This window comes from Miniopterus natalensis, chromosome 2 (assembly GCF_054644295.1).
Source record: "Miniopterus natalensis isolate mMinNat1 chromosome 2, mMinNat1.hap1, whole genome shotgun sequence".
NCBI classification, from domain to species: domain Eukaryota; kingdom Metazoa; phylum Chordata; class Mammalia; order Chiroptera; family Miniopteridae; genus Miniopterus; species Miniopterus natalensis.
The window spans coordinates 183,007,132-183,148,408 of NC_142082.1; the positions used below are offsets into that span (position 1 = coordinate 183,007,132).

Genomic DNA, 141,277 nt, shown 5'->3' on the forward strand with positions numbered 1-141,277 from the left:
CAGAGTCCCGCCCCCTGTGGGCCCAGCGCCCGCCGCACCTCCCAGAGCCCCGCCCCCTGTGGGCTCCCTCTGGCGCAGGGGGTTAGGAATCGGCCCGGCTGCCCGTCCTGGCTCCCCGAGGTAGACCTTTCTCCTCTGCGGGGTCCCTGTGGGCCAGGAGAGTGCCTGGCATGTTGCAGGCGTGCAGTAAATAGCTGTGGCGCGGATACCTGCGAAGGGCTTTGCTAAGAGGAAACGAGAGGGTGCCCTGAAGCCTGGTCAGTAGGAAGCCACTCAAAACCGGTAGCGGAAGATGAGCAGGCTTGGGGGCGGGGACCCAGCCAGGTGGAGGGCACGGCTCTTGCCAAGCAGGAGGCTCTCCTTTCCTACCCGACACTGCGGCCGCCTGTTGTTATGCTAGCCCAAGCACCCTGCATATTTGTTCCCAATTCCATTCATCAAAATTGTGTTGACCAACTAATAAGGCCAAACAGTTCATTCTTGGCACCATCACTTGGTCACGGGCATCTCAAACATAACTGGCCCCAAATCGAACACCTGCCACCTTCCATATATCAGGTAATGGCAACTGTCCTTCTAGGTGCTCAAGTCAAAACCTTGGAGACCTCCTTGCCTCCTGTTTTCCTCACTCCCCACATTGTCTCTGGGCAAAGCCTGTGTTCTCTACCTTCAGAACGCATTCTGAACCTGGACACCTCCCTTAACCTGCTCTATATTTTCCAGCCCCGTCACATCTTGCCTGGATTAGTGCAGCAGCTTACATTTCAACCACATTTATTCTCTCCACAGCAGCCCGACTAGTCCTTTAAAACAGATCACTCAAGACCCTGTGATGTCTGTTCATCTCAATCTGGAGTAACAGCCCTCACAGATTTACAAAGCACCACCCACACATTCTGACCCCATCTCCTACTGCTCTTCCCCTAGGCCACCACCGGGCCCAGCCACACTGGCCTCCTTGCAGTTCCTCAAACACAACAGACCTCAGAGCCATTGCACTAGCTGTTCCCTCTGCCTGCAATGCTCTTCCTCCAGATACTGGCATGACTGGCTTCATCACTTCCTTCAAGCATTTCTCAGATGTCACCTTCTCAATGAAGTCTACCCGGATTATCCTATCTAAAATTCAACCTCCCCTCTCCCACAATTCCCAATCTCCCTTACCTTGCTCTATATTTTCCACACCATGTACTATCTTCTAACACTTTTATATATTATGGTTTATATTAATAATTGAATAAAATTTAGGGAGACAGATAATACACAGGAAATAAAAGCATGAGTGTAGGCAAGTTTTCTATAGTGGTTAGTGCTATAATGAACATAAAACCCAGGGATGCGAGAGACTTGAGGGCAGGTGAAAGGGTTCAGAACAGGCCTCCCTAACATATGCTACTTTGGCATGTGGGTTATTTTGAGCTGAAGGCAATGCAAACCCTGCAGGCTCAGGAGAAACTTCTGTGCCCCCACAACTACCTAGAAGAATAAATTAGGGGCCTTGCCCATGATAACAGTTATTACCAGAGATAATGTTTTACGGCCTATGTATATGGCAGGGCAAATATCGAATTACCAAACATCTGCTCTTTTTTTTTTTTTTCCATCCTCACATGAGGATATTTTTTCCATTGCTTTTCAGAGAGAGTGGAAGGGAAAGAGAGACAGACACATTGATGCAAGAGAGACACATTGATTGGTTGCCTCCTGCACGTTCCTTTACTGGGGCCAGGGATCAAGCCTGCAACTGAGCTACGTGCCCTTGGCAGGGAATCAACCTGGGACTCTTTAGTCCTCTGGCTGACACACTAATCACTGAGCCAAACTGGCCAGGGCAATCTGTGAATTCTTATCGATCTCCTCCCCTCTGAAGCCCCAGGCCTCTGACCACATTCCTTAGCTCAGAATGTCATATGTTATTTTACTTTCCTGTCTCTGAACCTCTGTGTATGTGGGGTCTCTGAATCTCTCATGAATGTGGGGTTCCTGTACTTACGAATGTAATAAAGTTTGGTTATTTCCTCTTGTTAATCTTTCTCATGTTGATTTCATTATTTGACCAGCAGAAAGAACCTCGAAGGGTAGAGGAATGTTTCTTCCTCCCCCACACAGACTTCTTTATGTGTATAGTCAAGGAGGAGACATTTGAGCTGTGACCTAATTGATATGGAGTCCTGAAGAGTTAGAGCTGAGGGGTACGGGTGAGAGGGAAGAGCATTCTGGGCTGCAGGAACTGCAAGGGGAAAAGCTCTGAGGTGGGAACCAACAAGTTCACAGACACATGGTTTGAGCTCACTGGCTGCCCGGGCCATAGGGAAACCCCAGCCTCCTTCGTTTGGGGCGGGGGTTGGGGGGCACGGGGAGGGCAGCTAACGTTATACTCAGAGACTGATTCTGTCTTTGCCAACAATTTATTTAGCACAGGTTCATCGTGGGAATTATAATAATTTCACAAGCCAATAGCATATCTCTTAATAAACCATACTCCAAACAAATGACAGATGAATCACACTGTTGTTCCAGGCAAGGGGAGGTGAGGAATAATGTCCAAATTTAATATAAGGCGTCCCTTTTGACATGAGGAAGCACTCTGGAGAGCCAGCCAGCCACCAAAAAGCTGATTGCCAGCTGCCTGAGCAGAGGCACAAGCGCCCGGTTGCCGGAGCGCCGTTGCTAGGGAACCAGGAGGCCGGCTTAGCCCGAGGGCGGAGCTGCTGCGGGACGGTCGCTCCTGCGGCCACCGCGAGGCGCCCCGCCACAGCCCCACCCCCCTCCGAGAGTCACCGCGGCCACGGCTCCAGGGTCTCGGGAGAGTTTCTAAGTTACCGAAGCGTCGCCCTGCGCAAACCGAAACCCTCAGATAGTCCTCGCACGCTCAGTATCTGTAGCGAACGGCCCCTTGTCAGAGTCGCTTCGCCGCCGGTTCTTAAAGATAAGCCCCCCGCTGACCGCTTATCAGCAACAGAAGCGGAACGATGACATCCTGGCACCGCTGACTTCAGACTTATATCAAAGCAACTTTTTTTTTTGGGGGGGGGGTCACAAACAAGTGGCTTAAAACAACTTCACTTGAGTCATAAGCGAGTGGATGTGAACTCGTATTAAGCTAACACACAGCACAGGCCTACCCAGGGCTGGGCCCGGCCCAGGCAGAGCCTCGGGGTGGCGGGGGGGTTGCAGGCCACTGGGAGTGGCACAAGCAGCAATGGGTAGCCCCGGAAGCAGAGATCTGGCCACTTCAGGGTCCCAGTGGCGTGGCCTGGAAGCGCGGCCGGGGCCTTGCAGACTGAGTAGGAGCCCGCCCAGAGGAGGCGGCCGCGGCGAGGCCACCCGGGCTGCGCTGGGCAGAGAAGTGGGCGGGGCGGGGAGAGGGGGATGGAGCGGGTTAGAGAAGGACTGCGGGCCCTCGGGGCCGGGGCGACGGGGGGGAGGTGAGGGGTGGGGAAGTCTGGGGCGGGCGCCCTGCCCGCGGTGGGGCCCTGGGTGTGAGGCCGCGGTCGCTGCAGCTCCGGGGCTCAGTGCCCTTCCCGTGAGGATCGAGGGGCATCTGGTGAGTCCTGGACGGGAAGGGTGGGAGCGGCGGCTCGCGCCGCCCAGGCGGGGTCTCCGGGCTCCCGCAGCCAAGCTCGCCGCCCCGCGGGAACGCGGGGTCTGGAGACGGGATCGCCCGGGCGCGGCCGCACCCAGCCGGCCCGCCACCCTCCAGGGTTAGGGGGCGCGCTCGGCGGCGCTGGCTCCGGGAGGAGGTGGCCCCCGGGAAGGCGTGGCCCGCGGGGACGTGGCGGGACAGCCCCTTTGCGGGGACGGGGAAACCGAGCGGGCAGCGGTGCCCGGGATAAGGAGTTCCCAGGGAGGCCGCCCCGGTGCCAGGGCCCCACCACCGGCCGGTCGGTGCGCTGCCCCAGCCCCCCCGCTCCTCCGACGAAAGAACCCGGAAAATGCTGTGCGGCGGCCTCCCGCCGAGCGCGCAGTCCAGGCCTTGCAACCCTGGGTTTTAGGGGGCGCACCCGTCTGCAGGCGCGCGGCGGGGGAGGGGGGAAGACCCGTGGGTGCCTGACCCCTCCCTGCGCCCGGTGCTGGCCCAAGGCCGAGGCGCGGCCACTCCTCCAGCACACCTCTGTGATCTCCGGCTCCTCCGCCCACCCCCTCCTAGAACCAACCCCATCCCAAGACCCTGTTTCTTTCTTTCACAGCCCTTATCATGACCGGTCCTTAGGTTATTCAGTATTAGATTATTTTTAATTCATACACTATTGTTTATTTTTGTCTGTTTGTTTACAGTGTCTCTTCCCTGCTGGAATGTAGGCTTCTGGAGAGAGGGCCTTTGTTTTCCCCACTGTTTTATTCTGTTACTTCCAACAAATACTTCTTCAGGGCATTGGGATTACCCCTGGAGCCACGCCAAGTCACTGTCTAGACATTCTGGGGCTGGGGACAGCACTGTAAACACAAGGGAGATCTTTGAGGGATGGAGGAAATGAAAATGAGGGGCTGTGGTTGGGTCATCTTGGATCACACCACGTTGATGGTCAGCAGCAGCTTAGAAAATGTGATCAAGGCAGGCCTCTCAGATTAGGTCATTTAAATTAAAGCCCACAGATAAACTATGTGACAAGTGCTAGAAGGGAAAAGCTATGAGGGCACTTAACTCTGACCTAGCCTCAGAGGGCAAGGAGCTGAGGTCTGAATAGTGAAGGTCAAGGCAATAGGACCACAGTCTCTTGAACTGCTCCCAGGAGCCTGGCCTGGGTAGGTGGGTTGGTAGGGGATTATCAGGGGCCTGGGAAGGCTTCTTGGAGGAGATGGTGGTTTCACTGGGCCCCAAAGTTTAGAGTTTTCATCTTTAGGATAGGTTGACTGGGTTTGAGAATTATTTTGCAGGTACACTGGAAATCACGTGGTCAAGTGGTTGTGCCTTGTGGCCAGACAAGAGAGGCCCCTGCCTCCACCTATGAAGCTCTGCTGGTAAGTGGGTCATTGCTAAGACTTGCCCCCAGAAGGTGTGAGGGAATGAGGAGCCCAAGCTCTTCTACTGGCCGTGTCACTGTGCAGTTCACCATCACTGCTCCCAGCCTCAGTTTTCCATGAGTCAGGAGGGTCATGCCCTGGAGGTTTGACCTCAGGGTTGACACTAAGGGGCCCCTAGATTAGTGGATGGTAGAAGCACAATGGCTTCTATGGACTTGGTATCCATTTCAGCTCAGCTGGGTCTGTTCCTTTGAATTTTAAAAAGCTGTGTCAAAACCCTGCCATACCTCCTGATACAATCACATTATCTTTTCTCTGAGTCCTCTGATGTGCAGTGTTTTTCATGACCCTCACAATAACTCTTTGAGATAAAGGCAGGGGATACTAGCTCATTTCACAGATGAAGCCACTATGAGCCTCAGGGCACACAGCAAGGGCTGGGGCCCAAGTCTCCTCCAGAGCCAGCAGTCTTTTCCCCACAGGGACACAGGGGCTGTCTCCCTCTCTGACTCTCGGCCACCTCTCTTGCCTCACAGTTCTTAAGGGAGCCATGAAGTTGAATGAGAGAAGTGTGACCCACTATGCACTGAGCAACTCCCCAGCAGACCACATGGGCTTCCTGCGCACTTGGGGGGGCCCAGGGACTCCACCCACCCCCAGTGGCACTGGCCGAAGGTGCTGGTTTGTCCTCAAGGGCAACCTACTGTTCTCCTTTGAGAGTCGAGAAGGCCGGGCCCCTCTGGGGCTGGTGGTGCTGGAGGGCTGCACAGTGGAATTGGCCGAGGCCCCCGTGCCTGAGGAGTTTGCCTTCACCATCTGCTTCAACGCTCCCGGTGTGCGACCATACCTGCTTGCAGCTGATGGACCGGCATCCCAGGAGGCCTGGGTGAAGGCGCTGTCCCGGGCAAGCTTTGGCTACATGCGCCTGGTGGTGCGTGAGCTGGAGAATCAGTTGCGTGATGCCCGCCAGAGCCTGGCCTTGCATCGCCATTCATCCTGGAAGGACAGTAAAAGCCGCTGTAAGACCCAGGCTCCAGACCAGTTGTCTCGGGGCCTAGAGAATGGCCACTCCTCCAGTGATTGCAGCTCTATGGGCTTAGTGGAAGTAGTGGGCAGCAGGCCAGCAGGGCGGAGCTTGGTGGAATGTGAGTTGCAGGGCCCTGCCAGTCTCCTCCTAGGCAGGGGCCAGAGCCCCGTGTCCCCTGAGACCTCTTGCTTCTCTACCCTGCACGATTGGTTTGGCCAGGAGATCCTGGAGCTGAGGCGGGGGTGGCTGCAGAGGGCCCAGGGGAGCCAGCCAAAATGTGAGGAACAGGATAGGCCCTGAACCTGGGCGCTTTGGGTTCTGCCCTTGTCCTGCTGGTCAGGACACCAGGGCCAATTCTTTTTTTAGTTTGATGTTTACTCATTTCCAAAGTTGCTTTTTAAAATTTCTTTTTATTTTTATTAGCATTTTTTTAATCCTCACCCGAGGATATTTTTTCCATTGCTTTTCGGAGAAAATGGAAGTGAGAGAGAAACATCGATGTGAGAGAGACCCATCAATTGGTTGCCTCCCGCACAGATCAAGCCTGCAACCGAAGTACACGCCTTTGGCTGGAATCAAACCCAGGACCCTTCAGTCCATGGACCAGCACTCTAACCACTGAGCCAAACTGGCTAGGGCCAATGTTGTTTTTTTGAGGGGAGTTCTCCAGGTTCCAGATCCACCCCCATGCTTAGAGAGGACTGAGGAATCATTACTTGTAACCCCTTTATTTCCTGAGGCCCAGAGAGCAAAGGTGGCTTGTTCAGCAGTCACAGAGTGAGCCTGAGTCTCCCGACACTATGCTGCACTGCCCCTCTCTTAGGGGTATTCATGAAATGGAGAAAGTAGAGAATATTATATGCCTACAGGCCACCTTGCCTTTTACCTACATGCCAGACTCACCCACAATTTCCAACATGGGGAGTCTTGGGTACATTTAAAAACCAGAAGTTGGCTGCAGTGTTGGTTTCAGACTGACAGTATCAGAGAAAGTGGATTTATTACATCATGGGGGTTTTGGGGGCACAGCTCTTCCTGAATGATGGGAAGATTGGGTATGTGACCGTCATCCACAGTCTGGGAAGGGCTCTTTGCTGGGAGAGGGCCTTCAACCAATACAGAGGGATTTATTCTGCTCAGCAAGTGTTGGCACCCCCTCTCTCCCGGTCTCCCTGTCCATCCTGGCAACAGATGGTGCTGGACATTAACCCAGGAGGACCGGTAGCTTTTATGTCAGCAGAAATCCTTACTGCTTTTGGTACGCAGCTGCCAGCTCCTGGAGCTGCCAAGTGGGAAGCTAAAGAAGAAGTGGGCAAGTCGTGTGGCTCCCCAGGGAAAGCCCATTAGTGTTGGTTCTCACTCCTGGGCGTTCTAGGAGCTTGGGCACAGAACTGCTGGTACCTTGTGATAAATCCTCTCCTGCCTGGGCTCCCAAAGAGGTGTTCCTGCTCCTGAAGCCACCTGGGAACTTCACCGTCCTGTTTGTATGTACCTGCCAAGACCCTCTCATTGCTACTCCAGGCGTTTTCTTTTTCGATTGTTCTGGGCGGCAAAGTGGCTGGCTCTCTGGAGCCAGAGGCCAGACTAGCCTGAGGTCCTATGGGCATGGTGGCAGTGGCTAGATGGAAGGTGCAGAGCCACACAATCTCCCCTTAGCCTCTCTCCCCCTTACTGGGGCCTCGGGCAGCCTGATCAAGGCCCAGCGAGGCCAGGGGGCTGAAATGCGGGCCCAGGGTCCACGACCGGTTCCTGCCCTGCTTGTTTCCAAAGAAGAGGGGCCGCCTTCCCAGCCCTATACCGAAGATCCACAGCCCACTGCGCCTTGTTTTCTATTTTATACAGACACTCCAGGCTTTTATCTTACTGTTACAGTATTTTTTGTACAATTAAAACACTGAGTTTTGTATTACTCATTCCGGTTACTCAAGTTTATTTCAACAATCACCTGAGGGCTGCTCGGCCAAGCTCTGGTTGTCCTGGGTGGGAAAAGTGAAAAAATCTGAAGGCTTCCCCCGTCCGACCCTACTTCACCGCCCGCCTACGCGGCCTGGAATGACGGGAAACTGGGGCCTCGGCGCCGTCCCCGTGACGTCACGACGTCGGGCGGGCCCGCGACTTATGCCTCCCCCCCGCGGCAACAAGAACTAGCGCACTGCGCGAGGCCTCTCGTCTTCTGAAAGCCTCGCGAGGCTTGGGGCAGCGTTCTTTCAGAGGGCGTTGCTGGGCCGGGCGCTGCGGTCCGGGTGCCGGGGATGGCGTCCAGGGCGGCTCGCTGGCTGGTATTGGCACCCGTCCGATCCGGGGCTCTCCGGAGCGGACTGAGCTTGAAGAAAGATGGAGCTATCTGCGCCGAACGGGGCGGCTCAGGTCGGAGCCTGGTACCGTCGAGGTCAGTCATCGTTACTCGCAGCGGCGCCATTTTGCCCAAGCCGGTGAAAGTGAGTGTCTGCCTGGAGGCGGGGCAAAGGTGCCGAGGCCAATCGTGGTGGGGAGTGTGTGCGGGTCGACTTTGATTGATAGGAGCAATGGCCAATCATACGACCGCCTTAGACCGGAAGATGGATCAAGTTTTGCGCTAATTTTGACAGGTGGGAGGTGGTTGGGGTAGGTCCGGGTGTTGAGCTGGGTGTATAGAGACCGAAGATCAAGAACTGAGAAACACGGCATTTTCCGCTAGCTTATCGTGAGGAGCGCGGTGACTAGATCTATCTCCGGAGCCATAAGACTCGGCTTTATGAGTCCAATACAGACAAGTCATGTAACCTATCTGCCCTGTTTACCGCAGAGAGTTGATGGGATCAAATAACGAATTATGAAAGGACTTTGTAAATGAACTGTACGTGGGACGGGCCTTATCTTTTTTATGAATTTTGACCTAGTACTTAAGTTTTGTGATTTGCAGTCCTGAGAGATGTGCGGGGGGATTATTACAGTGTTTTTCCAAATGAAGAAGGGCGGCGGGGTGCGGGGGAGAGAATGGTGTCCAAAGCAAGCAGCCGAGTTTGGTCCTGGAATCCAGGTTTCCTGCTAGTACAGCTCCCACCAGGTTTTCCACCACTGAATGCTTTCCCATACCCTTAGTACCATGGGCGTTTCACATACCCTTAGTACCATGGGCGTTTCCTAAGTAAAATGTGAACAGTCCCTTCTACCAAACAAGTTTGCTTTTTGACTCCAGGACTGTGGGGAAGTTACAAAACAAAAATCCTTAAAAGCAAAGCTGGCTTATGCTAGTTCACACAGACAGGTGAGTTCAGGGCTGTTTCATAGCAAGACGCAGAAAGGTGCAGGGTCCATGCTGGGGAAGAGATACCTGATAAAAAAGGCATAGCTGAAAAATCTTCTTTTGAAACTCCATGGGAAAATACAGGAGGAAATGTTGAGATTTTATGAAATACCTCTGTCCATTTAAAAAGCTAGTCTTTCAGAAAAAATAAAATAAAATAAAAATAAAAAGCTAGTCTTTCAGTGTAAAGACATGCTCACTTTTCAAAACACACCTGTTTCAAAATTTTAATGTGGTGAAATCAGATTTCTCAGGCACCAGGAAACCTATTACTTCAAGAACTCTATAGAATATTCTTTCACTTCACTATACATCTTTGTGTAATCCATTTTCATGTATTTACTGTCTTCAAGTAGAGCTGACCTTTTTTTTTTTTTAATATATCTTTATTGATTTGAGAGAGAGGAAGGGAGAGAGAGAGAAAAACATCAATGATGAGAGAGTCATTGATTGGCTGCCTCCTGCACAGCCCTGACTGGGGATCGAGCCTGCAACCCGGGCATGTGCTCTGACCAGGCTGGGAATCCAACTGAGATCTCCTGGATCCTGGGCCAATGCTCAACCGCTGAGCCACGCCCGGCCGGGCAGTAGAGCTGAACTTTATTTTCTTAGTAATTTCTCACCTGTTTATGGGTATCTGCAGTTAATTGCCAGGTTGTGCCCCAATTTTTATTTTATTTTTTAATCCTCACCCAAGGGTATGCTTATTGATTTTAGATAGAGGGGGAGAGAGAGAAAGAAAACCAATGTGAGAGAACTTTGATTGGTTGCCTTCCATACGTGCCCCCCTGGGGATCAAACCTAAAACCTAAGTATATGCCTTGACCTGGAATCAAACTCGTAACCTTTCGGTATACGGATGATGCTTCAACCAACCAAGTCACACCAGCCAGGGCATGTACTCCAATTTTTAGATGTGCCTAGTACCTTTATCTTTTCTTTCCAGTATCCACTTTGATGGCCATAAAATCACTGTATATCTCCTTCCAATTATTTTTTGCTCTGTATTTTCCCAAGGACTTTTAAAGTCAAGTTGCTTAGGATAGGTCTGGGGTCCATAAGAGGGAATGACCCTGAGAGGGCCAGGCCTTCTAGAGTCATGCCACAGTGGGCCCTGGAGTTCACAGCCACCACTCTCTCTGCAGATGTCCTTTGGCCTTCTCCGTGTGTTCTCCATTGTGATCCCCTTTCTCTATGTCGGGACGCTCATTAGCAAGAATTTTGCTGCTCTACTTGAGGAGCATGACATTTTTGTCCCAGAGGATGATGATGATGATGACTAACAGGTAAGACTTGCTATTGGCCTGCATGGACCAGGAGTAGGAAGGGGTGGAGTTGGAACTGATGTAGTTTGGCCTGGTGACAAGCAGCATCTGGACACTCGAAGCAGAAGTGCAGACCTTTAATGGATGACTCACTTGGTGGCTAATGTTTTTTTTCTCTGTGTTGGATGAGGGAAACTCTTACTGACTTACAAATTCACTGTGGTCTCTTCCAATTAGGTTGGACCCCAGCCAGCCTTGTCATTTGCCATTCATTTACTTATTATCCTCACTCAAGGATATGTTTTTGATTTTTAGAGAGAGAAGGGAGAAACATTGATTGGTTGCCTCCTGTATGCACCCCTACTGGGGATTGAACCACAGCCTAGGTATGTGCCCTGACTGGAATCAAACCTGCAATCTTTTGGTGAACAGGACGACACTCCAACCAACTTAGCCACTGGCCAAGGCTCATTTGCCCTTTATGTACTCTCATCCTCCACCCCAAAATTTCCTTGATAATTTAATATGCCTTACACACCCATCACAAACAGCTTCATTTCAGTGCTTCACATTGAAATTTAGAGTCTCACCATGGACAGCTGTGGTTACCAAGCTCTGTACCAGTACAGCCTGTACATGGGCACCACAGCTCACAAACCTTTCCCCCAGTACCTGTCCCGTTCAGCTTCCTTGTGTTGACTTCTGGTGCTCTGATATGTGCTTTGTGGCTGCATTACTGTCATAGATAAGGACACTCGTGATTCTTTAGTCTGGCATTCAAGGCTTGCCATGCTCTGGTCACACTTGTTACTCTAGCCTCATCTTCCATATCCCAACCACATACCTATCCCTGGTTTTCGCCATTTCTTGAATTACCCCTGCTCTTACTCCCGAGCATTGGTTCATTGTTCCTCCCAGTTGGAAGGCTGTGTCCCACTGCTCTATTTCCACCAATTCTTCATTGTCTTTGATAAGGTCTTCGCACATTCTTCCATTTTTAAGTGACTGCTCCTTCCTCTGACTGGCCAGTACCTCTCTGTTGACACTCAATACTATGTGCTTAAACACATACACCACACACTCCAAACTCTGCTAGACTATGAGCTTCTTGCTGGCAGGGAACATGATTTTTATACCTTTGGGGCCCCAGTGCCTGGTCTGTGGTGAATGTTTAATAAGTGTATAAATGAATAATCAGATTTACTCAAAACTGCCTCTATCCTGTTTGGTGGAACCACTCTGTGGATTTCTTTTTCAGTATGTGGGTAAAGGGCTGCTCTGCTGCCCAATTCACTGCTGCTTCCCTTTCTTACAGGTCAAAAGAGAAAGCCCTAACTGAATCAAGAAATGGTGATGCTTACAGCCTCTCCTCCTTGCCTGTCAGAAGGGCCTAGGGAAAGCCCTGAGCCTCCCAACTCCAGTGAAGCCTCCTGCATGGTCCATGACCACCGCCCACTATCCCAGGCTCTGGGAGGCTCCCTGAGATGTGCTGTCCACTGAGCATGATCAGATGATGAATAAACATGAAAGACATCAGCTGTGTATGACTGAGTGATGGCTGGAGTTTCTCAGTCTGAGTAGGCTCTAGCTGTTGCAGTTTCTTGTCTCTGCTATTTGTTCTCTACTAGGTCTTTGATTTACAACCAAGGATCTCCAGGCTGCTATGGATCAATTATTATGAGGGCCTGGGACCTATTTTCATTATTTACAGAAGCCCAACAGAAACTTTGTTTTCCCTCAGTAGAGCTGCACAAGCTAACTAGACCCTCAAGCTTTTTTTGTGTTGAGTTACACTGGCTCCTATGCCAATCAATCATAGGAGCTTTGGTTGTTTAAAACTAACTTGAAAAATATTAAAATGATTCTTTCAAAATGTGGGTTTCTTAGATGAAAAAACAAAGGGGTTGTTGATGCTGAAAAACTTGGGAATTCTAAGGGTGACTATATACTGAATCCCTTTCTCCAGCATTTAGACCATCCAGGGAAGAAACAAAAAGACTGCCATTGAAAGCAGAAATCAGTTCTTTAACCCGGATCAACATTTATTCTGTCACTTCAAAGCTACACCTGTTAAACCAAACAATTGGAATATTTCTGTTCTCCATATGTGCATTGAACATCTGTGTCCCTAGCAGGGAGCCTAATTGAGCAGGAAGTTAATTTCATTTTAAGGACCTGTGTTTGTTACAAATAGAGGGTCTAGGCCTCTGAGCAGCCATTTTCTTTAAAACCCAGGGAAACATAGCCCAGCTTGTCGGCTCTACTTATGTGTCTCTCAGTGCCATCCTCATTCCTCTCCAACAGCAAGAGCTGGCTAATTTTGGATACTCTGTGCCATGACACTATCCAGTCCTGGAGGCTGTAGAAACACAGCTAAATTAACGTCATGCAGCCTCATACCCAGTATAACAGTTTCTGAACAGATGGCCTCATACTTCGTGTTTACCAAAATGTGAGGCTCTGAGAAGAGAATCCAATCTAATTTACAGGAAACCCCACACTTTAGGAAAAGGGAGCGAACAGGTGGTGTGTATACCCCTGCCCCACTTGTTCAGGCAAAAAAGTGAGACTGCAGAAATGGAGCTTCCCTTTGGTTCACCAATGGAATCCTATCATGAAGTGACCATCATATACTGAGTTTATTTGTACTCTCAAGTATTTAAATATCAACATGCACCCTTCCACTGAATGACTTCATGGGTCGTGGCCAACATAGAACTTGGACAGGAAATCCTTTGGCCTTGGCGCTTCTGTTTCATGGAAGAACCGCATAACGTGTGTCCGCTGCTTCCACACTTTAATCGTTTCCTCCAGTTCCATCTTTCCCTGCACAAGTGAGGGGAGAGGTCTTCAGTAAAAGTGACCCAGTGAAAGGAATACAACACAAGGCCAGGATTCCATTTATTGCTCTGGCACTGACGTGAGTGACCTTGGGTAAGTAATATACTCTGTCTAGACCAGTTTCTGCATCTGGAAACAGGCACTGGACCAAATGATGTCTGAAGGCTTTCAAATATTTTAACTGTGGCTAACTGGTCTAAGGAGGGACTTCCAGGTCAGTAGGCCCCTGCCCCATGATGCCTAACCTGACTGGTTTAACTTACATTTCTGCTTAACATGCTGAAGCTCCCTCCCATTGATGCTCATGTGACTGGTCAGAGAATCAGGGCCAGGATTTGGCCCCGTTTACACGTAAGCTGGCAACCAGGTGAAGCAGTAACTTCTGGAGAAGAGGTTGAAGAGTTCACAGGTTCATGCCTGTGTCATTTATAAAGCGCAAGCCCCGAGAGATTTTCCCTGCACGGTCTTACAACCTATTTAACCACTACAACCTCCAAGTGCAACTCTTCCTTTGAAACTCTAGGTAACAGTTGCTGACCCAGCAGTTGCTTTTAAAACTTGGAAACAAAATGCTCATTTGGGAAGAGTGAAAAGCTCTGGACAAGTTGGCTGTTCTTTTAAATCGGTTAGGGAAGGTCAGTTACCTTAATGACCAGAAGATCAACCACTCTGGGGTCTGTGACGTGGGCATTCTTCATAAACATTTCTCGGACTTTATCCCGTCCCTGTTTCACAGAGATGTCTAGCTGGAATAAGTTCACTAAAGAGAAAACATGATCAGGGTAGAAATTATATGGTTAAAACTTCTTTTTAAAATTTGAGTCCATGGATATTCGTTAAACACATAGAGGTTCCCCACTCACTTCATTCACCAGATATTAGCCGGACCCCAAGCTCGGTGCTTGAGGATGTGAGGAAGTGTGAGACATGACTCAGGCCCTCAAAGAGCTTACGTTTTGTTTGCGGAGAGACCACTGCATTTGAAGGACAGTATAGCACGGTTCAAGCATGTGAACGACCTGGGTTCGAATTCCTGCTGTCAGTTATCAGCTATACGATCCTGTGTACGTTACTTCTCTGTTCCGGAGTGCATTTACATATGAGTGAAGTGAGGACAGTGATAGCACATATAACTCCAGAGCTGTTGGGAGGATTCTGACAATGTGGGATGCTTAGAACAGTGCCTGGCATGGAACAGGCCCTCAATACATGTTAGCATTATTATTATATGGAACATCTGCCCAAAGATCATGGGTTGAAATTAAAGGGAAATGATGTGTTGTAGGTGTGTGCACCACACAAAATTAGAGTTGAGGGAGACTGCTGAGGGTCTGTGCAGGTGGGGAAGGCTTCAATCCAGCCAGCAACTACCATGTTAAGTTACTGGCGGAAGGAGAGAGGTTTATGATGTAGGTCCTGTTCTCTCAGTCTTAAATTCTAATTAGAGAGACTATTATCCATGAGTACAAACATGAAATCACAATATTCAGCAATCCCTGATTAAATAAGTGCCTAAGATAGTGGCACAGACTCCACTACCTGGACTTCAGATGACGCATGTGGATGTCCTTTGAAAATTAGGCTTTAATCATTTTTATTCCCATCCCGGGGCAGTCAGCCTTCAGTGAATTTGCTGATGACAAGAAGGGCATGAACAGGGCCTTGCATGGTAGGTGGAACAAGGACAGAAGAGGGTGAGGGGACAGCAGAAACGAGGCCCTCAGGCTAGGCCGAGCATTGTGGGGGAGGAAGGAGAGCAGTGTGCCCACTTGGTGAGGCACCATCACCGCCAGCTCTGAAAACCAGTACTGAGAGCTCGTTAGCGACTGACTAAGAAAGCTCGAATTTAAAGCTTCTGCTGAGGAAATACTATGCCATGCTGCAAAGGCAACAATGTTTCTGGTCCAACCACAGCTGACTAAGTCCCAGAAACCGAACTGCAGCCCAACTTCATCACATCGTAAGTGTTAACAGGGCGGACGGGACCGAGGCTAGCTCACACTGCAGAGAGCTCCGTATCCAGTGCTGTGCTGGAGCAGGTTCTCGTGGGCAGCCAATTCTACACATCTCCCCAAATCTGCTGCCTCGCTGACTTCACTTTGGTACCTTAAAAATCAACCGTGGTGGGAGTATTTACACCATGGAAAACAGTAAACATTATAAATCTAGGTTTCCCTTCCAAGAGTTGGTTGTTAAAATAGTACAGTATCATATTAGGAATTTCAGAAAACAGCAAACAAAGGGACGAGACATAAAAACAAATGTAAACTAATATGGATCCTAGAATTTAGAATCTTACCACTTGAGGTGGGCGGGGGGGCTAGAGCACTACTGGTCCCTGGCAAACTTGGGCCTGGAATCCAGGGTGTTCACTGTTTTGTTTGAAAATTTACAATTGGTACTCTTTGAAGGAAAGAAATATGAGGAATCTTCCCCCTGCTATCAGTATAACCCTTTCCTACATTTTTATATTAGATTCCTGCCCACCTTGGGAGGAAAAAACAAGGTGCCCCTAGGCACACCAGGGGAGCTGGTGCCCATTACTCCCGTTCCTCCTGACCTCCTGAACCACACACCAGGGCAATGGGTGTATGCATCTTCTCCTCAGGAAAATGTCACATGTACGGATGCAAAGTTTTGCTTACAATGTCAGTTCACAGATCCCTGAATGTTCATCCTCCCAGGTTAAGAACCCGTCTCAAGAGAAACAAATTCCATGGCTTTGCTGTAGGCTCCTTCCTCCCATTCTAACCCCTGAACACAACCCTCCACCAGTGAGAAAGGCTGTAGGAAGGCAAACTGGAACAGTCTAATCTATAGCCTGCTGAATTGTTCTTTGGTCTAAATCAGTGGTTCTCAAACCAGTGGTGACTTTGCCTCCCCCCCACACCCGCCACCCCCCCCAATATTTGGCAACATCTAGTGGCATTCTGAGTTGTCACAATTAGGGGGAGAATGTTACTGGCATCTAGTGGGTAGAGGCCAGGGATGTTGCTAACATCCTCCAATGCACAGGACAGCCCCCTAAGACAAAGAGTTATCCAGCACAAATGTTGCTCTTGAGAAACCCTGGTATAAATCAACTCCAGCTGTTCCCTACCTCCTGTAACAGGAAAAGATTCTGGGCACTCACAGAAGTATTCTGCTAGGCAAACTTTTTTTGAAACATCTGAATTTAAATACACACTCTCCACACCTATTATCCACCTGTCCCCTGAAGGCATTTGAATTTGCAGTCCCTGAATCAGTAGTTCACTCAAGTTTCTCCCTCCCCAGTATCTTGTGGGTTTAAATTCCCGTCATTCATAATTTCTCAAAGTCCGCTTGAAGACAGGGACACTGTGGAGCAGTCACAGTTCGCATACATTCAAGAACTTCTGCAAGGAGGCTGCTGCTAGGGCAAGCCCCATAAATAACAATGGTGGTGATAACAATAAAAACAACAGTAGCAGCCCTAAGTACCAGGCGCTCTCCTAAGCATTCCAGATATGTTAACCTATTTAATATGGTAACTCTCTGAAGAAGGTACCATTCTTACCCTCATTTGATAAATGAGGAAACTGAGGCACAGCAAGATAAAATAACTTGCCCAAAGCCACACAGCGAGGAAGGGACAAAGCCTGGAGGCCAGTCCGGTAACCACCACATTCTACTCACACACAGGCAGGGAAGTAGCAGCCCTGAGAGGTGCCATGGCGCTCCAGCTTGAAAACGCCTTCCCGCTCAGGCTAGCCGTGATGGTCTGCGTTAGAACGCACCGAATCAATGAAATAGGACAGCGAGTCCCTGGCATGTGTACTGACAGCCCTGAGGGGGCTGCCACGATAAGGAAACAAAGTCTCTGAGCCCCGCAGTTTGTATTTCAGTCGGTCCCATGAACAGACTGTTCTCTGACATCTAAGTGACTGCAGGGCTCTCAAGTAGAGGGCCGGCCAGCAGGGGGCAGAGAGGAGCCCCCAAGGATTACCAGGGGGGCGGGCAGAGAGAACCCAGGGACCGAGACTTGGGAGACTGAAGGGGAAGGCGAGAGCACCTCGCAGGAGGGAAAAGGCATCGCGGGCTCATGGATGACCTTGGGAAAGTCACTTCTGGTTCAGTTTCTTTAGTGAGCGATGTGGGAACCAGATGCGCGCCCAAGCCCTACAGCCACTTGGGTTATCCAGGTGACCTAGGGGCGTCTGTACGTTCTTTTGTAGCCCTGCAGTTGACTTTGGATTCCAGATCCACCACTGGCTAGCTGTGGGCTTTGGGCGGGTCACTTCCCCTCTCGGCGCCTCAGTTTCCTCCCCTTATAAAATGAGTATGTCATTGACTGTCCCTCCCAGGGTTTCGTTAAGAATTCCTGGCGGCCACGGGTGCCAAAGCGCTGAGGGCGCCTAGAAGCGCGGCACGTACGCAGGACACGGCTGGTCTGACCCCGGCGCCGCTGCCAGGTCGGGTCCACCACAGCTCGGGTGACCCTCCTCCCCTGAAACACGCGGGTCGCCTCTGCCCGGAGAAATCGGAGGCCAGGACGGCTGCGACCTTGAGCGGCTGCCTCCGGGACCCCGCGTACGCCGATGCTTCTCACCAGTGGTCGGCACCTCCCGATACCAGGCGCGGTAGAGCTCGCGCACCCTTCGCTTCGCCTCGTTCATGTCCCGACTGAAAATGGGCTTCACCGAGGTGCTGGCCGCAGCAGCAGCCCGGCGGAGGCCGCTCGCCGCCATCTTGCTAAAGAAACCGCTTCCCAACCCCACCCCCTTTCAACTCACTAGTGAGGCCAAAGGATGAAAATAGTTTCTTATTGGCTGAAATGGGAAGCCGCGCCCCTAAACTGCACGGGGGCGGGAGGATGGCTCTGGGGCTCTCTGATTGGCCGGCAGGCCTCTATTTCCGGGTGAAAGAAGATCGGCTGGTGGCTGCTGACGCTCATCATCAGATACGCAAGCTTGTCAGCTGAACGTCCTAACGGTCGTCCGACGGCGCCGCCAGGGGGCGCGCGGGCCCCGGGCTGACCGCAGGGCCGCGAGCTGGCGCCCAGCCGCCGAGCTGCGGGGCAGCCCCGGGTCCCGCGGCGCTCGCGTGGTAGCGCCGTTGGCGCGCCTGCCTCGCGGCGCTTCCTCGGTCGGCTACCGGGGCGCCGGCCGCGGGCTCTGAGGTGACGGCTGAGGCAGATAATGGCGCCTGGGCTGCCGTGGCGCCGGCGTGGCCCCTCTGCGGCGTTTCCGCAACTTTCTATGCCCCGTAAGTCAACTCTTTCGAAGCGCGGTATAGATGTGAACGCGCTTTCCCGGCCTCTGCTTCTCGGCGCTTCTCGACAGCCCGGGGAGGTAGGTTATATCATCAGCCCCATTTTGGACAAGGACATTTTCATCCCAGACTGTGCGTCTCTGAAAAACAGCCCAGACTTTTGGAGCTAGGAGGGGCGCTAGGTCGTCCATTCGGGGATCTCTTTCTTTCCTGGCATTTCCCCCCGCTGAGGTTATCTCCGAGCATGAAGGGGGCTAGACGTGTGAACGGAAAAAAGCAGGTAACATGACAGGCCTGCACTGGGTCGTTACCTAGCCTTCTTTAATCTAACAGATCAGGTAGGTACTGTCAGCATCCCCGTTTTACAGGTGGGGAAACCGAGGCTGTGCCGAGTGTAGGTCACTTGGCACGTTAGGTTCTCCCTCCCTGCCCCCCATCCCCTGCCCCCTGCCCCCTGCCCCCTGCTCCCTGCCCCCTGCCCCCTGCCCCCTGCCCCCTGCCCAGGGTCCATGATCTTTTCAGAAAGTGCAGTTGACAGGTACCTTGTGAGTGTCGGGGAAGGAGCAGGGGCTGGGCCGGAGCTGAGCTCTGGGCCCCAAACCAGCACGGGGGATGGCCCTGCATCTAGCCCACTCTTTCTCATTTTAAAGGGTTAAAAACCTGGATTTTATTCCCCCTTTATTTTAAAACGTATTTGTACATTTGCACGAGTTCCACAAAAGATAGCACGTGACATATACATGATAAAGCATGCTAATAAAAGGAAAACTTCTGAACCCCAGTGCCCAACTTAAGAAGTGGCAGTACAATCAAGGGTTCTATAAAGCATACTGTGTGCCTGGTAACCCCTGTTTTAATCTATTCAGGCACATTAACTTGGTTAAGCCTCATAACACATTACCTGTGAGATAAGTGGGGGTGTACCCATTTTACAGATGAGGAAACTGAGACACCGACTAAGTTATGTGACAGCATTGGGTTGAGACCTAGGTAGTGTCTCCAGAGTCTGTGCTCAACCTCTCATAGCACCTATAGCATATCTCCCTGTGTAACTCTAACCTGGTCCATGCTTCTGCCTCCTCTAGATAAAACCACTGTCATGAATTTAATGTTTAATGTTCCTTCTCATTAAAACAAAACAGAAAAAGACCTTTAAAATAATCCACAAACTGGGATAAAATATTTGCAAGTCATATATTCCATAAGGGACTTGTATCTAGAATATATAAAAGGCACTTACAACTCAATAATAAAGAGACAGCTTAATTAAAAATGAGCAAAGGTGACACCAAATGCTGATGAGGATGTGACATAGCAGGAACTCTCATTGCTGGTGAGCGTGCAAAATCAGACAACCACTTAGGAAGACAGTCTGGCAGTTTCTTACAAAACTAAATATGCTCTTAACATATGATCCAGGAATCACATTCCTCGGTATTACGCACTGAATTGAAAAGTTATGTCCACAGAAAATCTGCACATGGATGTTTATATTCATAATTGCCAGAACTTGGAAGCAACCAAGAAGTCCTTTAGGAAGTGAATGAATAAATAAATGGTGGTATGTGCAGACAATAGGATATCCTTCAGCTATCAAGCCATGAAAAGATATGAAGGAAACTTAAATGAATATAACTTAAGTGAAAGAAGCCAATCTGAAAAGGCTACATACTGTGTGATTTCAGCTGTATGACATTCTGGAAAAGGCAAAACTATGGAGACAATGAAAAGATCATTGTTTGCCAGAGACTGGGAGGAGGAATTGATGAATAGGTGCAGTAGAGGGGGTTTTTAGGACAGTGAAACCATTCTGTATGATACTATAATTGTGGAAACGTCATACATTTGTCCAAACCCATAGAGTGAACCCTAATGTAAATTATGGGCTTTGGGTGACAGTGGCGTGTCAGTGTAGGTTCATTGGTTGTAATAAAAATGTATCACTGTGCTGAGGGATGTTGATAGTGGGGGAGGCTGTGAGTGTAGGTGTGTGTTGGGGGGAGTAAGGGATATATGGAAGTCTCTGTAGTTCCCACTCAGTTTTGCTGTGAACCTAAAACTACTATAAAAAATAAAGTATTTTTTTAATAGGCAAAGGATTTGAATAGCTATTTCTCTAAATTATATATATAAATGACCAATAAGTACATGAAAAGACACTCAACATCATTAGTCATTAGGTAAATACAAATCAAAACTATAAGATACTACTCACTCACTGGAATGCCTAGAATAAAAACCATAGACAGTAGTGTTGGTGAGGATGTGAAGAAATTGGAACCCTCAGACATTGCTGGTGGGACTATGAAATGGTGCTGCCACTTTGGAAGACAGGCAGTTTCTTAAAAAGTTAAGCATAGACTTATATACGAACCAGAAATTCCAGTTCTAGGTATCTACCCAGGAAAAATAAAAACATTTGTCCACACGGACACGTGTACATGAATGTTCATAGCAGCATTATTCATGATAGCCAAAAATAGAAACAAAAGTCCATCAGCTGGATGGACAAGGAAAATGTATAAGCAAAATATGATACATCCATACAGTGGAATATTCTTCAGCCATGATGAACCTTGAAAACATTATGCTAGCCCAGCTGGGCATGACTCAGTGGTTGAGCATGGACCAAAGATCCAGGAGATCGCCTTTCGGTTCCCCGTCAGGGCACATGCCCGGGTTGTGGCTTGGTCCCCAGTCCGGGGCTTGCAGGAGGCGTGCAAGAGGCCCCGATCAATGATGACTCTCTCAACATTGATGTTTCTATCTCTCTCTCTCCCTCTCCCTTCCTGTCTCTCAAGTCAATAAAAACATATTTTTAAAAAACAAAACAAAAATTATGCTAAGTGGAAGGAGCTAGACACAGAACAACACATATCCGATAATTCCTTTTGTGTGAAGGGTTCAGAAAAGGCAAATGTATATAAGCAGAAAGTAGATTAGTGCTTCTCAAGGGCTGAGAGTGGAAATGAGGAGTGAATGTAGCATGAAGTTTCTATTTAGGCTGATGGAAATGCTCTAAAATTAGTTTCTGGTGCTAGTGCACAACTTTGTAAATATACTAAAATTCACCGACTTGTACACTTAAATGGGTGAAAGCTAAATTTTATGGTATGTAAATTATATCTCAGTAATGTTATGGGAAAAATGGTCTCTGATGATTTTTCAAATGTGCAAAGTCCAGTATATTTTAATGATACCTTCTTGCTCTCATCACCTTAAAACAGAAAAATGCACTATTTGTCCTTATAAAAAACAATGATTTTAGACAGTTGGGAAAGGACAGCACAATACAGGAAGTGAACGTCCTCCACAGAATTAGAGGCAATGTGTTATATAATGAAAAGAATTGAGAGCTAGTCCCTGATATCAGTTACAAGCTGCATGTCAAGTTACCTTAACATAAGAGTTCATTTCTCTAGTGTAAGTGCCCAGGACTATAATTGCTGGGTCATATGTTTGTTGCATATTTAGTTAAGAAATTACCAAGTTGTTTTCCAGGGCAACTGTACCGTTATTCCCGTTAGCAATGTGTGAGTGAGATCCAGTTTCCCCACGTGCTCTTCAGCATGTGGTAGAACAACTTTTTTTATTTTAGCCTTTCTGATAGGTATGTAGGGTTATCCCATTGTTGTTTTAATTTGCATTTCCCTAATGGATAGTGATGTTAAACGGCCTTTCACATGCTTATTTCTCATCTTATATTCTCTCTAGTAAAATGTCTTTTCATGTCTTTTGCCCATTTGCCAATTAGATTGTTTACCTGTTGAGTTTTGAAAGTTCTTTATACAGGGGTGGGCAAAAGTAGATTTACAGTTGTGAATACATGAAACAGAGTTTATTCTTGTAGTGTTATTTATTAATTGTGTTATTTTCCATACAAACAACTGTAAACCTACCTTTGCCCACCTTATATATTCTAGATACTAGTCCTTTGTCAGATATGTGGTTTGCAAATATTTCCTCCACTCTGTAGCTTGTTTTTTAATCTTTTCAACTGGATCTTTCACAGAGCAAAGTGTTTGGATTTGATGAAAACCAATTTACCAATTTTTTTTCTTTTCTGGATTATGCTATTGCTGTCAAATTTAACATTGCTATGTTTTTTAGCCCTAAATCCAGAAGACTTTCTATACATTTTTTTATACTGTTGTTTTACATGTAAGTATGTGATCAATTTTTAGTTAATTTTTGTATAAGGTGTTAGATTTAGGTCAAAGTTCTTATTTATTTATTTATTTATTTATTTATTTATTTATTTATTTATTTATTCTTTTTTGCCTATGGATGTCTGGTTAGTCCAGCACCATTCGTTGAAAAACCAGCCTTCTTCCACTGAATTGCTTTTGCACCTTTATTAAACGTGAGTTGAGCGTATCAGTTGGTGACAATTTCTCTTAGTTTTTCTTTACCTGATAATTTCCTGATTTCCTCCCAGCATTCCTGAAGGATATTTTCATTGGATGTGGGGGTCCCTGTTGACAGTTCAACAGTTAAAGAAAATGTGTCATTTCCTTCTGGCCTCTATGGCTTCTAATGAGTAATCAGCTGTCATTCCAATTGATTTTGAATGACAAATTCAAGGTGGTGTTTTTCTCTAGCTACTCTCAAGAGTTCTTCTTTAGTTTTCAGAAGTTTGTGATGTAGCTTGATGAGGACTTGTTTGAATTTATCTTGCTTAGGATTTGCTCAGCTCCTTGGGATTGTCATGCTTTTTACAAAATTTGGAAAGTTTTCTCTCCGTATTTGTTCGGCCGTGCCCTCTTTCTCCTCTCCTTCCAAGACTCTGATGACACGATGCTTGATCTTTTTATAGTCCCACGTCCCTGAGGCTCTGTTCATTTTTGCCTCAGTCTGTCTTTTTCTGTTGTTCAGATTGAGTAATTTCTACCGTTTTATCTTCCAGTTCACTGGTTATTTTCTGTTTTCTGCTTTTGAACCCATTCACTGAGCTTTTTATTTCAGTTATTGTTCTAAAATTTCTATCTGGTTCTTCCTTATATCTAATGTTTTTCTGCTGAGACTATTTTTATTTTGTTTCAAGCATGTTCATAATTGCTTGTTGAAGCATGTTTATAATGTATGCTTTAAATCTTTTTCAGATAATTCTGTCTCTGTCATCTTGCCGCTGGCTTCTAGTGATTGTTTTTTTGTTCAGTTTAAGATGTTCCTTGTTTTTGGTATGATGAGTGATTTTTTTTTTTTATTGAAACCTGGATATTTTGGGTACTATGTTATGAGATCCTGGGTCTTATTTAAACTTTCTCTTTTAGCTGGCTTCCTTTGACACCAGCAGGGGAGGTGGAAGAGCTTCCTTGTTACTGTAAGTGAGGGTACAAGTCCAGGTTCTCCACTCAGCCTCAGTTGACACTAAGGGGTTGGGGCCCTGCATAGTAATTAGCAGGAGTCAGAGCTCCAGCTCCCCACTAGTCTTTCCCTGGCACCTCTCTGGTTGGCAAGGGTAGGAGTGTCTCATAACTGCTTCTTCTCCCATGGACTCAGCACCAACACCATGGGAGGAAGGTTACCTTTCTATCTATGGTCAAAGGTGAAAGTTCTGACTCTATTAGGTCTCCTCTGATATTCCCCAGTAGGGAGGGGGTGGTATACCAAGTGTGGCCCTTCTGATCACAGGGCCCTATGTGACTGCACAGATTGCAAGCCTAGGAAGCTAGCCCTGAAAATAACCTTATCACTTCAGGTTGCTGCCTGAAGAGGGAGCTCCTACAAAGCATGGGTCTAAGTCATAGATGTCAGAAGCACAGAGGAGTGGGCAGGAATCTGGGACTCTGGCCCTGCCACTCACCCATGTGACCATGGCATGCATTTCTCAGACATTTCCTGCTTGGTGTTCTCTGCCACCCATTGAGCCAGATGCAGAGGACATAGAGAAGATGGAGACGTAGTCTTTACCCTCATAAAGCCTTGGCAGTGCATATGCTCCTGGAATCTGGACAAAATTCTGGGTTGGGGTGAAGGGCAAAAATGCCTCAATTACTTAACGATTCATCTGAAGTCCTGGGTCATGGAGTCTGTGCCACTGTTTTAGGCACTTATTTAATCAGGGATTGGTGAATACTGTGATTTCATGTTTACATTCACGGATGGCAGTCCCTTTAATTAGAATTTTAAAAAATTTTATGAGAGAGAGAGAGAGAGAGAGAAACATCGATTTATTATTCCACTTATGTATGCATTCATTGGTTGACTCTTGTGTGTGTCCTGACTGGGGATCAAACTTGGAATATTGGGATGATGCTCTAACCAACTGAGCTACCAGGCCAGGACCCCTTTTGACTTCTAATTTTACCCATATGTTATTTAAAGGTATGTTGTTTAGTTTATGAATATTTGGTGATTTTTCCAGGCGTTTTCTGTTACTGATTTCTAATTTGATTCCATTGTAGTCAAAGGACATACTTGAAATGACTTTACTCTTTTAAAGTTTACTGAGACTTGTTTTATGATCTCTTGGTTAATATTTCATGTAAATGTGAAACTCAGGCATTTGTTAGTTTTAACCATCCATAGTTTTGTAATTATTATTTAGCTGCATTTATAGTAATTTGGGGAGGGTAGAAATTATTGCCTTGAATCAGAAGATGTCTATTTTTTAAAAATATGTCTTTATTGATTTCAGAGAGAGGAAGGGAGAGATAGAAACATCAATGATCAGAGTCATTGATCGGCTGCCTCCTGCACGTTGCCTACTGGGAACTGACGCCGCAACTTGGGCGTGTGCCCTGACAAGGAGTTGAACTGCAATCTCCTGGGTCATAGGTCGATGCTTAACCACTGAGCCACACTTGCTGGGCCAGAAGATGTCTATTTGATGTCTTCAGGCTCCTCAATGGCAGGCTCTGTGTCCTGTTTACCTTTCTGTCCCCTTGGCATTGTTCCTGGCCCCAAATGGAAGCTCAGCAGACACTGATTGGGTGAATGGATGATACTTAGAAATTGTCAGGCTGTGTTCCTGTTTTTGATTCAGAAAATATGCTTATTGTGTTATGTGACAAGACTGAATCTTACACACCTTTGTGTCTTTGTACAGCATTGATGGCATTGAATGGAACCAAAGAGATATCCACAAAGGTGCTGGCTCTGACTGATGGGGGTTTAAAGCCACCCTGAGGCAACTGACAACCTGCACTGGTCAAGGTTGGAGAGGCTGTCCTGTCATAAAGCCCCCTAAGATGTGATGTCACACACAGAGAGCACTCTCCTTGCAAAAGGGAGGGGCTGTATTCTGGACTCCTAGACATAGCTGGCTCCAGTACCCTTCTCAGGCTCCACCCTGGAGCCTGAGGGAAGGTGAATAGGCTGCACAAACACTGATACAGTCAACGGAGTCTGCAAACTGCAAACCGCCAAAGTTGTCAAGGTTGGCATATTTGGTAAGTGGGCTTGAAAGGCAGTAAGAAGCCTAAGCCGGTGACGGCTGTCTTTACCACTCCTAGCCTACCTTTTGGGCTTCCCTTCCTACTTGGCCTTCCCCTTCTCCCCATCTTCTCCTCTCCTTTAGGACTCATTTTCTCTCCTTTCCTCCTCCAAACCTCCTCTCAGAAAAAGCCCGATAATTTCACTCACACTAGTTGTAAATGACTAACAAAGTTTACTGTTGAAGACCCTGCTGGCAGGATTCCCAGAGGGGACCAGCAAGGGACACTGAGGCGCTGTGGTGCCCAGCAGAAAAATGGAATGAGCCAAGGCCTGAAAGGGGCCCACTGGATTTGGTGACTAGGAGCATATTGGTGACTTTGGTGAGAGAAGTTTCAAGGACTTAGGGGGACAGAAACAGATTGAGATGGGCTGTGGAGTACAGGAGAGGTGGAGAGGAGTGAAGACATCCCCTGTAGACTGCTGCTCTCTCAAGGAGACTGGTATGAAGGGGGGCCAGTTAGGACCGTTGCTGAGAAGGGATATAGGTTCAGAGAGAAGGCCTTTTTTTTTTTTTTTTAATATATCTTTACTGATTTCAGAGAGAGGAAGGGAGAGAGAGAGAGAGAAACATCAATGATGAGAGAGTCACTGATCAGCTGCCTCCTGCACATACCCTACTGGGGATGGAGCCTGAAACCCGGGCATGTGCCCTGACTTGGAATTGAACTGCAGTCTCCTAGATCATAGGTTGATGCTCAACCGCCGAGCCATGACAGCCAGGCAGCCTTTTTTTTTTTTTTTTATAGAAGGGATGAGTGATGTGTTTAAATGCTGATGGGAAGAAGCCATTAGGGAAGGAAAGGCTGAATATATGAGAGAGGAGACCTCTCAAATGCCCAGGTTGTGAGAAGACCAGATGGAATGCAGTACCGAAGGGGGTGGTCTCAGAGAGGGGAGGGCAGCCTCCTCCCTTGAGGAAGTAGCCTGTGAGAAGCAGAGAATGAATGGGTGGGTTTGGTGGTAGAAGGTAAAGTGAACTCCCATCTGGTGGAGGTTTCAGTCTTTAGAGGGATTCTGAAACAATCCCTGTGGAAAATGGGAGCTGACTTGGGGAAAGGAGGCTCACTCAGCTACATCAAGGATCCTGCCCACATTGGAAACCTTAACTTTACAATGGTGTCAATTTGTAGGGAATGCTGACACTGATGATGGGGTTCTAGACAATATTTTGAGGAGGCTAGGGAATCTTCCCCAGTACTCCCCAAATTATTCCCCAAATGCTGCATAACCCAGAAAGTACTTTAAAGTATTTTTAAATCATTATTTACTGTTACAATTCACCACCTACACCTTGGGGATGTTTTGTACCAAATGTTCAGTAGAGCTATACCTTTTTCCTTCATCCTACCCAGCCCCCCCTTTTTCCATTCTTTTCCCTGGGACCTACCTTCCCACCTCCGAAGGCACTGAAAACATCTTTCGCTTGGGGTTCTGAGGTCTTGGGAGAAATTTCTGAGCATTTCCCAAGCTCCTAGTGCTAGCCCATTACATCCTGAGTTTGACTTCCATCCATGACCAGCAGGCCTGCCTCTGGCTGAGCTCTGCCAGTGGAGGTCCTTGCCATTCCCCAGCTGCCTCTGGTCTGTTGTGATTCCTGCAAGCCAGGGAGTGAAGGAACACTGGGACTCTGGGCCTCTGTGATACATGGACTGTTGCCTATTTTTTCTTCTTAGACTGAAAATGGTGTTTGGTATATGCTACCAGAGAGACAGGTAAAGTTTGGGTGGGCCCTGTTATCACATCCCAAATGACCAGGAAGGGGAACCCCCGCTTGGGAAAATAGTGTTCTCTATAACTTTTTCTTGACCGTTAGAGTGTCTCTGGGACTCAGGGTCAGGGTAGAGGGCCTGGTCCTGGCAGGTGGGACATGGCTCTGTGTGTGTGCATGTGTGTGTAGGCAGGGAGCCAGCCACCTTCTTGGCAATGCCCAAATGCTCTGCTTGTCCCAAGGGAGTGGTCACAGAAAAGAAAGGTGGGTCCTGGGATCTGATTTCTAACCCTGGTGTAGGACCTATCAGTCTAGAGTAGGGAGGGCTTTGGAGGGCTACAGGAGAAGAGCTAACCCAGCATTGTGTAAGTACCTGTGAGTGCCCAGCGGAGGTCAGGTCCCCGCCTTCTGGCTGGAGTGGCAGGATGGACTCATGTTTACAAGTACGGAAGGAAAGGGAGAGGGTGGGACCTGGGCTCCTTGTCTGCTCCAGGCTCCAAGTCTGGCTTTCAAAGGTGGCAGAGGCACAGAGTCGGCATAGAATCCTGCTGGCCAGTCAGTGGAGAGCCCAGGCTGAGCCCTGTGGCAGCTGATGGGTTTTTTCATCCAAAATGGTGACTGCACACGCCCCGTTAGAACAGGTCCTGGATTGGGGTGGAAAGCCAGTACCCACTGGTGAGGGCATGAGAGAACCTGCCTCACACTCAGCTCTGCTCCCTTCCAGGCTCTACAAGTTCCTGTATGTAGTACAGATCTTCATTCTTTCAGGTAAGGGCCGGGTGCTGGCATGAGTTGAGGATGACGGCAGGACCTGGGCAACTGGTTGTCCCCTTATAGCCACCCAGTCTCCAGCTGTCCACCAGGGCTCCCAGAGGCCTGGCTCCCCAGGGGCTGGCCTTCTTGTTCCCCTTCTCCCCTCTGTGCCCTCATAGTGGAGCTGGCATTTGAACCCACATCTAACTCTAAAGGTCATACTTCACCCCCCCCAACAAACAAACAAACAAAAAACACAAAAAAACTACAAAGAACCCCCCCCCCACAACCTAATAGTGTACTATAACAATGATTTTCAAGTTTTTGCTTACCATACCTTTTGAAAAACTGTCCCCTACACATTTTAAGTTAACACTTAACATCTTTCATAGTTTAAACAGTGTAAAAAGATATGACTTCTGGCATATTGTAAATACTGACACTTTAAAATAACTACATCACTCTTTTCAATGTTTTAACTAGTCTTTCCTCACCTACCTGCAGGAATGGTATATTACTATTTTCAGGAGTCTGTGGGGAAAACAGCTCCTGACCATGACATTGCTGGGGAATCATCACAGGTAAGCAAGGCACCTCTGTCAGGGCCTAGAGGCTGGGACGGGCTCCCTGGGGTCATGCTCCTTGACCCAAAACACATGCCCCACCCCTCGAGGGCTGGCTATATGGTCATCTCAGGCTCCGTGGCCATGGCCTGGACAAACCCAAAGGAGCAGATGTCTCCTAATGCATGTGAATAGTCCTGGAATGTGGTCTACACGCGTGAGCAGGGGGTGGTGAGCAGGACTCCTGCCTGAGGCTGCATGTCCTCTTTGATATCCCAGGTCCAAGAACCCATGGCAGAAGCTCCCTTCCCAGCCCTTGGTCAGGGCACAAGTGGATGCTGCATCCACTGAGGTGCTTCATAGTTCTCACGTGTGGGAGCCTCTGGTGGAGTGCAACCTCCAGGTGCTTCCTGACGGGTGGGTGGTCTTGGGATATTACATGTTTGAAAGGTCTTAATTAATACTCACCTGAGAGTATGGCTAGGTATAGAATTCTAGACTACAAATAGTTCCCCACATTCTAAAGAGCCTCATTGCCTTCTGGCTTGAAATGTTGGTATTTAAAAGTCTGATGAAATTGAATTCATAAAACAGACTTTTTTCCTTGACTCTCTGGAAGTTTGCAGGTTTTTTGTCCTCAGCGTTCTGAAATTCACTGAGGACAGTCTGCAGTGGGTTTTCTTCATCCATTGTCATGGGCACTTGGTGGTTCCTTCTCTTCTGCAAACTCATGTCCCTCATCTTTGGGAAATTGTCTTGATAAAGAAGGAATGTATTTATTTAGACTCTCCTGTCACCCCAGTCTGGTGCCTCTGTTCCCACTTTCAGAAAGACCCATGGTTTAGCTGTTGGCCCTCCTGATATCTTCTCTTCTTTCTGGGAAATACTTTTTCAACTTTTCCTTCTATACTGATCGGGTTTTTCATTCCCATAATCATATCGTAGTTTTGTTTTTCAAGAATTAGAGGTTGTTGTTTGAACATTTCTACTTTAGAGCCTATTCTTGTTTTATTCATGAACACAAAGTTCTATCTTTCTAAAGACATCAATGATGGTCTGAAGTTCCCTTAATTCCCTGACCTGGCCAGTGAGCCCTAAGACATCCCCTCAGTCACCCTCCCTTCTCCTCTCTCCTTGTCATGCAGCCCATAGGAGAGACCTTAAGGCCACTGTGGGGGCTGATGGATAAGTGCTACCCCACGACCACTCAGGTGGGTAAGGGTTGGGGACTCTTCTTCCCCTTAGTGGGCGGCTGTCCCGGGCACCCTTGGTAGACACAGTGAGAGGCCAGGCCGGGCAGGGAGCGACTCCCAGCCACTCATGGCTGTTTCCCTCTATAGAGACGCAGAGTCAGGAGTGGGAAGCAGCAAGCTTCTAAGGTAAGTGAGGCCTCCCCTGGAAGGGCCTGGGGCTGGGGCTCTCTCCCATCAGCTCCATGAGATCCAGGGATGCCTCGGCTCATGGCCAGGAGTCCCAGGGGTAGCGGCAGGATGCCTCCAGGAAACTCAACCCGCCCACAGCTCGAGCTGAGAGGGAACGACTTCCCTGGAGAAACCAAGAACCATGTACACCCCAATGTGGAGATGGTGAGGATATGGCGTCCTGAGGGCCCTGGGACCGCATTATGCCCACTTATCTCCTGGCAGGCCACCCCCCCCAAGGCAATGGGAGGACTGAAGGATGCTGCCCCCAAGGAAGGGACTGACATCCTGCCTCAGGATAAAGGGGAGGTGAGGTCCTCAGGACCGGAAGCAGCCTGCCCCACTCCTGCTGGGAAGGAAGTGGCTGAGGAGAAGGAGGCGGCAGGGACCCCAGGTTGTGAGGTAAGGAAGCCCAGTGCTTCAACAGGAATGTTCCCAGTGTGGGTCCTACTAAGGAGCCCAGAGTGCTGCAGGATGGGGGGGGCTGTGGGGAGGGAGGGCTGAGGGCTGGGGCACCCCTGTGACTGGGCCAGACTGCCATCTCAGTGGCGCAGCTCTCTGTGGAGCTGAGAGGAGCAGGCGTGGTATGAGTAGGGTGGGTCTGAGGCCTGGCCTCCCCCAACTTCTGTAGTGAGGCCTCAGTTTTCCCATCTGTACAATGTAGAACCTGTCTCATCCCACCGCTGCTCCCCTTTTTCTTTCCCAGGGAAAGAAAACAGTCCAAAGGGAGACTGCTCTATCTCCTTCTGGTAAGAGAGCGCTCCCACCCTGCTGCAGCAGCCTGCCTCCCTCCCTAACCTTGGTGACCCTGCAGAGGTCACCGTAACCCAGCTCCTCTCAGACCCTCCTGTCCTGGGGAGGGGAGAAGTCCAGGGAGCCAGATGCCTGACCTTCCTGAATGAGCCTCCTGCCTCCTGTTTCCTGCCTGGCAGGCTGGACTCCAGACCATTCCCCTTGGACCAGGAGGAAAACCTTGTATCAGTGCTACCCTGTGCCCCCACCCCCATCAGCAGAGACCTTAGCCCTGGCGAAAGGTTCCTCCCAGCAAGGGGGACACAGGGCATGCCTGTCTGTTCTGTAGAGGCCTCTGCAGTGGAGAGCAAGGAGGAAAGGCCTGGGGGGTGGGTCCCCCAGCTCCTGAGGAAGCTCCGGCTTGGCTGGTTCCTGGCCTCTCACAGCCCCGAGACTCAGAAGCACGAGTGACAAACTCCAATAAATGCACAAGGTGATGCCAGGGTGGCCCCGCTGCCTCCTTTCAGGGCCTCACCACCCAGTGTGGCCTGTCTACACTCCCTGTCCCAAAAAGTTGCAGGAATACTACACCCTGCCACCTGGCCTGACACAGCACAATAGTGGGTACTCTGGAGAGGCTGAAAGGGCCCTGGCTAGCCTTTGACTCCATGTCAAGGGACAGACCAAGTTCCCTGATTGCTGAGAGCTGGGGAGCGCCCAGTCATGAGGGCATCTAGAAGACACTGGTGGAATTTGCCAGGGGTGCTGTTGATGCTGTTAGTTGGGGGGCTTCTGCCCTGAGAGTCTGAGGTCCCTAAGCTGTTAACTAAATACACCAAGGGGTCTCCCCAAGAGTGAGTAAGCATAGTCATTAAGAAGCCCTTGGGTGCCGCCTTTGTCTCAATCTAGAGCCAGTTCATTCTGGGGGTGGGCACAGGTGGTGGAGGGCAGGTTAACAAGGTCACAGCCCTAGAGTCAGGGCAGGAAGTCAGGACCCAGATGCCATCTGGTGCAATCTCATTGGCTGAAAGGAAGACAGAAGCCCAGGGTCACACAGTGTTGTGACAAGGACTAGAGCCAGGGTGTCCTCCTTCAAGGTGCTCATGTGGCCTCCTCCTGCTGTGGCCACCCATTGACACATGGGTCCAAGGTTCCACCCCTGTCCCTAGGACATGCCTGCAGCCCATGGGGGCTCATTCCCTGCCCCTGGCTAAGTGTCCTGAGAGCTGGGTCTGACCTGATCACTCCAAGGACCGTGCCCTGGGTTGGAGCCCAGACAAGTGTCCTCCAGTTCCAGCCTGGCGATGAGACAACGCTTACCTGGAAGGAGGTGGGCCATGAGCATCCCTGAGGGGCTGGGGAAGGTAGCCAACTCAATGTTGGGGTGACTGAGAGGCTCAGGGAGGTGGCTGGCTTCTGGGCTGCCATTAGGCTTCCCAGGGAGAGCTCTGCACCCAATGAGCCTGAGTGTTAACCTGGCATATCACTTCCCAGCCTTCCTGAGTTCCCCACTTTTTGGGGTGTTATAGGTGAAGTGGGGGAGCAGACTTGATGTTGTTGGCTGAGCTGCTGACCTGTAGTACCAGGTGGGTGCCGTCAGGCCTGAGATTTGGCACCAGGCTGAGTGAGGCCCTCCCCATCCCCACAGGGCCAGCAGGAGCTGGGACCTGTGCATAGACTTTGTTACCACCCAAGTAGCCAGTATTGGGTTTCCATAGGTGACTAGGGGTAAGTTGTCATTTTCTGAGCCTCAGTATACCCATCTCTCAAATGAGGTCAAATGCTAGGTAGAGATGGATAAGGTGGGCTAGGCACTGGCCCTGGGGATGCTGTTGAGGCCCCATCACTGCCAGGGCTGGTTAAGGGGCCTGGGTGGGACTCAGAAGTAAGGCTAGAGCCACCAGACTGGTTTATTGTACATTAGGGCTCCCCGCTGAGGAGCAGGCTGGGGGCTTGGTACCCCCTCTAGTGGGGTACAGCACAGAGCTGGAACGGGGATGGGGTCACCAGGAAGCCAAGGACACCGTGGTCACTGGGGCGGGGCTCCCCAGCTGGCACCGAGAAGCTGAAGCGCTGCAGGAGGCAGGTGAAGAAGAGGAAGAGCTCCATGCGGGCCAGGGGCTCCCCAAGGCATGAACGGCGGCCTGTGGGTGGGGGGCAGGGCTCTGTGAGCCTGGGGCCTGGGCTCCATCCCTCCACGACTCCCTCAGGATGGGAAAGCAAGCTGGGCACCGCCAGGCACCTGCTGAGAAGGGCATGAAAGCTGCCTGCTTGACGAAGCGTCCCTGGGCGTCCAGGAAGTGCTCAGGCTGGAAGCGGAAGGGCTCCTTCCAGAAGGTCTCGTCCTTCAGCACTGACGACAGGTTGGTGATAAGTGTTGTCCCCTGGCAGGAGATGCCGGACATGGGTGGGGTCTGGGCTGGGGGATGCTGGGACCGCTGCCACCAAACATGCGTTCCACGAAGCCTGGAACACCTGTTCTGGCAACCTCCCTGCCCCATGGGCACCCTCACTGCCGCCTGCCCCCACATGCACAGGCTCCTCCAACACACTTTAGTTTGTCTTCACCCAGCTGGGGATCTACCTCTGCTCTCATCCCCACATCACCCAGGAGGGGCCAGTGGGTGCCTGTGGGAATGAGGCAGTGGCCAGGCCAGGGCTACCAGATGGTGGGTGGTGCTGAGCAGGGGCGAGGAGGGCCACAGGCCTACCTTAGGGATGAGGAAACCCTGCACTTCAGTGTCACGGGATGTCATGTGGGGCACGCCCAGGGGGATGATGTCCCCAAAGCGCTGCACCTCATGGAGCACGGCCATGGTGAAGGGCATCTGGGCCTGGTCCCCCATCTCTGGTTGCCGCGCTTGCCCTATTACCTCATCGATCTCCTGTTGGACGCGGCCTGGACAGACAAGCACCCCCACAGTAGTCAGACCCCGGGGCTGGGCCCATGTGGGGGAGGAGTTCACTCTGCCCTCAGAGTCGGAACTCAGCCTCTGCTTCAAACTCCTGGTGGCCAAACCAAGCTCAGGGGTCCCAGGCTGTCCCTTTCCGCCCTCACCCATCCCACCAGGCCCCCAGGCTGGGCTCACGCTGCACATCCGGGTGCAGGATCATGAGCAGGAGGGCCCAGGTCAGTGTGGTCGCGGTGGTGACCATCCCAGCGGAGAACAGGTCTACCACCACCATGCGCAGGTTCTCATCATTGAAGCTGCTCTTGGGGTTCTCCTTGGCCTGGGCCATGCAGAGAGGGTGAGCTCAGGGGCAGAGGGAAGAAGCCCCCAAATGGCCGCCTACAATACACCCAGCAGCCTGGGTGCCAGATCACTGGGTGACACACAGGCCCTACCTTGCCTGGGCTCACCTCATGGCACAACCCACAACCCCTCGGCTCTGTCCCTGGCAGCTGCCCCTTACCGTCTCCACCGCGTCCAGGAAGGCATCAGTCAGATCTCGGGGTGGCTGGGCCGGGTCCCGGGTCATCCTGTGCTCGGTGATCAACTCATCCATCATGGCCATGAAGGCCTTCTGCGCCTTGAAGACCTTGGCAGGCAGCCCTGGGATGTGCAGGAGCACTGGGAACACTTCCAGCAGCTGTGCAGGCCACAGATGTGGGATCCTGTACTCAGGTGTTCCCCTTGACAAGTCAGGTCCCAGCTGCCGCCATGGACCTGGTTCCTCCCTACCTGCCGGCCTCCACCTTCTCCCTTGGCCTGGGCTGCCAGAAGGATAAACCCAGAATCTACCTGTCCTTGCTTCTGTGGCTTCTAATGGAGGTACAGGTTCCTAGCTCTCTCCCGGGTCTCATCCTGGCCTGCCCCACCTTTTGTCTGCGATTCTCACCTCCAGGCCGGTCCTCTTGCAGGGGCCGCTTCTGAAATGCCCCTGCCCCAATGCCCCTCTTTAGAAACCCTCCTCCCTGAAGGCCCATTGCGGGCGCAGGCCTGCCTTCCACTGAGCTGGCTCAGCCGGCTGCTGCCGCTGGCCTCCCGCACCTGGCGCAGGAATCCCGCCTCCTCCTTGAGCGAGTCCTCCAGGCAGTCCAGTAGCTTGAGGAGCTGCGGGTCGTCGTACTCGAAGCGGCGCCCGTAGACTAGGGAGGCGATCACGTTGCTCACCGCTTTATTCAGGAGGACCTTGGGGCTAAAGGGACGTCCTAGGGGAGGACGGTGCAGATCGGGTCGCCTCCATCTCCCCTTCCCTCTCCTTTCCGCCTCTGTCTCCCCCCTCAGCCCCAGCACTCACCGGCCTGGTCAGCGAAGGTGGCACAGAGGCAGGTGGCCTCCTTGGTCACCCACTGTTCCAGTGACCTCTTGCCCAGGCCGAAGTCGCGCAGAGTGGACACAGAGAAACGCCGTTGCTCTCGCCACGCGTGCCCGTAGCGTGCAAGGATCACTCCTGGGACAGGGCAGTGGGCGTGGCTAGGGTGTGCCCTGGCCCCGCCTCTGCCCGCACACTGCTCTCCTATCCTCCCTGCTTCACCAGGGCCATGTCGGGGCCAGGTCCCCTGACCACAAGTCCCGCCCCTTTTGGTGCAGGCCTCGGCCGCCTGCTCCGCCCACATAACTCGTCCTCCGCCCCACCAACTCTCCCCAACTCTGACACCCCCTTCCAGCTGGGGCAGGTCCCACTGTCTGCCCACATTGCTCGGCAGCAATCTCTTGCTGGTGGCAGGTCTTGTCTCAGCCCACCCCCCATTGTGGGAAGGTCTGCCCACCCCAGCCCCCGCCCCCATTGTGGGAAGGTCTGCCCACCCCAGCCCCCGCCCACACTGATTCTCCCCCACGTCACCCCACATCCTTCTCCCCCACCCTTGGCGCAGGCTGCCCCCTCCGCCTGCCGCCCCTTGCACCACAAGTCCACGACTCTTCTCGCTTGGTCCTGCGGGGTCGCCTGTCACTGTGGCCCTGCCCCCCGCCGCGGTCTGCCCCGTCCTCCGCTCACCTTCCGAGCGCGGCCCGAACCCCAGGTGCTCGTAGACGGGCATAGGCGGGCGATCGGAGGTGTCTTCGCTGCGGGACACGAGCGCCTCGCGCACGGCCGCCAGCCCGTTCACCACGACCACGGGCGTCCAGGCCAGCTGCAGGCTGAACACGTCCCCAAAGCGGCGCCGCAGCTGCAGGCGCAGGGGCGAGGGTAAGCTTGGCGCCAGTCTCGTGGCCCTAGCCTTGCGGGACACCTGGGCCGTCAGCAGCCAGTGGGTGCAAGGGCTTTATCTGGCAGCGTGAGCATGGGGGTCACTTCCTCTGATCATCAAGGACCTCAGGTTGGATCAGACCACCCACCTATGACTTTGCAAAGGACACCAAAATTGTCAGTAGGCAAAGTTAGCACTCTGTTTTACAGGTGAAGAAACTGAGGTTCATAGAGGTGAGCAGTGAGGCCCAAGGACCCACAGAGCAAGATTTGAACCCATTCTCTACCCCCCTCAGCCTCGATTTCCTGATTTAAATGGGGCTCCTGACCGGACTCCTCTCCCCCATTCGCAAGACCTTTCCCCCCATCTAAACAGAAGGGACTCAGGCTCACATAATTCAAGCAAGGTACAACCAGAACCCAAACCCACTAACAAGTCCCACCCCCTCTCCGAGCCTTTGCCCTCTCTGACCTTTGGAAAATTCAAAGTGTCCCACAGGCCCGGCACGAATGTCCTCAGGAAGCCCCTCCAACCTGTCTCCTTGGCTCAGCTTCTAGTCCAGCCTGTGGTTTCACTCCCACCATCTGCTGTGAGGTGGGGGCCCCATGACCTCTGCTGCCCACTCCCCAACCTTCCTCACCTGGTTAACAGAGCGAGGCATATCCTTTAAGTCCATCTGCAGCAGGTTGCCCAGCCCGGGCAGTGGCATAGGGCCCGGTGGGTAGCGTGTGGCCCAGCGCACACGCCGGTGCATCAGGTCCACCAGGAGCAGAAAGATGGCCACAGCCACAGCCAGGGGCCCCAATGTCTCTCCAGTCAGCAGCCCCATGGCTGTCTGTGCTCTGGACTCCTCTGGACACACCGGCACCCTCACCACACCAAGCACCTAGGGCCAAGCCAGGCAGGGCACCCTCACCATACTCCGTGGGCTGGCCCGGACTAGGCTTTCTAGATTATAAATGGAGCCGAGACTGGCCTTTGCCCTCTGCCCTGACCCAACCTGTCAGGGGTGTGACAGGATGATGTAATTTCCTGACACCCTCACAGGCCTGCTGAGGACCATGAGAATGGATTCTCCTTCTGCCGGCTTCCTCTCCCTAGGCCAGATCCCCTTGGGCTCTGTGGTCAAGGAAAGATGCAAACCTCAGTACCACCCCATGCCAGAGCATGCCACCTCCAGGCTGGGACTGTGGCTACCAGGCACTCTTTCTTAGCCCCTCTGCCCCTTCCAAGCAGAGGGTGACCACATTATGCCAGGGCAGGGCTGCTGCCCGCTGGCCTCAGCACCCTCCTTCAACAGTAAAGGTCGTGGGATTTGAGTTTTTAAATCAGTGAAACTGGTGGGAACTTTGAGGCCAAACACAGTCAAACTTGAAGACCCAGGAGCCCAGAGGTAGGGAAGGGGCATTGCCTGGTAAGGGTCGGGCCCCTCACCCATCCCAGGGGTATGCGAGGCAAGTTCTCACTCTGGAGACAGCTGCAGTCTTCCTGGGTCGAAGGTGCTCTCCCGCAGCTGAAGCAGGGCGGGAGGAAGCCCCCCCCATATCCCCCAGTCCTCTCCCTCACTCCCCAATAGTAAGAGCACCGGGTCCCTCCTAGGGGGCCTCCGGGCATCAGAGCACTGTGGCCTCTTGGTATTGGCTGTCAACGTCCGCAAATCCTGCTTGGTGTGTGAACACTTTCTTTCCCTTCCTGAATTCCCACAACCACACACACTTGCCAGGCCCAGACCCAGAGTGTGAAACTTGCTGGGGCCCAGCTGGACCCTCCCTGCATCTCGCCTTGGCCAGAGCTGGGATTCTGTTGCACCCATGCTGAGCGTCCCAGGTGCAGCACGAGGGAAACGAGGGTTGGCACCTGCTCCTACACAAGAGGCGCTGGAGGTCAGAGAGCTGGCACACCAGGCCAGCAGTGCAGAGACTGCTTTGAGGGTCATGGGGACATTGTCCCAAGCTGGAGCAGGACTTTCTGGGGAGACCTCAAGGAGGACTTTGGCTCGCTTTGGCACTGCAAGCCAAGGTGACCTGGCAGAGGGACCAAGGTGCCACTGCCAAGTCCTATGCAGGGGTTGGTGAAGGACGGCGGGAGGAAGGCAGCTGGAGACAGGCTATGCAATCTGGCTGAGGACTGGGCTCCAGAGGACCAGGTCCCTGGGCCTCCAGGGAACAGACCAGGAGGGCAAGACCCACAGGCAGCCTAGGGACTTCTTGGATCCAACTGCGGCTTCTCTTCTGGCCTCCACTGTGTGTCCCTGTCCCAGTGGGCAGCAGCTTTCTACCCAGGGCTGTCAGAATCCAGTGGTGGTTGCCGGGCAGCAGGGTGGTTCAAATGTTCCACACACAGTGGCCCTCAATAAACTGCCTTCATCTAGCCTTTGTTTTGGATGTTACGCCCTCCCTGAGCAGTCATCCTAAGGGGGACATGAAGGGCAGTGACATACCTATAACTTAGGCAGCGCCTTCCCCCTACCAGGGGGACACCTGCTATCATGAGGCCTGTGGCCTTTTGCCACCATTGTGTAATCGCAGCTTCTGTCTCTGCTGTTCACTCCCTGTCCTCCCCACAGCTCTCACAGCAGATGGCTTTATGGTCCCCAGGACACAGAGGAGATTGAGTCTGAGGAATCCTTCAGGTGAGAGTTACAGAGCAGCCTTAGGGTCCATCTCAAACCCATGCTCTGAGCTACTGCTCTGCACTGTTCCGGCATAAGCTTCAATAAGGGCCAGCATGTGACAGATTTATTCTCTTAGAAACACAGCCCACCCTCTCTGGGCTTCTGCTCCGGTGAAGCCGCTGGGGCCAGAGGAGTGAGCGCCTGCCCCCCGGGGACCACGTGTGCCATGGGTGGACACATGCACAAGGGTCCTCTGGACACTGCGACCCAAGACTGAGTCCAGGGTGACGTCAGAAAGATGGCGGACCAGAGCGCTCCGGCCTCCGGGGTCCCCCAGGCAAGACGCCCCGGCGCTAGGCCCCCAGCGCGATGCGCGGCAGCCCCCTTGGTGCGGGCTCTAGAAAGCAGGTGGGACAGCAGCACCCAGCGGGCCGCCAGGAAAGCCGGTGGCATTTGGCTCGCCTTGCCCCTCCCCCCGCCCGCGGCATGGCAGCGCCCGCGGCCCAAACCCCCCAATTCCCTCTCTTCCTGGGGACGGCAAGGGAGCGTGGAACCTGTGTGCAGCTCGTGGGCGCGCCGCGGGCCCGGCCGGCTCACCTGCCCCGCAGCGCCGACTCCAGGGCGCCCCGGCGCCGCGGCGGGCGTCTGCAGTTCCGCAGGCCGCCGCCGGGGGCGCAGGAGCCCGCGGCCCCGAGCGCCGGGGAGCGGGGCGGGCCCGCCTTCCCGTTGTTTTACGGGCCCAGGGCTTCCGCTTGGCAGGATGAAAAATTCTGGAGGCCGCTGCGCAACACTGTGAATGTGTCAGCACTACTGAGCTGCACACTTACTGGGTAAGATAAATTTTATGTTTAAGTCACAATTTAAAAATTATTTTTAAAAGATACATCACGACGCACCTATTAGAATGGTCGACATCCGGGACACCGACACGCCCCCTGCCCGGGGCGGAGCGGGAGGGACGCGCGGGCGCAGCCACCTCGGGCGGCGCGGCGGTTCCCCGGCGTTTCACCCTGTGAGCCGCCATCACGCTCCTCGGTGCTGACCCCAAGGAGTTGAAACTTACGTCCAAGCAAAGATACGGAAGTTTATAGCGGCTTTATTTGTACTTTCCAAAAGTTGGAAGCAACCAAGGTGTCTTTATTTTAAAAATATATCTGTATTGATCTCAGAGAAAGGGAGAGGGAGAGAGAAACATCAATGAAGGAGTCATTGATCGGCTGCCTCCTGCACGCCCCCCACCCCCATGGGCCCGCAGCCTGGGCATGTGCCCTGCCCGGGAATTGAACCACGACCTCCCGGATCCTAAGTCGATGCTCAACCGCTGAGCTACTGCCCGTTGTCCTTTACTGAGTGAGTGGCTACGCTGTGGTACCTTCAGACGACGGAATATCATCCGGTTCGAAAAAGAAATGAGCTATCGGCCCTGGCTGGGTAGCTCAGTTTAGCGCGTCAGTTGCGGGTTTGATCCCATGAGGGCTCATACAAGAATCAACCAATGAATGTACATGAATAAGTGGAACAAATCCATGCTTCTCTCTAAAATCAATAAAATAAAATGAGCTATCAAGCCATGAAGACATAAGAGGCAACAAATGCAAATTACTCAGTGAAAGAAACCAATCTGAAAAGGCCACATACTATGATTCCAACTATATGACATTCCGGAAAATGCAACACTATGGAAACAGTGAAAGAGATCAGTGGTTGTAGGGTTAGGGGGAGAAAGGTATAAACAGCAGCAGCACAGAGAAAAATGTTTCCACTGACTGCAGAGAGAGGGAGAGGGAGATAGAAGCATCAGTGATGAGAGTCATTGGCTGGCTGCCTCCTGCACGGCCCCTACCAGGGATCAAGCTCTATACCTGGGCATGTGCCCTGGCCCGGAACCAACTGTGACCTCCTGGTTCATGGGCTGACTTTCAACCACTGAGCCACACTGGCTGGGCCGCAGAGGATTTTTAGAGCAGCGAAAACTCCTCTGTATACTGACAGACCCATGTCGTATGTGTCCAAACCCACAGAGTGAACTCTCAGCTATGGGACTCGGGTCACTAGTTGTAACACGCGCACCACTGTGCTGGGGACTTGGTCGTGGGGGCAGTTCTGCGTGGCGGGCCGGGGGCGTATCAGAACTTTCTGCACCTTTTGCTCAATACTGCGCTGAACCTAAAACTGCTCTAAAAAGTGTATTAAATTAAATGCATAGAACTCAAAAGTGGTGAAGCAACCAGGGCCTTCTGAGCTACTCGGCTGCCCGTCGGGCCTGGACGCGGCGAGCAGCTGAGGCCGCCCGTGGAAGCGGGAAAGCTGGGGTCGGGAAGTGTGGGGCAGGGCCACTCCCGCTAACAGGCACTTCAGGAGCCGCTTGAGGAAAAACCAAGGACAAGCACAAGTGCCTCCCTCAAGCATCATCAGCAAGTCAAAGGGGGGCAGGAGCATAAAAGGCAAAATGATGAAGAATCATTTGCTGTCAGGAAAATATTTTCCCCAAGATGCAGATCTTTCAAGTTCTGTGGTTTAGCCCGTGACACCCGACGCCCACCAAGGTCACCCGAGCTGTGTTATCGCCACGTCCAGGCCCGACGGGCAGCCGAGTAGCTCAGAAGGCCCTGGTTGCTCCGCCGGTCCACGGCCCCCACAGACACCCGCCCACACCTCCGTCGGGCGCAGCAGAATGAGAAACGGGCGGCACTGCTTGATGCAGCCATTAAAACGAAATTAATCTGCCATTTCTGCAGCCCCAAATTGATGAGCACACAAGAACTCATTTATAATTGCTTATTTCTACTTCACAATATCCCTTCCAGTATTTCTGTTCTCTAAAAAAGTCCATTAACATTGCATTATTTTTTTATAACCTTTAAAATTGATGTTGATTGGAAATATGTTCTCCCATCAGCTTAAGTAAATCTGACCGTCCCCCACCGGCTGAGCCCCACCCTCCCGGGCCCAGCGGCAGAGGCCTTTCTGCTCGCAGTGGCCGCGGGGCCTGCGAGGCTGGGACTGGCTGGACCAGACGGCGGCCTCCTCCGCAGAACCAAAGCCACCTTTGCGGGCTGGAATGGGGGGAGAAAGAGACGCATTTGCTTTATATTAAATAAAAAAGGAAACAAGGTTAAAATGAAGTTTATTATTTTTTTGAATTTTTTTTTTAAATAAAACTGTTTGTGAAACAGCTATTTTATCCCCACGGCAGAGTGACCCCTGAAAGATGCACTAACCCCTTCTTAAGGCCTTAACAAGAATTTTTTTTGTACTTTTTTCTTTTTTTTAAAACTCAGATATTTAAAAATTATACACTTTACAAAACAAAACACAACATAAAGACTCACGTAGCGTGGGGCTGCTCAACTGACAGGCCCCCTTTCCTTTATAAAAATGAAGCAAAAAGAAAACGGGCTAAGCGGGTGGCCTGGTCAGCTCGCCCCCACTGCGCAGAGCCCCGCCCGGGCCAGTGCCTCCGCCCAGATGTCCTGTCCTGTCCTGTCCCCCTGGCGCGGCACCGTGGCCTGCAATGGCCCTGCCTGCCGTGCACTCCTGAGGCCTCAGGTTCTCACCGCCAGTGACCCAGCACACAGCTGTGACCTCAGGGCATCTGCCAATTTCACCCCCCAAAAAAGATAAAAAAATTTAAAATAATAAATAAATAGTGTTTCTGGAAATGAAAAAATTTATTTTTGTTTAAACATCATTCTTCACTCTGAAAACATGGACCTCCCCACTTCCCTCCCCCAACCTTCCCACTTTGAGAGAAATTATGGACAAAGGACGGTTTGGTGTGGCCCGGCCGCTTCAGCCGGGCCTAGCGATCTGGGAACAGGGAGGCAGGCTGGCCGCGGAGCCACACCGGTCCTTCATGAGATGAGTTTGCTGAGTTCAAATTCACATTTAAATTTCACTGTTACTGGAACCAATTTGGAGTTCTTTAACTAGATAATTTTAAAATAGAATCAAAAGGGACAGCGCACCTTTCATTTAAACAAAGTCTTTCCAGACTAAAAATAGATTTTTATATATATATTTTTATCCCTCCCTTTTAATTCCCCCCTCCCTTTCCCATCACCCGATCCCTCCCCCCTCCCCCCACATTGTCACTATGGAGATTGTGTCCATGGAAACAGCCATTCTGACTTCTTGGGCCTTTCTTTCCTGCAATATCAGGTTTGCGTGTGATGTAAGGACTTGGGAGGAGGTGCTGGCGGCAGGCACGGCGGGGCGGGGCGGGGCGGGGCTGCACAGGACAATTTCCATTCCATCCGAGGGCCCGCCACCTTCTCATCTCCACAGTCTCACCTGGAAGACAGAACAGACACTGGGTGCTGCACTCTCCACATGGTCCAGCAGCCACGGACACCGTGAATGAGCTGCTGACCTGGGAGACATCCAAGACCTGTGGTAGAGCCACCGGGTAGCTCTGGGAAGGAGACACAGCTAAGGAGCAATGACCTGCGCCTGCGGCGGACAAGACTAAGGGCCCCTCACGGAGTGTTTGCTGCCCAGAGCACAGAAAAAACTGAGACCAGGAGAGAACTTGACCATCCTGGCGGGGGCTGCCTTGGAGTGGGGCAGCCCTTCAGTGACCCTTGTTCAGGAGCCCTCCACCTGAGGCCTGTCGTGGGCTCAGCACCTTGTGGCACAGCACGGTCCTCGCAGAGGTGGCCGAGCACCCAGCCAGCCTTCAGAAGAGCCGGCTTGCGGTGAGCTCTGTGCTTACTGAACCCTGTCCCCTGGGCCCCTGCAGCTGGAGTCTCCCTCCTCTTGCAGCCCAGGCTCCGGGTTCAGGAAGACCCTGACCACGCACATTGGGCAGGTGGGGGTGTGCCAATGGCCTCCCATGTGCAAAGGTCTCAGAGAGACACGCAGTTTCTGAGGAATTTGGTCCAGAGACCTGGCCCAGAAGCCAAGAGCGGTGCAGCCTCACCCGCGCTTGCCCATCACAGGGATCTTGGGAGGGGCTCACCTTGCCACTGCCCCCAACAAACAAAACCCAGGTATCAGCCCTTTCATTTCCACAAAACTGACTAATATGAAAGGCTTAAGGCTGGCCTGTGTGCACGAGCTCAGAATGTTCTAGTTAAAGCACATGCACACACTGCTCTTGCCAAAGCGACTCGTAGCAGAGAGCACAGGTAGCTAGAAAGATACACTGCAGAGAGAGCAGGACAGTGTGCCCACGGAAACCCCAGACTCTGGCGCCAGGCCCTAGGGACACAGGTCAGCAGTGGACCCACCCGGTCACTCTCAAGTTGTCCATGGTGACAGTGTGACTTCCCAGGAGGTCGTGCCAGCTCTCGTGGTCCACTCACCCAGAGACTCTCTAGGCGACACTCAGGCTTTCCTGAGGCCAAGGCTGCCGGCACAGAGGAGAGGTAGCTTCCTCTGATGCCACCCCAGGAACCCAAAAGTCCTTTGTAAATACGACAAAGGTGCAACTAATGAGGGGACCTTGAGCAATGACCAGAGGGGGCAAACCTTGCTGGGGACGCAGGACACTGGTGATGTGAAGAGGACAGATGCTACACACCCTGCACGGCTCTGCTCATGGCGAGAGCACAGGGCAAGGCCTGCCCTCCCCCAGGGCTGGGCAGACTGTGGCTCCCGCCCCATCCTGCCCCTCACTCCAGCCTCCCCACAGGGACTGTCCCCCAGGCTCAGATATGAGACTGGCCCAAATACATGATACCTTGAATGGAGTGGGAACACTACTTCCAAAAAACCTGATCCTTTGATAGGGAGACTAGAACATTTTTGAAGCACCTACTATGTGCCAGGCACTCTGTCAGTGGTTTTACAGACACTATTTCTTGGTAACGCAGAGGCTACCCTGTATCTTGGTGGAGCTGAGAGGTGACACATGCAGCCCAAAGCCAGATAGCTGGTTGGCAGTGGGACCGGGGCTCACATCCAACAGAGCATTTTTTTACTGGGCCCGGGATTCTGCCTTTGAGCCTCAATGGCTGCGTGGTCCTGGCAGACCACGCGGACATGGCAGAGCCAGGGAGCAGATGCTGAGCCAGCTGCAGCCCCGCACTGACGATCTGCCACGTTCTCTCTAAAAAGGCATCTCGATGCCTGGCTACTGGCGAGCAGGGCTTCACCTTGGGCCAAAGCCTCCCACCACTCCCTGCCCCGCACCTCCACACCCTCGGCTTCAGCTCTGTGGCCGGCACCTGGACGCTCAGGGCCCAGGCCGCCCTGTGCCCTCCACCCAGACACCAGGCCCACGTCTCCAGCTGCAGCAGGAACGTAGCCTGGCTGGGGCCCCTGTAGGCCCGCCTGTGGAGGGGCGGAGCGGTCTCTCTCCGAATCTTACTGACCGGCCAGGGCCACAGCCAGGTGAGCGAACACCTCCGGGGGCATGAACTCCTTTAACCACGATTCCCTCACATGCCCTCTCTGGGCAAACACAGGCCTGGCCCCCGTCCTCACCGTGTGGACAGTGGAGATGCAGGTGACAGTAAAGAGATGGCTGGGAATTGAGGAGATGCTGGGAAGGCTGCAGAGGGGGGAGGGCGGCTCAGACAGGGACAGAGAAGCAGGGCCTCTATGAGAAAGTGAGGCTGAGGCTGAGTCGGAGTCTGTCACCTGAGGACGGGAGGTGGAGTGCTCCTGCTCCTGCTGTCACCTGAGGATGGGAGGCAGAGTGCTCCCGGCCCAGGGAACTAACTGCGTTAGCCCAGAGGGAGGAAGCCCAGCCTCCAAGGGCCAGGAACTGGCACAGCATCGCTGGAGACACCACAGGCCCTCGGAGGCACGGTTAGGACTCTAAACGTGATGAGCGCCTCTGCAGCAGAGAAGGGACAGAACGGGAGGGACTCCTGCTGACGGCGGTGCAGCTCCTGAGGGGCGGGGTCTGCGCAGGGCAGCAAGTGGGGAGGGACAGCCGGGGGAAGGGGCTCCAGGTGGGGACACTCGCTCCTACACCGCAGGCTGCGTGTGACATTCCAACCAGAGGCTGAGGCCTCACCCCAGGCTGCGCTGGGCACATTACAAGTATTTCTTAACTGAATCCTCAAAAGGCATTAGTTCTCCTTTTATGGAAGGAGAAATGGAAGCAAAGAGATCTAAGTGGCCCAACCATGGTCACAGAGCACTGTCCGCTCTGGGAGAAAGTGAGACCCACACGTACACCCACTGTCCCCTCTCTACCTGTCCTCAGCATGGACCCCGGATGAACACTCCTCTCGGGTGGGGGCTGTGACTCTGTCCCTGCTCACCAGGGATCAGCACAGTCAGTCCCCAGGGGGCTGACGGCACCTGGGCCTGAATGACAGCGAGGCCTGCAGTGTGACTGCTGGACTGAGGGACCAGGACAAAGGGTCCTGCCTGGTGGGGACAGCAGATAAGACAAACATTTTAGGTGTTCAAGATAGGATGCAGTATGTCTGTCCTTTGCCTCCAGAGGTAAATGTTTGGCCTCGACAGACTGGAAACGGCCACACTGGGGGGCCACTTGTCACTGAGCGCTGGTTTCTAGTGTGTAAACAGGGACAGCAACGCCAACCTCCGAGGAGTGAATGAGGCTTCTGTCCCTCTGCAGGGCAGGGCTGCCAGCTGGCAGGGCCCAGGAGTGGGTGGAGTAGAAGAACATGGTGAACAAAACTCATACGTCCAAGAAGCCCAGGGCCCAACTTCCCCTTTTTCTCACACAAGCGGGAATCCCACGACAAACAGTTCTTTCCCAGCCAGGTCTCCCAGGACACTTCCAGGGAGTCAGCGTCGTCAACAGAGAAGGCAGTGCTGACTCCTGGCTGGCAGAGCCGGCCCAGGCACAACGACCCCATCAAGCCCAGGGACACAGAGAAGGGCCAAGAGAAACATCTTGAAGAGCCAGCCAGGGTGCTGTGCTGCCTTGAGGGTGGCTCAGGGGAAAGGACCTCGCTGGATTGTTTCCTTCGACCCAATTGCCTGCCCTGTTCCCCCACCCCCACCCCACCCCACCCCCAGGGCAGGAACTCGCCACATTCTGAAGTGAAGTCTGTTTTCCAAGGTCACCGTTAGGTGGTCCAGGCCCAGCACCCCGTCGGGTCTCAGATGCCTGAGTAGACAGGCCCTTCCTTTCAGAAGCAGAGTCCCCCCCAGGGGCGTCTCTGAGACAGCGGGCCCAGCACCATCCTGTAGCGTCAGGTGCCCAGGTTACATTTTGGTTTTTCTTTCTTCTCGCTCCAGTTTTCCTCACCCCCAGGGACTCGGGGAGGGCGGGGACTGGGAGGGAGCCGGCAGGGGGCAGTGGGCCTGCTGCTTCCAGAGCCCTAAGTCCCGTGACCCCACTCACAGACCCCATGCCAGCCTTGACCACGGCCCATGGACGCACTCACACAGAGCACAGCTCCATCTTGTGAGATTTTCAGAATAAAACGAAATCGGATGCTAAAGTCTACTAAATCTTTGAGGGGATTTTCCTTTCCTTTGTATTTCTGCAGAAAAAAAAAAAAAATCCTTCATAGTACTGAGGAAAAAAAGATTTCAAATAACAGAACTTGGGGAATTTTTTGTTTTTCAAAGGAAAACCCACCATAAGCTTTACAGATAATTAGAAGACCCGCCTGGCTGGAAGCCTTTCTGAGGTGGGGAGGAGCCGTGGCCCCCACCCCAGGGGCCGTCGGGCAGCCTGCTGCATCCCGCCCTCAGGACCACCGTGACCTGCCAGGCCCGACTTCAGAGGAGCCACCTTGGAGCCCTGCGGCAACGGGGCAGTTTAAAGCCCCACCGCCTTCCCTAAGCAACAAACGGCAAAACATTTTCTCCACCTGGTGTTGGCAGCGCGCGGTTAAAGGCTCGCTGCAGCCCGGCCGGGCGAGCAGAGCAGAGGCCAGGACACCCAGTGGGAGCGTGGCAGGGGCGCCACCCCAACTCCCAACTCACCTGTGCTTGCTGTACTTTCCATTCCCACGGCACACTGCCCCCCTCACCCCCGCTCCGACTGCTCTGTGCTGAGGCTGCCTTTCGCTGTCTTGTTCTGCAAGGCGGGGAGGGGGCATGGGAGGGGAGGCTGACGCCGGCAACGCCGAGGAGACAGGCGGAGGGACAGAGGAATGAGCGCGAGGGTCAGGGCAGCAGAGGGGAGGAAAGGAACAGCACATGGAAAGGAGAGAAAAAGCAGAGTCAGTATTGAGGGACAAACAGGAGATACTCAGACAGGGTTTTCTGAGGCAAAATGTCACCATTAAAAAAGGGAAGTTTAAAAAACAAAACCATGTAGTTAAGTAAAAATAGACAGAACTGCAAGATCCTAAGACCCATCTCTGGAAATAATTTTAAAAGAAAAGTGAGCATGTTTCAGGGGCATTTTGAGGGCAGACCTGTCAGGATGACCTCTTTCTAGTACTTTCTGGTCCTACTTGGATACTGAAGACTGTGTGCGGCCAGTGACCACCAGATGTCAGTGTGGCCTCAGCCGGAGGGGAGAGGGCCGCTGCAGGGAATTCCAGGCGGTGTCTCCACCCCTCACCCTCTCCCCTTCCTTCTCCACGTGCTCTCCTCTCCACACGCTGGTATCTCAGACACAGACCATCGCCCCCTATCTTCGGTACTTTCTCAGAAGATGTGACCGAGAGAGCACCTCTTGAACCAAGTAGGAAATAAGGCAGCAGCAGCTCCTCAATTGCCAGCTGTGGACTCTGGGGCCATTTCTGCTGAAGTAAAACCTGGAAGAGGCTGAGTTTCCCCCAAGCCTGGAGTAAGCTCCATTCCCCCTGGCCTGGGAAAATGTCTTTGTTTATGTATCAAGGCCTACACAACCAGCCTTCCCTCACGCCAACCTGTGAACTGGGGTTCCATTAAATTAAAGTGGAAATCAGTAGTTTTATTCAGTTTGATTTTCTAATTTCTTGTAACAAACAAGATTCTCTCCAACACACTTCTCCCAGTGTCCCCATGCCACTTGGGGTGCCGACCCCATGCCACAGGTCTTCTGGGGCCAGAAGCAGGTGAGGTGGCCGTGGTCCTGCGATGTCTGCAGGCTTTTCAGGTGGAGCCCCACCCGATGCCCTGCTGGGAGTGGCTCTGGGGACTCTGACTCACCTTGTGCTTGGGGCACCTCACCGAGAAGTTCTCCTCATGTAGCAAACAATCTGCAAGACAGAAGGGGACAGTCAACCAGAGCTGGCAAGTGGCACAGGTGAATGGGCCAGAACTGAGAGAGTCAGACATGGCGATAAGAGGTCCCCACACTGTGATTTCTAACAGGAAAACATTAGAGACACCCCAAGTAAATATGGTACCCCAACATGATGAAATATCACTTAAAAACTAACATTTCAAAATAGTTTATGGTGTACGGGAAACACACATGATGCAAAATCGCTTGGAAAACCAGGATATATAAGTGTGAGTACAATCCCAATTTTATCAGGATGCTTTACGTGCATTAAAAAAGGGCAAAGGAAATCTACCAAATTATACCTCAGTTTTCTTTGGGCAGTAACGTTACAGGTGATTTAATTTTTTCTGTATCTCCATCATTTTATCATATTGTTTCAATAATCAGAAACAATCTGATTCTAGGCTAAGCTTACCCTACAGACCCAGCCAAAGCTTCCTGGTGGAAACAGAGTCCACAGGCACCGCTTCCCCTGTCAAGAGCCACGTGTTGCAGATAGGAAGGAGGCCAGGCCTGCGAGCCCGCTGACCCCTTCGCCCCACAGCCCACGGAGGCAGGGAAAAGCTCTCCACACGAGCCACATAATCCACGCTAAATGCTTCAGAGCAGAGAAACCCCGTGAAGGGGCTATTAATCCTTGGAGGAAAATGATTCATTCCAACTTCTAACACGGTGACAGCGTCCTCGATGACAGCCTCCAGGTGAGTCAAACTCTATGGCACCAGGGTAGTGCGAGGTGCAGGCGAGGAAATCTCATTAGAGAGTCCATGCTGCACACCACAGCTCCCAGAGACCGACAGCCAGGTCACTGGTGCAAGATGTGGTGGCAGAATGCTAATAAATATTGATCGCACATTCTCAGACTGCTCCCAGGCACCATGGCGGGAGGTAGCCACGGTACTTAGCCTTGTTAAATTTACAGTTTAACTCACGTTTAAATGGAGGTCCAGATTAGCAGCCTGAGTACCCAAAGATTTCAAGGGAGAAGGTAACAAAGCAAAGGGACACACAAATGAAAGACCCGAGGCCCTCTTATCCTACACTAATTAAAAAGGCCTTTTCATCATCTGGCTTAGGCACCAGCCCTACTCCCCTCCAGAGTCCTGGAATGTCTATGAGGCAGACCCTGGGGCCCGAGAACTCGGCAAGCCTGCGCCCCTCCCCCACAAGCACGGAGCGAGGCAGTAAATGAAGTGTGTTAATTTAAAACCCACAAGTACACGGCGTGACCAGGGCTCCTGCTGCGCAATCTGCCGGAGAGAGCTTCCGAGCAGCAAGGGGTAGCAAGGCGCTCTCGGGAGGCCTTCTCCTTAGCTGGGCGCTGGCAGCGCTGCTGCTTGCTGGCAGTGTCTCTAGTTTGAGCCAAAAAGAATAGCTGAGCTCACGTAGGGTGGCACTCTCATGCCACAGCGGTTTTCAGAAAGGACGAGGGGACCACGTCAGTTGGCAAAGGTGCACCAGCAAGGCAGAGGTGCCTCAGTTCCCTGCACAGCAGCGAACAGCTGAGATGCACCATTAGTAAAACACATCTAAAGTTAGGAAACATGTTCCCTTTAAGTTAAAAAGCAGAAAAGAAATAAAACAATGCAAGTACACACTAAAGGCAGCTTGGAACTAATGCCAGGTACTTGTGGAAATGGAAGTCTCCTAAACACATCTGCCAGAGACACCTGAAGGGCACTGGGACCTGTCCCTGCTCAAGGAAAAGCCAAGAGTGGTAGGAAGAGCAGTAAAGCTCTTCCAAGTCTCTCAATATGTTCCCTAGAAGCCCCTGGCGATGTCCTACAGGACTGGGCAGAGAGCCCTGCCAGCACTGCCACAGCGAGGTCAAAGCAAAGGGCTTGCTGACCGTCACACAAGCTGGGAAAGGCTCACAAGGTTGTCTGGTCAACAAGATGGCTTCCAGACAGCAAACCTCAACGGCCCAGCAGGGTCAGCTTACTTCTCTCTTTGAGCTTAAATGCAAGTGGACTTTGTGGCGCTCCTCCTAGCAAGCCCTGCGATGCCTACACGCAGCCATGCAGACCCAGGCTGCAGACGGTGAGCGCAAGGAGGGGGTTCTGATGAAGACGCTCTGGCTCTGCCGGGGCCCCAGACACCGTCTGGCTTAGCTCCAGTGGACCTGAGCTCGTGAGCACTTATCTTGACAGAATCCAGGCTGGGGCGGCAGCCTCACCCTGCTTTGCTGAGGGTAACAGGCAGCAGGAGGAAGACAGGCCCCAGAACTGGTTTCTGCGGTGCCGGCACCCAGCGGCCTCTCCAGGGAGGGGCCAGACACCAGCCATTCCTAATGGCCCACCCACGGCCTCCCAGCTGTGCTCCTACCTTCCCAAGGAGGAGTCCCCCCAGGCATGGTTCTTTAAGAGCACGGGAATTGCTAAGGCGCCAGCGCTCTTTTCCTTTGGTCTTAATCATTGTGGCTCATTGCATTAAATATATTAAACCTTTTTTTTTTTTTTTTAAACCAGCACTCACATTCTTATCACTGCATTTCCCACCTGGAGCCAAATCCGGTGCCTGTGACATAAGCTACACAAAACAGCTAACCATTACGTCACAAATGTATGCGGGGAGCTGCACGGGCCACAGAGCCTCCTGGAACAGACTCTGTTCCCATGAAGATGTCCCCAGCTATCAAAGTTTCTCCAAGACATCAACAGCTCTGAAAGGTCTGGGTGGTGGGCAGCAAGGCAGAGGTGAAAATGTCCAACATTTCCTCACTCCATACAGAGTAGAGAAAAGGACTCTCAGACTTGGGACTTATTTGCCTTATAACTGGAAAGAAGGTTGCTCAGCGACTGCCTTTCTTGGATGCAAAGGTCCTTCATACACAGAAGAGGATTCCTAAAGACAGGGAGGGAAAAACACAAGCACCGGCCCGCAGGGCAGCAGGGTGACTGTGACTAGGGTCCATCAAAGAGCCCAAAAATGCACAAGACATGGTCACCTTGTGAAGCTACAGCTGCTAGGCCAGCAAAGCCAGGGGGCCAAGTCCCTGCTGACCCAGGCAGCCTCCCTCTTGCTGGATGCTCGGCCACCAACTTCTGCCAAATAGAGATGTTACCTACTTTCCTGGCAGGCCACACAAGACAGACTCAAACAGAGAGAGGGACAAATGCCATATTTACTAACCCTCAGTGGTAAAGCAGCCCCACTGGGGAGGAGAAAAGCCCTGTGCCTTTCCTAGAGAACCCCAACCCACCCCCCAGCTTGACCAAGGTGGCGCCAAGCCACGAACTGTCCAGTCGCTAGCCACACATGGCCAGGTACATTTCAGTTTAAATAAACTAGTAAGCCTGCCCCTCATTCCCACTAGCCACATTTCGGTGCTCAGTGGTCACCCATAGCTGTGGCTACTGTACTGGAGCGTGTAGAACATTCCCACCATCGCAGGAAGCTCTGTTGAGCAGCCCTGCTTAATTCCTTGAGAAACTACCAGAAGGAAGGCCAGGGGCCCCAGTGTGCAGACAGTGTACTCCTGGGGGGCAGGAGGCCACCTGCCTGTGTTCCCCTGACAATTCCAGGCAGAGCCTCAGTGCAGGAGTCCACCTTTACCTGGCCACCGAGTGGGAGAGCTGACTCTTGCAGCATTCTCCATATAAGAATCTTCATTTAAAAACCACAAAGCTGAAACTAGAAAATAAAACAAACATTCTGATGCCCAGGCAATATGAAAATGAGAAAAGGCAAAGAACGGTTGGCTCTTGAGAGAGTAGCATTTAACAGCCGTTCTACAGAATATGCCTGAACGCCACCCCAGGAGAAGTACAGCTTAGACTCAACAGGGAAGCAGGGCCAGGCCAAAACCCACACCTCCTGCACTGACATTTCTAGGCACCCTGGCCACCAGCTGCCCCTCAGTGCTGCAAACACACACTTTTATGAGAATCTAACTTTGGCATAAACATCATCTTTCTGTACCTTTTTTTTTTTTTTTAGCTGCTCCTCCTCCAGAAACTTGGAAAGAAAAGAGGGAGGAAAAAAAAAAAAAAAAAAAAGAAGGAAAGAAAAGAGGGAGGAAGGAAAGGAGGGACAGAGAAGGGAGTGAAAGGCAGGGTGGCGGCTGAAGGGCACCTCAGGCGTGTGACTGTGCTGGGGGGAGGCGGCTGAGGCGAACCCAGATTCTCTCCGCACCTGTCAGATGCATGTGCTCTTCGCCTCTGTACCCGCTTCCATTGCCCAGCGAGCCACGCTCCCCCCCCAAATCCACACCAACCCCACCTCCCAGAGACAGCACGGCTGCTCCCAGGGAAGTCATGTTCCCCAGAACCCAGGAAGACGCAGACAACAGGCACCACGCCACTCGCTGCACTGTCTACCTGTCCATTTTCTCTCCCTCCTGACTGCAAGCATCGGATGAGGGCCAGCTGTGTGAAGGGCTTAGACACACCCAATGCTCAGAAAGTCACTGGTGAAAACACCCACTGAGGAGACAAGAGTTTAGAAGAGAAAGGGTTTTCCCAGGCTGTTGAAGTTGAGTCAGAACTCAAGTCTTCTGCGTCAACCACTGGATGGCACTTCTTGGACAAAAGCTTTTTCTTCTTTCAGACAGTTATCACACAGCCAAACACTGCTCTGATCATCTCAGTGCACTTGGAAACCCTTTCATGATACAAACACTCCACAAACTAGGAACACAGGGAGCTTCCTTAGCTGCTTGAGAACATCTATGAAAAATCCACAGCTATCATCAAATTTAGTGGGCCAGAAACAAAACAAGGGTGTCGGCTCTCGCCTCTTCCATCCAACACTAAACTAGAAGTTTTAGCCAGGGCAATCAGGCAAGAAAAAGAAGGCATCTGATTGGAAAGAAAAACGTGAAACTATTTGCAAATGACATAACTTGTATACAGAAACTCACTACAAAACTATTATAACTAAATCGATGAGTTGAGAAAAGTTGCAGGATGTAAGATCAATATAACAAAATCAATTGTATTTCTATACACTCACAATGAAAAATCAGAAAATTCAATTTAAAAATTCCACTTATAATCACACCAAAAATAAAAAAATAATAACTTTAACAAAAAAATGAAAAACTTAGACTCTGAAAACTACAACACATTGCTAAAAGAAATTAGAAACTATAATAAAAGGAAAGACATCCATGATCATGCATGGGAAGACAGACTATTGTTAAGATGATGATATCCCTAATTGTTCTGCAGATTAATGCAAGCCCTATAAAAGCTTCAATGGCCATTTTTTACAGAAATTGACAAGTTGATCTTAAAATTCATATGGAACAACAAACCCACAATAGCCAAAACAACCTTAAACAAAAGGAACAAAATTGGAGGACTCCCACTTCCCAATTTCAAAATGTACTACAAAGCTATAGTAATCAAGACAGTGTGAACTGGAGAGTCCAGAAATAAGCACATACTTCTATGGTCAACTGGTTTTCAACAAAGGTGCTAAGATCACTGAATGAGTAAAGATCAGTATTTTCTACAAATGGTGCTGGGGCAACTGGAATCCATGTGCAAAAAAACAAATTGGACTCTGGCTTCACACCATGTATAAAAATTAACTCAGGATGGATCAAAGACTCATGTCAGGGCTAAAGTTATAAAACTTGTAAGAGAAAACATGGGCATAAATCTTTGTGATTCTGGATTACGCAATGGTTTCTGAGATATAAGAAAAAGGAAGGAGGAACAAAAGAAAAAACAGATCCATTGGACTTTACCAAAGATGTGCAACATCATTAGCCATCAGGGGAATGCAAATCAGAATCACGAGATGCCACTTCACACCCACGGGATGGCTAAGAACCAGCCCTGGCCGGTGTGGCTCAGCTGGATGGGGATCGTCCCATGCACAGGGAGGTTGCTGGTTTAATTCCTGGTCCAGGGCACATGCCTGGGTCACTGGCTCCACCCCTGGTGGGGCGTGCAGGAGGCAGCTGACCGATGTTGCACTCTCACACAGATGTTTCTCTTTCTCTCCTCCTTCCTCCTCTCTAAGAACCAACCAACTATTCTTAAAAAAAAAAAAAAAAGAAGACATGACAAGTGTCGGTGAGGACATGGAGAAACTAGAACCCTCACCTACTGCTGGAAGGAACAGGAAATGGTGCAGCCACTTTGAAATACAGTCTGGCGGGTCCTCAAAAGGTTAAACACAGAGTTATCACATGACCCAGTAATTCCACTCCTGTTATGCCCCAGAGAACAAAACATTAAGTCCACAAGAAGACCTGTATGTGAACGTTCACAGCAGTATTGCTTATAATAAAAAAAAAAAGTGGACACAACCTAAATGTGCATCCAGTGATGAATGATAAGTAATCATAAAGGTATAGCCTTAAAATAAAGTACTGATCCATGCCACAACATGGATGAGCCTGAAAAACAGCATGCTAAGTAAAAGAAGCCAGGCGCAAAGACCACGCACTGTCTGATTCCACTGACGAGAAATGTCCAGAACAAGCACAGTCATGGAGACAGGAAACAGGTCAGCAGCTGCTCAGGATGGAGGAGGGGACGAAGGGATGGGAGTTTACAGCTAAGGGACCCAGGGTTTCTTTCTGAGGTGATAAAATGTCCTAAAATCGACTGTGGTGATGGTTATATATGTGTGAATAGACTAAAAACCACTGAACTGTACACTTAAATAGGTGAATTGTGTGAATTACATGAATAAAGCTGTTATTTAAAAAAACAACCCATCTTACCCTTTTATATTCCCCTCCGCATTTCCCTGAGAATTTACAAACATCCCAGGGTCAGAAGGGACAAAAAAATGTAACGAGGGAGAAGAAGGCAGAGGAAGCGTGTGCCCAGCCCTGCGGATGCCCTGGATCAGGGCCGGCGCCCCGCCTTACCTGCGTCAATGGCACACGGGTAGTGGTAGCGGAAGGAGCAGCCTTTGTTGTAGCAGCCCAAGGTGGCACCTGCCTCCTGGCAGTGGGAACATTTCTGAAAGGAAAGGACGAGTCAGACATGTCAGCGTTCCAGATTCAGCCTCTCTTCCAGGCTGTCCCCAGACCCCACTGGTCAGACGTCAGCACATGTCCCTGTGGTTACAGGAGTTTGTGGCGGCAGGATGAGCGGGTCAATTTCTGACTGCCACTCACTGCCCACACATGGAGAAGGCCCAGCAGTAACGATTTAGGGCAGGCCTCACAAACACTCAAATAAACCAAAGAGAGCAACACAGTGGGTGAGGGTGAGGCCCGGGGCCCCGCCTCTGTGTTCCGATGTCCGCCCAGCAACATGCTCTCTTGAACTGTGTGTGGATCTTGCCTGTTTCCTTCTGTTGTGCAAGTCTCGGGTAGAGGAGAGGGTAAGATAGTAGAGTTATATATAAACCTTTTAGAATTAAAAGTGGAATTTGGTTTCCAATTCTTATATTTGCAAGGTTTTATTTTTATTCTACTTATCCCAATGCCCAATACAAGTATATTTCCCTTTTCAGAAAATATGGGCTCCTGTAACAGCAAATGGTATTTTTACACACAAACCCTGCTTTAAATGCACTAGGAAACCTGCCATGAATTTCTGGCCGAGTGAGACACTATTCTGTAATTGAGATCTCCTCCTTATATGGTCAGGTTTTCTTAAAGTGAGGCGCTTCTCCATCATTTCTCCGAAGTGGCCGCTCTGAGCTCTCACTCCTGTCGGCACAAGAAATGTGTCCCATCGTCAACAATCATATTCGCAAATGCCAACCACACTGGCCCACTGAGAAAGGATGCAGGCTCTTCCAATGGCCAAGGCACACCCAGGTAAGGCTACCTGGAAGATACAGGCACTTATTCCTGATTCTAGGAAACATATAAGTAAAGTGATACCTCAGCAGTCACACTTGTGGAAAGGAAAGGCTCCCCACATGCCCATACCCTCTCCAGGCAAAGAGACTAAAGGGTCTTCCCATGCAGAAGGTGCCTAGCAGGGGTCGGTGTGGCTCGCAGGCCTGCAGCAGGCAGGAATGCCTCACCTCCAAGCCACAGTGGCAGGAGCAGGACAACAGGGAGCTGGATAAAGCTCCCCCAAAGTTGATGCTGAAGGTAAAATCACACTAATGCAGAACAGGTGCTCACCATGCTTCAGGCGCTATATGCGACTGGCACGGACCAACTCATCCAGTCCTCGTAACTACCCTGTACCATCCTCCCACAGATGAGGTGCCTGAAGCACCAGAAGGGGAACTAATCTGCTCGGTGTCAGAGCCGGTCTGGGTTGACCCCAAGATTCCTCCAGAGACAAACGGGCAGGAATAGGGCTGTAAGACAAGTCCTTCCAGAGTGTTGTTTCCTCTCAGAAACAAACATCTTTCTGGGTTCATGTGCCCTCACGTCCTTGGATTACTTGGCCTAGAGTAAACCAAGGACGAGGACAGTTGGCAGCATTCTGGGTAGCCCTAGACTTCATCTTTTATCAGTGCCACAGGCACCTTTTCAGAACAAAGGACTCACCATCAACAGGGGGAGCAAGTGTGGCTGATTTGTAAGGGGGCTTCCCGCAGCCGGTCCTGCTCCACCCCTTCGGACTAAAGGAGCCTGAATAGCCAGCTCTCCAGAGGACTTGTGCTCCAGGTCATCCTCACCCTGGGTGGTGACTCTCAGACAGCAGTGATCATTTAGGAATGGGTGTGTCAAGCATTTCTGGTACAAAGTCTGCAGGGAAGGAACTTCTGGGAAAGTGTCGCCTCTCTTTTAAAAACAAGAGGCAGGAAAAGGCTACCTTCTCGCTCTGCTTCTATGATGGGATGGGATGGTGAGATCTCTAGCACCATCTTACACCTCGAGGGGACAGCTCTAAATACAAAGCTCAGCCCACTGAGGACAGAATTGACAGGACAGAGAGAACCTGGATGCTCTGTGACACTGTTGAGCACTGAATTAGCCAACCCTGGGACCACCCATCTTGACTTGTTGGGGGAGGACAAGAGAATCACCTTTAGTGTAACTTCGTAACTTGCAGTCAAAGTGCTCAGTAACTGTGATCTAAGAGGAGCACACACCAGACGCACGCTGGATGTTCCACACAGGCTACCTACTAAGAGCAGCCTGCAGAGCAGGCCCTGTCATCACCTGAGTTTACAGACAGAAAAGAGAAGCGATCAAGTTCATATCTGAACAATGTCCAGTTCCTTCCCACCTCAACACATGCTTCTCTGTCCCCTGCAGGGCATCCAAAGCTCCCTGCCCTGCAACAGCCCGCAGACCACAGATCCCATACCTTTTTCATAGAGAAAGCAAACTCATTTACATCAATAAAATGCTTACTGCAATTAAAAAGCACAATTAATTTACCACATTGTAGCCAGAGGAGAAAGACCCTGCATAGTATACTAAGGCCTAAAGAAAGAACCTTAAAGAGTTTAGTTAAGTCATTCTCAAGGTATGATCCTTGGACCAGCAGCATCAGCATCATCTGGGAACTTCTTAGAAATACAAATTTTGGGATTATGGGAAGATGGCAGAGTAGGTAGCACAAGCTCTCTGTCTCATCTAGACAACAACTGCACAGGCAGAAACTGTCTGATGTAACTACTTTGAAACTCTGAAGTCTATTGAAGGGCTGCAGCTACCCATGTCCCACTTCCATTCAAGTGGCAGGTAGCTGTGTGCACATTCCTGAAGCAGCCTGCACACAACTTGTGGGAACCAGGATGGGCAAAAAGAACCCTGTCCTCCAAGCACTGGGGATCTCTTCTCTGGCTGCTGCTTCTGATCACAGAGGTGGAGATAAAGAGGCAGGCCACCACTGTTGTTGCCCCCTCTCCCCAGCAGAAGTGACTTTCCAGGGATTAAAAAGAGTAACACTATTCCCACCCCCTGTTCATTTTTGGCTTCCTCCATTTTTGGGAGCCAGACATTAAAGACTAGGACATTCAAGAACAACTGCATATAGAGGAGAAAATAGAAAGTGAACATGCATTCCAAGGGAAAGGCTCAGGAAAGATCTGAGAAGACCTTGAGTTTACACCTCAGGTTGATCCTAGGCACAGAGACAACCTGCAACAACAACAAGTAGCAGCAAACCCTGGGGAAAGGGAAGATGTGGTTTCCAGAGTTACCACAATATTAGATTCAAATGTCCAGTATTCAACAAAAACTCACAGGCATTCAAAGAAATAGGAAAGTATGACCTATTCAAAGGAAAAAAAAATTTTTTTAAATAAAATAAATAAATCAACAGAAACCATCCCTAAAAAAAGGCCTAATGGCAGATCTACTAGACAAAGACTTTAAAAGAACTGTCTTAAAGATGCTCAAAGAACTAACGACAGATGTGGGGAAAGTAAAAAAACAATGTGTGGACAAATGAAAACATCAATAAAGAGATAGAAAACCTAAGAAGGAGCCAAAAGAAATTCTAAAGCTAAAAAGTACAATAACTAAAATAAAAATTCACAATAAGGATTCTAAGTAAGATTAGAGCAGGCAGAAAAAAGAATCTGTAAACTTGAAGATAGGAAATTACCGAGTCTGAGGAAAAACAACAACAAAGATTGAAGAAAAGTGAACAAAACCTAAGGGTCCTGTGCGACACCATTAAGCACAACACAGGATTCGTGAGAGTCCTTTAAAGAGGACAGAAAAAAGGGCAGAGATAATCTTGGAAGGAACCAATGGCCGAAAACTTCACAAATTTGTTAAAAGACATGACTATAAACATCCAAGAAGCTCAAAGACTCCAAATAAGATGAACTCAAAGAGAACCACACCAAGATGTAAAATCAAACTTGAAAAATCTAAAAAAGAGAGAATCTTGACAGAAGTGAATTGTCATAAGTGATCCTTGGTAAGATTTTCTGCAGGTCTTTCATCAGAAACTTTGGAGGCCAGCAGTGGGCCAATATATTCAAAGTGCTAACATGTGTGTGCATGCGTGCGTGTACACACTCACCCACACCCACCCACCCCTATCAACCAAGAATTCTTTATCTGGCAAAACAGTCCTTCAAGAGTGAGGGAGATATTGCCCTGGCCGGTTTGGCTCAGTGGTTAGAGTGTCAGCCTGCGACTGAGGTTCGATTTCGCCCAAGGGGCACGTACCTTGGTTGCAGGCTCTCTCTGGCCCCAGTTGGGGTGCGTACGGGAGGCAACCAATCGATGTGTCTCTCTCACATCGATGTTTCTCTCTCTCTCTCCCTTCCACTCTCTCTGGAAAAGCAATGGGAAAAATATCCTCAGTAAGGATTAAAAAAAAAAAGTGAAGGAGAGATTAAGACATTCCCAAATAAACAAAAGCTGAGTGAATTTGTGACCACTAGACCTATCCAGCAAGAAATGCTCAAGGGAGTCCTACCGGGTGAAATAAAAGGACACTAGAAGTATATCAACGCTGTATGGAGACATAAAGATCTCAATAAAGGTAAATACATGGGCAATTATAGAAGCAAGTTATTATTGTAACAATGGTTTGTAACTGTACTTTTTTTGTTTTCTACATGATTTAAGAGGCTAATACAGTTAATAATGCATTTAAAAATTATTAGTTTATGTTTTGGGGCACACAATGTATAAAGATGCATTGTGTGACAACAACTGGAGGAACTGGAGCTGTAAAGCAGAGGTTTTGTATATTATTGTAGTTACATCAATGTATGAAGGAAATAACCACATGATCATGCTCAATTGATAAACAAAAAGCATTTGACAAAATCCAACACTCTTACATTCAACAATAAAGAGGAAGAAAAAAAAAATCCAATACTCTTTTATGATAAAAACACTCAACAAAATAGGACTAGAAGGAAACTACCTCAACAAAACAAAAGCCATTTGTGAAAAACCCACAGGGAGTATCATACTCAGTAGTGAAAGACTCCAAGTTTCCTCTAAGATGAGGAACAAGCAAGAAAGTGCTTTCACCACTTCCATTCAACACAGCACTGGAATTTCTAGCCAGAACAACTGGGAAAGAAAAGGTATCCAAACTGAAAAGGAATAAAATTGTCTTCTGTTTGCAGATGATCTGATCTTATATACAGAAAACTCTAAAGAGCCCACAAAAAACCTATGAGAACTAATAAGTAAATCCGGCAAAGTAGCAGGGTAAAAAGTTAACACACAAAGTCAGATGCGTTTCTACACATGCACAACGAACAATCTGAAAAGGAAATTACAAAGACAGCTGATTCTCAATAGCATCGAAAAGAATAAAATACCCAGGAATTAACTAAGGAAGTGGAAGACCTGACAATGAAAACTACAAAACACTGCTTAAAGAAATTAAAGAAGACATGAATAAATAAAAACACACTCTATGTTCATGGGTTAGAAGACTTAATATTATTAAAATGCCAGTACTACCTACAGTGACCTGCAATTCCTATCAAAATCCCAATGACTTTTTTTTTCCAAAAATAGAAAAATGTATCCTAAAATTCTTACTAAATCTCAAGAGACCTTGAATAGCCAAAATAATACTGAAAAAGAACAAAAGTGGAAGATTCGTACTTCCTGATTTCAAAACTTACAGCATAACTGCAATAATCAACAGTGTGGCACTGGCAGGGAACAGAACAGAGTCAAAAATAAACCATCGAAGACATGGTCAAATAATTTTTGACAGGGTGTCAAGATCATTCAATGGGTAAAAAGACAGTGTTTTCAACAAATGGTGCTGGAAAACTGGATATCCACATGCAAAAGACTGAAGGACCCTTCCCTAAAACCACAGACAAAAGTTAACTCAAAATAGATCAAAGACCTAAATGTAAGACATAAAACAATAAAACTCTTAGAGAAAACATAGGACAAAAGCTTCATAAAAATGGACTTGGCAATAATTTTGGGATTGTGACAACAAAGACCCATGTAACGAAAGAAAAAAATAGACAATCTGACTTCATGAAAGTTAAAAAAATTTGTGCATCAAAAGACATCAAGAAAGTAAAAAGGCAACAGAATGGGAAAAAATATTAGCAAATCACATAGAGGATAAGGGATTAATCTCCAGAATACATAAAGAACTCCTAAAACTCAAGAGCAACAACAAAACCCATTTTAAAAATGGGCAAAGGACTTGAATAGCCATTTCTCCTAAGATATACAAATGTGAAGATAAGCACATGTAAAGATGCTCAGCATAGATTATCATTAGGGAAATACAAATCAAAAGATACCACTCCACATCCATCAGAATAGCTACCATCAAAACAAAAACCAAAACAAAAGAAAAAACACACACAAGTACTGGCAAAGCCCGGTAGAAGTTGGAACGAACTCCTGCACACTTGCTGTAATGAAAATTTGTACAGTTGCTGTGGGAAATGGTATGGTGGTTCCTCAAAGTTAAAAAAAGAACTACCACCTCAACCAGCAATTCCATGTGCCAGGCGCCAAAGACAGGCTAGAAAACCTTCTCTCTCTAATACCCGGTTTTTATTCTCCCCTTCTATACCCAATCAACATCCAGGCCAATACCACTTCTAACTAGATTTTTATTCTTTACTTTTCACCTGAAGAAACTAGTTACACTATCATTCTCCCATAATGCAAGTAACATAACAGTCACTGCAGAGCTAAATGCCCTTTGTTTTTGACCCCACTGTTGCTACAAGTTCAACGATACTCACTCCTAGGAGAAGTCCACCCAACACTGGCCTGCACACAAATCAGACACACAGCTGGGGCTTTATGGTTTCTAAATCAGGGTGTTTTTCAAGCAAGCAACAACCCAATCTCAACAGTGAATTTTTCACTTATCAAAAGGAATAAAAGTTATTTTTAGGCAACTCGGACAAGAGCCCTGCTTTTATTGACACTGTAATCTTGGGAATTAAGTGATAAAATGTATGCTTAGTTTTAGGACATGTCTGAACAACAGAAAGTGGCCAAACACCCACCCTGATCCTTACACCAGCCCTGTCACTGTCCCAGAGGCAGGAGTCGAATCACCTAAGAGCAGTTTTATCCATACCCAACGGAAGTGCCCCAGGAGAACTGTGCCTCTTCATTCACAGAAAGGCTTTTTCCTGAGTTGTAACTGTGACCTGAATAAAGGCTCTGTTTAATAAGCATCTCCAAGCAGCCTCAGAGCACCAATGCATTTGGGTCAGAGTATTATTAGGGCTGGTGATGATCAGTTCTGTTCGAGCCTTAAAGATCACATACGAAATGGCTTTTATTCAGCACTGCACACACTTCTGCTCATGCTTACAGTATTATTCATGTTTGTCTACCTCTCCTAAACTGTGAGCTTCATTCTGTGTCCCCAGGGCCTGGCACACTGTAGGAACCGTAAATGTGGGCTAATGGAATGAACGCAAGGTTTGACAAATTGGAGAGCTTGGAGAAAACTAACAAGGCTGCTCCTCAATGTGAGTTAAAAAGCTGAGGCTGGTAGAGCCTGGAGAATGTGGAACAAGGTGTGTGTTAATTTTCGGCCAACGGCAAGAGCTTTCTTTCCCTTTTAATTAAGCCTTCTATATCTAGGACAGAAGCCGCTGCTGCTGAACCATGGACTCTAGCTCTAAGCCAGCAACATGGTCTACATACAAGCAGCTAGCTACCCTTTGAGGCCCTGAAAGCATCTTTCTTTGATGCGACTGCACCTATCAATTTTCCTTCAGGGGCACTTCAAGGTGTTGGTTAAAAGCAAAACATACAAAACCCTCTCTATGTTTTGGGTCCCTGCTTCCTTAGAGCTAGATAACCTCATGTTCCCTCACGAAAGCTCACGAGACAGGCCTAGGCACCTGCTGCTGCTTGCCATGCTCAGGCTCAGGAGAAGTGCTGGGCAACGGCCTCTGGAAACTTCATCACAGCCCAGAGCACCACCTGGCTTCAGAGTCAACCCTGGAGGCCAGAGAGCTGCCCAGCTCTTCTCAGGTCCGTTTACTCAATGCTATGAGAGGCACGGCCTGTGGTTTTCAAAGCTGCATTTATGTCCTGTAGCTGTTCCAGCAAAAGCACCAACTTCAGAAACTGAATCCATGAAATGCACACCTTAATAAAGCACGATGATACCAGTTTAAATGCCAGCCAGTCACGTTAGCAGCCTTCTCTGGCCGGCGGCTGTGTACCTGAAGACATTGGCCCAGGTCCGACTGGCTTTTTAGAGTCAATGTGGACGGTCTCATGTGAATGATGACCAGTGTGAAGCAGCCCAAGGGCCACAAGGGTGTCAGCTCTTGTGTGAAAGCCAAAACCAAAGTTACCCCATCAATTTATCATCTGTAAAATGGGGATAACCATATTCACCCTGCCTTCCTTATAGAGTTATATGAAATAACTGTGAAAGTGTTTTATAAACTAGAATGAGTTACATAATTGTTATGACTTAACTAAGACAAAGTTAAAAGATTATTTTTTGGAACTAATCTTCTCCCTTAGAATCCTGCCTGAAGACGCGGAGCCCAGGTGGGCTTGAACATCTGCTGGCACCATCTTTTCATAGGTTAGTTGCTGTGTGTATGTTTCAACACTATTTCACCTCTGAGGGCACTGGCGACAGGGTCAGCTCTTGGCCAAATCCCTGAACACTGCATCTCTCAGCTACTCTTCAGCCTTTCACTGTTTCCCCTCCTAATTCTATCCTGAACGATACAGATTAATGGGAATTACTTTTAAAGTTTTGCGAAGCACTTTTGCATTGGTGCTAAATAAACAGGGAATAAAATTACACACAACCAAGCAAATTAAACACTAGCAGGAGGTCAAAAGCATGGAAACCTCCCCCCAAAGGCATACTGAGCGCAAGCAGAACAGCGCCCGCAGGCTGGTCTGTTCTCCAGATACTGCCCTGCGTGTTGTGCCGAGAGCAGACCCAGGCTGCCTGTGACCATGTCTGTCACCTGCCATGTGCTCCTAGCCAAGGTTCTCCCAGCCCATCCTCACCCTTGCTATGCAACCCCATTCACTCACATTAGAATAATACAGAATAATTTCTACCTGCTGCCAAGAGGGGGGCTGAGGCCCAGCAGGTGGTACTGCTCCTCAGTACACCTGGAGCCTAACAGTCCATTGCCTCTGCCCGAGGGGCAAGGGACACACATATACAAACCTTCTTCAATCCAATCATCGTCTTTCAGATATAATTATCTGGAATAAAATTATCCATTTAGACCCGTTCCCCTCCTAGAAAACTCCCAATCAAAAAGAGGTTCTGCTGCTGACCCTGAAAACTACTAACTTCTTTGGGAAAGCTTTTCAAACCACATTATAAACCTTTAATAAGTGTCCTTGTGGCTAAATGAGTGGGGGTTGAGGGGTGGCTGAGCTGGGAGTAGAGCAGAATGTATGACAGCATGACCAAGGTCAAAATTTAAGTGCAGTAGCCTGGCAGCGTCTCCCGCTGCATTCCTAGCCTTTTCTGATCCACGAGGAAAGCTTGTTCCCTGAATTCCCTTCCCGCTATCTCTGAACTCGCAGGTGGGTTTGCAGTGGAGTCACGATGTTCTGAATCAGGCTAGAAGGCTTGGGATTAAAGGCCTTTTTCGTCATTAACAATGTCCTTCCTTGTTTTTCTGCACTTCACCTGTCTAACAGATGGGCCAGAATTTAGCCAAAAAGTTGAGCCTGTGAAGAATATATTCAGAGTAGACATGCCTTTCAAAAATGAATGTGTTCATTTCACCATTTGGGAAACAAATAATGAGAACTTATCAGGTCTAAGATGCAGCTGGGGAAGGTGTCTTCCTCTAGCAGATTTTAACACATACATCTCCTTTTGCTGTTTTACAAATCCAGACTTTCACATGCTAGGTGTGTGGGACGTAAGGTGCATCTCCAGCCGGTGTGAAGGTGATCAGGGCTAACAGAGGTACAAAGCTAGGCTGGTGTTTCTTTACAGAACCATAAAATGTGAGTTTTTCCACTGAATATGAAGAAAGGATTGTGACTTCCTAACAAGCTATTCTTGGGGCTTTTATTAATTTGTCAATTTATTAATTTGTCTTATTAATATGTCAATTCTGAATCCACAGCATAAAGCTGAAAAGCTCAGAAACTGAAAACACGGGCCAGAAGAAAATGGGTAAGAACTCACTGTGGTGCTTATGGGCTCAGTTTTCTCTCCTCCTTCCCTTCCTCTAATAGGCTGGTTCTCCAAAGGCTGTGCCAGAGCAGACGACCAAGGTGCCTCTGATTCTCAGTGGTCTTTGCTCTGACACTCAAGTTTCCTTAAATGGTTTCAATTTCAGAAATGGAATAATCTTCCCTTTCTGTTCATTTGACAAATTATTCTTGCATGCCTGTGCGAGGCAGAGGGGCTGAACTGAGGGTGGCAAGTCCATCTAGTGTCTGCCCTTGGGGAATTTACAGAATGGTCCAGTAAAAAACCAAACTGAACTGTTATGATGTAAACAGTACTTCAGAGCTTACAGGTCCAGTGAGACCTGGTTAAGGTCAGAGCAGCATTCTTGTTGCTTGAGCACAGTGGAGAGACAACTAGTAGGAATTACTCAGGCAGAGGGGGAAGGGGACGCGGCCAGGGCAGAGGGAACACAATGGAATGAGAACTTGGTGTGCAGGGCCGACACACTGGAGGCGATTCTGAAGGGGTCCACAGCAGTCCTGGGTCAGGGACCATGGAAGAGTTTGGGTGGGTGTGTGTAAATGCATGCAAAAGGCTGTATCTACAGGCGCCGTGGAGATAAAACCAACAGGACTTGGTGATGAGCTGCACCCGGGGTCGGTGTGACAGAGAGCGCTGGAGGGCAGTGCTGCCACACAATGGAAGGGGGGCCCTTTAGGCATCAGTGCAGCAGGATTCCAAGGAAGAGAGGACACAGGTGGTCCCCTCTCCATTTACAGAATAGAATGTTCTGGACTTAGAGCAAAATTTTAACTGGAATTATCAGCAATAGGTTTCATTTCAAATGACATTTGGTGGGTAACTGAAGGTAGGGCTAGACACCCTTTATGTAGCACCCCAGCCCACACCATGTTGAATTAAACTGGCTATTCTCTATTGCCTCAGAGTGATGGCTCTATTATTAGGTATATTCTTGTAAGATGCTAGGTAGAGACTAAGCTTTATCAAAGTGACCCCAAGATAAACTTAAAACTTGCTTTTAAAAAATAAACCTCTGGCCCTGGCCAGTGTGGCTCAGTTGGTTGGGCGCAGTCGCATGCACCAAAGGGTTGCCGGCTAAACTCCTGGTCAGGGCAAAGGCCAGGGCTGCATGCTCAATCCCCATTAGGGGGTGTGGGAGGCGGCCAATCAATAGTTCTCTCCCTCTCCCTCACTCTCTCTAAAAATCAATAAAACCATTAAAAAAAAAAAAATCTCTGGTAGCAAGCTGTTTTTCTTACCATTTCTTGTTTATCCTAGAGTAGAAGGAAGAAAAAAATCTAGTTAAATACGTTCCAGTTAGCTGCTATCTCCTGTATCTGCCTTCCTTACATGCAGTGGGGTTATGTTGCTCTTGGTTCCTGCCTCAAACACAGCAGTCTAAAAGGAGACAGATTAGCAATGAGGGGGAGGGGGAGAGGGGAGAGGGGAGAGGGGAGAGGGGAGAGGGGAGAGGGGAGAGGGGAGAGGGGAGAGGGGAGAGGGGAGAGGGGAGAGGGGAGAGGGGAGAGGGGAGAGGGGAGAGGGGAGAGGGGAGAGGGGAGAGGGGAGAGGGGAGAGGGGAGAGGGGAGAGGGGAGAGGGGAGAGGGGAGAGGGGAGAGGGGAGAGGGGAGAGGGGAGAGGGGAGAGGGGAGAGGGGAGAGGGGAGAGGGGAGAGGGGAGAGGGGAGAGGGGAGAGGGGAGAGGGGAGAGGGGAGAGGGGAGAGGGGAGAGGGAGACGGAGGGCTGGGGTGGAGGCGGTTCTGGGAGCTCCTTGCTCCCGCAGAACCGTCCAGCAGGACTGTGCTGGCTGTGGACCTGCAGCCGGGGCTCCAGGAGAGGAAGGAGGAGCTTGGGTCAGTTAAGTCATTTAAGGGTCGATCTTCTCAACAGTACACTGGGGATGATACCCAGCTGGGGGGGGGGGCCGGGGAGAGCAGAGTGGAGAGTCTCTTAAGATAATTAATGAGGGCAACACTCCTCGCCCCAACCCAGACCCTGAATGGGCTTGACAATGAAGGACAAGAATAGTTTTTAAATGAAATGCAGGGTTATTCCTAAGATACCGGGTATAAAAATGGAAGAAAAAAAAGTCCCATCAGTGATTCCACCCAGGACAAAAGGCCCCCTGAATAACCGAGGCCTGGGCTTATGTGCAAGGCCATGGGACGTGGGAGGCGAGGAGCACAGACATCAGGGCTGGCTTTGAAAACAATCTACTCCTAGTGATTAAACTTAAACCCAGCAATGCTGCAACTTACATGCACTTGTTCTGAATGTTCACCTTATTATTAGAGCATTTTTACAGGTTAGGTCCAGTATTTACCCACACTTTATTCCCACCCTCAACTACCTGTTTTAATACAGACAATTTTTATTGATGATAATGTTTTCTAGACAAGTACTAGTACAGGGACTAGGAATTATTTCTACCAAGGTGTCCACAGAGCTGAAACAACTTAGAATGATCACACATGGAATGACCCTCAACTGTGGGTGTGATGGGCACAGATGTCGGCTACTGGCTGTGGTTTTGCTTTTTAAATTCTTACCAAAGGACATGTTTTTTCATCAATTTTAGAGAGAAAGGAAGGGCGAGAGGGAGAGAGGGATAGAAGGGGAGGTGAGAGAGAAGAATATCGATGTAAGAGAGAAACATCGATCGGTTGCCTCCTGCACGTGCCCCAACCAGGAATGGAACCTGCAACCTTTTGGTGTATGGGATGACACTCCAACCAGCCTGAACCTCACTGTGGGTTTTAAATGTTTTAGAATTCCCTAACTCTAATTCTCCTGGGTTTAGTCTTCAGGTTCAGCAATAATAAATTTATGGAGGCAAACAAAGCAAAATAAAGCAATTTCCCAAATAAAATGCTTCCACTTGCCACAATCTAAATTAATATCAGTCTTTACCTCCACCTTCTAGAATATTAAAGTGTTACAGTAAAGATTTGGTTTAATCATTTTGTCTTGCACAAAATGTATACTGTTAATATCCATTCTTCAGAACTCTATCAAAGAGTCAGCCCAGGTTTCACTAGGGAGGCTTCTCGGGCAGGCCAGATCCAGGTCTCCGCCTGAAACAACTTGCGCTTTATCTAACCTGGTTGCATGTACTCCACTAAAATAATTCTCATCAGAGGTTTTCTTTTGTAACAGGAGAAGGAAGCTGTAACTTTATTGAAAACATCATATACTTTGTCTAGGAGAGTTTTCACACATTAAAAAAAGGGATTTGTGCTCTTTAAGAAGCTAAAAAGGAAGGGCTGGGAATTCAGGAGGTTTCGGACAGTAATTAGCACGTTCACCGTTCACCGAGGACCAGAGAGAAAAGGCTGGAATCCAGCAGGAATGGGAGCCCCTAGCCCTGAGAGAAGAGAACAGCCTTTCCTCCAAGTATGGAGATAAACGCTTACAGACAGTTCAACAAGCGGAAATTTAGGCTGCATATATTTAGACTATGTACTAGCTTATTTTTATTTTGCTCAAACCATGGTCTGGCTTATATAGAGAAATGATTACGTGCTGTGCTTTCTAAATCTAAAAAGGTTCCATGTAAAAGCAATTACCTGCCCGGAAAGTGACTTGGTATAATCCTGCCTCTCTCCCCAGCTCACCCACCACTTTCTGGAAGTGGGTCTAAACTTCTAGAAAGCCAACTATGGGTGCTGCTCATCTGAGAGGCACCCAGATTTAACTTTTTATTATTTTAGTAGCAAAAATGACAAATTTACTGCCACAATAGGCCCCTTTTAACAAAATCTCAAATATGCGCATCTTATGCTGGAACACAAATCTTCACAGAAGCTCCAAACTCTTGGCTCTGGAGGGCTTTCTTCTTACCTTTACTGCCTCGCTTCCTACTTGCCCAGATCGACTTCCAACCTCAACCCCACCACTCCTTTCATCTGCTCATCCTCTTGACTGAACTGAGTATTTATATTCAAGGCCTACTCGGGCAAAGCCACCCCATTCCCGAAAGTTCAAGGGCAGGGGCGACCTGAAAAAGAACAGACAGCAGAGGCGCTTTTATATGGGGCAAAATTCCAGCAGAAAGGAACGTGAAAAACTAGCAGCCTTGGCAGAGTTCAGCTCCTGTCAATGCAAGGATCCAAGGGGTCACTGGTCCCCACACCCTAGAGCTGGCCTGCCAGATCCGCTGACCCTCTCTGCAGGTTTGTTTACAGGGTCACTTAATGAGGTGATAATGTGTGAGATACCTCACAGGGCCTTTCAGGTCACCCCATTCCCACAGCAGTGCTTTTAACCCCCATGCCTTTTCTTCCCAGAAACCCTGCACTGGAAGGAAAAACCTGGTCCAAACCTAGACTGGGAGCTTTGGTACCAAAGTTAGTGGACTAGCTTACAATCTATGCAGCATCCCTGGTGTTTCTTATCCCCAAGAAAGTTTAAGAACTATTGGTTCGATCCATCTACATAGATATGGACATTTTTTTCTTCGTTTCTGTTTTAGAAACTTAATCCCAGAGTAGGAAGATACTCAGGAAGAGGCCAACCCTCACTTCAATAGCTAAAGAAAATGGAAACTTGCAAGTAACAGGTCCAGGATTAGAAATCTTGATTAAATTCAACACTCACCTCCCCCACTCCCAATTTTTAAATTGTCAATCAACTGTCTTGACATGTCCCGTTTTATTCCATTAAGATGCTACTGTGCTGACAGAGGATGATGGTTTGGCCCAGTGGGGTGATGATGAAGATGAGAAGAACTTGAGTTGTTTAGGAAATAGAAACAGGATATACTGACTGCCTGGACGGAAGAAATGGGAAGGGGAGGAGTCTAAGATAGCGTCAAGGTTTTTGGTTGGGCAGAGGAGGACATTGGTTTTGAGTGAGGCCAGTGGGCAGCTGGATAGACAGATCTGGAACTTGTGTTGTAAGTCATTTGGCCATGTTTTCATACAGTAACTGTTTCTCTCCCTTCTTCTGAGTCAAAGTGGAGGCTGTCCTCTAGATGGACAGTCCAGGACAACAATCACCAGTGTTAGGAGCCTGGGGACTAACCTCTGAACCTCACATTTTTCTCTCAAGGGGCACACACTGAAACACACCACCAGCAAAACCTTGCGCAGGTGCCCCTTGTGATGAAGTCAGACCTGTGGCAATGCCCCCGGCATACAGTGCCTCACATAGAACTACCAGGATAAGCACTTAGGACACTGCAGGCCGTCTATCTCTCATCTGTTAATTTCTTTTCTGAAACTATAAAGTAGCATATAGAAAAAACTGTCATTCAGTCTCACTACCAAAACATTTTAACATCTGTCTTCAATTTTTTATACAAAGATTAAAACTCTGCCCGGCCAGTGTTGCTCAGTGGTTGAGCGTCAACCCATGAACCAGGAGATCATGGTTCAATTCCCAGTCAGGTCACATGCCCGGGTTGTGGGCTTAATCCCCAGTAGGGGGCAGGTGATCAATGACTCTCTCATTGATGTTTCTATCTCTTTATCCCTGTTTCTTCCTCTCTCTCTAAAGTCAATAAAAACATATTAAAAATTTCTAACCAGCATGGTGACAAATGATTTCCAATTATTACATGCTTTTAAAAATAAATAATTTAAATGGTGTCCAAAGGCCCACCTCCTACCACTGGACATTACATCTCTTTCTTAAGAAAGTCTGCTAGTCACAGGTGCACTTGTACTGATCAGCCTTGTGTCAGGCACCTCGGTGGGCTCAGGGCTGATGCTGTCCCCAGGGAACTAATCTAGGGAGGAAGACAGTCAAAATACATGGTGCTAAGTGGGGACACAGGTATAATGAGAGTGCTGGGACTTGCTGCCTGGGGAACCAGGTGACAGGTGAGCTGGTTTCAAAAAGTCTCGTGTCAGCACACAAACTTTCGTTTTTGAGGGCTGCCCTTTTAAAGCATTAATGTATTTTGATTCCTTCCAGAGGGACCTCTACCTAGAGACAAGTAAAGAGAACCATCTGGCAATTATCCTATTTCTTACCTTGATGAACTACTATCCCAACCAAACCAGCTTTAAGAAGTTTTTGAAAATTTTTTTTAAAAAAAGACACATACACACCACCCCCCCCCAACCAAAACCAAAATAACTTTCAAGCAAACCAAGGGTCTATGCCTCACATATGTTTGAACCAAGATTAAACTTCACAGACACTGTTTTCAAAGTCTGGAACCACCTGAATCTCGATGGAGCCAGTCATAGTGAATATGCCTGAGAGTTGTTAAATGAACATACATTTCACTAGACACTCTACCATTAGCTGCCTAGAGTAACATGTGAGAAATGAAATGCCTCCAAAGTTAATGTTACTGCAGCTGGGTCCCACTCCCATCGGAAGGGACCAGCACCACTTCAGACGTGACGTTTATTCCAGCTGGAAATTTGTTCTATTGCTGACCTTGGTCTCATGCATCTGCTTCGGTGGCAGTTCTTCCGTTCTATTCTCATACAGCACATTACTTTACCACAGCATGCTGCCAACACATTCAAATCAGTGTCAGCTCAGAAGCTTATGCAGCCCAAACCACGCCACTGTACCTGGCTTACAGGGACAGGGTCATATGGGGCTGGATTTTCTCTTCAGTTTAATTTCTACCCAAAAAGTTTAATGACTAGACACATCTTTACTAAAATGACATGTGAGAACACCTTCTAGACCAGACACCAACCTGTAATACTTACTTCCTTTAAAATGACTTCAACTCAAAGCCTCCAGGAATAGTTTAGTAACCACCAAGGAAGTTACCTAATCTCCAGCGAGGTTAATTTTACCCTTAATAGTCCTCTGCCATCATCCTATTTATAGGTGATAAGGCTTTATCTAAGAGCTCTCCTAATGTCTCATTTAGGTGGCACTCCTGAAGAAAGAACTTCCATACATCTGAATTTTCCAGATAATTAAAGTTACTCAAGCTAGGAAAACTATGCACAGAAAAATAACAACAAATTGAGAAGAAAGAGTAAAATTCCAAATTAATGATCAATGGACATACAACAATAAAATAGGAAACAACAGCAAAATCAGCAACACAAGAAACAAAATAAAAAAGAAATAAATATTTAAGAAGAACATCCAATGCCACTGAGGTTTTATAAACATGGGTTCACATGTACCTGTGGATGATCACAGCTCACTGTGATCCTTTCTGAGAAAGCCACAAGATAATGCCTATCAAAACCCACAAAATGTTCACACTTTTTGACTTAGCAGTTCAACATCTGAAAATTCCCCCCCAAATAAAACTCCATGAATAAAAATGTCTACTGCTGCATGAAAGATAGTAAATTAACTGGAAACCTCAGTGTCCAACAGTGCAGGAATACTTGGATAAATATTAAAACAAATCCCAAAGACTAATATGAAAATTAAAATTACAAAATTAAGCGAAAACCCCACACAGGTTTGTCCCCACAGCACGATGGGGGAGCCTCAGTCTCATCTGGCAGCCTGAGGAGACCTGCCTCAGAGGACTGTTTTGAGGTTTAAATGTAACAATTCATGGACAGTGCTTTGAAAACAATAAATGTTGGCAATTGCTATTACAATATTATTGTATCTAGTAGAATAAGCACATGGACAAAACCTAAAAAAGAAGCAAATCTGCTGGGTTATCAGAATTGTGATTGACTGGCTTACAGTTCTATTAGTTTTATAATATGAGTAACACTGTCACTAGTTACCTTTATGTAAACAATCCATAGCACCTTCATAAAAGGTATTTCATGTTCCAGTGCCTCCTCCAGACCCTGTGGCCACCCTGTCATGCCTTCTCTTCCTGTGCCCTTCCCCATGTTTCCCGTGCAGGGACTGCCTGGGGCAGGGCCTGCTTTCTGTATGAATCACACAAAGCTTCCTGACCAGGGCCAGGGCCAGGGCTTCCCCTCACACGCCAGCAGTGGGACCAGGCCCAAGGCTCATCCGTCATGAGATGAGCTACGGTCCCTCACAGCACGCCAACTTCAGATCTGTATTGGTTTTCTAGCAAGGACTTAAGATATTTATTGAATTGAAATGAATATCCACTTTGACATGCTATTTGACACTGTTGGCTCTTTTAACATATTAGCGATAATGAATTTGCATCACAGGAATGATCTCCCTACACCTAAAAGAAACAAAGAAACATTGTAGGAATATTAAAAGTCTCCCAATTTGTCCTGATTTATTCTGTAAGATAACATAAGCAATAAAATTCAGAACTGCAAATTTCACGTGAGATTCCTTAGAATTTAGAAAAGCCAAATTCTGAGTTTAGTCTCAAGATCATCATGTAGTGGTAAAAAAGGAGAGATAAGTGTTAAGAATAAGAGGTAGTAAGATAATTACACAATTTTGTGTTATACGCTAGAAGTCATGGGAAGAGAGGTGAGCAGGCCTGGTGCCTTGACGTGTAATGCAGATAGGCTGTGCCAGAAGTGTGAGCTCTGATAACAAAGACCAAGTAACTGCGAGAGGCTGGTGCCGGAGGGAGAGTAAGAAAGAGGGAGAGGGGAATGAAGAGAGTGTGGAAATGTGAGAGGGAGGGCGAGAGCTGAGGGAGTCCAGGGGAGGTCACTGCAGGGCATGTGTATGGTGGGTGGGTGGGTGGAGAGGGACACTGTAGGTAAGAGCAGGACCTGGGCTGGTGGCAGCATCCTGCTAGGCTTCTAATTTAAGGAGTACAACACAGATGGGAATTCACAGAGCACCTAGATAACCAGAAAGGGAAACTGGCCTGTTTTTGTCGTTTTAACATGGGGCCACATTTTCATAATGTAATCAATGAATTAATACTTTTATGCTTTTCAAATCATGTTTTTGTCACAATTTGTAGCCTCTTAGCTTGGGGGAGATAAATGTTTTCCATTATTTAAACTTGTATTAAAAATAAACTTTAAATATAATCCTTAATATTATGAACCAAAAAATTTTTACTAAAACCAGTTCTTTAACATATACTGTGGGGTAAAAAACGATGAACAATTCCGCATGGCGGTTGTTAATCTATTTAGAAGGGGTGCTGTCAGTCTTGGGGGGGGGGGCGGACTGGAACAAGTGCAGGCAGCTCTCCCATATGGAGGGCAAAGTTGGACTGTGCTGTCAAGGGATACACCGGAGATCTATGGTCACCAGGTCGCTGTCTGCTGCCACAACCCTCAAGGCCTTCACATTCCTATTTCCTACATATGCCACACCAAGTCATATGTATGCCTTTTAGAAGCAATTGTCATGCACCATCCATGCCAGAAGTCATTTGGATTCACATATACAATTACACCAAAGGAAGTAATCAGAGTTCAAAGTTAGACAAAACCAAAGAGGACTACACAGAAATGAATGGATTAAGTCCCACACTGAGAGAAGGAAGGAGAGTAAAAAGGCCATCTGTACAAGTATGTTCATTTGCAGCAATTTTCAGAGTAGTGTTACACTTACAGGGAGAGGAGCTACTGTCTCGAGGACTCCATATTATTTTGTTATAATATCATGCTTGTTGAAACACCTGATAAATACACAGGCCAAAATGGACCTCTAATAAAGTATATGTGGCCTTATCTCAAATGACAGGATTGAGAATGTGCTTTTAAACAGTCCAAAATTGAATGCATCTGCTAAAACCTAAGATAAAACTAGACTCAAATGACCTCGACAAATTGAAACATCATCAATCAAATTAAATAAAAGAAGGCAAGTCAGTGTAATTTTAATGTGTTCTCCAGTACATTAACAGAAGGAGAATAAAAGCTAGGCAAAACAGAAAAGGATCTTGTTGTCATAGTGGAACATCAGCTCAAAGAGCCAAGAAGCACAGTTTCTTAAACCATTAAAAATTTTTAAAAATATGTTTTTATTGACTTTGGAGAGAGGAAGGGAGAGAGAGAAAGAGAGAGAAACATCAATGATGAGAGTCACTGACTGGCTGCCTCCTGCAAGCTCCCTGGGAATTGAGCCCACAACCAGGTATTTGCCCTGACCAGGAACAGAATAGTAATCTCCTGGTTCACAGGTTGACACTCAACCACTGAGACATGCTGGCCAGGCTTAAACCATTTTTAAAATCAAACACATCAATAGGCCTGAGCAGGTGTCACTAAAGTCGAGTCACCCTTTGTTCTAAGGGTAATGGCATGGTATGTTCCCCCTTCCTATCTCACTGAGTAGCTTGTGAAAATAAAACATGTGCTAGCCTTTTCAAAAATTAAACTTAACAAACCAAGCTAGCATTCTATTCTAAAAGAGGGGTGTCAAATAAATAGAACAGACTTGAGGAAAGAGAAAGTTAATATTTTTAAAGGGCACTGGCAAAGTGAGTAGGTGCAATGTAAAGAAATAAGCTTAAAGCTGCAGTATGAGATTTAAAATTGGTCATGAAATTAATAGAATGTTATATGTCTATAATATTAAGTAAAAAAGATTGGTCAACTGTTAGTGTTCTGAAGCCTGTCATTAAAGGAGATGGTAGAATTTGCAGCCCTGATGGAGCTGTCAGAAAACTCAACAATCTAGGTTTAGAGGCTATTATATACAAATGTAGGGATTAAAATACCCATTTTTATACCTTTTACCTTTAAACAAAGCATCCAACCTTTCATCCCTTAGAACACTTGATTAATTTGAAGTACTGTTTAGCTGAGGATGCAATTGATACTAAAAAACCAAAAAATTACTTTCAATGTTCTGTACCCAAATGCTTCATGTTATTTTAACCAGTTAGTCAATGCAAGTTATGGGGATGGGTTAGAGAAACACTGATTTATCACATTCAGTGGGTATGTTCCAATTATAATATTCCAGATTTTATTTTGGGACCAAAGCTGACAAGTAAGAGACTAAACTGTCACTTTCTGAAGACATGGATTCCTGGTTAGGAATTTAAAAATGCCACCCCACTGTTCACTAACCTTTGGGCATGAAGGGAACTGTGATTTAGGATGGTCGCATCATTATCGGGTAACGTTCTACTTCCTACAAATTAGATTTGGATTGAGACACAGGATCTAGGGCTTTGCCAGGCAGGATTTAGCCTTGCTGATTGCTGGTTACCAATTATTGCTATAGACTGTTCAAAAGTTTACACATAAAAATTACTCTGAGAGATGTTAATAATACTCTATGTTGCAACAAAGAAAACACTGGTAGATGACAGGGACATGTATCAAAAAGTAACAAATAAACAAAACAAACCAACCCATCAAATATTTTAACCTTCTAGAGGAAAGTTGGCAAGCAGGCCACGAACTGGGACAAGATCATGATTAATGGATTATTGAGTGCTCAGAATCGACTATTTTGAAGAATTTTGCACTTTAGGGTCTTATATGTTATATCCCTTTCGGACTTTTGCTTTTTAAATGCCACTATGTCTAAGAAGTAAATCTATTTCAAACTTGGGGTCTCGGAGTGACACTGATGATGGAGACAGGGAAGGAAACAGCAGAAGAACCAGGTGGGAAAGACAAGCCCCTTGTATGACAATTATAATGTTCTAACTTAAAATATACATAGAAATTTGACATTAATTACATTTTATGAGTACTTCCCTTTTGCCAGACAGTTACAAATTCTGAGGATAATGCAATGATAAAATCTAGTGCTTTTGGGGGGAACTGTAAGGGAGTGGGAGAGGACAGTAAAAACTGTCCAAGAATACTATGATTCTGGCTGATAAAATCCTTATTAATAATGATCAAGTCATTTGTATAATTGTCAACTAAAAGTTTTAAATATAAATTAATATGAAAAACTCTCATCTGAATAAATACCGTAGACCAAACCATACATTTATACATCTGTTTCCTTCCCACAAAAATAAACAGATACATGTATAAGATAAATTCATAAGGACATGAAGAATGGGAGAGGAAAGAAGTAACACACAAGAGATGTCCAAATTCTGGAAGCAGGAAACAGAATAGACGAGTAAGCATTTCAGCACAAAGAGAGAGGGATGAGTACAGTGGAGGAGCCACTAGAAAGCCAGCCCCTTGTGGCACAGAGGCTGGGAAGGCACAACGTCTCAGAAAGTGGGCGGTGCGAGATGGGGCTGGACACTAGAGCATTAACTCAGAGTCTGCAAGTAGAGTTAGGTCCCTAACTCAGCCCAGTTCAACCAGGTAACTGTCTCTTCAGAAGGATATTCAGAGGAGAGAAAGTTCTTCAAGACTTCGGAAATTAAAATAAATAAATAAAAGGTTAGATGATAAAGTTGAAGAAAGCGTGGAGAAATTAGAACAAAAAGGAAGAGAGACAGAAGACAGAACATGAGAGAGAAGATAAAGCCAAGAGGTACAATACCCCTAATTAACAGGAATTCCAGAAGCAGAGAACAGAAAACAGAGGGAAAGAAATTATCCAAGAAATAACACATGACAAACTTCCCGAACTTGAAGGCATGAGTTTACAGATGGCAAAATCTCACAGAGTAGCCAGCACAATGAATAAAAACACTGACCTCAAGGCCTATCATTCTGAGATGTCAAACATGAGAAGATCCTCAAATCTTCCCAGGGAGAAGACAGAAAACACATATAATGACTGAAAATCAGAACTCTAGTCCTCTCAACTGCAACCCTAGAAGCTACAAGACAAGCCAGGAGTCATGACGCCAAGTCAGTCGGAAAAAATGATTTCAAATCTAGAATTCTATACCCATCCAATCTTCAGTTAAACATGACTGAATAAAGACATTTTCAGTAGACAAAATCTCAACGTATGAACTTTCCTCGCACCCTTGCGCAGGAAACCAAAGGATGATGCACTCTATTACGTGAGAGTCCACACTAAGAAAGGCGAAAACACCAGAGTCAGGAAAGAACATTCAAAGGGGAAGAAGTAAATGATGATGGTGACAAACACCCCAGGACAAGTTATGAAACAGACCTAAAGAATAAACATTGTGATTGCAAAGTCTCACTTAGAGATGTGGTTCAAAAAAATAAAAAGCAAATAACATGAATGAATAACTTTAGAGAATGAGAAGTTTTAGAAAACAGGAGATATAACTATAGTTAGTATACTTCATAAGTATTAGATGTTGAAACATGGGAAAAAAGAATCAACAAATAACACAAATAGTAGTAAAGCTTATTGTTTACAAACAGGAAACTGGCAAAAGAGTGAATGAGGAATCCGGCCTGAGCAGGGGTGGAGGACATCTGTTTTAATATCGCACTTGCATGACTTTGTAACCTACAGACACATACTATTGATAAAATTAAAAGTTAAACCAATCTTCCAAATTAAATTCCTGCCATCATTTGGGCTTCAGTCCAGAGGAATTACCACATGATATTAAGAATAAACCAGTAAGGCTGAAACAGGTGAAAGTGGAAGAAACAGCCAAAAGGAAGGAAGCGAGCAGGCTGGCAAGGGGCTCATACTCACCATCTCTCTGGCTATTTCCAGCGCTTCCTGCAGGCCGTACAGCCTGCCACAGACCAGGTAGATTCCATTGGCCCAGAGAATACAGCCCTCATGGACCCAAAATTCATTGCTGTCAAGAGGTAGTTCAGGGATTTGTAACTCCAGCTCAGGGCCACCTTCTGAAGTGGTGGGCACAGAGGGCTTCGAGTCCAAAACCGTCTTTTCACTGCTGCCCTCTGTGGTTGCTTTTTTGCAGGGGAGCCCCCGGGCCAGGGACCGAGGACCTCCACCACAGTCTTCGGAGCGGTGTCGCCGCTTAAACCGGGGGTGGGCAGCCAGGCTCCTCTGCTCCTTCTGCTGCTGCTCCTCCTCCTCCTCAGTGTCCGTCTTGGAGCCATTGGAAGCGCTTTTGTGCCGTACCTTAACTTTGCTCTGCATTTCCGTGGCCCTCTTAGGAGGCGGGTTCTTCGGGAGAGTGGCTGCATAATCTTGGGGATAAAAGGGTCCAAAGAGGTCACCCATGTTCCGGTAACTGGCCCACTTGCCGCACAGACAGCAAACCAGGTGCCCCATAACAGAAGACTCTGTCACCACAGGCCCCTGCAGCATGAAGGACGAGGCTGGGAGCGCCTTGCTCTCAGCGCTGCTGGGGGGCGGGGTCAGGGACCTCTGCCCCTTGCGGCCGCGCACCAATTTGGTCTGTTCCTCCTCTTCAGCGTTGATGATTGTACAAACGGCTCCAAGTTCACACTTATTTACTACATGAATGTAAGGGAAAAAAGACTTGTTCTTGGCATCGCTTTTATCCAGTGGCTGGGTGGCGTACTTGAGCTTGATCTCAGGTTCTTGGGGTTCTACGATGGGCACTGCCTGTTTGGTTTTCCGCTTCCTTGGCTGTGCCCCAGGCTTCCTTCTCTCCCTCCTTTGCCTCTGCTTTTTTGGCTTTGGCTCTCCATCTGCAGAACCTTCTGGAACCTGGGGGGGTTGAGGGGGTGGAGGCGGTGGCTGCTGCTGTTTCTTTTGCTTATTCACACTACCAATGGGTCTCCCCTTCTTCTTTCCTGAAGGGAAATATCCCTTCGGGGGGAAACCCTCTTGTTTGGGGGAAATCGTCACTGTATCGGTCTCCTTCTCTTCAGCCTTAGGATTTGCCTCAGGTGCCAGTCCACCTGCTGCAGGTACATTCTTTGAGTCAGGAAAGATTAAAGGTGCTGCCCCACCCAGGGAACCATCTGGTCTCCCTTGGTTACCCCCAGGTTTCTGTGAGGTTGCGGATGTCATGGCACCAGGGGGTTCCTTTCCAGCAGGGACTGTGTCTGGGTGTGTCTCAGTCTTCACTTTGTCATCTCCACTGCCACGCCACTCCTCTGAAGACCTTGCAAGAGGCTTTTCTACGTTCAACTCTTGGTTTGTCGGACAGACTAGGTCAGATACCACCTCACCTTTTCTCTTCTCCGTCTCGGCATCCTGAGAAGCAACACTCCCACCTTCGGGAGGGCCACTCTTCAAAGACAGTATGTCATCCAGAGTAACCGTGTCTCCCCCAGCCTCTGCACTGTTCGAGGATGCACTCCTCCTAATATTTGGGGACGTGATCTTCTGAACTATAGCTTCCAATTTCAGTCCCCGTCCTTTGCGTGGGGGCAGTATTTTGGTCTTAGCAGGACTTGTGAGAGTAACAGCAGGGCAGTTTCTACTGTCTGAACTTGGAAGGTCCTTGGCGGATTCCCTCTTAGGGATAGACTTGAAGTCCTGACTATGAGAAAGATGGGCATAGGAATTGAACGCTTTATCAGCGCCTTCTTTTGATGGGTGAAGGAGGCGTCCTCTATCTTCAGTGTTACTGTTCTTGGCGTCTTGTGACTGTCTCTTACTGGGAATGGGAGAGATAAAAGAACGGACGCGCCTCCTCATGATTAAGGGGTTTTGAGAAGAATGGTCCTCTTGACCTGGAAGCCTCAGCATAACATTGCTAGGTTTGGATGACTGCGTGGACTCAGCCAGTCCATGTCCGTCAGTCTCATGGGGCGGACCATATCTTTTTTGATTGGACATTCCTGGAGGGCAGCTGCTTTTGGCTGGAGAAGTCTGCCGAGAAAGATCCCAACAAGATTCTTGTAACTTCTGAGAGCCATGCTTCAATTCGATGCCTTTGTTAGACAGGCCATCACTAGACATGAGGCAGCGCCCACCTTCCTGACCACTGGGGTCATGGTAAGTCCCCATCGGTGGGCCATACATCATACCATCTTTGTCATTTTTCAGAGGGCTCCGCACTCTGTCTAGGAACTGCTGCTGCCTTGGGCTCTTCCGGGCCCCCTCCTGCCTGTGCTGGGCCGCAGCGATCACTCCCTGAGCAGAGCTGCTGCTCCAGTCTTTATATTCCTCTTGTTGCTGTTGGTACATCTGTCTCTTGTAATGGAGCTGAGAATTCAAACCTGCACTGGGGTCCCCATAAGCGTGAGCCCGCGTGTTTGTGTGATACGCAGAGGCCAGGCTTTCTGAGTTGGGAGAAAAGGGAGCATGTAACGTACTCCTGTTGGCCCTCTCTGAAAAGCTCATGTGTGGGTTCATGTGATGAGGGTCTCCCCCTGGGCCCCTGCTCCTCCCAGGAGACATCTTCAATTTTTCTGAAAAGTCATGATACTGAGAAGGGGACCGACCCCTCATGCCCTCCCGACCACCCACTCTGCCAGGGACCCGCCGCATGGGTGTGGGTCTGCTGTCTTGAGGGCCATAGTCTGAAATGGAATCATGGGCAGCGGCTCCAGGGCTGGCATTGCCTCGGTAAGACTCATGCTTGATACTAGCAGGATGGCAGTGGTCTCCAGATTTCTTGCTGTTGAAACTAGCTTGGGATTTGGATTGCTCAAAGTCTTCCTCTTTTATCTGCCCGCTCTGGGATTTCAGCTTTGTTTCCATGGATACCAAGCCACCTGGAAGAATGACCGACTGACTTAAACTTGGATTGAGGCGTTCATTCCTCCCAAGTCTGGTGTCAGCACCCATGTGTCCCAGAGAGTGAGCCCCTGGGTCCCTGACAATCTGTCTTAGTGGAGAAATATCACAGATCACTGATCTTCTTTCAGAGAGGGAACCCCCAGGCTCATGGGCTGATGATTGAGGCTCTATTTCAAACTTCCTGGGAATTGGATAGTCAGCCAAATTGATCTGTTTCATTTCTGGAGCCGTGCTGCCTGATTTCCTCTCCCAGGGGCCCCAATGGGGGTTTTCTAATAGGGACCCAATGCTTTTGTTCAAAAGGCCCCTGCTAGCTAATTCATTGGTTTGACTAATTAAGACATTGGGCCTCGTGCTTCCCTCTAGGCCACCTGCCATGCCCTGATGCTCCTGAGTACTCCTAGAGTATCTCCTGTCAGGGTGGTGGTGGTAACCCTGAAGCACTTCCTGCAGGAGGCTGGGGAACTTCTCATTTCTACCCTTTCGCTCCCCATGGCCAGTGAAATCCCCCTTATCCTGTCCTGTAGGATACTGAGGGAAGCCACCGACACTTCTAGGCATGGTTGACCCAAAGCTGTCTTTGTAACTATAGCGCAGGCTTCCGGGAGACTTGCTAGGCTCAGTTCTGCCTACGAAGCTAGGGCCCGCTGCAGGATGCCCACTCTGGCCATTGCCCTCTCCATTGTGGTTGGAGTTGTCTCCACTCTTATTTCCTTTGCCGCCTCCTCCTCCTGCAGGCTCTGGCTGTGGAAGTGATGTGTGACTGGTCTCCTTGGCCCCTCCAGTGCTGGGTGGCCGTTGAGTGGCTGTGGGATCATCCTCTTGAGAGCCTTTATCCTGCCCACTAGGCTTCTCTGCCCGAGTTGTCATGGCTTCCCGGGAGACAATCACCCCAACGCTCTTCTCATTGACCTTTGGGTTGCCCTCGGATGATGATGGTGTGTCCTTAGCACCTGGTGAGGCAGCCTCTTCTCTGGCTGCAGGACTGTCACTGAGTCTGGGGGCTTCATTCTGAGCACCTTGCGCTGGGGAGGAGCCGGCTTTCTCTGAGGCTCCACCCTTGTAGGTGGTGTCAGAGCTGGTGCTCTGGCCACTCAGCTGCCTCACTCTCTCACCTTGATCCTCAGAACTGCTGGAGCAGCCTCCATCCAGTGACTCTGCCATAGGGGATTTCAGCTGTTCTTCAGGCTGGGAGGAGCCTTCAGAGTTTGTGCAGCTGTCTGCTTTCTTAGAAGAGGAGGAGGGCCTCTTGGAGGTCTTCTTCTGAGGTGTCAGGGCATCAGAAAGTAGCATGTGCTGGACAGTATTAGGAAGATTGGCCACTTGAGTACTCAGGGCACTCAAACTACTTAACCCAGGGTCTGTCAGTCGCTTTTCTGGCACTCCTTCTAGTCCAAACCCTTTGAAGCCAGCAGCATGAGAATTAGGACTGGGCATCATTGATGGGGTTGGGCTGAGCTGAGGCATCAACTGTAGGATTCTGTTTCTGGAACCCATGGGCACACTGCCTTGCCCACACTGGAGATTCTCCCCACTCTGCATAAGAGGAGATGGGGTAGAGCTACAGCTTGGAGACTGAACCACAGAGGCAGCTGGGGAGGGGTTAGAAATGGGGCTAAAGTTCTGGTGGAACTGCATGGGGGACCTCACAGGAACCTCGGGCTGGCTGTACTGTCCCACCTGGCTCTGCAGGGGCAGCTTGCTGGCAGCGTTGGTGTACGGCATGACATGCTGCGGGGCGTGCTGCTGCTGCTGCGGCTGCTGTGGCTGTTGCTGCTGCTGAGGCTGCGGCTGCTGCTGCTGCCCCTGCTGGGTCCCTTGTGGAATCTTTGCTTGTTCAAAATTTTTCATAGATTGAGGCTGATAGCTGTAATTTGATTGTGTTCCATAAGCCTGTGCGTTAGAACCCACATTATGCCCTTCATACTGGGATCCAGCATTCACACTATAACTGCCGTCATAGCTCTGCCCAGACTGGCTGAAACGCTGTGGTGACGGGAAGGAGGAGGAGGAGGAGGAGGCGGCAGAAGACTGGTAGTGCTGGCCAAACTGGCTCACGCGTAACTGGTAACCAGCGGCAGAGGATGGCAGAGTTGAGGGCCGCTGCATCGGCTGCAGATGGGACGAGCCTGACGTTGGCTGGCCAGTGGCTTGTGGCAGAGGCTGATGGGACTGGTAAAGCTGTTGTCTCAGCTGCTGGACTTGCTGCTGCTGCTGGCTGGATGCCTGCTGCTGGTACTGAGCACTCCCTGGAGAGAAAGGCCCCGTGTAGTCCTGCTGATAATGAGACACACCACCAAGGCCAGAGTGCTGTGCTTGAAACTGGCCCACATGACCCTCACTCCCATACTGATTGCCAAAGCTGCTCCCCTGGGGGGGTCCATAGCTCTGCACAGGCCCAGAAGGCCTTCGCTGAGGTGGCTGGGGGGTGCCTGTGGCCACGGGGTCTTTGTTGCCTGCCATATAGTAGAAGTCTCCAGCCTCTTTCCTGAAACCCTGGTAGCCTTGATGGCCAGAGGTCTCGCTAGCCATCGCTGCTGCAGCTGCTGCCGTCCCTCGTCGCCCGCCACCACTGCTGCCACCACTGCTGCCACTACCGCCACCTGCACCCCCAAAATTCTGGAACATCTGGGCCTGGCGAGGACTGAACTCTTCTAGCCGGGAGGAGCTGTGTACCTCCTGTGGGTAGCTCTGCTGGTTTCCGTGGTAACTGCTTTGCTCCCGAAAGGACTGCATACTGTTCAGCAGCACAGCAGCGGGCCAGCAGCCCTCCTAGAAATGGAAGAAAAAAAAGACAGTGAGACATGCATCCCCCCAGTACAAATCAAATCGAACCTAAGTGGCGGAGGGAATATGATAATTCAGCTGTCCATGTGAAACTGATTGGTTTGAGTGTCATCTCTCTCTATTTTTTATCCTGTCCATTTCTGAAAATGAAAATATGCAGAGAAATGGCCTAAAGAGTGAGGCAGGAGTCTACGGTGGTAAGAAAAGAAACACTGTGGGTAAAAAGAAATTCCATATGGTAAAAACCTCATTATTAAATAAATGAGCTCCACCCTGTCCAATTCAAATGGGTAAAAATATAGGACTGTGTTATTGTTTTCAATAAAAAACCCAGCAATTTTTAAGTACCTTCCAGTTATGGTGGGGGAGGGATGAGAAAAACACTTTATTTGCTTTCATGTTAATAGACTGGTCACTGAACTAAAGAGTCTCAAATAATGATGAGGCAGTCACTCCAAGGGCTGCCCCCTCCCAGAGTTTGAGAAATGGATTGGCCTGAGAACGGAAGTCAGTCCCTTGTATCCAAATGCATGTTACTGCAGGTTTACTCTAATTATCAACTACCTGTGATGACCAATGGCACTCAACTCCTACCGCGGGGATTCCTTACTGCCATCAGCCACACAAACTTAAGGGTTAACCTCTTCTTGACTTATAACTGTGTCCAAGGCCTCCCTTTCAGCCACCTGTCAATGCGAAAGGGCTAGGCTGCAAAAACCAAATAGCAGTGACTAGTCTCGCAGATCCTTTCTGAAGGTGTGCAAGATGTTCCAGCACCTCTGACCCCCATGAAGTCTTTTATTTGGCAACCTAGTCACAGAGTTATTAATGGTGATTAGTATGGAAGAGGGAACTGAAACCGTAATTTTGGAGGATAGCAAAAGATAGAGGAAAATAAGAATTCATCAAGCCTAGGACCTAGACTCTTCCTAAAGTCACCCGATGGGGTCAACACTTCTGCAATACCTCTGCTAATGTAATCAGCATGTAACAGAGCACTCCTCAACAGTTAGTCAAGAGCTGCCTTTATTTTGTCTTTTGCCTGGGCCTGCCTCCTCCTCTGAGTCAGATGAATAAGACAAGGCCAGACTGCTCCAAATGGCTTTAAAGTCAATTATTTAAAGAGAAGTTAGGAAACACCTACGAGCCAGGGTAAGTTAGGGCAAAGTCTTCTTCAAGGGCTTAGAAGCTGGTTTCTTAGTTCCCTCTCCAGGGGAGCTGAAAATGGAGGTATTGGTAGCAAAGTTAGCGATACTTCTAAAAGGTAAGTTGGATTCCTTATGGCCAAGCCCTGCAGTGGCTCCCGTCCCGTCCCGTCCCATCATCCCATCCCATCCCATCCCATCCCATCATCCCATCCCATCCCATCCCATCATCCCATCCCATCATCCCATCCCATCCCATCATCCCATCCCATCCCATCCCATCATCCCATCCCATCCCATCCCATCCCATCCCATCCCATCCCATCCCATCCCATCCCATCCCATCCCAAGTGAAGCTGGCCTGGAAGGCCCCGCGCCCACCCCATTATCTCTGTGACCTCCTCCCCTCCCCTGCTCCGCGCAGTCTCCTAGATCCTGGGATGGGCCACTGGTATTTCTACACAGGAACTTTGTTCTCGCCTATGCTGTTCTTCCTCCATAGCCATACAGCTTGTCCCTCTGACTTCCTTCCAGTCTCTGACAAATGTCACGTGATTAGTAAAGCCTTCCCTGGCCAAACTATTAAAAACAGCTAACTGTACACCATCACCCAGGCTTTCCCGATCTCCTTCCCCCCTCCTTACTTCCTCCCCAGTATTTATTCCCAGCAGACATGGATATGCTACTAGTCTACTGTCTGTCTCTCCTCTACTAGAATATAAATTTCCTAAAGGGCAGAGACTCTGAGCCTTGCTGCAATCCTCATGTCATTGAAACAGTAAGGAGCACATGACAGGCCTATGAACCAGTAAATGGTACAAGAACTAGGCTAGAGCTTACATAAACAGAACATGAGCGATCTAAAGGTAGAGCTGAAGATGCTGAAGACCCTGCCTGCCAAATTCTCCAGGTCCAGTTCCAAGGGGGAAATACCCAATTTGAATCCACATAAGAGCCCTGAGACTTCAGAAAGTAAACATGGATTAGGGCTGAAGATGGTTAACTCCAAACCCTAGAAGCCTGACCCACTTCTTCATGAAATATCTTAAGTCTAAAATAGCTAGACAAGGACTACTACTTTGGTATTAAGTTTGATTATAATCACATGACCCAAAGTCATCTTTAAACATTCACTTTCAATCTAAAGGAAACTGCTTCTCATTCGCTTCAAAATGCCTCCACAGCAGACTATTTTCTGTGTGCCAATGAACCTGCTGGGCACCTGACACCAGCTACTGGAGTGCTTACTGTAACGCTCGACCTCATGCTAACCATTAATGCACACACACTAATATCCTCACTTTACAGATGAGGAAACCAAAGCGCAGGGCTCAGAGGCTCCTGAGCAGCAGTGTACCCCTTGGGTCACGTTCCTAGCACTGCATGACCCAGAGGGTCTATGACAGTCAGAGACAGCTGGCACTTGTCCTTTAAGAGGTTAACCTTGAAAGTGGGTGGCCACGAACAATATCTTTCCCCCTCCCACAAGGACTTCTCTGACCTCCCCCCTCATTACTTCTAGGACTATCAAGAACAGTTCTATCCACTGGTATTTTTCCTGTTTGTGGTGTGTTTCTGTTCTAGCTCTTAGTGCAGGGGCCTTCTCTCCATAATAAAAGGCAGCTCATGGGCTAAATCCAACAAAAGGACCAAGTCTGACAGTTTAATGAAAAACTTCCTAGAAAGAGAATTGCTCCATAAATACATGTTGCTTAATTAATCCTTCTGTAAATAAAATCAGGATTCTGAAAAGTCCAAGTGTATAAACAATGTTGCCACTTGCTCCAAATTTTTCCTAAATAGGAACCCTAAGAGCTAAGGACAACTTACTTTAACATCAGCATGCCCTGCCTCAGGCTGCCCCGGGTTCCTGAGAAAACCTGAGCTCCAGAGAGGAAAACATTTGGGCACAATTCCTTCGAAGGCCTGCTCTCAGCCCTTCCACCCCTGTTGTTATAGTTCTGGTTTATGGACTAGATAAAAATAAAAAATAAAAAAAAAATCACAGCCAAATACCTCCAGGGGGTTCCAGTTAAGCGAAATATTCTTACATGAAGTATCTGAGCACCAGAAAGTGTGTGCCAAGTCCACCTTTTTTAGGAGTCCCAAGTAAAGCAATTAGGAAACCAAGTTTACCAGCAATTGAAAAAGTAAACCCAGAGTAACTGTAACTAACATTGGCATATAAAATAAGCTACTAATAGAGATCATTCCAATACTATCCCAACTTTAAAAAGAGCAAAGCATCAGTAAAATCAGTTTTAAAGCATCATGATTAATAATGACAAATGCCTCGATTTCTTTGTTTGAATGAACACAGATGTAGTTAAGAAAATGTGACACTTCAAAGGAAGCGGGTCACCCATTAGAATCTATACACATACTCTGCAAAAGAGGTTTACCAATGCACCTCCCTCCCCAACTCTCCCTTGCTCTGACTTTCTCTTTCCCAGTCTTCTCACACTTTCCTAACTTTCTGAATGGTTTCAGAAAGCCTCTGGAGAAGCGCTAGTAAGTGAGGTCCAGAATTTAGTGCCTTTACATTCGATGGCCCAGAGTCCACATGCTGACTGAGGACAACCACTGCGGCCGCGCTTTCCCTCCTGTCATGGGGCCTTGTTGTCTACAGGCAACCAACGTCAGCTTCCTCTGTCTTCCTTCACAGGTCAGATGTCATCCCACTCCCCTCCACAAAGTTCCCAAACTGTCCTCAAGGCAGTTCCCTGGAGAGAGCTTTTCAAGGACCCGCTTACTCTTCCATTTCAGGTTTAACTACTGACGTTCTGCTTGCTCTCCTTTGCCTTGGAAGAACGCTTAATCCTTAAGACATAACGACACATGCAGCTCTGGCCAGACAGCCCAGCTTGTTGGAGCGTCATCCCAACAGGCCAAAGTTCCGGGTTTAATCCCCAGTCAGGGCACATACCAGAATCAACCAACAAATGCATAAATAGGTGAACAACAAATCGATGTTTCTCTCTCTGAAAACAATAACAATACATATGCTTCTAGATATGGCCCCTGTCTGGTGGGTTGTTCTCTTGGCCCTCCAGTTTCATTCCTTGCCCATCTCCTTCCTAGTCTATGCCCTGGGAGGGGGCACCACAGAGACCTTTGAGAGGCTCTGCTGCCCCCTGGCCTTGGCCCCGTTTGGCTGGGAAGAGGCAGCAAGAGAGTAAGGAGTTTACTCCTGCGGCTCCTACCCCACAGCCACTGAGGCTGGCTGATGGCTGCCCTCCGGTGGGGCAACCTAAATAGCGAACCACCTTCCCAGGCTCCAGGAACTGCCTCCTCCTTTCTTTCAGGCCTACTGGTGACAACCCCTGCTATTGCTGGCCCAGTGTCTGCAAACCCTGATCGCCTTTTATAAACAGCCCCAGTTCTGCACTGGTCAACTTAGCAGCATTGTGAGCACCCTCTTCCTAGGCTCTCCTCTGCAGATCAGAAGCTGGGAGCTACCCTTCTAGAACCCCTCTCCAGCACGGTTCTGGGTTGGAGCTGGCAAAGAAAAGCAAAAGAAAGATTTGGAAGGCAGAAGACAGGGAAGGCTGATACGCATGGAGGTAGCTGAGGTAGACACGGACGCAGCGGCTTCCCTGGGAACTCGTGAGAGCCTCTCCCTGTGGTGCTTCAGTCTCAGATACTCAGGAGCAGCTTCCCTGACCTTCCAATGGATGGGTAAGCCCTGGATTCCTCTATCAAAACTCTTCATACCTGGCACGGAAAGCTTCCCTCTTCCTGAATGAACTCAGAGTGATATAATTAAACGCTCCTCAAATTCCCCAGTCTGAGTGTGCCATCTGTTTCCTACCAGGACCCTGACTAATACAGCTCTCCTCTCAGTGCTAGTATTTCAGAGTGGAATATTATCACTCGGGGAGTGAGAGACTTCTATTTCGTGCAATATGGCATACCAGAGGGACTGGAAATCCTCCCTCAACAGAACACCTAGAAATGTCAGACCAAACATGTAGCCAAAATGCAACAAAATAAGAAATGTTCAGGGTTCAAAACTGGAAGGGATAACAAAACAGAGCAGCAGGCAAGTGCTGGGCTCTGACTGCCGGAGTGGGGTGGGTTCTGCAGGACTTACTAGCCATATGGCAATGTTTTAGTGACACACAGGGACAGAAGACAAGGCCTCCAGCCCTCTTTAGGCAGTAATGGGGAGACAGAATAGTCACTTCTGCACGTAAAGAATGAGCAGTGTCACTTGTGGCTGAAATAATTTCTATAAAGATGACAAAACATATTTATTCTTGGGCAGTCACCAACTCAATCTCAATGACAAAAAATGTGGTTCTTTCCTCAACTGATTCAACTTACCATCCTCAAGAAAAACCACAATCCTCTCAGATACCCTAACTAAGAAGCTTCAGAATAACCCCAACTCCTTTGACTCTGCATTTCAGATATTTATTACCTAATCCTGCTACTCCATTTCCTGTATTTGCCCCTCGCCTCTCCAGCCCTGCCACTGATGTTCGCATCTTTCTGGAGTAGAATCACATCTCCAGAAGCTCCCTGTCCTAGCACCAACCGCGTGGAGCAGCTTTGCTTCACCATTCGTTCTGACCACACTGCCCCCCACATGCGTTGAAGCCCGCTGGAATCCTCCCAACCCAACTTCTGCTCCTCTCCACCCTCTCAGCAAATCCGCTCGGTCCCCTCTGTGCCATCGCCCCACTTTCACCTCCAGGCCTTGTCAGAAGCACCCCTAGGTCCAGAAACTCCCTCCTGCCATGTCAGGTCACAAGGCTGGCAGGGTCCTGAGAGCTCCTGAAATGTAATCTTCTCCACAAAGTCTTCCTTAGAGCGGAGGCTTTGCTGGCTTTTCTCTCCTAAGAAGACACTTAGTGAAGTGAGCTTGCCTTTCATCAGTATCTACGGCATATGCAACTGAAACAGTAACTACCCCTTATTCTATGTGTCAGGAGCTGTGTGGTTTTACATACATTTCAACTTGGATGAGAAAACAAATTATACAATCTGCCAAAAGGTACTCTTGTAAGATAAACTGGAGCTGATATTCTGTAGCTCAAGTTCTTTTGGTCCTAAAGCCCATTCTCTTTTCTTTCACTGCACCACATATTGAGCAAGGAGACACAAATCCAGGTTTTAAAAAATCCTGTCAAACACCCATGTCGGTTCTATAGTAACTGTAGCCACCACCTATTTACTGCATGTCTAACATAAGCCACACACTAGCCGCTTTACAAAAATAAATGTACTTAATCTTCACCATACTCTAAGAAGTATTAGCGCTCCTTTTTGTAAACTGAGGCTCAGAGAAGTTAACAAGCAAAACATTCATAGGAAACAGAGGGTGGGACATGGAACACCCACCCAGAACCACGTCTATACTTCTGGCAGAAGCCTTCCTTGAACTAGCAGCAAACTGCTCACAACCTGGGAAGCATCCTGACATTTGCTAGAAGTGAGCTGACTGCTTGTACCTCGGTAGACCCATGTTTTCTCCAGGTGCAAACACAGGATCTTCTGAATAGATCAGGCACAAAGATTTGCTCAGTGATTTGATTTGATATTTCAAATTCTATGTCCTGTTTACAGATGGGCAGAGCCTAGACTTTTCTCAGCGACTGGAAGGTATCTCAGTATAATTAGGCCTAGAATACGGTGATGTGTTGATGGTGCTGATTTGCTCCCTGGCTTGTGAGCACAGAAAGCAGTTTAAGGAACCAACTCAGTCAGAATTTGCAAGTCAGTCGTCTAAAGGAAAAGAAACCCACCAAAACGCTACAGATCTAAAAGTTTGGTTTCTGAGAGTCAAAACTTGTATCATATTAGTCATGCAAGCTATAAAAAACACCCATCTTCAACCATGATCACATACATGCTGGCAAAAACACGTGGGGCACAAATTTATAGCTACTATATTGTTCCCCCAAATTAAGAGATGATATCCCACCTGGTGAGGTTAGGGTGAAGCTGGTACAAACAACAATAGAAGCAGCATAAATTATTACAACTCTTTGAAAAAGCAATTTGATAATACAGTTATGCATCGCTTAATGATGGAGATCTGCTCTGAGAAATGTGTCCTTAGGCAATTTCTTCGTAGTGCAAACACCTAGGTGGTATAGCCTATTACACACCTACGGCATATGGGATAGCCTATTGCTCCTAGGCTATAAACCTGTTCAGCAGGTGACAATACGGAATACTGTAGGCAACTAACACAGTGGTATGTATTTGTGCATCTAAAAATAGAAAAGGAACAGTAAAAATATACTATAAAAGATAAAAAACGGTGCACCTGTATTGGGCACTTACCATGAATAGAGCCTGCAGGACTGGACATTGCTCTGGGTGCAGGAGTGAGTGGGGAGTGTGAAGACCTAGGACATTACTGTCCACGCCTATGCACTTCATAAACACTGTCCCACCAGCCCTCCCTGCTTCCTTCCAACACGGTCAGAAATAGAAGATCGACGCTGTTGATACTGTTCCACAACAGAGATATGGGCTTGGATGGATTGGAAGTATCTGGGAGAAACTTGCTGGGTAAGGTATAGATCACTATAATAGTGACCTTGAGGAAGGAGGAAAAGGTGGCCAGAGGACCTTAGGAATAAGAAATCAGGATGGAGAGATAAAGGAACCCAGGGGATTGTCATGGCAATGTGGTTATGGCTACTGTATGCTGGAGCAGGACAGAATAAGGAACTTTGTGGTATTTATAAAAAAAGAAGGTGTTAGTATGGAGAGGGTATAGAATTGAAGGGCTCAATAGTTTGACTCTGGAAATTTATTTTTGGTTCCACTGACCCTATGTGGTACAAAGGAATCTCTCTAGCACTGAATTGGAAGAAATAAAACCTATCTATGCTTTACATCATTACAACCTGAACATATTTGCCAAGTATAGGGACAGGCTGGCACCACACTACCAAATGAAACCTTTGCTAAAGTGGCAGTGGCACTCAATACTTATTAAGGTAGTTCCTGTGGACCTGTGTAGAGAGGATCTGGGTCCTCAACAAAGAATTTACAGCAAGGTACTCTGAAGACCATCAGGCTAGGTCTGGGAGGGCTGTAGCGTCCTCTGAATATGTAGCGCTGGGGGGGACGGGCCCCTCTGTGCTGAAACAGGTCAGTGGCTGACAGACTGGGATGTAATCTGTGCACTCGCAACTGAGGTGCTGTGAGTGAGAAGAAAACTATTGCCAAGCCCCACAGATACTGCTCCCTTCAGGGAAAGGCAAAATTCCTCCCGAAGCACACAGATTCAGCTCCATTGTATCTTATGGGGCCACCGTTGTATATGTGGTCCATTGTTGAGCAAGATTTCATTATGTAGGTATGACTGTAAAAATATTAGTATCTTTTGACCCAGTAACTCTTTTTACTATATTTTCATCCTAGGCAAATCTCGAAACAACCAAACAGAAATCGAAGTACCAACATACTCACTCCAGTGATATCTAAAAGAAAAGGCTTGTGGCAAGAACCTAATTCTTTATCATTTGAAAATGATTAAGAAAATTATGGTATATCCGCTCAACCAAACAGTACATGCTCATCATGAAGATTCCAGCACCAAGGGAAATGCATATCACATACAGTCAGATACAGAAAAGCAGCATATAAACTCACACCTGTGCTACGGTTACAACTACCTCGGAATCGGGCACACCTCTGGTCCAAGCCAGAGAATATGGAAAAGTGAAAACTGCTGGGCTACTCGGGACAGTAGGGCTGTGGGTCATTTTATTCCTTTTCATTTCTATTTACGTGATGCTTGTGTAGAAAAGAATCACTTTAAAACTGTATTAATCACATTTTAAAAATATACCCCTCAAAAATATCTCTGCTGTATCTGCTCCTACTGACGAAAAATCACTTCTATGCCTGAGGGGAAGAAAGGAAGGCACAGGAGACCCCACAGTCCAGAGGCAGGTGGGGGAGAGAGGCATTGCCAGGAACACTCTCTGCTCCCAGAAACCTGGCGCCGGCACACGCATGTGGTGCCCAAGTGAGCGTGCACATAGAAATCACAGCCTCTGAGCTATTTTTCAGAATCAGGCCTAAAAACAGCTGAAATCCACCCCACAGCAGGCAGGCCTATTTTTAGACCTAATTTCAAACAGCCAGGAGGCTGTAGCACCCTATCAAATGCATGCTTCTGCAACTGTAGGGAAATGCCTCAAATCTGCTCCCCGCCAGGCCACAGGAGCCTGGGCTCCTGCCCCATTCAATGGCTGTCGTTGATTAGTCACAGGGGCATCCCAAGATCAATTCAGATGACCCATCTGTGGCAAGATGGCCAACAGTTCTTGGAAAGGGGACAGGAGAAGGTGGGGGGGCCAGTGGGCTATCTCTAAGGCCAGCTGGGGGCATGCCCTGCAGGCTTTCCCCAACGGTTGAGCTTGGGCTTCTAAGATGTTATTGAAATTTTTTTCTCATTTAAAGGTTGCGTGAGTACATAATTTCTAAACCTTCGCAGACAAAAATCACAGAAAGCAATTAGTGCTGCCACTTACAGGCAAAAAGTGTTTCATTTTATAATAGCAACAAAATTAAAAAAATACCAGAGGACTAATCCAAAGCAGTATTGGGCAAAAGCTCTATGATGAAAATTATAAACATCACCAAAGGACCCAAAAAAAGAGCTCAAAACAAAAATAAACAAGCAGAGAACATGCAGTGCATCCAGATAAAGACTTGGTATCATAATAAGGTCAGGTCTCCACAGATCAGTTTATAAAACTAAGAGTTCCAGTCAAACTCTCAACAGGTATTAAAAAATAATTTTGAAATAATTTTAAATGTACAGGATGGTACAGTGCTTACATACCCCTTCAACAAGATTCCCAGCTGATGTTTCACATTGTTTGCCCTATTACTCACATGCACTCACTACCTATATGTACACCTACTGGCTTTTCTTTGACCCCTAAAGACTCCAATGTATATTTCCAAAAACAAGGACACTCTTCTATAACCAGCATATAACTCTCTGTATCAGGAAATCAATGTTCATACTACACAACCAACTCAACCTACAGATGCCATTCATATTTGGTAAACTGTCCCAACAATGTTTCCTTTTCCTTTCTGGCCCAGAATCCCATCCAGGAACATAAGTTGCCATGTCTCACCAGTGTCCTGTCATTCTGTAACAGTCCTCAGTTTTCCCTACTTCCACGTTCCTGAAAGCACAGCTCTTTCATTCTGTAGGCTGGCCCTCAACCTGTATATCTAGACTCAGGTCCCACCTTCCTGGCAGCAATTCCAGAGATGTGGAGCTGGGCTCCTTCTAGTGGGTCACATCAGGAGGGATGGATGGAGAGCCTTCCCTCCACAGGTGATGTCAACCACATCCACCTGGTCAAGCCCACCTCTGCCAGGCTTCTTCACTGTAAAGTTACCACCATACTGTGTAATGGGTTAAGTATAAGTTTCTCTTATATGTATCTTTTGGGAGAAATCCTGAGATTATGCCAGTATCTTGTTCTTTGTCAAACATATACCAATGATTCCCATGTGCCTCAACCACCTCTATGACGGCTGTCTAGTGGTGAGTTTCTAGCCATCACTAGCAGGCAGAGCTTTCCTTCCTCACCCATTCATTCGACACTCACATTGTCCCAGAATTGGCCAGTGGGAGCCTCTTGAAACTGACTCCTGTGTGCATTTACATGGTCCATTCTCTGAGCATTCCCTTACTTCCTGGCACAAGACATTCCAGGCTCATCTTGTGTATTTTCCCACCCGAACCCCAGGAACAGCCATTTCCCCAAGGACATCTGATTCCTTTTAGAAGATAATATATGAAAGCAAAGAGCACATGGATTGGTCATTGCTACCGGGATGTAGTTTCTTTACGTACGTACGTGAACAGCCACACCTATAACCACTTCCATATCTACTATGTATATATGAGAAAGAACCATGAGCTCATCTTGGTACCTCCAGTTCCAACCCAATACCCTCAGGGTTCCTTCTAACCTTCCATCTTTCCATGGTTGTAATTCCCTCCTCAGACAGTTAGAAACCCGTCTCCCCTTATCATCACTATATACTTACATATTGGCTTAATTTACTTGGCTTGCTCAAGGTAATAATCTCCCCAACTCTGCAGCCTCACCCTTCACGTCCACAGCCCTTCACTCCCTTGGCCACAGGACCACCACTGCCTCTGCGGAGCACCCTCCCATTATGTTTTGATAAATGAATTCTCACGGTCATCTAAAGAAAATGTGCAAAGCTAGTAAAGAAAATGTGGAAAACTATTAAAAAATGAGGTATTTGCTCTACCGTATATTCTAACTTTTTCTAAATCATAATTAGAATAAAGGATGCTGGATAACATGCTACCTTTCTGGGAGAAAAACAATTGTGTGAGACCCCATCTCAAGGTACCCACAGAAAGAAACTCCAGGTGAATTAAAAGGCTAAATATCACACATGCACAAAAGGCAGGCATGGTAGTTTTAAAAGCACTAATAATCCTAGCCACCCAAGCTGACATTCAGTTTTGAACTTCTAAATTCCATTCCTCCCTAGTGGAACCTGGGCTTCTTGGGAAATGGCTGATTTTCCCAGGGGCAGGCAGAGTACGCGGTGTAAGTCTGCATTACTTTGCTGGGCCAGAAAGCTGGGACATGCTATCAGCCTGATGGAAACATGTCAAACCAGCCTAGGAGGTATACTTGCGATTTTTTAGGACCATGCTTTTTCTTCTTTTACTGTATTAGATAAATTAGCAATGGAATTTTTCCAAATTAGCTCTTGTTCTGTGTGTAAATATAATTTTAGAAACAACATACAGTAGTCCCCACTTATCCACAGGGGATACATTCCAAGATCCCCAGTGGATGCCTGAACTCACAGATAGCAAAAACCCTGTATATACTATGTTTTTTATATACATAAAGTTTAATTTATAAATTAGGCACAGTAAGAGATTAACAACAATAATGAGTAATAAAATAGAACAATTGTAACAATATACTGTAACGAAAGTTATGTCAATGGGGTTTCTTTCTCAAAATTTCTGATACTGACTCACCTTTTCAGCCTTGCTAGCTAGGACGCAGTCTCCAGCTTCTCTGTGGCATGTCTGAATTGCCATCATCACTACTCTGGTACTTTGGGGCCATTATTAAGTAAACAAATTACCGTGATACTGAGAGAATCAACCTGATAACTGAGATGCTACTAAATGACCTACAGGTAAGCGGTGTGTACACTGGACAAAGGGATGATTCACATCCCAGATGGGACAGAGTGAGATGGCTCAAGATTTCATGCAATTTAAAACTTATGAATTATTTATTCTGGAATTTTGCATTTAATGTTTTTGGACTGTGGCTGACCACAGGTAACTAAACCTGAACACCCCCCCAACAAAACTACAGATAATGGGGGACTACCAAGCATGAAGAGCACAGTGTTTGGGAGCATGGGTTCAGTGGAGGGATGGGGGAGGTACTCAGGAGGCTCCAACTGTGACGTCTGTTAAATCTGGGTGATGGGTACACACAGGGGCCATTAGTTTCTGTGCTTTTCTGTATGTTTGACATATGTTGCAAACAAAATTATGGTTTCCCATTTACCCAGTTTGAGAAAATATATGGAGTCCACAGTATGGAATTTAAGATCCTTCAGCTTTTGACATCAACAGAATCTCCAGCTTCACCTTTCATGACCTCACACTCCTATTCCAGTGACACTGAACTTCTCCCTGTTGCCCAAATGTGCTGCATATCTCCAGGTCTTTGCCCAAGCTGTCACCCACATTTGGAATGCTAGTATCTTGCCCTATACCACCACTGATTAACCCAGACTTTTCTGGAAAGACCTGCTCAAATATCCCTTCTTCGGAAGCCTTCTTCTAGTGAGCCTGTCCCTCCTGTCTCTGTCCCCGCAGCTACTGGCAGCACGGAACAGTGGGAAGGGCGTGTGGGGACTCTGAACCCAGACAGAGTAAGGTTCTGAACTGGGTTTTGCAGTTTACTGCTAGTGAGATTTTGAGTAAATTACTCACATCTTGAAGCCACCGTTTTCTCAGCTATAGAACAGAGGTACCCCTGGAGTCTGCCCTTGACAAGGCCAATGGTACACTGCACTATTCTGCCAAGATTTCTCCTGACACTGGAAGCAAACTCATTGTTTTCTTTTGTTGCTGATAAATTACGAAACAATGAGTAAGTCCAAAGAAGGGCCGGCAAGAATACACACCAAAACACTAACTTGGGGAGGGACCACCTTTTGTTTGATTTTTTTTGAGAGACTATCGTCATGTGTTACTTACATAAAAAAAATTTTTTTAGTGTTTTTTTTAAATCCTCACCAAAGGATATGTTTTTACTGATTTGAGAGAGAGGAAGAGAGAGAAAAATATCAATGTCAGAGAGAAAGACTGATTGGCTGCCTCCTGTATGCACCCCGACCGGGGATCAAACCCACAGACGCTTGGTGTATGGGATGCCTTTCCAACCAACTGAGCTACCTGGCCAGGGCAAACATTTTTTTTTTTTTAAGCAAAATGAAGAAAACCCCCTAGCAGAACAGTTTGACACATGACAGCTAAAAACCACTGAGTACTGAAGCTATGAAAGGGAGGGGGGGTGATGGAAAGAACCAGAGTGAAGCTTCAGACTAAACACCTAAAAAGCAAAAAGAAGGAATAAGGAAGGTCCCTGCCCTCAAGGAGCCCGCATCTAACAGGGGAAACACTTATACACACTTTCCAGGCACTGATTCTAGGTTCTGGGGAGACAACTATGAACTAGGCTCACCATGAAAATGGCATTCAAACCAACAAAACAATGAACAAATAAATATCTACCAGGAACTAAGACATGCTAAGAGGGAAATGAGGCTACGGGAACAGAGAGAAGAGCGCTGGGGGAAGGGTGGGATTGAAACAGGAGGTCGGGCCAGCCTCCTGGAGGAGGTGATGTATGAACGAGATGAGGGGATGGACCATGCAAAGACCTGTGCGAAGGCCAGAGGCAGGAAGGAGCTTGCTAAGAGGAACAAAGTGGCTGACATGGCAAAAAGCAGGTGTAGGGAGAGCAAAGGGAGATGCAGCAGAGAAAGGGGCCCTGAGCACACAGGCCTCACTACCCCGGGTTCCACACACAGCACTGCATCTGCGTGTGAACAGGCTCACCAGGGAGTCGCATACACAACACAATTTGAGAAGTGCTGAGGAAGGGCCTGGAAAAGCACGTGAGATTTTTGGATTTTATTAGAAGGCTTTGGGAGGTTTTGAGCTAGAGTGACATACTCTGGTTTCAGTTCTCAAATGGCCACTCTGCCTGTTTTGTGGAAAAGACTTCGGGAGGGGCAAGGGCAGAGCAGGCAGTTAGTTAAGGAGCTATTTTGGTCATCTGGGTAAGGGATGTTGGCTGCATAGATGAACGTGGTGGTGTTGATGGAGGTGGTGATATGCGGTCAAATAAAGGGAATATTTTGAAGTTAGAGCCAACGGAAATTGTTAATGGATCAGAAGTGGATATAACGGAAAAAACAATGATGACAAACAGCAGCAGCCAACACCAGGTGAGCACCAGCCATGTGCGTGCCACTGCTCTATTTCCTTTACAGGTAAAAATCCATCCAATCTTTGCACGAGCCCCATGAAAAGCTATAGTGGACAACCCCACTTTAATAAAATGAAGACAGTGGGGCAGAGGGGTTTAGAAACTGTCCAAGACCTCAAAAAAAAATTTAAATATGTTTTTATTGATTTCAGAGAGAGGAAGGGAGAGGGAGAGATAGAAACATCAATGATGAGAGACAGTCATTGATCGGCTGCCTCCTGCACGCCCCCTACTGGGGATCAAGCCTGCAACCCGGCCAAGTGCCCTGACTGGGAATCAAACCTCGATCTCCTGGATCATAGGTTGATGCTCAACCTCTGAGCCACACTGGCCAGGCCAAGGCCTCAAATCTTACCAGATGGCAGCATCAGGTCTGAGCCCAGGCAGTGGCTTATTAGGAGCCTGTGTGCTAGCACTGTCCCTTACTGAGACACTGTGGACACAGCTCCACTTACGGAGAGGGATGAGGCGGGGTGGGACAGGCTGCAGGGATGAGGAGTGCTTTGCTGGACATGTTAACTTTGAGGTTTCTAGTGGACATCCAAGTGGAGATGTTGGGGAGATGGCTGGCATATCTGGACCTCAGGGGAAATATGGGGATGGAGATATAATTGGGAAGGTCATCAGCACAGAGATAGTATTTAAAGCTGAAGGAGTTGGATGAGATCACCCAGAGCAGTTTTTCAAACTGAAAGTTGCGAAATCAATTTAGTGGGTCATGAACAGCACTTCAAAAAAAGTGAAATAGAACAGAGTGGAAAATAACAGAGTCCATGCCTCAGAGTGTGATGAAGTATAAGGACTTTCTGCGAAACTCTGTTTCAGTTCTGAGCGTCTATGTGCATAAGTGAGGATAGCTGTGTTGGTCAAAACAAGGTTTAAAGCCACCGGTCTGGGGTATGGGTAGGACGATGCCGGGGAGAGGACAAGCCAGAAGAGGAGAGCGAGGGAAGAAAGAGCTAGAGGAAGGACGAAAGGCAATAGGAGGTCAGCACACTGAGCGCGACAGGCAGGATGACCCCAGACAGGTGTACACAATAATTATGGGATGGAGAGGTAAGGGCCATAGGGAGCTGTTTAAGGCCTGGTGGCTGAGAGCAGAATGGAAAGGGGAGGGAAGAGAGATGAAACGAGAATTTTACTTTAGACCCTGAGTTTGAGGGGACAGGATAGTATCTATAATTTCCATACACAGCAAATACCCTTTACCAGGCCTGGGAATACTGAGATGATGACAATTCTGCCTGGGAAAGACTCACCCTCTGGAAGCAGACAGACAACTGCGACCTGCTGAGATCAGGGCTGAGGAGAGCGCAGAGCAAGTTTGGCGAGGGCACTGGCAACTTTTCCTTCCCAACCTTACTGCTCACTCCTGACCAACCCAAATCCGCCACTCTGTCCAGGCCAGGCACTCAATACCTGCACTCCTACCTCCTGACTTGTGCCCTGCCCCTCCCAAAAATGTATCCCAAATCTCCATCATTCTTCAAGACCTGGCTCACATATGACCTCACTTCAGGAAACACTCAATTCAGTGATCTTGCTTTGCCTGCACAGCTACAGCACTTCTTGTCCACACACCGCTACCCGGGCATGGGCCCTGCCTTGTACCTGCTTCCCTACTATATGTGAGTGCCCAGCTCCCCACGGAGGCTGGGCATTGTTGAAAGCATGTAACAAAGGTGCCTGGCATTTGCCCGTGGTGCTCTAACAGCCAAGTAAATACGCACCTCCCCTTAATTCAACTTACATTTCAGCCTTGCTATTGAAACACAGCTGATCAGGTCATCCCTGATGTCTAAAACATTCACTGGCTCCTAATCCAGCTCAGTCTCATCTTCCAGGCATGCCACACAGTGTTCCCTTTTCCTGCCTTCCAAATGCTCTAAAGCCGGAACATCGATAATCAAAACAAACACAAAAAACAAAGACGTACAGAGATGAAATTAAGAGGAACACATTCATTAAACTGCTGACAATAGCTGTCTTTGGGGTGGGGCTGCAGGGGGCAGTCACCCTCTAGGAACTGGTTTAATGAACATGTTAACTTTAAAACAAGAAATAAAATGTAAGAATGGCAGTTGTTTTTGAGTGCTTATACTGTGTGCCAGGCAATACAGTCTCATTTAATCTTAACAAATCTATGATGTAGTCATTAGTCATTCTGCAGATGGGGAAACTAAGGGTTAGGAAGTTTAAGTAACTCTCACAAAAGTTACTCAGCTAGTCAGCAAAGAAGGAATGCTGGGACTTAAACCCAGGTCCAATAAAGAATGTGCCCTAAACTTCCCCTGATCTTAGTCATGCTGTGTGTGTGCTCTCCAGTGGCCCTGGCACGTACCTTTTGCTACTTTCCCTTTGTCCTAGCTGGTCCTTCTGCCTGAGTAATATTAGCTCTGCTGACATGCTACTCACCTTTCAAGGCTAGTGAAAATCCTGCCTTCCCCCTGACTCTCTAGAACACACAATGGTCAGCATCACCTGAGAGGTGCTTACCCCTCTATTCCCCCCAGTGTGGGACTTTGTCTCCTACTACCATGCACATAGCAAGCATTCAAATACTGGGAGAAGTAGACAATATAAATTCTCTTTCTGACAAAAGCAAAGATAACAGATGGAGACTCAAAGTTTTCATCTGTGAGGGAGTTAATCCCAAGACAGATCTCTACAGCCCCTCCCCTGTTCCCTATTTGAGCCTCGCCTCTCACTGAAGCCTAGGAGAGGCAGGCGGCTCTGGGCCTCTGCCACAGATCACTATTTCTGATGAATAAAAATTACTTAACTTACTACTTAAAAATGTAAATAATGTGAATCAAAGGTGTGTGTTTTTTAAGCACTTTTAGTGTTTTGAAAATTAGTTACTTTTTCCAAAGGCTCTGACATTTGAAGAAAGCACTTAAGTTTAGCACAAAGAAACATAAAAATATTAAAAGGTAGATGACATGTACATAACCATGGAAACACGTGAGCCAGTAAATTAAATTTGTTTAAAATGCAAAAAGCTCCTTTAATACCCACTGACCACATCTAAGCTTGCGAACAGAAGAGGAATCCAAATAAATAGCACACTGTAAACAAAAGCATGGCCCCAAAAGTCTGAGAGAGGAGATACAGGATAGGACACACTGATTTTAACATGTCCTTGGCCTCTTGGGGAAAAGCAATGAGAAACGCAGACAACCAAAGCATTAAGACAGGATTTTATTGGAGGTACCAACACCATAGGTTGACCTGTCAAATGAAGCAAAAGGCAGAACTAAGTTCTATGGGTACCGTCCACTCTGGATAAAAGCCAATGGGCCTTTTTACAGTTTAAGGGATCCTCTCCATACAGCTGGGGATGCAGGCATGGGTGGAATATTGCCTGGATTTAATTCCTGTGAAAGAGCACAGGAGTTAGGAGGAGCAGGGGTGCACTGACACTCTATGACCTACACTACTGCCTCAAACTCACCACAACTCCAAAATACTGAGAAACAATGTGTTCTTGTTAAAAGCATCTATAAGCTACGCATCCTTTTAAAGATTACTGACCTTCCTGCTTGAAAACAGAAGAACAAAAGACAAAAGGAAATAAACAAAAATACCCTATAAATATCCCACACCTATAAATAGCTCAAAGATTGTTTTAAACATATTATAAAAATTTAAAACTCCAATCCAGAACTAAAGAGGACTCACTTATAACTCTCCAAGAAGAGCCTCAAGAATTAGTTTGGTATCAATAAACTAACACGAACAACTATCATTAAAATATTTATAAAAGTTAAAAAAAACAAAGAATTTGGGGTTGGAAGATCTTAAGAAATAAAAAGGCAGAGCATTTCAGTAGCCTAAGAACACATACAACGGGCACTGAGAAACAAAGAAGGTACTCCTGACAACTGTCTGCTGTCTCTCCCAAAAGACCTGAGAAGCAATAACCATAAAACCATCCTTCACTGTAGACTATTAGGAGACTAGACACCAGTCAGCACACAACTGTCTCTCACTGTGGGGCAGCGAGACCACCGAGCACTACTTTCTGACCTAGAGTTAAACTAAATATCATGAAGAAAGAGACCAAGAAAAACATGTTTTAAAAAATCACCTGGAAATAGAATTTTATTTTAGCAAGCAAAATGAGCAAAAATACAACTTTATTTTAGCAAGGTACAAATGCTCCCCCTATTAAACTTGTCTGCAATTGGTTCTCCTGGATGATGCATTGGAAAACATACTATAGAGGTGGGCAAAAGTAGCTTTGCAGTTGTTGCCTTCTGTTTACTTTTTACAGCTGTAACCTACTTTTGCTCACCCCTGTCTGTTTAGAATCAGGAACCTATATTTAAATACTTACTAGTCATGCCACTTCTTCTGTAACTTGGGCAAGTTACTTAACCCACAAGAAGTCCCACGTTCCTCATTTGCAAAATGGAATTAACTACCTTGCTGCCTCACAGGAATGTTTCACAATAAATTTGTGAACTGCTAAGTATCACATAAATTAAAATAATCATTAGTGTTACCTTCCTCTCTCACTTTCCCAGGGAAAAGTCTGAACCAATGACAAAATAGGGAAAGTCAAGCAATAAGGAAAAAAAACTGGAGGGGCTAGTCATCAATCCAACCAACCAATCAAGAAAAAAATACAAAACAAACCCTAAAAAACAAAATAACCACCATGATTGATAGAAAGCCATTCTGTGACAGTTAATTTCTATGTCATTCTCTAATTAAGAAAGCACCCACGCCCTGGAATCTACAGTCCACTCATAAAATCACAGCAGGGTGAAATCCTCATCAGTCCTCCTCACCGACAATTAAAATGCCAATGGAGCACATTCTTTCTCTATAGGCGAAAGCCACAAGCACAGGACCGATCCCCACTCCCCACTGAGGCCAGCGAGCAGCCTGGCCGTTCACTGGAGACCCACTCGGAGGCAGTCGGTCTCGGGAGTGCAGGAGTGTCTCTTCCTTCCCTGACCACTGGGATGAAATTAGCAACCTCAGTCATTCTAAAGTAAGCCCACGGAGAATAGGTGGCTGATGAGGAGATATCATCATTTACAATCCCAAATTTTGAAAATAAAAGCCAAATGGACAAAATTTTTTTTTTCTTTTTAAATATGTCTTTACTGATTTCAGAGAGAGAGGAAGGGAGGGGAGAGAGAGAGACAGAACATCAATGATGAGACAGCCTCCTGCACACCCCCAACTAGGGATCGAGCCCACAACCAGGGCATGTGCCCTGACCAGGAATCAAACCTTGATCTCCTGGATCCTAGGTCGATGCTCAACTGCTGAGCTACGCCCGGCTGGGCGAAACATTTTCTGAAAACCAAACCAGCTATTACGAAATTTTTTGGATGGCTATAATAGCAGCTAAAATTTATCTAGGAATAACTATGACTCAGGCAACATTCTAAAAGCTTTACTTATTAACTAATTTAATCAGCATAATAACAGGTAAGTATAATTAAGATTTCCAATTTTTTAGGCAAGGCAACAGTCACAGAATAGTTATTTGCTTAAGATCACACTGCTAAAAACCAGCAGAGCTGGAATTCAAAAATCAGGTAGTAGGTTTGGAGACCATGATCTTTATCTGACCAGTTCTGCCATCGTATACTCATTGTCACAGCGAGACTATAGTGTAGTGTCTCTCACCTTATGGTCACCGTTTCAAAGTGAATGTTAGACTACCACGAGCCCGGAAAAATAAGGTCTCTTTTTCTGCGTCCAATAATGATGGATTAAATAATTTGTCCCCCAAAAAGAGAATGAAAGAGACATACATTTCATTAAAAGTAACAAAAAGCTAACAGGATAGTGAGGAATTACCAAATTAATATCCTGGAAAGAAGAGAAATCTAAAGTGAGGCCTGGGGTCTGTGAGAGGTGGCTGTGAGTTCCTGGCCCTTCCAAGGACCTGCATAGGAGACGCTTGGTAACCTGCCCCCCACCAAAGCAGTATACTGGGGTCTCACAAACGGATGTACCCCAAGAATAAGAGTGAACTGGCAATAATCAGCCTTCCCATGGACTTGGTTTCAAATCACCCAGTTAGTCCAGAAAAATCTCAAACTCTCAACTTGAAGGAGAGTGATCCTGGTTTGCTAAGTGCTCTCAGGCACCTGGAAAAAGCAACTGAAAATTCTCCATAGAAAAAGACATCCAAGGCCTGTAATTATTTCTATAAATAATGCTTCAAATACCATGTCCAGTACACAAACATATGAATGGACAAAACCCCATGAGTAAGAACCATTATAAACAGTCAGAGACCCAAAGGGACTCAGTAACAGAATTGAGAGAAGATTATAAAACAACTCTATTTACTGTTTCAGGAAATAAAAGCCAAGCTTGAAAAATTTAGCAGGGAACCTGAATCTATAATAAGCAACATAGCAGATTGAAAAGAACCAAAACTGAAAAATACAATAAACGAATCCATTGAGTTATTAATTTCAATTAAACATAGGTTAGTCAAAGAGAGAATTGGTCAAATGGAAGACAGGTAAAAGAAACTATGAAGAATAAAAAATAGAATAAATATTGCAGGAAAAAGAATAAGTGACAAAAAGGATACAGTGAGAAGGTAGGTCTAACACACCTGTGTAACTGGAGTCTCAGAATGAGGAAAAAACAGAGGAAAAGCAGTATGTGAAGAGAACTGCTGGGAATTCTCTAGAACAGATAAAAGATACCAAGATACCAAGTCACAGACTCAAGAAGCCCAGTGAATACAAAATTACTGATCTCTAGTATCCTAGAATGTCTTCTAAAGATGACATGGCCTATTCCGTAAGCATAGTGCCATAGCTAACTAAACAAATATCTACTGTGGTCCTACTAGGGGCCAGACACAGACAACGCTCCTAGCATGTAAGGAGCCCAAGACCATAATACCATAATACTCTCGATACCTATGTGCTACCAAAAAGAAGGAGAAAGAGGAGAAGGGGAGGGGGAGGAAGAGGAAAAGGAAGAAAATGCTAGAGAGAAGTATTTAAAAGAAAAGTGGGTTAAGTTTAAAAGCAATAAAACTAAAAGGCACTTGTAGGAGTAACAGTAAGGGTACGCCAATGTTATCCAATGGTCTGGGTCTAGAAGTTATTTCCTATATTCATTCCTTTTACTGTGCTACTTAAGAACACCTCACTATCAGACAGACATGAGCAGAGCAAGGACAATAGGCCAGGTACAAAACCCCACCAGGGCAGAAAGGATGACTAGCAAGGGGCAAAACTGGGAAAACAAGAACCTTAACCCCAGGGTATCCTATCCTCCCCAGCACATCGCTGGTCACAAGGTTTAGACCCCTGAGCGGTTCCTCCCTAAAGATAACATCTAGGCCTCAGTTGTATTTCAGCTCCAGGCCCAGAAAATCAGCAAAACCAGACAAGTGGGACCCATGGCTGCCTCAGGACCAGACACATTGACTGACCACCCCCCGCCCTGGCACTCAACAGTCGGTGGAGACCAGGACCCTGAAAGAGCCCACCTGGAAAGCTGATGAATATTCTATGGAGACACTCCCCTGAAACCTCCCCTAAGAAAGAGAGAAACAGGCAAGAAAGAGAGAAACAGGCTCAGGACAAGGGACCCAATGCGGGCTCCCCACCAGAGGAGCACCCTGGGGCCATCTCCTCCCCCCTTCTTCCCTCTGAGGAGACTCCAGGAGACTTGCAACCAGGGGAGCAATGGGGAGCGGCAGCTCATCCTGCTTACCCCCCGAACCTGTCTCCAAGGCCCCCCTTCTGACTTCTCTGTGAGCCAACGCAGCCCAGCCTGGGCTCTTCTGTTGCTCTATGCCCCTCCCTGTTTCACTGTCCCAAGTATATTTGCTGCCATCATGGACCCAATACCTTCTGACTCAGTGCTGAGTAGCCCTGCCCTTTGGATATATCCATCCCCTTTTAATAAATTCAACTTTTCTTTATTCACCCTTCTGAGATGGCCATTCAGCCTGCCAATGCACGGCCAACCTTTAACCTCTCAGTCACAATCTAAACTGAGAAGTCCCTGGTGTCAGAAACTCAAAGAAGAATCTTTTCTTCATATTCTCCCCCAAACCCACCTAATAAAGGACTTTTTAAATGATACATCTAAACAGACAATTCTTTCTTGGCTATCATGGTGATAGTCCTCTCTTACTTGAGCCAACACGGAGAAGCTGGTTTCTGGAAGACTAGGCAAAGGAAGGAATCCCACCAGGAGCCAGCTGAGCAAGGAGCAGGCACTGGGAGCAGAGTACACTAGAGCAGATAATCAGAAAGCAAGTGTCTATAATACGTGAAATCCTCAAGTTAGATGAAAATCAATCTGGTCAAAAGCCCAAACTGCTAAAGGAACTCTCTCATCCGAGGTAACATACCGGCAACTAGCTTCTGTAGCTGCCCTTCCGTGAGCTTCTGTAACATAGTACATCCCCATACAGGGACTCCAGTGGGAGAGGAGCTGGCTGAAAGGTAAGTGCTAACGCATAAAACCCTGCACACATCAATGTGTTGAAATAAAATGAACCCTTTCTGAAACACAGTTCTACTGAAGTTTCAGGACAGGTGGTCCATGACTGGGGAGCGCTCCTGTGATTCTGTGTTTGGACTATGACCTTCAGACTAAAACACAGAGACCTGACTCAATACATAACACTAAATGTCTCTGTCTTAGAAATAAAGTGGCTTACAATATTTTATGCATGCTGGGGCTGACTCTCGAAGCTTGGTTCTCCAGGTCTCATGGGTCTCATGAGCTGTATAAGCTTCAAAGAGATCAGGAAAAAATACAATGACTAAACAAAAATACAGACATCAGATTTCAAAATCACTCAAAATTTCTTCTATTTCTGGGATACCATTACTGTTCAAATCTGCATACAGGCTTATTCATATCTAAACCAATGTGTCTAAACTACCTTCTTCCAATGATACCAGACGAAAAGAACTCCAAATTGCTAGACAATAAAAATCACATATCTGATATCTGATAATGGTCTAGTATCTAAAACACAACTCAACAATAAAAAGACAACAACCCAATTAAGAAATAAACAGAGGACTTAGATATTTCTCCAAAGAAGATATAAAATGGCTAACAGGCACATGAAAATATGCTCAATATTATTAGGGAAATTCAAATAAAAACTACGAGATACTACCTCACACCCACTTGCATGGCTATAATCAAAAAGTAGAAAATTACAAGTGTTGGACAGGATGAGAAAATGGAACCAACATACATTGCTGGTGGGAATGCAAAATGGTACAGACACTTTGGAAGCCAGTTTAGCAGTTCCTCAAAAAATTATAGAGTTACTATGAAACCTAGCAACATTCTACTCCAGGTATATACCCAGAAGAATTGAAAACAGAGATGCAAACAAACTTGTATACCAATGTTCACTGCAGCACTGACAATTCACAAATTGTGGAAGCAACCCAAGTGTCCATTAACAGATGAATGGATAAACAAAATATGGTGTATACACACACACACACACATCTATCTATCTATCTATCTATCTATCTATCTATCTATCTATCTATCTATCTATCTATCATCTATCTATCCATATTTATATAACGGAATATTATTCAGCTGTAGAAAGGAATGGAGTTCAGATGTGTGCTACAACATGGATGAACCTTGAAAACATTAAGCTAAGTGAAATATGCCAGAAACAAAAGAACAAATGTTGCATGATTCCATTTACATGAAATATCTAGAATAGGCAAATTCATAGAGACAGAAAGTAGATCAAAGGTGCTGGGGCCTGTGGGGAAGAAGGGAATGGGTAGTTATTGCTTAATGGATACATAGTTTCTGTTTGGAGTAATAATGTTTTGGAAACAAATAGTGGTGTCACAACACTGCAAATAATCATTGCCAGTGAAATGTATACTTATACAAAAACTTACACATTAATGCTTATAGCAGCTTTGTTTATAATGGCCCAAAATTTTAAGCAACAGAAATATTCTTCAATAGGTAAATAGATAAACTGTGGTACATCCATACAATGAAATATTATTCAATGATTTTAAAAAATGAGCTATCAAGACACAAAAAGACATGAGGAAATGCAAATGCATACTGCTAAGTGAAAGAAGCTAGTCTAAAGAGGCTATATAACTATATGATCGCAACTTTTCTGGAAAAGGCAAACTAGAGAGACAGTAAAAGGATTAGTGGTTGCCAAGGGTCCAAGGGTCCAAGGGGAGGGAGGAGGGATGAACAGGTGGAACACAGGGAACTTCTAGGGCAGTGAAATTATTCTGTATGATACTATAATGGTGGATACATGATGATGCATTTGTCAAAAGCCATAGGGTGTACAACAAAGAGTGAATCCAAATATGAACTATAGAGCTTAGTTAATAATAAGGTATCAATATTGGTTCACTGATTGTAGCAAATGTATCACACTAACGTGAGATGTTAATAGGGAAACACCTTACAGTGTGATGCACTTGTTATAACTCAACCGATGTTGATACTTTAAGTTATTAAGACCTGAAAATAGGTAAACAAATACATGTAATTACATGTTCATAGCAACACTATTCAAATAACCGAAAGGTAGAAACCACTCAAATGTCCATCCACAGATGGACGAATAAACTATGGTAGATCCAGACAATGAAGCATTATCCAGCTGTAAGAAGGAACGAAGTACTGATACGTGCTACAGTAAGGGTTAACATCAAGATGGGGATAAACCTCAGAAACACACTAAGTGAAAGAAGCCAGGCACAGAAGGTCACATATTATTCGATTTCATTTATATGCAATAGCTGAAATAGGTGAATCTATAGAGACAGCAGACTGATAGTTGCCAGGGGCTGGGGGAGAGGAAATGGAGGACTAGCTAACTGCTTAAGGGGCATGGGTTTCTTTTGGAAGTGATGAAATGTTTCGGAATAAGACAGAGGCTGTGTTTGCAACATGTTGTGAACGTACTAAATACCAATAAATTGTTGAATTGTTTAGTTAAAAATGGTGAATTTTAGTCAAAGGGTACAAACTTTCAGTTGAAGACAAATTCTGGAGACTTAATGTACAACATGGTATAGCTGATAACATATCAAAATGGTTAACTTTATATTGTGTGAACTTCACATCAATTAAAACAAAACAAAGCAAAGCTCAAGAGATATCTTAATCTGAGAGAACCTAAGACCCCAAGAGTGAGTAATTTCATTCCTTGGTCTTCCCCTTTACTCATCTCCCTTACTCCTGGCTCACTCCCATGACTCAGTCTCCAGCCCCCAAACACACGAGGTACTAACAACAAGCTGCCATGTGGGTTTCAAACACTAAATTCACTATTGAACTCAAACACTAAAAGCTAACCTTTTACAACATCATCGTCCTAAACTGTCTTTGTGATCCCTTCTGCAGTGCTCATTTAAGGGGGGCAGGGCACTGGACATCTGGCCCTAGGACTACCTCCTGCTGCATGCTGCCAACTGTTCTGCCCACCTGCTCGGGACCACACTCTTGCTAAGATCCCTCACTTGCTTTTACTGCTATTGCTCTTCTAGAATCAACCAATGTTTTCTAGCATCTTCCCTTCTCTATGGCGGAATTATTACAATATATTATCATTGATCTACCTGTTTGTTCCCCTCACTACACTGTCGAGCACCCTGAGGATAAATACAGGGACTCATCTCAGAACTCTGAAAACAATCGCTGCTCCTCACCTAGTCCTTTCCCTACCTGCCTCTTGTCTTCTGTCCCAATGTTCTAGACCCACTATACTTCATTCTTTACCTACATGCCCACCCCCCACCCCAGGCTTCTCTTCAAAAAAGTTTCTGACCACCAAACAATCCTTGCTAAGGACAAGTCTTCCCTGCACCAAAACTAAATACCATCAATTCTATCTTCTGTCTACCTCTGTTCTTCTCTACTTCAAAAACTATTCGCAGTCTGCTCACATGTTCAAGGCACTTGCTGAGAACATAAGGAGTGCTGACACGGCCATCCTTGCTTGGAGGACTGGGAAGGAGGGCAAGAACATGCTTAGAAGGGTTTAGTAAAAGCGAAGGTTAAATGTACACAGGAAAACTACAAAGTGCCATGAGAAAAACCCAGTTAAGGGACTATTGGGTTTCAGGGAAAGGGGAGCATTTGAGAAAGGCCTTGAAAGATGGACTCTCAATAGATGGTGGCTGGGAAAACAGAGCACAAACACATGCATGGAAATGAGGACAGAGAAACTGCAGTGGAGGACATGAGGGGAACTGGGAGATGCAGTGGAAAGGCAGGGCAGGGTCCTACTGCCTAAATAAAAGGCAAGGTGTCTATATATATATTTTAAAATTTTTATTGATTTTTAGAGAGAGAGGAAGAGGGAGGGAGGGAACTGTTGTTCCACTTATTTATGCACTCACTGGCTGCTTCTTGTATGTGCCCTGACCAAAGATCAACCTGCATCCTTGGCATATTGGGACGTCTCTCTAACCAACTGAGCTATCCTGCCAGAGCCCCAAGGTGACTATAGTTAATTCAATACACAATGAGGGGCATGACAGAGCTGTATTTTAGAAGACCTTCCCGCAGTAGTTAGTAGAGTGGACCAGCGACTGGGAAAGAAGAGTTATTATTCAGGAGGCTCTGACAGCAGCTCAAGCAGGCCTCCCACATGCTTGTCCAAACCACTTCCAATGTCTACACCCACAACAGCCTGTCTCCTATTTCACTGGTTCCTCAGCATCTTTTCAAGGGAACTCTCCTTCAAGTCCCTCACTTAAGTCACTAACTAATGAGGAAAACAATTTAATAGCTTATCCTACAAAACTGATTAAAAGATTTTATGAACTGATATAACCTAAGGCACGTAGTCTTTACAACAAATATGTGAACTCCTACTGTGTGCCCTGTACTGCTCTAGGCAACAGAGGTGCGAGGGTGAAGGGGCACCGTTTCTATCCACGGAGTTTACATTATGGTGGAAGAAATAGACAAAAATTTCAGACAAATTCGACGAAGAGGGAGGATGGGGTGGAGAGCCAGAGCTGCCAGAGCTGCTGATGGGAAAGGCGGGGGAGGGAGCAGCCCTCAGTGCGCACTCCCACAGGGCTCGGTTCACACCAAGAAGGAGAACGGATTCTGGAGTCCAAGGTGGGTTTCCAGGCTGGTTCTCTCTCGGAGGCTCAGTGACAGACTTAACCCCTCTTGCAAATCAATCCCTCCTGAATCTGTCTCTTTATCCCCACTGTATAGATAGAGTGCTGACTTTATGTAGAGCTGCTTTTCAGAAATAAGTAAAATAATGTATATAAATACTGTCCCTGTGCCTGGCACTTGGAAAAGGATCCATAATTAGATCAGTGGTTTAATATACAAATTATTTTGCTCCTATATCTAAAAACTAGATAATTCAGCAAAGTCTTTGGAAGATGAACCACCTGCAAACAGAAACTGGGGACTAGTTTGTAAAATACTATTAAGAACCACCTTCCTCAGCCACAAAAAAGAATGAAATCTTACCATTTGCGACAGCATAGATGGACCTAGAAGATATCATGCTGAGTGAAACAAGTTAGAGAAAGACAAATACCCTATGATTTCACTTATATGTGGAATTTTAAGAGCAAAATATGTAAACTAACAAAATAGAAATAAACTCACAGATACAAAGAACAGGCTGACGGTTGGCAAAGGGGAGAGGAGTTGGAAGAAGGGTGAAAAAGGCGAGGGGATTAAGAAGTACAAATTGATAGTGACAAAACAGTCCCGGGGATTGAAAGTACAGCACAGGGAATACAGTCAGTAATATTGTAATACCTACGCACGGTGCCAGGTGGGTACCTCAAATACTGGGGGACCACTTTGTAAAGTATATGATTGTCCAACCACTATGCTGTATACCTGAAACTAATACAAAGTAATATGGAATGTAAGTTGTAATTTAAAAATAAAATTTTAAAAAATTAAAAAGAACCACCTTCACCTACACATAAAAAGGCAGTTCTATTACTCAGCACTAAAAACAAATGAGCTCTCAAGCCATGAAGACACAGAAGAAACTTGAAATGCATATCACTAAGTGAAAGAAGCCAACCTGAAAAGGCTAAATACTGTGTGATTCCAACTACCTCACATTCTGGGAAAGGCAAAACTATGAAGACAGTAAAAAAGACCAGAGGTTGCCATGGGTGGGGTGGGGGAGGGATGACCAGGAGGAGCACAGAGTTTTAGGGCACTAAAACTACTCTGTAGGATACTGTAACGGTGAGTACATCTCATTATACATTTCTTCAAAACCATAAAATGTATATCAGTGAGAGTAAACTAACGCAAACTATGTACGGACTCTGGGTGATATGAGGTGGTGCCAATGCAGGTTCAATTGTAACAAATGTACCACTTTGGTGGGTGACGGATAGAGGCAGCTGTGGGGGAGGGAGCAGAGGGCATGTGGGGAAATCTCTGAACCTTCCGCTCAATTTTGCTATGAACCTAAAACTGCTCTAAAAATAAATCCTATTTTTTTAAAAAACTGCATTACAATATGCACTAAAAGGTAAACAGTAGTTATCTCTGGAAAGTAAGATTATATACCTCTGTATTGTTAGCATTTTATACCATAAGCACACATTAATTTTATAATAAAAGGATACATTTCAGTAAAAAAGACAATTCTAAAAGCTGTTTAAACTAAAATACTATGCTAACGTTCTTGACATTTATTTCCATGTATAACTATTTCAACAAAAGTTAACTGTTTTCATGTGACAATTTTAACTCTAGAACAGAAATACTGTTAAAATAGTGGGATTTTTTTCAAAATTTTAATTTAGTAGAGTCAACTCTTATAAGAAAATAAAACACTATATAAGGTGTATATTTTAATAAAAATGTTAACAAGCTAATCAGGTCAAGAAGAGAAACAATATAATGGCTTGTGGAACCTCAGTCTTTTATTCATATATAGATGGAAAGAGACAAAATTTCCCATTTTCCTATCCCCAAATGATTTAATTTAGAATTAACCAAAGCAGAGAGAAGACACTGGTCTGTTCTTCCTCAGGTCAAATGAAATCTTGTGCACGGTCAATGGGGTGACTATAGAGTTCTATTCCATATCACTGGGTTCCGGGGAAATAATTCTTAATGAGCCACTCACTGAAGCAGCTTCTTCAGCAGATACAGATGGACTAGTACCAGGTATTAAGAATAGTGGCAAGAAAAAAGGAAGCAGAGATAATGCCTGCTCTGTTGAGAAAGGATTCCATAAATATATAATACCAACTACTATAATTAGAAGTCCATTCCAAATCTCTTTAGTTACATTTTCAGAGCTCACACTTTAAACATGGGCATATGAAAAACCAAAGCACCAACAAAAGAAATCTTACTTATATAAAAAAAATTGTTAATTATTTAAATCAAGAAAACGGTAGACTGAGCTAGCATCCTTTGAAAGCTGAGCACGGTAAGTTCAATAAAAACCAGTAAGTAATAAACTCATAGAAGTCATTAGTTCAGAAAGGGACCTTGACCAAAGAGGAAAATAGAAACTGAAGCTTCCATAGCCTATTCCTTGGAGAGCTGGCAGCAAAATTCTACTTCATTAATTGATTCACCGGAAAACTATTTGCTGAGCACTAACTACACACCAAGCACTGCTGTGGGTGCTGGGAATATGTTGGGGAATAGAAAGTCCCTGTCCTCACACAGATGATGTTCTAACAGGGAGGTCCCAAAAGGACAATCCAAACCCAAACTCTTCCCCTTCAAGGAGTCACACACACACTTACTCTGCAAGAGTTATCTTCCAGTTCATTCAAATTAAATACAGAATTGCACTGTGTACAGGTTAAGGGCACAGAATCTGGAGCCAGGATACCTGATTTCAAACCCTGGCTCTGCTCCTTTTTAGATGAGACGTTGGGCAAGTCACTCAACCTCTCTGTATTAACAGATTCCTCATCTGAAAACAGAGATAAAAGTACCTCCCTCAGATGATTTGGTAAGAATTAAGCAAGTTAATATTTTTAAGTGCTTGCAACAATGCCTAGAATTTAGAGTTTATTATTTATATAAAATATTTATATTATTTAGTATTATTTATTAAAGTTTTTGGTAAATAAAATATCCTTGCCTATCTGTTTTGGAATCAAAGTAGATGATGCCAAAATTTCCTATACAGGTATTTTATTTAAACCAGTTACTAAATTTTACAGCTCTTCCTCATGCAGATTAGGGGTTAGGGCTTTGGCCAGGGGAAAACCAGAACAGGAAGAGGCAAGGATGATCAGTTCATCCCCGGTGGAAGCATCCTTCCCACCTCCACCTCTCCTCACAACCACATATTACACCTTTCTTCACAAAACCTGTCCCACTTATGAGAACCAAGTGCCCTGGCCCATATTCAAGGCCCATCACCAAGCTATTCCTGCCTCACTCTCGGCCTGCACTCCCTCCTGACTGGCCCTTCCTGAAATCTCCAGTCCCTCTAGGCACTTGTGCTTTGCTCCGTAATATGTCATACACTTCTGAGCCTTGGTTCTTGAAGGCCCCACTCGTCCACGCGGCTCTCTCCAGTCCATCCTTCTGGGTCCTACTCACTGGGCCCTTCTCCTCTACAGCCTGCTCTGAAACTCTCGCCATACTTATCAGAGGAAAGCCTCCTCCCTAGTTCTCTCCTGGAACTCTGGCTACAACCCCACTACAGCCTGATAGATCCTAGATTTATAGACGTTAACTGTTCATGTCCGACTCTCTCGCAGACACTGGACTCCAGGGAAAGGTAAGGTACTTTACTTAGTTTTGCGCTTCCTGGGCCTTGCACAGTACACACCCAGCAATCTTAGCTGAACTGAAACCGAAATTTCCTTTTTCTTGTTTTCTCTGACGCCTCATTCTCACAGCTTCATGTGGCCTGTGTGCCTTACCTTTAGGGGTAGCCAACTTTCAGCACTTTGCCGGCAAACACAGCAAAATTTAAAGCTTTGTTTCTAAAATAGACACTCAAACGATGCCAGCTAAACCATTATTTAAGTCCTTCACTCCAACTCGAATTTCTCCTACTCAGTACGTTAGAACTTAAATCTCCTTCTACAGAGATTCTACTGCTGTTACATTTAAACTCAGGGTACCCACTAGAAAAAAACCCCAGCAGCACTAAATTCAATGCAACATGGACATTTTTGCTTATGTCTGTTCGCTAATGTACAGGTACCTGTAAATCTGTTTAGGTTCATTTATGCTATGTGTTGAGTTTACGGGAGTTACTTGGCCTAAATCTTGCGGGCATGTACTCTATATTCCTGCCATCAAGTAGAAATTATGGAACACAAATGAGTCTACTCCACTGTTCCAAAACCCTGCAGGAGGCATTCCAAGCTTTCCTCACAGGGCAGGGAGTTCCTTGGTTTGTGCACCCACATCACTTAATACCCAATCCAACCTCACCTATTGTTTCCCTTCTCAGAGCTCTGACACACCTTAAGTCCCTCATCAACTCATTAGAATACTTTATACCAGGATAAAGTAACTCGGTCCTTTGGTTGCTATTTTCTCTGAATGTCTTCCCCATCCTTCAACCAAGGAGTCACACACACACTTACTCTGCAAGAGTTATCTTCCAGTTCATTCAAATTGCAAGGAATACCTTGCAAGTTTTCTTTTCTTTTTTTAAATATATCTTTATTGATTTCAGAGAGAGGAAGGGAGAGAGAGAGAGAGACAGAAACATCAATGATGACAGAGTCACTGATGGGCTGCAGCCCACAATCCGGGCATGTGCCCTGATGGGGAATCGAACCCCGATCTCCTGGATCCTAGGTCGATGCTCAACCGCTGAGCCACGCCCAACTGGGCCCTGGCAAGTTTTCGACAAACCCAAATTGAACATTACTTTAATGCCTACTGTGGGAAAGGGACATGAAGGTTAACAAGGCATGGTAGCCAACTAAGAACAGACAATCTTGGGGTGAAACACATACATTCTATAGTAGCTGTAACTTGAGGATGGAGATAGGAGGGGGAGAGAGGGCATTCCAGAGAAGGGACCAGGGGCAAAGGGTGTATTCCCTCTCAGTGCACTTCCACGCCACATGCCAGCTGCTGGGGCTATGAAATGAAACAAAACACAGCCTTGACCGCAAGGACCTGAAAGCCTAGTGCAGTGGTGTTCAAAAATATTTTGCCGTTTTCCCAGCACAAATCTTACACACATACCCAAAAAACAAGAGAGCGATGACGAGAGTTGCTCTGGCTGGACTTGGAAAGAGGATGGATGACTCCCATCTCCCGCCCCAGCCAGGCCACCTGGGACCCAGATGCCTCTGCAACCTGGGACAGCCCAGCTCCAAGGGAGGAAGAATGGCCCCCACTTCTCCATGCTACTTTGATACAACACCTAACACAGTGAACACTACAGAGGTACCCATTAGGTAAAACCTGAGAGCTGTGCAATAATGTACAAGTCACTGGCCTAATGCACGGGGTGGCAGAGGCATATGGGGGAGGAGTGGAATTGCCAGACATGAGGCAGGAAAAGCTGAGTTCAAATCACTGGAATCAAAACTAGACAAAGAATTGTAAAGGTCTGACCAGTTTTTAAAAAATCCCAGGAGGAAGAAAGCTCATCTTAACTACTTTTTACCTTTCCCCTGCAGTTCCTGTTTCCCTAGTTGGCTCTGCCCGCCACAGCAGTTTCCCGACATTCCTCCAGCTTCCAGCTTTCCACCTCGCCCCTACCCTGAGCTGAGCGCCTCATGGCACACACAGAAAGCACTCCCTGCCTTCCCACCCGCCAGGCCCACCTGCTCCACCCACACACCTCAGCGGTCCTTGGAGGGGGGTCCTTACTATCCAAAGCAGTGGCCCCAGGTTCTCCAGGAAGGTCCTCAATCCAGCATTCTCAGGCTCCTTCCCACCTCAATTTATACAGGTTCAAAGTTCTATATCTTTAAAAATGTCCTCTTCACTCGATTCTCCCTGTAGCTCCTTCCTTATCAGCCAACCTTAGAAAGGTCTGACTCAAAACTCAGTCTCCACTTCTTCACTTTCTCATCAACACACAACCATCGGCTTCAGTCATTCCCTCCCCTCCCCTCCCCTCCCCTCCCCTCCCCTCCCCTCCCCTCCCCTCCCCTCCCCTCCCCTCCCCAGGACACACCCCAGCATGCTGGCTGCTTGCCTCAGACCTGAAATGCTTTCTTTTCTCCTGCCACACAGCTGAGTTTTCCTCCTAACCTGCCTGGTTGCATCCTCTCTGTTCTTTAAATGCTGTCCGGCCCCCTTAAATGTTCACATTCCTCAGAGTTTTGTCCTGACCCTCTGAACACTTGTCATTATTAGCAACAAGAACATAACTGGGGGAGGGGGGGAGGCTGACATTTAAAACTACAGAATCTTCTAGGGGCTGGGCTCTGTAAAGTCCCTGTTACTGGTGGGAGACGCCCATCACCCAGACAGGACAAAGGGAGCCACTTCTCCACACACTCACATTCCTTGTTTACCCCCAGAGCGATCTCACCTACTCCTAGGCTGACCCTCATGTGCTCACCTCCAAGTCTCAGTCTATAGCCCAGGATCAATGTCAGATCTGTGTCTCAAACTCTCGATGCCTTCCTTACAAGCACCTCAAACTTCGGTCCAAAATGAAGATTCATCACTTTATATCCCGCCCAATCTTCTCTTTCTCCACTGCTTTCTACTCCAATGAAAAGCACCACCATCACCTAGTTTCCAAGCCAGAAGCCTTGACTGTCCCTGACCCTTCTCCCTCACATGTCCACCTCCCCAACCATTCTCATTCCATCACCACCATCCTCAACATCTTCTCAGTCAGGACTTATGACCCACTCTGTGCCAAACACTGCTGGACATGAAGCACACAGCAGTGAACACGAAGCCAAGCTTCACCCAGAGGAGACAGGCAACAGATAAATAAAAGACAAGATAATTTCAGATGGTGATCAAAGTTATGAATAAAATAAAGCAGGGTGAGGTGATGGGGCACTACTTTAGAGAGGGAGGGTCAGAGAAAACCTCTCAGAGGAAACATTTAAACTGAACCTGAGGCCAAACAAAAACAAGTCTCACAGGGATGTGGGAGGTCGAGTGCTCCAAGGGAGGGAGGAGCTAGGTGTGAAGGTCCCCAGGGAGAAAGGAAGGTGGGCTGTTGAGAACAGCAGGATGGTCAATGAGGCCGGAACTTAGGGAGCAAAAGGGAGCCAGGTCACAGGGACCCAAAGGGAGGCAGGGGTCAAATGGGCCCTTGTTGGCCACCATGAAAGCAGTGAAAAGCTACCGGAGGGTTGTAGGGAGACAAATGAGATAATCCAACCTGAATTGTAAAGATCCCTTTAGCTGGTAAGTGGGACATGGTCTGGGAGGAGGGCAAAAACGGGGGTGGAAAACCAGTCAGGGGGTTAATAATACAGTCTAGGTCAGATGGTTGTTGAGACAGGAGGGAACAAATCTGGGATATATTTTGGACAAAAAGTGAACAGAACTTGCTGGGAGATTAAACATTGAGAGTGAGGGGGGAGGGAGGAATCTAGGGCAATTCCTAGATTGTTTTAGGTATAATTTACATACAGTAAAATTACAAAGTATATGATACAATCAGATTTGATGAATGCTTATGAAGACTCAGAACACTTCCATCACTCTACAAAGTTCTCTTGTCCCCTCCCAGTCAATCCCTTTCCACCCAAGCAGCAACCACTGATCTATTTCTGATATCTTAGATTACTTATGCTTATTCTAGAATGTCTTATAAATGGGATCATCCATTATGTACTTTTTTGTGTCTGTCTTTTCACTCAGCTAATGTGTAAGATTCATCCTTATTACACGTATCAGTAGTTTGTTCCTTTTTATTGCTGAGTGGTCGGTCTTTCACTGTACGAACGTATCAGTTTGTCTACCCCTCTCCCCCGTGGACATCTCAACTCTTTCCAGTCTGGGGCTATCATGAATAAGGCTGTGGCCCTGGCCTGGTAGCTTAGTTTGCTGGAGTGTCGACCCGATACGCTGAGGTTGCAGGTTCGATCTCCAGTGCGGGCACATACAAGATGCAAAAATGAATGCACAACTAAGTGGAACAACAAATCCGCATCTCTCTCTCAAATCAATAAATAAAAATTTAAAATAAATTAAAGCTGCTATGAACATTCTTGCACAGGCCTATTTGTGGACATGTATTTTCATTTCTCTTGCATAAATATCTAGAAATGGAACTTCTCAGTCACGGGGTAGACATACGGTCAACTTTTTTAAAGAAACTTCCAGTTTTCCCAAGTGGTGGCATCATTTTGTACTCTCCTGAGCGTGCATCTGCGTTCTGGCTGCTTGACTCCTAGCTGTTTTGCTTGAATACATCCACCTACGCCACATGCTTTCAGCTCTCCAAGGACACTCTGCCTCCGTACCCCATCCCTTTTGCTGCCTGTCTCACACTATTTATTCATTCAACAACTATCCTGAAGGATGAGGAAAGGCTGGAAGGCCAGTGTTCTCAGCAGAGCTGTTCTCAGCATAGCCCTCGAGGTGGGAAGAGCTTGGTGCCTTCAGGAGACTGAGAGGAGGTGAACGTGGCTGGAACAAAAGTGGCAGGCGAGGTGGGCAGGGGCCGGGGTGTTCAGGGCCTTGTGGGAAACGACAAGGAGTTTGGATTTTCTTCTAAGCACTATGAAAAACTGTTAAAGATTTAGATTTTAAGTGGAGCAGAGATAGGTGGTGACTCGGCTACTCTGGGCAAAGTGGAATAAAGACAGGCAGGAGTAGAAATGGGGAGGCCACGGTAAAAGGCAGGCGAGGAAGGCAACTCAGGGGGTAGTGGCAGCGGAGCGGACAGATTCAGGCCAGTATAGACACAGCACTGAGAGTAGCCTGGCGATGGATTCGATGTGGAGATGCTGAGAGAAAAGGGGGAATCGGACTTGAGAAACTGGGTGGATCATAAAGCCGCTTGGGGACCAGGGAACAAGTGGAGAACGTTTCTGAGGGCTACATGCTCAGTTTTGCACTGTGAAGCTCAAGGTGTTGGTGAGCTATCCAAGCAGCAGAGTGGAGCAGGAACTGGAGGAGCTAGGAGAGGCCTGGCAGAAGGTATCAACGTGGGGAGTCAGCTCACGCACAATCACGAGAGCCTGTGAATGTCTGAGGACACTAGGGACAGAGTCCAGAGGAGGCTGACGGTGAAGCACAGGGGTGGGAAGAGGCAGCCGAGAGACACGCGGGTGCTGAGGAAGCGAACAGTATTCCTTTGAGAAGCCTCTTTTGACCTTTCAAGCCAGGGTTACATGTCCTGGTACAGCCCATGTCCCCACCATCAGAGCACTTCTGCCATTCCTGTTTAAATGCCTTTCTCTCCTGGGCAGATATTTGAGGATGGAAAAGCCTAGGTTCGGCAGGACCCAGCCCTGCTCTAGTCATGTCCTGGTACACGGCACAATGTGGAATGTTTATGGACAACTACCATTCAATGAGCGTCACCTGTGGGTGGTGCACTCCACTCACTCTATGTTCTTCCTATTTTTGTTCCTTTCCCAACGGCCCTGAGGATGGGATACCTCCATTTTACACCAGGAAACTGGCATAGGGAAAATGCCCAAGGTCACTGCTAATAAGTGATGGAGCCAGACTGAGGCCACACGTGTTCCTTCAAATGCTCTGCTGCCTCCATAAAGTGCCCATCACAGGGCCTTTTACAGCACAGTGCCCTCATATGACTGCCAAAGGCATACAAAACCTGCCACCAGGTAATTGGCCCACCAGAGCACAAGTAGGGGAAATGCCCTGGGAAGCAGTGCTTCTCAAGAGTCCCTACTGCTGTCAGGCACAGTCAATATCCCCCAGGCTCCCAAAGTAATGCTTCGTATGTAGGGTGCTTCCAAATCCTCCCTGAAACCGAAGTCCGGAGGTGAAAATTTAGGACTGCTAGAGCCTCGCCTCAAATTCTAGAACTCAATTTTAAGTCACATTTCAGAAATTTCCCGCTACTTCTAAAGGCCTTATTCTAACTTCACAACTAATGCTAAATGTGGCAAAGAGCTTCTCCATGTCATCTATTCTGAACTAAGACATAATCAGGATGAGATTATGTCTCAATGGGGCCTAAGAAACCACCAACTGCGTATCTTTGTGAAAAATAACAGCGATACAGCTTTCTCTGTCCATTGTCGGCTTTCAAGACTGATGCACTCTCCTTCTCCTGAGTTCTTCTTTTTCCTTTTTAAAGAAGTCAGTGCCCCTGACTCAATAGTCAGGTATTGCTTTTTTTGGTATGTATTGACTTGAGAGAGAAAGGAAGGGAGAAGGAGGGAGGGAGGGAAGGAGGGAGGAACTGGTTTTGCTGTTCCATTTGTTTATGCATTTGTTGGTTGAGTCTCCTATGTGCCCTAAGGACCGAACCCGCAACCCTGGTGTATCCGGACGATGCTCTAACCAACTAAGCTACCCAGTAGCCAGGGCTTTTCCCCCTGACTCCTTAAGCCTGGAACTACACAGGCTTTTCCCTAAGTGAGTGCATGAGCACCCAGAAGCTTCCTTTTTTTTCTACTCAAGAACTGCTAACCATCCACCCTCTGGGGAGGGCAGGGCTATGGCAGAAAAGAACTGGCCCTCGTCTTGACTCTGTCAGGGGGAAGCTGCCTAACTTGGGCCAAGTCACCACCTTCTCAACATCTTTCCTGAGTTGTAAAGCCAAAGAGCTAAACTAGACAATTTCTTAGATTTCTTTACACTCTTCCTATACTTCTGTATCAGAGCGCACAGAAAAGTGGGTGAAGGTACATACGTATGAGCCTGGCCAGCTGGTGGGAAAGCCTGGGAAGACCGACCCTCAGGGCCCTGGGTAAGGAAGCCTGTCTACCTGGGGTTTCCTTCCCTGACAAGGCGAGCGCACCCCAGCTATCCCCTTCCCTCAACAGCCCCCACCCCAGTTCTACTCAGTCACTTTGGATCCTTCATTTGAAGAAATACCTAGCACAGTGCCCTGCATGTGGATAATAGTTGCTGGGGTCACTTGAAGCTTTAACAAAGTACGATGATTATAACACCCCAATCCCACTCCCCGGCAAAGAAACACACACACAACTAAAGGACGCTTCTAATAATGCCTTGCACCCACCAATACTTTAACCCACCTCTATATCTGTTATTGGAACAATTAACAAAAAGCACACAACATTCCTCTTTCTTGCCCTTTACAAGGTACCGCTAATGATCCCTCTTAAGCTCTTCTGAGCTAGGTCCCCATTCACAAAGCATAAAGATATAAACAGAGGGAAGACTTCAGTCAACTCACCTCTATTCTTTGGATTAACTTCTCAAGATGCTCAGGGCTAAAGCAAATTATTTACTTTGTTTAATGCCATTTCCATCTATCCCACAGATCAAGTTTGACTGTCCCACTGGCAGAAAAGGCCTCAGAAACGGAAACATCTTCTCCTCACTTTTTTTCCTTTTTAAAGGAATGACCACTCTGTGGATGACTACTCTGAAGTTGCACCCAGAGTCACTATCTCTGTATTGTCTTCATAGCTATTATCACCACCTGACGTTCATACTGACGTCCTGTTTACAGTATGTCTCCAGAGCAGGCTCCTCCTGACTTGCCCACCACTGCACCTCCCATACTTAGAACAGCGCCTACAAATACTTAATGAAAAGTAGAACGCCACACACAGAGGACCTTAATCCATGTTCAAGGATGTCATGTTCAAACATGGAACCATCTTCCCATCAGGCTGACAGTCAGTGCTCCAACGACTCCCACCCTTTCCTACAGAACAGCTTACGTGTACATACTACATGGTTGTTCTCCCGTAGCATCAGCTATACCAGTTAAGTCGCCTACTGGCCCATCCTCCTGCTGGATCGCGCCCCTTACTTACAAAGCAAACGCAGCTCTAATGCACAAGGTCCTGATTGTGCTTGTCACCGTGGGAACCTTTTCACCCACACTGCACGTACCATTGGCATTAAAAGGAATTCAACAGCCTAACTAATAATAGAAAACTATCCAGTCTAAGTGCAGTGTGCCCAAATTATGCACTATGAAAGCCTTGATTTCATTATATAGCTGATCCTTGAACAATATGGGTTTGAACTGTGCGGGTCTACTTATATGCAGATTTTTTTCAATAAATACTGTACATGTATTTTCCTTATGATTTTCTTAACATTTTCTTTCCTCGAGCTTACTTTATTGCAAGAATACAGTATATAATACATGTAACATATAAAATATGTGTTAATCAACTGTTTATGTTACTGGTAAAGCTTCTGGTCAACAGTAGGCTACTGGTAGTTTTTGGGGAGTCAAAGTTACACGCCAGGGGGTGGGGGGATCAGTGTTCCAACCCCTGTGTTGTTCAAGGGTCAGCTGTATTGTATTCAAATGTATAACTTTGATGTACAGTTTTGCTCCAATATAAAGAGTTTTATTGTTTTGCTTTGCTTTATTACTTTCACCTCCACAAAAAGAAAATAAAGGCAGCAGAGTCAGAAGCCTCAGGCAGATCTAATGAGCACTAAAGTGCCTTGAACACAAGCCCCCAGGAGGAAGAGTACCTGACGAATACTGGGAAAAGGACTCTCTTCTATAAATGCATCTTTTGAGTCCCATCTGGTCAAACTGAGAACAGTCTCCAGATAATGCGATTCCTATGAATTGCAAACCAGTAACAAACAACAGACAGCCCCTTACGTATCATATCACTCTTTAAGTTGATAAAAGAATCCAGTTCAGAACACAACCGCAGAAATGGGTATGAAAGAGAAACTTTTTAGATTAAATCTCAGGTGCACTGGCAAAGCTGGCCTGGTATGGGGAAAGCGAAAGTTGAGAAAACTCCCAGGATCACTAAACCACATGGCACAGTCACAAAAATCATGCTTTCCAGGATTTTGCCCAAGTTCAGATTTCAAGACCAATCTACCACTACCTGATTTTGCCCTGAGCAGGCACTGAGCTATACCAGACCTAGTAAAGGCTTTGGAGCCAAGGGGAGGACCATCACATCCAATCCCTGATCCCTCACTAGCTCTATGACCTCTCAAGAAAAGGAGAGAGGAGAGAGGATCAACCTCTCAGGTTTGCTGGGTGGATTTTAAAAGCAACTTTGAACATAACCTAACATATTGAATCTTTAAAAACAAAAACAATGGATGTCAGCACCCTTTCCTACTTATCTAAAGACAAGGCTGAACTCATCAGAAGTAGTCCAACACTAATTTCTAGGTCTAAATAGATGTCATGTCAACTATATTCCATTCCCTACCACTAAAAGGTTGTAAAATCTAAAACCTAAAAGATGTCTCCTAACATCTTAGTACCTTGGCAACCTTCTCTCACATGTATAAACACACAAATTACCTTTGTAGAATAAGAGCTTTATAACTTTTCTTCATAACATAAATGTAAATATACATGTGATAACTGCTTACAATTTAAGAAACTAGGGTTTTTTCAAATTCCACACCAAACAAGGTCATAATTTAAATATCAACGTAGAATAAACTGTTTATTTGGAAAACTCCAAGTAATTGATAGCTGCGTAGCTGTATTAAAGTGTCTACCTATGTGATAGGCCTGATGTTAACATACAGGAAAAATTGTGCCTATCTGTCTCCAGTCAGCCGTTATGAGCACACTTCCCAATGCTGACCGATCCCTTTTTGAAACTGTGCTTGTACAGACTGGATAAAAAAGTGATCTAAGAAAGGGTATTACACCACATTAGGCACATGTCCTTCAAGCATCACAGTACTAGAAATTTAAGACAAACAAGACCAACTTCTGAGGCTGGTGTAGGACTAACCAGTCAGAAGCATGGCCTAAGGCCCTCACACACCATAAAAATCAGGGAAACTAATTGGGGTTCTTCAACATCTGAGAGGTAGCATCCAGCTACTATTAAGGAATAAAATGGGGATGCAAATAATTAGTGCACCCTGAGGTGATAGTTAATTCCACTAGCATGCCTTTTCACAGGGCATGCGTATTATGGAATTCCACTTCATCCCTAATCTGAGAATACTAAAACTGGAAATATCATAAATTAGCCAAATGCCAAATATTCCCTGAAAGAACTTTAAATAAATTCCTCCCCAATCCCCTGCATAGAAAGATCTTGAAACTCCTTGGAGACAACACACAGACCCAAACCCACTTGCATTATCCACAGCTCCAAGCAGTCAAAAGTTTCCCGACATCTTTTCTCTGGCAACTTGCGCAAAGGCAAAAAATACAAGGCACATTCAGCATAGGCTAGAATAAACTTTCTGAGCAGCACAGAACAGCACCTGGGATTTGAGGAAAAACTGTACCCTGACCAAGTTTTAAGCTCTGTTGGAGAAGGAAATGGCTGGAAGCTAAAAAGTGTGACAGGCTTTTAAAAGGCAGGTAAGATACAGCCTGCCTTTCTTAGTAAGGTAGGTTCTGGCTAAAACAAAAGCATAAGATAGGAGAGAGAAAACACACACATACACACATACAATAAACAAACAAAAAACCCCTACCCCGAACCCCTGTAATGTTTGCTCTGAAAGGGAGTTCTAATTTAACACATGAAGAAATTGGAGCCTTGAGAGGGTGGGTAACTTGGCCAAGGCTACGGTTAATTGGTGGCAAAGATGGAAGCAGATTCCAGGTCTCCCCGGCCGGGACTTCAATGCGGTTTCCCACTCCACCAAGCTGCCACCCCATGTAAGATGTTTCATAAAACTTCACCGAAACTGTTAACATAAGGGTCCAATTATCATCCAAAGATCTGCCCGTTAGATAATAGCTCGAAAATTCCATCCATTTTACAGCAGTTACCAGAATCATCTTTGAAAGAAAAAAAAAGCAGGCCCGGGGGGGGGGGGGGGGCTGGAATCCTAATTTTGACTTGTCCCCTAAGGCAAACTAAAGGATTTCACACAGGCAGAGTGTGCTAGTATCCACAACCACAAAAACAGACAATATTCCCCACCCACACAGGCCCAGGAAGGCGGCCGCTCTTGGGCACCGCCCCCCACCCAACTCACTCAATTCTCCACTCGCGTCCCGGCGCACGGGGGACATTCCACCTCCCGCGTAGCCACCGCGGGCAGGGCGGGATCAGCCACCCTCCCTCAACACCACGGCCCCCCCAGAAAGGGAAGAGAGGCTGAGAGCCTCGGGCCCCCAAACGAGCACTCGCTCGCACGCGGGACCCCCCGGATCAAACCCCTCGCCCCGCTCGCCGCGGCGGGGGAGAGGGGGAAAACCCCACGCAGGAAGTGTGTCCTGCGCTCCGCTCCCCGCCCTCCCCGCGCCGGGACCTTGCGCTCGGCCAGCCGGTACCTGCCCTCCGCCCCCAACAGGCGAGAAGCAGCCGCGTCCACATGGCTTCAGGTGTTCACATGGCAATAAACGGGCCCCGGGCCCTCCCGCGGCCGGGGCGCGCTCCGGCTCCCGGGAGCCCCGGCGCCGCTCGCGTCCGCCCGCCCGCCCGGCCCCTCCCAGCCCCAAGCCCAGCCCTCCGCCCGCCCGCCTCGCCCCCAGCCAGCAGCGAAGAGCCCAGCGCAGCCAGATCCCCGAGGCGGTCAGGGGCCCCGGGGCGGGCGGCGCTGACCCCGCCGACCCCGGGCACCGCCCGCTCGCACCCGCCTCCTGGGCACCCGAGGCTGCGACGAGCAGGTACCCTCCGCCCCCTCCAGGACAGGACCGGTGCCCAAGCCCTGCGGGACTCCCAGGCCGGACCGAGACCCCTCACGCCCTGAAGCCAGGCCGGGCCCCTTCCCCTCAGCAACCCTACAGGCCAGGCCAGGCCGCTCCTCTCTGCACCCCGGGGCGGGCCGGGCCATGCCCCCCAGCACCCCGGGCCCGCCTCAGAGTCCGGTGGGCTCAGCACTCCCGGCTCGGGCCGGGCGAGGACCTCTGCCCCCAGCCCTCGAGGCCGGACATCCCGGCCTGGCCCCAACCCCTCAGCCCCGGCCCCAGCCCCCCGGCCCTGCCCCCTGCCCCTTACCCCCACCCCGGGCGGCGGTTACCTGCGGGAGCCCCCCTCCCGGTCCCTCGGCCTCCGCCGGGGGCGGGAGGGGAGAGAGCGGCGGCCGGCGGCGCTGCGCGGGGTGGGGGTGGGGGAGCCTCCGCCGCCTCCAGCTCGGGCGCCCGGGCCGGCGGCGGGGCGGGCCGGGGCCGCGGCCCCTCGAGGCTCGCTCCGGCCCGCGCGCTCGCTCCCCGGTCGGGCGCGCCTCAGGGCGGGCTCCCCCGGCGGAGGCCGCGGCCGCCTCGCAGGGGCGGAAAGCCGCTCGATTCGGGATTTTTTCTCTCCATTCTCCCAACACACAGGAAATAACAGAGCGTCAGGTGACGGCGCGCGGCCAATGGGGAGGCTCGAGGCCGCGGCGCGCGGGCGGGCGGGCGCGCGGCGGGGGCGGGGCGGCGGGGGGCGGGGCCGGCGCGCGCGCGCGTGCCCACCCGCGTGCGGCGGCGCCTAGGCCTGCGCGCGCCGGCCCGACCCCAGCCCGGCGGCCGGGTCGCGCGGGGTTCCCCTGGGCGGCCGCGGGGCGCAGCGCGCGCGTCCGGCCGCTCGCCCGCTGCCGTCTGGCCTCGCGGCTCCCGTCTGCGCGTCCTGGGAGTGGCCGCGAGCCAACTTTCTGGGGAGTTAGTGGCCCGGAACCTCTCTTTGGGATTTCTGGAGTTCCCTGGGGCCTCCAACGCCAGAATCGCGCCTCTGGCAGCCCAGGGCGCCCGCGCACCAGGGCCCGGCCGCCGCCCGGTAACCTGTCCGGTAGGGCTGGGCACGGGGGCGGCTCTTGCCAGCCAAACGTCCTCAGGGCCCCGCAGACCCGGTGCCTTCGCCGCCTCCACCCCTTGGCCCCGCGTGTCCTTGAACGAATGACGCGGGCCCTCAGTTCCCTTCGCTTTCGCTAGAGGAGTGGGGAGGCCCACTAATCTCGCGTGGGACATGCACGCTCACCAAGCGCCCGCGGCGGCATTAAAACCTGCAACGCCCGGTCGGCTGGATCCAGAGTCCAGAATAAATCTGGAGATAAGGCAGAGGAATTGTGGTGCCAAGGCTGTTCTCAGACTTCCTTTGTAAATCTCATGTATGTTTTATGGAGCAGAGGAATGGCTTGACCTTTTTAAAGAGAAATCTCAGGCGTGGAACCACCAACTGAGATGTTTGTGCAGTGTGACCCACTGCTATCACAGGTGAGGCCAGCGAGGAGATGTGTTCGTGTTCCCGCCTGTGACTCACCTGGATACCTGGCCAGGCTCTCTCCCCGCTCTGGGCCTCAGTTTCCCACTGGCACAGTGGGAATGGAGAGATGTCCCTAATTTTGGCTAAAATTGCTGATTCTAAAGGAGGCCCCCATGTGCCCTAGATGTTAGAGTAGTTCCTTTTCTGAAGCAACCTAACTTGAAAGTAAACTGGAGTTGGAAAAGTGCTTTGCGCAGCAGGTGAAGGCTGATAGGAACCAGGTGTGGCCTGGGGCCCAGATTTAGGTACATTTGAGGTACACAGCTCCCCAAGGCCTGGCTCTACCCTTTCACCTCTCACCCCACCTAGCGAGACACATTAACACTTTGCCTTGCCTCAGGCCACCCAGGGAGGGTCCTGGCTGTGGCCACACCTACCCCCAGCAGAGGGTTCCCAGGCAGGGCCTGAGTTGGTTCTAGCACCTCAGGAAGATGTGACTGGCGAAGGCAGTGATTTCTCCTGGCTTCTGTCCAATCTCACTAAGTGGGGGCCAGCTCCAATGTGGGTCAAGGCTATTCTCGAAGACTTGGTTCCCAACACCTGCATGCCAGGTGGGGTGCAGGCTCTTCCGGGGCAGGGCTGAACAGGCTTTGGGGCGCTGCCCTCTGGCTGTTCCCATTGTTCTGTGAGTTTCACTTTCAAATTCTTTGGCACCAAGACTTTTAAAAAGACCAGTGCTGGCTTCTGCTTGGGTCAGAGCAATAGAGGGAAAGGTTGGGGGGGGGGGGGGGGGGGACGGCGCACATGAGCTCTCAGCACAGACCCATGTTTTCTGGAAGGATGAAGGGGAGCTTATTGAACCCTGGATGTTGGGGGCACCCTCAGTTTCTTGAGAGAACTCATGAAGCAAACGGAAGCCCTTTTCCTTATAGTCTCCTGGCCGGTCATTTCTCCCTTCCTTTCCCCTCTTCCTCAGCTCACTCAGGTTTCAGACTGAGGGACTAGAACATGAAATGAATGGTGAGAAAGGGAAAGAATGCAGACAGACAACCGGAGTCCAGGCTCTGGTTTGCTCCTGCCTCCTGTCCCACCCCCTCTGACCCTGCTGGAACAGTGCCCAGCTGACCTCCACCTGGAAACTTCCCAGTCCCAGGGCCAGACCAGCCTCAGCTTCTTCACCACTTGCGGTCTGTCACTTTCCCTTTCGGTACCATTTGGACAAAGAACATGTGTGGGTGCTATGGCCAACAGAGATTTGGGGCACTCTTGGGCTGTGTGGCCCTGGACAGTTCACTTCATGTCACAGAACCTTGGTTTTCTTGGCTATAAAATGGGGATGGTATGACCTCACTCATAGGTGTTATGAGAATCTAGATCTGCATAAAAATTTCAGTACAGTACCAGGCCCATGTTAACAACAGCTACAGTTCTATGCTGTGGACACGATATGACACATGAGCAGACGGAGGCTCAGAGAGGTTAAATCACAGCCCCAAATCCCACAGCGGCTGGAGCTCAGGACCTGGGACCCCTCCCTCCTTGATCATGTTGGCATCTTCTAGTGTTCTCTCATCATCTCGTCTGCGAGAATCCTGTTTTTCCTTCCACATTTTAAGAAAAAGACAGTAGATTCACTGTTGTTGTTTTTCCTCTCTCTTAACCCAGTCCACTCGAGAAATACTTATTGAACTGAATCAGTGGTTTCAATTCCAGAAGCAAAATTAATCCTTTCCCTCCTCCTCTGGCTCAGAGATGGCTTTTGGAAACCCTGTGTCCCTCCCTTTATTACAAACTCCTCTGCCCTCCTCCAGGCGCCTGGGCCACTCTGGGATTACAAATGGAGCCTTCTGCCTCTAGGTCACTGATTCCACTACCATGTGTCAGTGCCGATTGATTGAGGAGACTGGCCCTGCCTGGCAGATCAGTGACTTGTGTGAAGTGAGCCACGTGTCGTGCCTTCAGCGGCAGGTGGATGTCCTTCCTCTCACTTGCAGGCTCTCGAGCACACACGCAGCCCTCACCTTTCTCCTTCTGCAGGCCCCAGCTCCTTCCTCTCGGCGGGGCCTCCTGCTAACTCGAGCACACCAAGTGGCTGGCCTGGAAGGCAGGCTCCTAGTTCTCCAGAGCCTGAGGTTAACAGAGTGGGGAACCCGCACAGCATCCTGCAGAGCCTGTCCCAAGCTAGGCACTTCCCCCATGCAAACCAGATGGAAGCAGAGAGTACACAAACAGCAGGGTGGCCAGATCCTTTGTGGCACGCCTTCATTCCACGCAGAGCACCTGCTGTGAGCTAGGCTGTCAGCCCTGATCAGGGCATAGGGGCTTAGGAAAAGCCTTTCTGGGGCAAGGACAGGGCTGGCTCTAAGGCTAAAGGGGTTGGGGATGCTCCAGAGGGCCAGGGAATACCAAGACTTAGCAGTGGGGGGACAGCCACCTGCTCTTCCAGGGACAGCTGTGCCCAGTGTAGGGCTAGGGAATCTGAGATGAGGCTTCGAAGGAGGGCAAGGGTGCGATCCTGCAGGGCCAGATATCTGTGACATGCTTGGTGTGAATGTGCATCACGGGATCTCAGTGACCTCTGCTCAGGTGGTGTGTCCCTCTTCCTCCAGGATGGAAGCTGTGGCTCCCTCCTTAGCTCCCGTTGACATTGTGACTGTGTCCATTTCTCCCAGGAGTGTGAGCATTTGCAGGGCAGACACCTTTGCTTCCCTGGGGTCTCCAGCCTCCCATGCAGGGTAGGGAACCCCATCCATAAAAATGTTAACATTAATAATGTCGATACAGCCCAGAGAAATGTAGGTTACTGAGAACAGGCACTGTGTGTTCACAACAACCTGATGAGGCTGAAACTGTTATCAACCCCACTTTACAGATGGGGCCACTAAAGCTCAGAGAATTTAAGTAACTTGTCCCAAGTCACACAGCTTGGAAGAGGCCGAGGTGGGATTTGATCCCAGGTCTTTAGAGGCTTAACCACCAAACTTCCCCGCACTCGGTAAACACTGGAAAGATGGATGGACAGTTGGTGGGTCCCAAAGTCTGCAGGTAGACAGGAAAAGAGATGTGAGGACAGCAGGGTCAGCACCAGCCTTTCCCCACAAGTAACATGTTAAAGCCCTGGAGACTGGGCGGTTTGCCTGGAAGACCGCGGCCTGCCCAGCTAGTGGCCTTGCTGTGTGTCAGGGCACTCATCTTCCCACAGGTGAGCAGTGAGGACACCCGAGGAGACTGTGCTGAGCAGCTGGAGGCCCTTGCAACCTGGCCCCATGGGAGGGCAGTCCTCAGCCCCCTTGGCAGTCCTGCCGCGGGGGGTGCAACTCTCCCTGGGCAGCTGCTGGCGTGGCGGCCCAGCACAGGTCACTGAGCTGGAGGCCCAGCCTGGTCTCACACCCATGCATGTCCTTCAGCATATCATCCAATGGCTCGGAGTCTGAATTCGCTTCATTTGGAAATTGGAGCGGACGGGAGGAGGGACTGAGGGCTCTGCCAGCCTTCGGGAAGTTGGGTCTCTTACCTGGGCGGCCCCATTCACTCTTCCCAACAACCTTATGAGGCAGGGACTGTCATCTTCATGGCACAGACCAGGAAAAGGGCAGAGAGGCTCAGAGACACGCCCAAAGGCACCCAGCTGGCAAGCGGCAGAGCTGGGATCTGAACTCAGCCTTTCTGCTCCAGAGCCCCCGCTCAATCACTTGCAGCGCTGCGACTTAAAGTGCGAATGAAATGCTCTCACCGGGGCAGTGACAAAGGCACGCCACCTGCATTAACTCGCTTAATCCCTACAAAGCCCTGTGAGGGGGATGCTGCTATTACCGCATCTTGCAGGTGAGGAAACTGAGGCCCGGAGCCAGCAGGAAGGGGCAGAGTTGGAATGTGAAGCCTGGCAGGCTGGGCTGCAGGCTCCCACATCACTTTACCGCGAGGTAACAATAGGGAGGGTCCTTTCCATGGGGATTATTTCTGCTTGAAAGCTCAGGACGTTCAGCCCCGTCTCTGTGGGCTCCACGGGAAGGCAGTGCCACATGCTGAGGCATGCTGGGAAAAGACTCTGTTCCATCCTGTGCTGTTGACATGAAACCCAAGCTTCCTGCAAAGAATTCAAATGGGGGAGAGAAGCGCAGCCATGACACAGCCACCACTTCCTGAGCCGCCAGCGTCCCTGTGCACTGGGCTCCACGTGTGTCCTCGCCCCTAGCTTTCGCGGGGCCCAAGCAGCTCCCACTTCACGGCTGAAGGAACTGAAGCCCAGAGCTGCTAACAAGATGCCCAGAGGCGCACAGCTGCTCAGGGGCAGATCTGTAATTCGTCCCCAGGTCCTGGAGAATCCTGGCGCTTCTCACCACATCAGTTGTGCCTCCCTCGGGGCGGGGAGGTGGGTCATTTGCTAGGCCCTGAGGGAAATGCTTCTGCTCATCTGCCACAGGCTGGTCCCTCAGTGTCATGATTCCTGGACCACTGGGAAACACCAGGACAGGTGCAGAAATGCAAAGCTGGCTGTTGCCTTCTTGATCAGGGAAGCTGAAAATGCAGGCATCGATGCTCCCTCACTCCACATCTCCCTCCCGTGACTTGGGAATGGCTGCCCTGCCACCAAGGTGATTGTTCTCTGCTTCCAGGTTCCTCGTTGCTGCCCTGCATCTCCCTCGCCAGGATAACTGCCGCTACATGTGTGGTCCCGGGAAAGGGAGAGCAGCAGAGTTGACAGATTCTCTAACTCCCAACTGGTCCTCTGGATGCAGCCTCCCTTCCAGGCCCACCCTTCCCTGCAGCAGGCTCATCAGTTACCCAAAGGCAGCTCTGACCCTACTCCCTCTGGCTCAAAAGTTTTCAATGGGTCCCAAGTGACTTCAGAGTTCAAGTCAATTCTTATCCAGCTGGATCACAAAGCCCTCATGTGGCCCCAGCTCAGCCCTCCACCCCTCTCTCACATGTCCCATTCTGCCTCTTTGCCAAAGTTTTCAGTTGTGTTCCCACCATGTGCCGGTCAAAGTAGGAAGTTCTTCCTCTTCCCTAGAGATTGAAATAATACCCTCTTTCACGTTTTATTCAAATCCCACCGCCTCCATGATGCCTTAATACCCATCATACATTCACTCAGCAAACACTGACTGAGCTCTTATCGTATGCCAGGCACTGAGTCCAAGGGTCCCTGCTGTCACGGAGCCTACAATCCCATGGGGCCATTAGAGAGAATGACTCGTCACATAAATAACCATTTGGTAACAGCTGTGACACACATTAGTAAGAAAGCATGGCAGGTGCACAGAGGCTATACAGTGGGACCCTGGGTCTTGGGGATCCAGGATATTTGAGATGAGAACTGAGGGGCAGATAGAAAGTTACCATATGATGAGACTGGAAGAGAGCTCCAGGTGGCAGACACAGCATGAGCAAAGGCCCTGAGGTAGGAGACAGCAAGCAGAATTCCAGGAAGGGAAGGGGCGGCCAGTGCAACATAAGTGAAATGAGAAGCTGGAGATGCAGCTGGAGCAAGACAGTGCAGGCCACAGCAGGCTTGGGGACTGTATCCCAAGGGGCAAGGTGGAGCCACTGAAGGACTCCATGCAGAGGAAATAGTCAATATTCATTTTTAAAGACCCTGCCAGCTGCCCTGTGGCTGAACATCTTCTGGAAAGTCCAGGCTTTGTGTCCAGCCACCCCTGAACCTCAGATATCTGGTCATTTGGATGTGGAATTTTCAAATCCTTCCTCACAGACCGAGCTCTTGAGGGCAGGGCTGACCTCTAGTTCTCCTGCATCATCTCCAGCACATGGAGCTGCTCCCAAAGCATTTGTGGAACAAACTCACAGACAGGACAAGACACTTACCAGCATATCCCCCGGAAGGGGCCGGGCTGCCTGAGGGGCCTTCCATGTTCTCTGGAAATCACAAAAGTCAAGGGTTTTAGTAAGGCCACGACTCAGGGAACCCCTGAGGGCAGAGCCAGCATCCCACTGCTGTCCACACCCAGGGCCAGCATCCAGCATCTGCCGGTGACCATCTCCTGAATGACAAAACACAGGACTGCATGCCCTCAACAGCTGTAAGGTGCTTCTGAGTTTACGAAGCACATTCCACACGAGCAGTCTCACCTAGGGTCCATCCTCTCAGATGGGTACAGTTAGTGCTCCATTCTACAGATGAGGAAACTGAGTCCCAGGAAAGGGAGTCATGGCAAAGCCAAGACAAGAACCTGACAATAGTTCAGGCTGTTATGGTCCCCATAGGGTTAAAAAAACTCTAGAAATTTCTCCTAAAAATGTTTTCAAGTGACATATTTCATCAGGATGTCTGTCACGCCAGCAGTGGGAGCCAACACACCAATTCTTGCAAGCTGTTCCCCTACAGTCAAATCCACACACTCAGGCCCTGAGGCTGGTGGCTCAGCCCTGGGCACAGGAGGGCACTGAGTGACGAGTCCTTGGCTCCCTGGAATTGGTGCTGGCCTACAACAGGTGCTCAGTAAATGCTAAGTGTTTGAGGGAATCTGAGCTGATTTGCGGGGACAACAATGGAGAACATTCCTACAGCTCTTATGGGTGTGCTGAGCTACACACATTGACTCAAGTCATCCTCGCAATAAGCCTCTGAGGTGAATTTACAATGATCCCCACTTATAGGTGTGGAAATTGAGACTCAGAACAATAACGAATTAGCCTGCGATCACGAAGCCAGTGAGTGGCAGAGCTGGGGTTTGAACCCATGCAGAGCCCTTAAGCCAACCCCATGCCCTGGCTGAGTGAAGATGGGCAGGAACCTCCCGGGCAAAGGGCACAGCACCCGTGCACTCCTCGAAGGCCGTGACCATGGGTGGCACAGCGCCCTCCCTGGTGCACCATTCCCATTCCCCTATTCCCATTCCCCACTGATCCCCTGTGGGCAGTGACAAGCTGGCATGGTAACCACCTCATCACAGGCTTCTGTCTCCCCAACCTCCCTCCCATAATGGTCTCCGGACTCCCTTTACCTCTCCTGCCTCATATGGGCTCCCAGCATTATAACCCTCCTCGACTCCTTTTTGGTAGTAGGTGGGGGGTAAAAAAGGGAGGGTGGAGGCGATGCAACCTTGAGGGAGCTCGCTAAGCCCTTGGAGCCTTGGACTTCTCCTCTGTAGAATGGGGACATTACTATCACTCGCCACAGGGCTGTGCTGTTCTCATTATTCTGGCCTCAGTTGCACCATCTAGTGGAATCACTCACCCCTTGATCACCCAGCACCAACGCAGTGGAACAAGGGGTGAGTGGTCTGTCCAACTCCAGAGTTTGTGCTAAGGAGAGGAAGGGGGGTATGTGAATGGCCTGGGTCTTCGTGGTAACAGCCTCACAGCCAGGTGTGGGCTGGGTGTAGCTCCCCAGCCCTGTAGTCACCTGCTCCCAGGGCACTCCCCGAACACAGTGCATGTGGCATGGTGCTGGGACAGCCCCATGCCCTCCCAGGTCCCGCCTGCAGCCCAGGCGAGGTGTGCTGGCGGAAGCAAGAGGAGCAGTGGGAAGGCTAGGCGCCGAGGCTGTTCATCTGCGGCCGGTTGAAGAATAGAAGGGAAGAAACATCCTTTCTGGAAAAATCAATGGGCAGATGATACCGCCCAAGTCACAACCTACATGGAAGCCATCCAAGAAAATCAAAGAGACAAGAGAATCACAGCCCCTGGGTCTTCTGTGGCAACTCAGCCTCACAGCCAGGGGAACGGAGAGGCAAGCCCAAGCCACCATCCTATAGAGAGGAAAACCAAGGCCCAGGGTGGGGCCCATGGCTTGCTCAGGGCCCCAAGGTGTTTCGGTGGCTCTGCCATGTATGGTTCGTCTGCAGTGGTAGGTGGGCCCTTGCTAATCCCCAGCCATCCGACTCCCTCTGATGTTGCCCATACTACCAAGGTGCCAGTTTCGCCTCACCCAGAAAACGCCAAATCTCTGGGGCTCTTCCTTGCATGCTTTTGGCTTATGGGATGGCCTGTCCCGTCCCCCCCTGCCCCCCCCCAACATGTTAGGCAAAGTTGAGGGAGACTGCCTAACTCCTAGTAAGTGCTCACAAATGTTAGTTATTAACAAGTACAATTATCATCCCTATTTTACAGCTGGGGAAACTGAGGCTCAGAGAGATTGAGTGACTGGCCCACAGACACTAGGTGCTACAGCCTTCACTCTCCTAGGCTGACTTTTCTCTAAGCTAACAGTTATTGAGTGCCCTCGGGAGCCAGGCTCTGGGCTAACTGCTTTGTGACAATTATCTCACGTAATCTTCACCACAGCCCTGTGACTTAGGTACTATTATTACCCCAGAAGACAGAAATTCAGAGAGGGCAGGCCACTTGCTTCAGGCCACACAGCTGGTAAGTGGCAGGGCCAGGGTTGGACCCCGGCAGCCTGGCCACTGCTGTGTGGCCACCTTGGATGAGGATGGATTGAGGGGAGTAGCCATCCTGGCCTCTTGCAGGAGCTTCCAGACACCTCGGGGTTCCAGGCTGCAGAAGCTGCTCCAGGAACCCTCACTCACTGCAGGGACGAGGCATCCACTCTACCTCCCTGGCAATGTTGGCGCCAGCTCAGAGTGGAGCCTGGGCCAGTCCTGGACCCCAGGAGTCCTGAGACTCCAAATTAAAAGAAGATCCAGGCTGGCCCTTAAATTCAAATATGAGGCCATCTGGGAATCCCAACATGACAAGGCCAGCCTGAGAGGCCTGACTAGGGAGGAGCTAGAACAATCCAGCTTGGCAGGATCCTAGAGAATGATGTGAAGTTGCAGGGACCATGAGAGGTTTGTGTGAAACCTGCCCGCTCTGTCATCAAGTTGGATTCTCCTTTCCTCCAGAACTGGCTCCCACTGTGGAGAGAAACGGGCCCCTCTTCCCCTTCCCCTCCCTGGGCTTTGGCCACGCGAGGTGACTGGCGTTTTACACCTTGAAGCTCTGCTCTTGCACTTCCTTCTGGTGGTACAATCTCCCCTGCCTCAGCCTGGCCAACTCCTACTCATCTTTCAAAGCCTTCAAATGCCACCTCCTCTCTGAAGCCCCTCGATAGCCCTGTCGGAATTCACAGGGATACTCCAAGGAGAACATTTTTTGTTGTGCCCCTAGGTTGCTGACACAGCCAGCTCCCTCATAACCACAGCTACCATTAATTGAGCACCTGCTGTCTCTTTAATCCACACAAGCCTGCAGGTAGAAGTTACTCCTCCCAGGTCACTGCCTTTTAAAACTGCAGCTCTGAGAAACTAAGTCACTTGCCTAAGGTCAAACAGCTAGAAAGTGGCCAGGGAAGACTGTCACTCAGGACCTCCTGAATGCAAAGTTCCTGGGGTCCATCAGATTGGGGGGCTCTGGAAGGAGGGGGCCTACTGTGCTTCTCCCATCTCTGTATGCCTGGAGGGTGCCAGCTCCAAGTGGACAGGCTCTGTGAACCTGGGCTGGGTGATATGAGCTAACCGGCCACCTGTCCCTCACTGTGGCTACCCACTTGGTGCTCCCAACACCGCTGGCCAGGAGGGTCTCGAGCCCAGGCCTGGAGTGGACCCAGCATCTTGGCCTTGGGCAGAACCTATTCACTCTTCCTTCCTTTTCCATCTGGCACAGGAAGCGCCATGGGGCGCCAGAGCCCCACAGACCAAGCGAAAGCCAGGCAGGCAGCTGCTCCTCACATGGTCCCTGCAGCACTCTCTGGCTCCCCTATGCAGGCTGATGGGCAGGCCCAGGACCTGAAGGACATGCCAGGGTAGATACACAAGGCTCCCACCAGTTTCTGAAGGGACATTATTTAACCACAGGAGGCTCTCCAGCATGGGACAGACATCCTCCTCAGACATAGCTGCAGCTTGCCCACCGTTGTCAGGCTCCATAGGGAAAAATGCCCTTTGGGCGGGTTTGCCCAAAGGAAGTGCCCCCATCACCCCTTCTAGAATATGAGGCAGGGTGACTGTTCCATCCTGGTGGCCCACCTGCTGGGGGATCTGCAGGTCAGGACCTGCTCCCCTGGTTTCCTTCCTCGTTGCTCAGCTCTGGGCAGGTGCTGGGAACGCTGAGAGGATGCCTTTGAAGTCCTTGTACCCAAGTGAGCATAGTGTGGTCAGTGCTGTGAGAAGGGGAATGGAGGTGGGCATGGCGCAGACCCCAACCCATCCAGATGGAGGGCAGGGGAGACTTCCTGGAGGAGGTAAACTGAGTCCAGAAGGACCTGACCTGGCCAAAAAGGAGGTGGTGAGGTCAAGAGGAGGAACCAGTCCCAGGGAAGGAACAGAATGAGGGCCACACTCCAAGGCCCAGTGTGTGATGGGCTGGACCCAGCTGGCCACAGCCTTCCCCGACCTTCCATGTAAGGAGGGCTCCTGCTTGGCTTCTCAGCTCAGGACTCTCCATCTGTGCTAGGGCCTGCGCTAGGGACTGGCCCTGAGAAAGCCCACCCTGTGCATTCTCCAGAGACCTGCTCCAAAGATGGATGACCTGTATGCAGTCCGCTGCACCCGCCCGAGCCTTGTTGCAGCCCTGAGCCTTGGGCTGTGGTTGCTTCCCAACCCAGGTCAGGCTCCACCTCCTTGCCTTCACGGGCCTGTCAGAGGAGTCAAGGTCCTGGGACACTCTGCCAGCACTGGCCTGGCAGCAGAACCCTCTACCAGCTTCCTAGGCAGGCCAGGCCAACAACACAGCTGGGGGCGCACCCAGCCCTGGCCTGTGTCTCCGAAGCCCCATCCCAGCCTCAGTCCTGGGCGCTTGGACTCTGCTCATCTGGGGGCAGCAGCTGTGGGCAGAAGTAGCCTTCTGAGACCTCAGGCCTTCCAGGCTAAGGGTAATGACAGGAACCGTGACCCTGTCTGGGGACAGAGACCTCACAGGGAGGCAGCCAAGCCAGGGCAATGCCTGGGGGCCAGGAGAGCAGCCCGGGCCTCCCGCCGAGTGAGGAGGGGCTGGTGCTCCGGAGAGGAGAGAGGACCGGCTCCTCCCCGCCATGCCGGCCTGTCTGTCTTCAGCACTTCACTGTAAAAATAAATGGAAGAAGCACACGCCAGACAGAAAAAAGGGAGGAAAAAACCCCAAACCACCCCACATGGGCTCCCTCGGCGGGTCTGGGCCAAGGCCTTGGCCTGGGTTACTTGCTACTGCTCTTCGCGGGAAGCTGCTGGTGCCAAATTTGCATTTACCACAAACAGAGACAACACAATGTCATAATCCTTCTCCTGTCATTCCCCTCTCTTCCTCCTCCCACCTCAGACACACACACGCTAACACAAAATGACGGCTCCCTCGACAGCCTGAATGAGCAAAGCCCTGGATCTGCCTCTTAATTGTTGGCGTTTCT

The 141,277-nt window shown here is 48.4% G+C and overlaps 6 protein-coding genes and 1 long non-coding RNA gene across 10 annotated transcripts; 4 read left to right on the plus strand and 3 right to left on the minus strand.

Annotated features, from left to right (window-relative positions):
* Positions 1-3,460: 3,460 nt before the first annotated feature.
* Positions 3,461-7,900, plus strand: PHETA2 (PH domain containing endocytic trafficking adaptor 2). 2 transcript variants are annotated; one of them, XM_087814014.1, is made up of 3 exons: positions 3,461-3,547; positions 4,879-4,962; positions 5,502-7,900. In XM_087814014.1, the coding sequence occupies exon 3, from the start codon at positions 5,516-5,518 to the stop codon at positions 6,290-6,292; it is 777 nt and encodes a 258-aa protein (XP_087670140.1). In that variant the 5' UTR covers positions 3,461-3,547; positions 4,879-4,962; positions 5,502-5,515; the 3' UTR covers positions 6,293-7,900. The 2 variants fall into 2 exon arrangements, with proteins under 2 accessions (XP_087670140.1, XP_016065784.1); XM_016210298.2 differs by lacking the exon at positions 3,461-3,547 and having other exon boundaries at positions 4,020-4,962.
* A 329-nt stretch (positions 7,901-8,229) lies between these two features.
* On the plus strand, positions 8,230-14,173 carry SMDT1 (single-pass membrane protein with aspartate rich tail 1). The gene is made up of 3 exons (XM_016210256.2): positions 8,230-8,430; positions 10,424-10,564; positions 11,859-14,173. The coding sequence occupies exons 1-2, from the start codon at positions 8,245-8,247 to the stop codon at positions 10,559-10,561; spliced, it is 324 nt and encodes a 107-aa protein (XP_016065742.1). The 5' UTR covers positions 8,230-8,244; the 3' UTR covers positions 10,562-10,564; positions 11,859-14,173.
* Positions 12,561-18,123, minus strand: NDUFA6 (NADH:ubiquinone oxidoreductase subunit A6). Its single transcript, XM_016210257.2, has 3 exons — positions 17,955-18,123; positions 14,029-14,144; positions 12,561-13,369 (listed from the first exon to the last, which is right to left on the minus strand). Exons 1-3 carry the CDS (start codon positions 18,091-18,093, stop codon positions 13,238-13,240), a joined length of 387 nt encoding a protein of 128 aa, XP_016065743.1. The 5' UTR covers positions 18,094-18,123; the 3' UTR covers positions 12,561-13,237.
* Positions 18,124-18,410: 287 nt separating this feature from the next.
* LOC107534996 (uncharacterized) lies at positions 18,411-31,529 on the plus strand. Of its 2 annotated transcripts, XM_087814953.1 has the most exons (8): positions 18,411-18,696; positions 25,668-26,010; positions 28,489-28,532; positions 29,022-29,098; positions 30,226-30,291; positions 30,421-30,459; positions 30,727-30,903; positions 31,208-31,529. In XM_087814953.1, exons 4-8 carry the CDS (start codon positions 29,024-29,026, stop codon positions 31,325-31,327), a joined length of 477 nt encoding a protein of 158 aa, XP_087671079.1. In that variant the 5' UTR covers positions 18,411-18,696; positions 25,668-26,010; positions 28,489-28,532; positions 29,022-29,023; the 3' UTR covers positions 31,328-31,529. The 2 variants fall into 2 exon arrangements, with proteins under 2 accessions (XP_087671079.1, XP_087671080.1); XM_087814954.1 differs by lacking the exons at positions 18,411-18,696; positions 25,668-26,010 and adding an exon at positions 27,730-27,768.
* A 1,596-nt stretch (positions 31,530-33,125) lies between these two features.
* On the minus strand, positions 33,126-37,254 carry CYP2D6 (cytochrome P450 family 2 subfamily D member 6). The gene is made up of 9 exons (XM_016210255.2): positions 37,008-37,254; positions 36,175-36,346; positions 35,476-35,628; positions 35,226-35,386; positions 34,648-34,824; positions 34,323-34,464; positions 33,945-34,132; positions 33,476-33,617; positions 33,126-33,377 (listed from the first exon to the last, which is right to left on the minus strand). The coding sequence occupies exons 1-9, from the start codon at positions 37,194-37,196 to the stop codon at positions 33,199-33,201; spliced, it is 1,503 nt and encodes a 500-aa protein (XP_016065741.2). The 5' UTR covers positions 37,197-37,254; the 3' UTR covers positions 33,126-33,198.
* Positions 37,255-39,697: 2,443 nt separating this feature from the next.
* Positions 39,698-42,241, plus strand: LOC148093952 (uncharacterized). Its single transcript, XR_015714087.1, has 2 exons — positions 39,698-39,811; positions 41,881-42,241. It is a non-coding gene; the product is annotated as an uncharacterized LOC148093952 (long non-coding RNA).
* TCF20 (transcription factor 20) lies at positions 42,092-85,493 on the minus strand. Of its 2 annotated transcripts, XM_016210253.2 has the most exons (5): positions 79,405-85,493; positions 55,916-56,009; positions 49,005-49,054; positions 47,847-47,973; positions 42,092-43,274 (listed from the first exon to the last, which is right to left on the minus strand). In XM_016210253.2, the coding sequence occupies exons 1-4, from the start codon at positions 85,078-85,080 to the stop codon at positions 47,890-47,892; spliced, it is 5,904 nt and encodes a 1,967-aa protein (XP_016065739.2). In that variant the 5' UTR covers positions 85,081-85,493; the 3' UTR covers positions 42,092-43,274; positions 47,847-47,889. The 2 variants fall into 2 exon arrangements, with proteins under 2 accessions (XP_016065739.2, XP_016065740.2); XM_016210254.2 differs by lacking the exon at positions 47,847-47,973 and having other exon boundaries at positions 79,405-85,116.
* Positions 85,494-141,277: the final 55,784 nt, after the last annotated feature.

Excerpts from the sequence above, each read along its gene's own strand:
- PHETA2 (XM_087814014.1), top strand. The coding sequence starts at position 5,516 with ATGAAGTTGAATGAGAGAAGTGTGACCCACTATGCACTGAGCAACTCC.
- SMDT1 (XM_016210256.2), top strand. The coding sequence starts at position 8,245 with ATGGCGTCCAGGGCGGCTCGCTGGCTGGTATTGGCACCCGTCCGATCC. Across the intron at positions 8,431-10,423 it reads TTTTGCCCAAGCCGGTGAAA|ATGTCCTTTGGCCTTCTCCG; the intron begins GTGAGTGTCTGC and ends CTCTCTCTGCAG.
- NDUFA6 (XM_016210257.2), bottom strand. The coding sequence starts at position 18,093 with ATGGCGGCGAGCGGCCTCCGCCGGGCTGCTGCTGCGGCCAGCACCTCG. Across the intron at positions 14,145-17,954 it reads TCGGGAGGTGCCGACCACTG|TGAACTTATTCCAGCTAGAC; the intron begins GTGAGAAGCATC and ends TTTTCTCTTTAG. Across the intron at positions 13,370-14,028 it reads TTGATCTTCTGGTCATTAAG|GGAAAGATGGAACTGGAGGA; the intron begins GTAACTGACCTT and ends TCACTTGTGCAG.
- LOC107534996 (XM_087814954.1), top strand. The coding sequence starts at position 27,737 with ATGGTGTTTGGTATATGCTACCAGAGAGACAG. Across the intron at positions 27,769-28,488 it reads ATATGCTACCAGAGAGACAG|GCTCTACAAGTTCCTGTATG; the intron begins GTAAAGTTTGGG and ends GCTCCCTTCCAG. Across the intron at positions 28,533-29,021 it reads ACAGATCTTCATTCTTTCAG|GAATGGTATATTACTATTTT; the intron begins GTAAGGGCCGGG and ends ACCTACCTGCAG.
- CYP2D6 (XM_016210255.2), bottom strand. The coding sequence starts at position 37,196 with ATGGGGCTGCTGACTGGAGAGACATTGGGGCCCCTGGCTGTGGCTGTG. Across the intron at positions 36,347-37,007 it reads TGCCTCGCTCTGTTAACCAG|CTGCGGCGCCGCTTTGGGGA; the intron begins GTGAGGAAGGTT and ends CTGCGCCTGCAG. Across the intron at positions 34,133-34,322 it reads CCTGCACCCGGATGTGCAGC|GCCGCGTCCAACAGGAGATC; the intron begins GTGAGCCCAGCC and ends TTGTCTGTCCAG.
- TCF20 (XM_016210253.2), bottom strand. The coding sequence starts at position 85,080 with ATGCAGTCCTTTCGGGAGCAAAGCAGTTACCACGGAAACCAGCAGAGC. Across the intron at positions 49,055-55,915 it reads CCCGTGTGCCATTGACGCAG|ATTGTTTGCTACATGAGGAG; the intron begins GTAAGGCGGGGC and ends TCTGTCTTGCAG. Across the intron at positions 47,974-49,004 it reads TGAGGTGCCCCAAGCACAAG|CCTCCCCTCCCATGCCCCCT; the intron begins GTGAGTCAGAGT and ends TGCCGGCGTCAG.